At 41.4% G+C, this 144179-nt stretch overlaps 2 protein-coding genes and 1 pseudogene across 15 annotated transcripts; 2 read left to right on the top strand and 1 right to left on the bottom strand.

Moving 5' to 3' along the window:
• Window positions 1–8871: 8871 nt before the first annotated feature.
• Window positions 8872–17715, top strand: LOC102148779 (uncharacterized; annotated as a pseudogene).
• Window positions 17716–40901: 23186 nt separating this feature from the next.
• On the top strand, window positions 40902–114817 carry SYTL4 (synaptotagmin like 4). Of its 14 annotated transcripts, none has more exons than XM_070258037.1 (21): window positions 40964–41036; window positions 49320–49397; window positions 64766–64856; window positions 65771–65916; window positions 66837–66926; window positions 91463–91640; window positions 91893–92108; window positions 92247–92356; window positions 92577–92679; window positions 100452–100553; window positions 101025–101100; window positions 101438–101528; window positions 101644–101747; window positions 102263–102358; window positions 103414–103592; window positions 103887–103989; window positions 104507–104668; window positions 108237–108345; window positions 110201–110300; window positions 111057–111265; window positions 113198–114817. In XM_070258037.1, the coding sequence occupies exons 6-21, from the start codon at window positions 91531–91533 to the stop codon at window positions 113344–113346; spliced, it is 2019 nt and encodes a 672-aa protein (XP_070114138.1). In that variant the 5' UTR covers window positions 40964–41036; window positions 49320–49397; window positions 64766–64856; window positions 65771–65916; window positions 66837–66926; window positions 91463–91530; the 3' UTR covers window positions 113347–114817. The 14 variants fall into 14 exon arrangements, with proteins under 14 accessions (XP_070114136.1, XP_070114143.1, XP_070114135.1 ...); XM_070258038.1 differs by lacking the exon at window positions 64766–64856 and adding an exon at window positions 62529–62635; XM_070258036.1 differs by lacking the exon at window positions 64766–64856 and adding an exon at window positions 62529–62635 and having other exon boundaries at window positions 65373–65916.
• A 3130-nt stretch (window positions 114818–117947) lies between these two features.
• SRPX2 (sushi repeat containing protein X-linked 2) lies at window positions 117948–141225 on the bottom strand. Its single transcript, XM_005614330.4, has 11 exons — window positions 140836–141225; window positions 138942–139158; window positions 134399–134479; window positions 126539–126730; window positions 124279–124455; window positions 123852–123978; window positions 123571–123692; window positions 122075–122254; window positions 121611–121744; window positions 119595–119716; window positions 117948–118478 (listed from the first exon to the last, which is right to left on the bottom strand). Exons 2-11 carry the CDS (start codon window positions 139021–139023, stop codon window positions 118298–118300), a joined length of 1398 nt encoding a protein of 465 aa, XP_005614387.2. The 5' UTR covers window positions 139024–139158; window positions 140836–141225; the 3' UTR covers window positions 117948–118297.
• Between the last annotated feature and the right edge of the window lie 2954 nt (window positions 141226–144179).

Raw genomic sequence — 144179 nt, 5'->3', positions numbered from 1 at the left:
GTGTTTTTAAAAGCATCTGGACTGAATACATGACTAGTTAAGGCCTCGGCATGAACTTTGAAGATTCTGTTGGGCCAGTGTAGAGATTTACCCCGAATGTAAATTCCTTTGCTTATTAAAACTGCCACCTACCAATCTTCAGTGCTCTACCTGTTTCTTCAATCTCTCCCTGCTCTCTGTGTATGGGGGCCAGTTTGTCAATGAAAAAAATGGTGAGCCAGACAGGAGACTGGAGAAAGGGATCTTGGGAAAGAGACCTGTGCGGGAAATCCCGAGTTGGCCATCGACCTCTGTGTGGTGAGGGGTAAATCGAATATTAGGTGCTTGCGGACCACCTCTTGAGTATGAAGACTCCCCCAAAATACCTGCTGGTTAGATGCACTTGTTTGAGAAACTGTGCATAGTGCACTGCAGCAAAGAAGGAAAACAAATGGCTGCCGCAGTGGGCTGGTCTCCACTGTGGGCAGTTTGGATGGCCACAAATGCCCAACTAGAGGCTAAAGCTCAAGGTAGAAAGTTGGAAGAAGAGCTGAGGTTAGAGAAAGATGTGCAGTTGTCCACAACTCTGCTAGCTTTGGGGTAGCAGACAAGGTGGGAGAGTAGGATATCAAGTTGGAGACCTTAGCGTGCTGTTCTGCAAAGCTAGGAGGGAACAAGCTGCCACAGATTAAGGTCCAAATGCTTGTGACGAACCCTGATTAGGAGGCTAAGAGATGGAATGCCTGGGAAAGTGAGGAGAACAAAGGGGAGGATGTTGTGGTGATTGACAGTGAAATGCATGAAGTGCCCTATGTTGTCCGACCTCTAATACAAAGGAAAATTTTAAATAGTAATTACCATGGACTGCTGATAAAAGAGAAATATACCCCAAAACTCCTGGGAGAAAAACTTGCATTCTTTCTCTGTCCCTTGAAGTTGTAAATCTTATCATATCTTTGAAATGTAAACACCCCAGGAAATAACTGAAACACTGCCCATGATCATCTGAGACTGAAGACAAAAAAAAGAAAAGAGGCTTTTTAAAATGCAGACTGCTATAGAAGCTCCCTTGCCCAAAATCTAGTCCACAGACACCATAAGATTACTCATCAAGGGCAAATACAAATTTTAAAAGTCTTCTCCACACATATTTGTACAAAGCTTTCACCATTTGAGTGGGTAACCTTAACTTGTTCCATCTGCCAGAGACACAATTTGGATTCAGTTGTTTATAAACTAGTGAATTTTATATTGTACTTGATTCATAGAAAAAGTTTTGGAATGAAAGCCATGGGGTATCTGTGTCTGTGCATTTATGTTTGTCTATGGATATATGTTCTATATATGTGATGTATTTCTATCTTTTGACGGTATTGTCAAAATTAATTTGTAAAAGAGGACTATGGCTTAAAGAAAAATAAGCTTTAATATCAATAGTATACTTATGTAAAACTAAGACCATTTTCTTTCATCTCCTAAAGGACAAAGTTTTCTTGGACTATTCTATTCTTGACAAGATTATGAAAGATTTTTCTGTAACCTTTTGAAGTAATATGCCTAGAAAATAAAGATTCATTGTTTTATCAAAATAATTTCCTGTGCTTCATGTTGTCTTTATCAGGTCTTTGATTACTTAAGAAAACTGGGTCTTCTCGATTAAAAGAGCTAAGTTTTTTACAATTATGTAACTTTTTGTATTTGCCTTCAAAGTCATTAGTTGTCACTTTGGTTAAATAGATAACTAAGTATTGTTTCACAGTGACATATGATCCGATTTAATCAAGTATTTTAAAACATTTTGATATTTTTGATAAACATTCCAAAAATAAAATTCTAAATGGAGTCTTTTTGACCTCAAACTAACTTTGAGATTTTCCAGAGGGTCCCTGGAACATCTCAAAAGATTTGTTCTCTTTCATGACAAAAGAGATAGATTAAATTAATTAGGCTTAGTTGATATGTTAAATTACATGGGAAGCATTGTCAAATAGGAAATGATGCTAAACTTTCCTTGGGTTATATTTATATATATATTATTAATATGTGTTCCAGATATTATATGAAATTCCTAAAACTCTAATATGTTCTGGTATGTTATCATTCGTAATCGTTGGTTTGCAAATTGGCCCCCATACTTGCAGGGCAAGGAGAGATTGAAGAGAGTCAGATCACTCCAGATTGGTAGGTGGCAGTTTTAATAAGCAAGAGAACTTACATACAAGCCTTATCTCAGGTGGCTGCAAGATGAGTATATCTCCACACCCACCTGCCAGAATCTTAAAAGTTCATATAGAGGCCTTAACTGGGTTTAGTTGTGTATTCAGTCCAGATGGTCTCAACAACACATTATTCTCTCAATGCTGCATTCTTGAAAATGGCTCCCACTAAGGGAATGGTGGGCAGAAAGTACATTCCAAGGACAGGAGAGGGGGTAAGGAGCCTCTGATTGATCAGGTCCAGCTCATGCGTAAACCAGTGGCTACTTCCCATTGATTATTTCTCCAACACTTCAGCCCTCATGACCAGCTCTTACAATCTTACATCCCCCCTCTTCTGCAATGTGCCCTGAGCAGTCAGCAAGGGGTTCCACTAGCACGGAGGTAGCTATTTTGGCAGTGCTCTGACTATCCTGGTGGGATGTGTCATTGCAAATTCCATTAGATAACACCCTTCCAGGGCATGATGTGGCTTGGTGTTCTCAGCAGCATAGTACGTTGATCCACAGTGAGATTCTGAGCAATGGTTGTCTCCCGTGACTTCCATATCTTTACACGCCTTCAGGGTGTTGGGTGTCTCAGCAGGGGTCCCCAGTCTGGCATATGGAGAAATAGGTTCTATTGGTTGATTATTCAAATGTATTAAAGCCTGGGATGGTACTTTAGTCCACCCAGACAAGGCAGTTTTATCTCTTAGTAATTTAATCTGCTGCTTTAATATTCCATTTTTCCTTTCTACCAACTCTGCTGCTTGCAGGTTATGAGGGAAATGAAACCATCATTTAATGTCATGTTCTTTTGCCAGTCTTGCATATCATGACCTTTGAAATGTGACCTGTGGTCACCATCTATTCCACAAGGGTATCTGTACACAGTACTCAGCTTCTCTAATTCCCTACTGGTGTCAGCCTGGTTTGCAGGGCAACAAAGGAAAGCTTGGGTTAGGCCAGATGCAGTGTCCACACAAATCAAGGCATATTTAAAACCCTCACTTGGAGGGAGGGTGCCAAAATAATCAATTTGCCAATCCCTCACTGATTGGGAACTCCACCAGATGGTCCCAGACTCCTTTGGCATCTGCCTTGGGTGTTGTTTAGAACAAAAGGACATGCTGTTACTGCATTAAGTTACTCTTTTTCAAGGGCAATCCAACATCCTGGGCAATATGCCATCCCACATGGGTGCTATAGTGCTCACTCTTCCTACAGACCCGATCTGCTGTACCTACTGAAGGGTCAATTGCTAAGGCTCATACATGAGCTAGGGTGTCACCTTCCTGATTACCAGGGGATGTCAGCACCTTATGAACCAGGATGTGGAAAACAGTGAGGACTGCCTCAGGCTCTTGCAGGCAAATCCAAATGCTTTTTATTCTTGAAATGTCTTCAGGAAACCACATATCTTGACCCCACAAGGGCTCATTTATGATTATACGCCCCTTGGCTTCCCAGTCCAAGTCATAGTGCTGATCTCTTTAGAACAGCCCAGCTGTCAATGCAAAGGGTTAAAGGCGGGGGCTCATAAGTGATCAACAGGCAAACTGCTCTGAGTTCACCCACTCGCTGCTGCAGTTTGTGCCTGTTTCCATCCAGAAGGTGTCAGTGTTGGGCCGAATAGCGACTGCAGTCCATGCGGGCTGGTTGCCCCAACCAGACCTATCTGTATACCAGGCATCAGCAGGAATTTCCCCTACTCCCTCTCTACAGGCTGCGGGGCCACCACAGGAATAGGATCGGGGCATTTAGAGCATCTACGTAGTCTATAGGGCCTAGTAGCACCCGTATTTTTAGAGACAATAGGCTGGCAGACAGGGTGCTCCTCTGCTGCAAATAGGCATGTCACTTAGTCAAAGTAGGAGTTTGAGCCACAGAAGAGGTGGATCAATGGAACATACTCTCAGCCCACTCCTTGATTGAAAGGGAAGTTCTTATGATGATATGCTATTCCTTTGTGAGAGGCTCTACCTGGAGGAGCAATGTGTACACTGCTGAGCTGTTGCTCAGTGAAGATATATCGGGTTTCTGCCCCCTTCCAGAGCTGAGACCAAAATCCTAGGGGTACTCTCTCCTGTTGTCTCTGCCATAGTGCTCAATCCATACCTGCCAGAGTCACAGATACATCTAACTCAAATGGTAGTCCTGCTTGGGAGATTCCCAGAGCTCTAACCTGCTTCACCAGTATTTTTTATCTTCTCAAAGGTAGCTTGTTGCTCTGATTCCCAGTCCCACATGCGCCCTTTCTTTACCAGGTGGTACAAGGGATGGAGGCATATGCCAGATGAGGAACGAAAGTCCTCCAAAATCCCAAAATCCCTAAAAAGCTTACACACCTCTCACGTTCGTAGGGATTGGATAGGCTTGCACTTTGTCAGTCACAGCTTCCAGGACAACGAACGTCTCACCTGACCAAACAATTCCAAAAAACTTTACGGTGGTGCCTGGGCCCTGAATTTTCTGAGGGTTCATAGCACATCCTCTCCCTTGATGTTCCAGCAAAGTCTGCAGACTATCCTGCAACAGAGGCAGGTCTTTACACGTTAACATCATATCATCGACGTCATGGGCCCATTTTGCTGATTTGGGGAAGAGCAGGGACAGATTTCAGGACACCATCTCGTGACATACTGTGAGACTGTGCAGTTAGCCTTAGAAAAGCACCTGAAAGTTCTATTATTTCCCCTCCCACATGAAGGCAAATTGATCTTAGTTATCAGAAACCTGTACTTGTCAGAGTCTTTTCCATAATTTTCCTTGAAGATGAAGCGCTTTTTGCAGGAACACTTTTGCAAAAGCACCAGAGTTAAACAATAACTGTCTGTAAATGATGAAAGAATTATAAATGGCCATTGTTAAAAATCTGATGTGAGCTCACTATAATTCAGTTGACAAGGGGATTTGGTTATTTCTGTGACATCCCTTTTAAAGTAGTAACTAGAGGGGCCAGCCTGGTAGCACAGCAGTTAAGTTCGCACGTTCCGCTTCGGTGGCCCAGGGTTCACCAGTTCGGATCCCCAGTGCAGACATGGCACTATTTGTCAAGCCATGCTGTGGTAGGTGTCCCACATATAAAGTAGAGGAAGATGGGCACGGATGTTAGCTCAGGGCCAGGCTTCCTCAGCAAAAAGAGGAGGATTGGCAGTAGTTAGCTCAGGGCTAAACTTCCTCAAAAAAACAATAATAATAACAACTAGAATTATGACTGATAACATTATACTAGGACATATCAGATTTTTAGGAATTCCATACAATTTCTGGAACACTTATATTAATAATATATATCTATACAAACATAACCTAAAGAAAGTTAAGCATCATTTCTTATTTGACAATGCCTCCCATGTAATTTATCAAATAGCCTAATTAGTTTTATATCTCTCTTTTATCAGGAGAGGACAAATCTTTTGACATGTTCCAGGGGTCCTCTGAAAGACCCCAAACTAAGTTTGAGGTCTAAAAAATTTAATTTAGAATTTGATTTTGGGGAAGTTTGCCAAAAATATTAAAAGATTTTAAAACACTTGATTAAAAAGAATTATAGGTCACTGTGAAATAACACTCTGGCCCTGTCCTGTTTTTGCATGATTTGGAAGTGGCTGCCTCCCTTTATAACTATTAGTTTTCTAAGGATTTCCCTTTTCTAGCTGTCAACTTGTCTCTGGTAACAACTTTTCCTCACCAAACTCTTGCAGGCCCTGGGATGGCATGATGCCCAGCTATGCTGGAGCCTGAATCCCTTAACATCTCCCTCTGGTACCCTTAACTTTGCCCAGACCTTTCTACAGTATAGCCACTTTGTTAAAGTCTTTTCAAAGATCCTTGTTAAGTGTGTCAATTCTTTCTTTTAGGGACCCTGACTAATACAGCAGTATTTTTAAAAGAATAGAAATAAAATTTAGTAATTAAATTGACAATTAAATCAATGATAATAAATTAATAATAAATGATATAAAATAATAAATTAAACTTAGAAATTAAATTACTGATTAGTAATTAAATTACTAATAAAATTAGTAATTACAATACATGTAAATAGACTTTAATCAGTTAAAAGACGTGAAATTTTTAGATTGGGTATAAAAAAAATCCTGATCTATCCTATGTACAAAAGACATAGTTAAGACAAAAAAAATTGGGAAAGGTTGAAAGCATAGAAAAACATATACATGGTAAATATTAGCCAAAAGAAATCTGGGGTGGCTCTATTAGTCCTAAGAAAAGATAGGCCTCAAAAAAAGTCACTGCATAATGATAAAAGATTCAGTTTACCAAGAAGTTACAGGTCTACAATATTTTTATCCCAAATCTTTGAGGCAAGGTGTGTTTCAAAATTCAGAAGTTGCAGATTGATGTGTGGCTCAAACTCTAAACTTGGTCATTAATTGAACCATCTATAATTATCAGAGAGTTTTACTAGAACTGATAAGTGAGGGAAAGAAAGGACAAAGGCAAAGGAATTAGCTAAGAATAACATGGATTAGCAAGAAAGCTTAGAAGAGATCTCTCCCTCTGAGAAAGAAAAAGGAGTGGGGAAAACAGATCACAAAAATGCACCCTAGAGAACTTCAAAGAAGACGCTAAACATGTTACGTTCCGTGAATGTCCTGGAAACAGTTTAGTAAAGTATGTCAGTCTTACCTTCGCTTCTTTGTTGTTCTCTTCTTCATTTGCTCGTTCGGACATGAGGGACAGAATTGAGTTCATTATACTCCTTGGTTTACGGCCCACATGAATCTTTAGGTGGGGGGGAGTCCCCCCTCTTGCCCGATTGTTTGTTTTTCTTGCATCTCCATTTGATAACCATTCTAATAGAAAAATATTCATCTTTTTGTTTATGTTCTTGCAAAATGATTATTGGTACTTTATGTTCATGTATCTTCAATTAAAATGATAGCTATGAGGCCAGCCCAGTGACGCAGCAGTTAAGTTTGCACGTTCGGCTTTGGCGGCCCAGGGTTCGCCTGTTCGGCTCCCGGATGTGGACACGGCACCGCTTGGCAAGCCATACTGTGGTAGGCGTCCCACACATAAAGTAGAGGAAGATGGGCACGGATGTTAGCTCAGGGCCAGTCTTCCTCAGCAAAAAGAGGAGGATTAGCAGCAGTTAGCTCAGGGCTAATCTTCCTCAAAAAAAAAAATTAAAATAAAATAAAAAGATAGTTATACATCTCATTCTCTTTCTTAGAAACAGAAACAGAAATTTAGCAGAGAGAAGATAAAAAAAAATGGCCCCCAAGGAAGAAAAAATCATTGGAGGGAACTGTCGTTTGATTAATTTACTTCCTCTGATGCCTGACTAAACTGTTTTTTTCTTTCTTTTTAGATTGGCACCTGCGCTAACATCTGTTGCCAATCTTTCTCTTCTTCTTATTCTCCCCAAAGCCCCCCAGTACATAGTTGTATATCGTAGTTGTAGGTCCTTCTAGTTCTGCTATGTGGGATGCCACCTCAGCATGGCTTGATGAGTGGCCCTAGGTCCACACCCAGAATCCAAATTGGCAAAACCCTGTGCTGCCAAAGTGGAGCACATGAAATTAACCACTGGACCATGGGGCTGGTCCCTGACTAAACATGGGGCCGGCCCCTGACTAAACTTCTTACAATTGAGTCCTTTGAGATATACCTGTGTTCAATTAAAAAAAACTGACTTTAAGTTTGCTTACTAAGTTTCTCTTTCTTGCCACAAAACTAGATCCCGAACAAGGAAAAGGAGTATGATTAATTTTGTTATCTTTTATTCAGAGTACATACGCACTGTCATTATTAAAATGTTAGATGAAAATTGGCTCACTCTTTGCACAGTGAATATATAAGAAATCATTAATAGAAGGCAAACTAACACAATAACATATTGTTAACTGCAAGATACTTGGTCCAATAGATCATTGGGCTGCTTTGATAAACAAGTGTTCTCTCGAGTAGGGATGCAACTGATCTTTAACATACCAAAGGACTAAACAGGTTCGTCTTCTCTGGGGAAAATCTCAGAGGAGGGAAATAATGACTAACTCCTCATCTACATTCAAAAAGTATTTCCTTATGGAAACTGCATATTTGTGGGCATGAAGGACCTCTGAGAAAATACCACACGCCCAAATATCCCTATTATAGTTTTGTAACTAGAGAATAATAAATATGTGGCCATTTTCAATATATAGGAAAGGCAATATGTTGGGATTAGGGAATTGCAGAGAATCATGAATATTTGAAACATTTGTTTTAAGCAATGGCAGAAGCAACTCCTTAGGGACGCATAAATGTATTGTCAAGCAATACTAAAGGCAAAGCTTAGTTCAAATGGGAAACAATTCATCTGCAGTATTTCCAGTCTTGCTGGATGTGAGATCTTTCTCCAGTAATGTTTGAAAGCCTGAATATAGGAGGACAGAGGCAGACGCATAGGTAGGCTGAGATTTCACTAGGAGGCAATGGCCCTCAGGGTCCTGGCACCAGACTGGTTGGAGTGATGGGCTGTGTGGTTCAGGCTAGATAGAATAAAAGGCAGGGATCTAAAGTGTTAAGAGGCAATAGAGGAGTTAAGATCACAGGCCTTGCTGGGGTCAAAATTGGAGTAAAAAAGTAATGTGTCTACAAGTAGAAGGTTAGTTTTTCACTTTTCAAGGATAAAATAGGTGTCAGTGGTGACAAGGTATAGTGCGTGTCTATGAGCATAAGCTACCATGGTAGAGTGGAGATGGATGCTTTTGGAGTCACAGAACAATGAACCTAAGAATGTGAATGGGTAATTAACTGCCAAACTACTGATAGATTTTTTTTTTTGGTGAGGAAGATTGGCCCTAAGCTAACATCTGTTGCCAATCTTCCTCTATTTTGTATGTGGGACACTGCCACAGCATGGCTTGATGAGCGGTGTGTAGGTTCACACCCGGGATCCAAACCTGTGAACCCTGGGCCACCAAAGCAGAGCACATGAACCTAGCCACTATGCCACCAGCCCAGCCCCATTACTGATAGAATCTGATAATAGAAATGAACAATGTGAATCAAAGTGCCAGAGTCACTGATGAATACATGTATATGGTTTTGGTGGTGGGTTCCTAAATAATAGCAATGTTGAAGGTTACAGGGAAGTATAACTAAATGACCTGATCTTAAAAGGGGTAAGATTATTTATACAAGTGTAGAAGAGTAATGCCTTCATGCCAGTATTAGGAATTGAGGTGCCAGACCTGTGGCCAAGTGGTTAAGTTCACACACTCTACTTCAGCAGCCCAGGGTTTCGCTGGTTCAGATCCCAGTCACAGACACAGCACTGCTCATCAGGCCATGCTGAGGCGGCATCCCACACAAGCAGAACCAGAAGGACCTACAACTAGAATATACAACTATCTACTGGGGGACTTTGGAGAGAAAAAAAAGAAGGAAAAAAAAAGAAGATTTACAACAGATGTTAGCTCAGGTGCCAATCTTTAAAAAAGAAGAACCTGAATTAAAAAAAAAAAGAATTGAGAATAGAGCCCCATTTACCTTATGTGTGCCTTTGGTTAAATCCTTTGGCATACCATTGCATCTTATGCGGAAGACTAAATAGAAGGTTAGTTCTCCGAGTCCTTTGATGAGGTTAGTTTCTCCTTCCATAATCTCAGTAATGGATCATGTTAATGAGTCCTTGCATGTTCATTGCATTTTGGATTACACCACTAGAAACCTAACTGCAAATCCTAAACACACACCAGCTTTGCCTATCATCATCCTTCCAAAGCAAAAAGTATTGTCATGCTTTACTGAAGCTTTCATTGTTGTCTCTTGCCTTAACAGACTATCCTAAAATATCAGCTTCTCCCCAGCCTCATTGGACAATGAGACGAAGAAATAAAGGAGATAAAATAGTATCCACAGAGCCCCCTGCCATGTGCTCTCACTGGTTTATATTCATATTGCACCAGGGTGCTTTCTCCATCTCTGAGTAGACATAAGAAACAACAACAAAACTTTGTTTGAGGCAGGTCAGAACTTTAGCAACTCTGTTGAACACAAAATATTTTCCTCCAGGGTGTGGAGGCTGCCAGACTGGGGTACTTATATAATTCCTTCTCTCTCTCTCTCTCTCTCTCTCTCTCTCTCTCTCTGTCTTCTCTCCATACACACACACACAAACACACACACACACACACTCATCGATACATCCAGACTTTGACAGTCACACGTAATAGATACACATAGTAGAGACCAGGAATCTCAAATGCTGACTTAAGGGCCAGGGTGGTAACATACATCATGGAGAACCCAAGCTGGATACAGGGAGGAGATGAGCATGTAGCAGAGCGAGAGAATATGATCCTGTCTAAAGACATTCAAATTCAATTTTATTTTACTTTATTTATGTGTTTTGCTGAAGAAGACTCACCCTGAGCTAACAACCATTGCCAATCGTCCTCTTTTTTCGCTTGAGGAAGATTAGCCTTCAGCTAAAATCTGTGCCAATCTTCTTCTATTTTTTTTTTGGTATGTGGGACACCTCCACAGTGTGGCTGGTGAGTGGAGTGGGTCCGTGCCCAGGATTCAAACCTGCGAACATGGGCCTCCGAGTGGAGCGCATGGCACTTAACCACTTGGCCATGGGGCCAGGCCTCAAATTCAAAATTTTTAAATGCTGTTGACTGAAGATAAAAATGCACTGTATATTTTGTTGTCAGATGGCAGTTTGCAGCCTCAGTAAATAAGAAAAATTATGAAGTAAATGTCCAATATGTCCTTTGCTTTATCAGATACATGTTTGCTCAGTGCTTTTAATTGTCATAATTGCCATAAACATTTGATAATTATACATTGTCTAAGTATGAGTAAAGTAAGCAGATTGTGCAATGGAATTCACAAACATAAACCTAATGTAAAAACCCTAGATCGGTGTTTTTTAAAGTATGGTCCTCAAATCATTGCTAGTTCTTGGTCATAAATCAAGTGTTTGGCAGAAGTGGCAGTTTCAGTATTTTTAACTTATTTTTATTTTCTAAAAAATGAAGTTACAAATATTTGTCCATACTTTGGCAAAAACCATTCAGATATAGGTTAGCCACATACTTACTCAGCTGTGACTGGAAAGTACTCACTGTATAAGCTACAAATGTTGACTGAAGTCACACTATTCTTTGATATCATAAATAAAATTCATAATCCCTGCCTCACATCTCTTGGGAAGTCCCATATTCTCTATGGGATTTCAGTGAATCCCAAGGACCTACCTCTCTTGGCCACCTCTTGTGTTTTATCTTCCACAGAACTCTCAATCTCATTTCAACCTCCCATTTTGCTGCTGTTCTGCCTTCTCCACTTTAACCCAGATGTGGCATATATTCCAGAACTCAACAAATTTCACTCAAAGAACACATGGAATTTTATATGTGGAAATTCCAACTCCATTTTTCAGGTTGCTCATCTTAACTCCTTCCTTTCTTTCACACTCCACATTTGGTCCATTAGCAAATCCTATCAACCCTACCTTCTGAATAGATTCAAACTTTGTCCATTTCCATACACCCCTTCTGCCACTCAGGTTCACACCCTCTAACTGATCTTCCTGCCTTTGCCCCGTCCCCACTTCAGTCTATTCTCCACCAGCAGCCGGAGTGATCCTGCCTAAACATAACCTGTCACTTTTCTGCTCATAATCCTCTAATGGCCCTCAGTTCACTCACCTAGAAGCCAGCAGCCTGTAAGACTCTATTGATCTGACTCCTCATTACGTCTGTGACAACCTCCTAATCCTCATCCCGTCATTTGCCAACTCCCACTTCACTGTCCCATATATTGACTTTTGAAGATGCCAAGCACTAATGTGACAAAGACTTAAAGGCAAATACAGAAAGCTATGTAGTTGTAAAAAAATTAGCTCTTTTAATAGAAAAGACTCAATTTCCTTAAGTAATCAAAAATCTGATAAAGACAACATGAAGCACAGAAAATTACTTTGATAAAACACAGAATTTTTGGTTTCTAGCCAGATTACTTAAAAAGTAAAGGAAAACCTTTCACAATCTTATCAAGAACAAACAAATAATCCAAGAAAACTTTGTCTTTCTAGTAAATGAAAAAAAAATTGTTTTAGTTTTACATAAGTACACGGTTGATGTTAAAGCTCATTGTTTTTTGGGGGTTTTTTGCTGAAGAAGATTTGCTCTGAGCTAACATCTGTTGCCAATCTTCCTCTTTTTGTATGTGAGCTGCCACCACAGCATGGCCACTGAGAAGTGGTGTAGGTCTGCTCCCGGGAACCAAACCCAGGCCACCAAAGTAGAGAGCACTGAACTTAACCAAGCATTTCACTGTCAATCACCACAACATCCTCCCCTTTGTTCTCCTCACTTTCCTAGGAATTCCATCTCTTAGCCTCCTAGTCAGGCTTCATCACAAGCATTTGGACCTTAATCTGTGGCAGCTTGTTCCCTCCTAGCTTTGCAGAACAGCATGCTAAGGTCTCCAATTTGATATCCTACTCTCCCACCTTGTCTGCTACCCCAAAGCTAGCAGAGTTGTGGACAACTGCACATCTTTCTCTAACCTCAGCTCTTCTTCCAACTTTCTACCTTGAGCTTTAGCCTCTAGTTGGGTATTTGTGGCCATCCAAACTGCCCACAGTGGAGACCAGCCCACTGCGGCAGCCATTTGTTTACCTTCTTTTCTGTAGTGCACTGTGCATAGTTCCTCAAAGAAATGCATGAATCCACCCAGCACTTTTGGGGCGTCCCCATACTCGTGTGGCAGTCCACAAGCATCTAACATTCAGGCCACCCCTCCCCCATAAAGGTTGATGGCCAGCTTGGGATTTCCCTTGAAGGTCTCTTTCCCAAGACCCATTTCTCCAGTCTCCTGTGGCTGGCTCACCAATTGTTGGTTCACAACCTTGGGATTTCCACAAGTGAAATTCAAAACTGGCTCTCATACATGAAGGACAAGGAGAAATTGAAGAAAGGGGTAGAGAGCTCTAGATTGGTAGGTGGCTGTTTTAATAGGCAAGGAAATTTACATATGAGGCTAATCTTGGGGGGCTGAAATATGAGTAGATCTGCACACCTTCCCACCAGAATCTTAAAAGTTTATATAGAGGCCTTAACGGAGTTTGGTCACATACTCCGTTAGATGGTCTCAACCATCTGAGGTCAGATGGTCTCAACAACACATTGTTCTCTCAAGGCTGCATCTTGGAAACAGTTCCTAGTGTAGAAATGGCAGGCAGAATATACATCACAAGGACAGGGGAGGGGGTAAAGAGTCTCCAATTACCTGAGTCCAGCTTGTCGGTCAACAGGTGGTCATGTCTTCTCAGTGACCTCCTCCAACAGCTCAGAGAGCAGAGATTCTGCATTTAATGTTGTAGTTTGGGAAGTTAGAAAGGCATTATTTTTTGGTGGTTGATTGGCTTAAATATAAACCAAAGATGGCCCACTGTGTGCAAATTGGAAATGCCCAACCTCTCTTGGTTTAATATAGAGGAACGGGTTCAGAGGCTTAATGAGATTGGAATGTTAGAGTGGATTTGTCATTTAAGACCTATTCATCCACACTAGGAGGGTCTAGAAGACATACCTCACCAATACTTTGAGAAATAAATTCATGAATGGAACCCTAACATCCTTGAAGAGCTCTGTGATCGCTTTTTTCTGTTGGCCAGACCTTACAGTGGGAACCACAGCCACTCAACTTAAAAACCTAAATGCAACAGGATTAATTGGACCCCTGGGGTGGCAGGGGCCTAATGGTGGCACTCAACCACCAAAGGCAAGGTGGGTGTGGTTACTGGAACGGACAGCAGAGTAAAAGCAGTAATCAGAATAGTCAGATTCATGCAGATTTATGGCACTTGCTAGTTAATTATGGTGTTCTAGAAAGTGAAATAAATAGGAAGCCTACTAGATCCTTAATTGATCTGTATAAACAGAAATGTTCTAGGCCAAGTAGAAAAGGTATAACTCAAATCATAAAAACAGAAAGTCACAGTCCCTCAATCAATTCCCAGACTTGAAACAGTTTACAGACCCCAAATTCCCTGAATGAAGGGTAGGCTGAGTCTCCCTGAGAAAAGACCTTGGTTCACTACTGAAAATTTATACTGTTAATATTTCTCCCAAAGGGACCTACAGCCTTTTACCAGGGTAACTGTACATTGGGTAAAAGGAAATAATCAGACCTGTTGAGGACCACTAGACACTGGATCTAAACTGACACTGATTCCAGGAGACCTGAAGCATCACTGTGGTCCTCCAGTCAGAGTAGGGGCTTATGGAAGTCAGGTGATCAATGGAGCTTTAGCTCAAATCTATCTCACAGTGAGTCCAGTGGGTCCTCAAATCCATCCTGTGGTTATTTCCTCAGTTGCAGAATGCATAATTGGAATAGACATATGTAGCAGCTGGCAGAATCCCCACACTTGTTCCTGACCTGTGGAGCTAGGGCTATTATAGTGGGAAAGACCAAGTAGAAGCCAATAGAACTGCCTCTAATTAGGAAAATAAGTAAAAAATAGTACCACATTCCTGGAGGGATTTCAGAGATTAGTGCCACCATCAAGGACTTGAAAGATGCAGGGTTGTTGATTTCAACCACATCCCCCTTCAACTCTCCTATTTGTCTTATGCAGAGGACAGATGGATCTTGGAGAATGACAGTGGATTGTTGTAAGCTTAACCAGGTAGTGACTACAATTGCAGGTGCTGTACCAAATGTGGTTTCATTGCTTGAGCAGATTAACACATTCTCTGGTACCTGGTATATAGCTATTGATCTGGCAAATGCCTTTTTTCTCCATACCTATCCAGAAGGCCCTCAAGAAGCAGTTTGCTTTCAGCTAGCAAGGACAGCAATATACCTTCACTATCCTACCTCAGGGGTATATAACTCTCCAGCTCTATGTCATAATTTAGTTCACAGGTATCTTGATTGCCTCTCCCTTCCACAAGATATCACACCGGTAAGTTACATTGATGACATTATGCTGGTTGGACCTAGTGAATGAGAAATAGAGACTAATCTAGACTTATTGGTGAGACAGTTGTGTGTCAGAGAGTGGGAAATAAATTCAACTAAAATTCAGGGGCCTTCTACCTCAGTGAAGTTTCTAGGGATCCAGTTGTGGGGCATATCAAGACATTTCTTCTAAGGTGGAGGATAAAGATTGTTGCATTTGGTCCCTCCTACCACCAAGAAAGAGGCAGAATGCCTAGTGGGCTTCTTTGGATTTTGGAGGCAACATGGTCTTCATTTGGATGTGTTACTCCAGTCCATTTACTGAGTGACCTGAAAATTTGCTGGTTTTGAGTGAAGCCCAGAACAAGAGAAGGCTCTGCAACAGATTCAGGCTGCTGTGCAAGCTGTTCTACTTGGGCCATATGATCCAGCAGATCCAATGGTGCTTTGAAGTGTCAGTAGTAGACAGAGATCCTATTTGAAGCCGTTGACAGGTCCCTATAGGTGAATTGCAATTCAGGCCTTTAAGATTTTGGAGCAAGGCCCTGCCATCATCTGCAGATAACTACTCTTCTTTTCAGAAATAGCTCTTAGGCTGCTACTGGGCCTTTGAGACTGAGCACTTGACCATGAGCCACCAAGTTACCATGCAACCTGAGCTGCCCATCATGAACTGGGTATTATCTGATCCACCAAGCCATAGAGTTGGGGATTCATAGCAACGCTCCATCATCAAATGGGAGTAGTATATATATGATCAGGTTTAAGCAGGCACTAATGGCATACGTAAGTTGCATGAAGAAGTGGCCCAAATGCCTATGGTCCTCACTCTTGCTACACTGCCTTTTCTCTCCCAGCCTGCACTTATGGCTTCATGGGGAGTTTCCTACAACCAATCAGTTGACAGAAGAAGAAAAGACTTGGGCCTGGTTTACAGATGGTTCTACATGATACGCAGTCATCATCCAAATATAGCTGCAGCACTATAGTGCTTATCTGGAACATCCTTGAAGGACAGTGGTGAAGGGAGATCCTCCTAGTGGGAGAACTTTGGGCAGTGAAGCTGGTTGTTCACTTAGCTTGGAAGGAGAAGTGACCGGCCTGTGATTATATACCAATTCATGGGCTGTGGCCAATGTTTTGAATGGATGGTCAGGGACTTGGAAGGAACATGATCAAAAAATTGGTGACAAAGAAATTTACAGAAGAGGTATGTGGACAGACGTCTCTGATTGGGAAAAAAACCCCATGAAGATATTTGTGTATGTGAATGCTCACCAAAGAGTAACCTCAGCAGAGGAAGATTTTTATAATCAAGTGGATAGAATGACCCATTCTGTGGATGCCATTCAGCCTCTCTCTCCAGACACACATGTCCTTGCCCAATGGACTCATGAACAAGGTGACCATGGTGGCAGGGATGGTGGTTATGCATGGGCTCAGCAATGTAGACTTCCATTCACCAAGGCCAACCTGGCTACTGCTGCCACTGACTGCACATTCTGCCAGCAATAGAGACCAACACAGAGCCCCCAACATGGCACCATTTTCAAACATGATCAGCCAGCTACCTGGTGGCAGGTTGATTACATTAGACCACTCCCATTATGGAAGGGGCAGCGTTTGTCTTTACTGGAATAGACACTTACTCTGGATACAAATTTACCTTCCCTTCATGCAATGCTTCCTCCAAAACTACCATCTGTGGACTTACAGAATACCTTATTCACCATTATGGTATTTCACAGAGCATTGCCTCTGATCAAGGAACTCACTTCACAGCAAAAGAAATGTGACAGTGGGCCCATGCTCATGGCATTCATTGGCCTTACCACATTCCCTACCATCCTGAAGCAGCTTGCTTAATAGAACAGTGAAATGACCTTTTGAAGATTTAGTTACAGCGCCAGCTATGTGGCAATACCTTTCAGGAGTGGGCTAAGGTTTTCTAGAAAGCTGTGTAAGCTCTGAATGGTGTTGTTTCTCCAATAGTCAGGATTCACAGGTCCAGGAATCAAGGGGTGCAAATGGAAGTGCACCACTTACTATTACCCATAGTGACCCACTAGCAAAATTTTTGCTTTCTGTTTTCATGACTTTGTTTTCTCCAGGCCTAGAGGTCTTAGTGCCAGAGGCAGAAAAGCTTCTATCAGGACACACAACAATGATTCCATTGAACTGGAGGTTAAGACTGCCACCCAGCCACTTTGGGCTCCTCATGTCTCTGAATCAACAGGCAAAGAAAGGAGTTATGGTGTTGCCTGGGGTGACTGATCCTGACTGTCAAGGGAAACTTGGACTACTACTATACAATGGAAGTAAGGAAGAGTATGTCTGGAATACAAGAGATCCCTTAGAGCCTCTCTTAGTATTATCATGCCTTGTGATCAAAGTCAATGGAAAATACAACAAACCAAACCAAGCAGGATTACTAATAGCCCGGACCCTTCAGGAGTGAAAGTTGGGGTTACCCTGCCAGCTAAATAACAGTGACTAACTAAGGTGCTTGCTGAAGGCAAAGGGAATACAGAATGGGTAGTAGCAGAAGGTAGTTATAAATACCAGCTACAACCACCGATCAGTTACAGAAATGAGGACTGTAATTGTCACGAGTATTTCCTCTTTATTTTGTTATAAATATGTTTGTGTGTGTGTGTATATATATATATATATATATACACATAAATTAAGCAAATATCTTGTAACAAAAGCTGATTGACTTTATATTGGTATTTAAGTATTGCTAATTTTACATAATAGTATTTCAGTTAGAGGATATCAGGAGAAGAGTAAACATCACTCAAGGACTCTACCTCCTCTTCTGGGGAAAGGAATAGTGCCTGTTCCATTGCATGCAGGATACCTGTATCAGGTTAGTTGGAATTATGATCTTGTTATTTTCTTTATTTGGAGATTGTGTGGTTTAAGGAGATATATATGGGTGCCAAGTTGACAAGGGGTGGGTTTATGATGGTTAATTTTATGTGTCAACATGACTGGGTTAAGGGATGCCCAGATAGCTAGTAAAACATTATTTCTGGATGTGTCTGTGAGGGTATTTCCAGAAGAGACTAACATTTGAATTGGTAGAGTGAGTAAAGAAGATCACCCTCACTGATATGGGTGGGCATCATCCAATCCATTGAGGGCCTGAATAGGGCAAATTGGCAGAGGAAGGGCAAATTTACTCTCTTTGCTTGAGCTAGGACACCCATCTTCTCTTGCCCTTGTGCATTAGCACTCCTGGTTCCTGGCCTTTAGTCTTAGACTGGGACTTACACCATCAGTCCCCCAATTCTCAGGCCTTTAGACTCAGACTGAATTACACCACAAGCTTTCCAAGTTCTCTAGCTTGCAGATGACAGATCTTAAGATTTCTTGGCCTCCATAATAATGTGAGCCAATTCCTATAATAAGTCTCGTCTTATCTATATGTATATTTATGTCTATGTCTATGTCAGTCTGTCTATCTATCTATCATCTATCTATCTATCTATCTATCTATCTATCTATCTATCTATTTCCCTATCTATTTATCTATCTATCCTATTAGTTCTGTTTCTCTGGAGAACTGTGACTAATACAATATGGAATCTAAAATTGTTAAAAATCATAGAAGCAAGAAATATAATGGTAGTTTCCAGGGGCTGGGGTAAGAGTAAAATGGAGAGATGAGAAAAGTTTCTATTATGCAGGACAAATAAGTTCTAGAGATCTAATGTACAGCATGACAAATGTAGTTAGCAATACTGTATTGTAAACTTGAAATTTGCGAAGAAGTGTTCTCACCACATACAAAAAGACATATCTACGTTAGAGGATGGGTATGTTAGTTAACTTTATTGTGGTGATCATTTCACAATGTATGTGTCTATTAAAACATCAACTCGTACACCTTAAATATATACAATTTTTATTTGTCTATTAAACCTTATTAAAACTGAAACAAACAGAAATAAAACCATCCAGGTTGGGAGGAAGAAAGTAAAACTATATTTACTTTCAGATTACATGATCTTGCATATAAGAAATCCTGAAGAATCCACACACACCCAAACTATTGAAATGAATAAATGAGTTAAGAAACAGTGCAGGATACAGGATCAATATAAAAAATTAGTTATATTTTTGTACACTAGCAATCAACAACAGCATCAAAAAAGAATAAAATATTTAGGAATAAATTTAACCAAATAAATAAATGACTTGTACACTAAAAATTATAAAAAAATCATTGAATAAAATTGAAAGGGAAGATATTTTAAGTTTATGGATTGGAGGGCTTAATATTGTCAAGATGGTAATACTCCCCAAGATGATCAATGCAATCTCTATGAAAATTCTAGCTGCCTTTTCTGCCCCAACATTGGGTATCTGATCTTAAAATTCATATGGAAACTCAAGGGACTCAGAATAGCCAAAAGATTCTTGAAAAAGAGCAACAAAGTTGGAGGACTCACACTTTTATGTTTAATAACTTACGACAAAGCTACAGTGATCAGAATAGTGTGATACTGGTATGAAGATAGGTATATAGATCAATGAAATAGAATTGAGAGTCTAGAAATAAACCAATACATCTATGGTCAGTTGATTTTCAACAAGGGTGCTAAGACAATTCAATGGCAAAAGAACAGTTTTGTCAACAAATCTTGCTGGGATAACTGGACCCCTATCTCACACCATATATAGCCATTAACTGGAAGTGTATCAAAGACCTATATGTAAGAGCTGCAACTATAAAATTATTACAAGAAAGCACAGGTGTACATCTTCCTAGTCTTAGATTCCATTGAATCCATGTAAAAATATAGAATCCATGGTTTTTAAATCCATGTAAAAATCCATAGTTTTTTAGATATGATACCTAAAGGAAAAACAACAAAAGAAAATATAGGTATATTATACTTCATCAGAAAACTTTTTAAAAATTTTGCTTCAAATGACACTCTCAATAAAGTGAAAAGTAAATCCACAAAAGGGAGAAAATATTTGCATCATATATCTGATGAGTCTTGTACTCAAAATACATGAATTCTTACATGAATGTGTGTAAGAATTCTTACAATGCAAAATAAAAAGACATATAACCCAATTTAAAAATGGACAAAAGATTTCAGTAGACATTTCTCCAAAGAAGATATATAAATGGCTGATAAGCACTTGAGAAGATGCTCAACATCATCAGTCATTACAGAAATAAAAATCAAAACAACAATGAAATTCCACTTCACATGCATCAGTATGGCTATAATAAAAAAGATGGACAATAACAAATGTTGATGAGAATGTGGAGAAATTGGAATCCTCATACGTTGCTGTTAGGAATAAAAAATAGTGCAGCCACCACGTGAAACAAAACCTCAAAAGTTAAGCATAGACTTAACATAGAGGAATCCCACTTCTAGGTATATACCCAAGAGAATTGAAAACATACGTTCACACAAGAACTTGTAAATGAATGTTCATAGCAACATTACTGCTACGCTATAATACAACATATGCTATAATAACCAAAAAGTGGAAACAACCTAAAAGTCTATCAACCAATGAACAGACAAACACAATGTGACATCTCCATACAGTGGAATATTATTCAGAAATTAAAAGCAGTGAAGTATTGATACATGATACAACATGAATGAACCTTAACATTATGCTATGTAAAAGAAGCCAGTCACAAAGGACCATATATTTTATGGTTCCATTTATACGAAATGTCCATAATAGGCAAAAGCATAGAGATGGAAAGTTGGTTATTGGTTGCATAGGGCTGGGGGGGGAGGGGGATGGACAGGGTGGGTAGGAGAATGCCAATTGGATGGGCTTTTTTTAAGGAAGATCAATATGTTCTAAAATTAATTGTAGTGATGGTTGCACAGCTCTGTAAACATACTAATTTACAATTTTGCACTTTATAAGGTTGGATTTTATGGTATTTGAATTATATTGCCATAAATTGTATTCCCATATTGACAAGCCGAGGACCACATCACTTCACTGGTGAATTCTACTAATCATTTAAAGAAGAATTAATATCAATTCTATATACATTCTTCAAAAAATTGAAGAGGAGGGGACAGTTCCAACTTTATTCTGTGAGATCAGTATTACCTTGATACCAGAAGTTGCCAAATACATCAAACACAAAAAATAAAACTACAGAACAATATTCCTTATGAATATAGCTATAAAAATCCTCATCAAAATCATTTTCTTCTATCCCAAGTTTACTAAGAGTTTTAAAAAATAGCTTTATTGAAATTCACATATGGGTGTTGAATTTTCTCAAGTGCTTTTTCTGCATGAATTGATATCATCTGAGTTTTTTCTTTAGCCTGTTAATATTATGGATTAAATTGATATTCAAATATTGAACAACCCTTATTTGTTGGAAGAAACTGGTCCTGGTATATAATTATTCTTATACATTCCTGAGTTCAATTTGTTATTTTGTGGAATAATTTAAATCTAATTAAATAAGAGATATTTGTAGATTTCTTTTGTAAAACTGTACAATGGAATATTATTCAGCCATATAAAGTAATGACATACGGATATTTGCTAGAACACGGATGAAGCTTGAAAACATTATGCTTAGAGAAACAAGCCAGCTTAAAAGATCACATATTATATTATTCCATTCATATGAAATGACCAGAATAGAAAAGTCTGTAGAGCCAGAAAGTAGGTTAGTGGTTGCTTAGGAATTGGGAGGATGGGAGTGAGAGCAGAGATAGGTAAATTGTACAGGGTTTCTTTCTGAGGTGATGAAAATGTTCTAAAATTGTGATGATGGTTGCACATATCTGTGACTATATTAAAAGCCATTGAGTTTAAATGGGTAAGTTGAATGGTATGTGAATTATAACTCAATAAAGCTATTTTAAAAAGAGAATGACTAGGCTCACGGGGAGTGTGGTCAGCAAGATGGCAAAATACGAAGCTCCAGAAGCTCCGTCCCCCACAGAAACACCAGCTTAACAACAATACACAAAGCAATTGTCTTTGTAAGAAATCAAGAAACCAGTTAAGAGGTTTCTGCACCCCAGGCAAGCATGAAGCCAACTGCATCAAAGCCTGGTAGAAAAACTCTTGGCACTCACTCACTACAGCCCCTCCTCCCAGCACAGTAGGCATGATTTGGAGAAAACTCCCAACTCCCTCCTTCTTCCTGTGATGGGAAAGAGAAGAGTAGAACATACATTCAACGTTCTGACCTTTTGAGGGGCTGCCAGAGAGACTGGTTTTTGTCCTGCCTGAATCTAGGCTTTGGCAAGAACAGGGCTCCAGGTTGGAAGCCTCTGAGCACAGAAGACGGACATGCGCCAGGAATGCAGTACCAAAACGAAACACTAGATGGAGTACCAGTACTGTGGCTTAGTACACTACCAGAGAGGCTGCAGTACCAAAAAAAGACACAAGAGGGAGGGTGTGAGTAGAAACTGGAAAATCTCTTCAATTAGGAGATTACACACACAAACCCAGAGAGAATACTTCCCCAGAAAAAGCTTTAGAGGTCCCCTAAATCTCTAGTGGGTGACTGGAGAAAATCTTCCCTGTACAAAACCAGACCACAATAGGTGGATAGAGATAGGTGGCTGAATTTTCAAATGCCAAAATCTCAACAGAACGTAACAAGGTATACAAAGAAACATGGCTCAAAGGAACAAATTAAATATACCGAAGCCAACCTTAAAGTAACAGAGATATATAAATCACCAGATAAAGAATTCAAAATAACTGCCATAAGGATGCTCAATGAGTTAAAAGAGAGCACAGATAGACAACTGAACAAAATCAGAAAAAAAAATACATGGAGTAAATTAGAATACCAACAAGAGAAGTTATGAAGAAGAAACAAATAAAATTTTGGAACTGAAAAATACAATTATTGAGCTGAAAAATTCACTTGAGGGTTCAACAGTAGACTTGACCAGTCAGAAGAAAGAATCAGTGAACTTGAAGAAGGACTTCAAAATTAGCAAGGGAGAAGACAAAAAAGAAGAAAAGAATGAAGAAGATGAAAAGTCTAAGGGACACCATCAAGTGGAACAGCATATGCATTATGAGAGTCCCAGAAGGAGAAAAAAGAGAAAAAGGGACAGAGAGCCTATCTGAAGAACTAATGGCTGAAAACTCCCCCAATCTGAGGAGAAATAAAAGCTGAGGGAGTTTATCACCACTATACCTGCCCTACAAGACATGCTGATGGCAGTCCTTCAAGTTGATGTGAAAGGATGATAACAACACAAAACTACAAGAAAATATAAAACTCCCTAGTAAAGGTAAGTATACAAATATAGAATCTTGTTGTAGTGTACATGCATAAATCACTTTTAAAACTAGTAAGCAATTTTAAAAACAAAAGCATAAAATGTAATTATAAATCTATATCAATGGATATATAATATAAAAGGTAATTTGCGTCATCAATAACATGAAGGGAAGGACACAGATTTAAAGGGTTAGAGTTGCTATGTGTGATTGGAATTAAGTTATCAGTTTAAAATAGGTTGTTATAACTTTAAAATTTTTATGTAATGCAATGATAATCACAAACAAAATATTTATAGAATATACACAAAGGGAAATGAGAAGGGAATCAAACATGTTACTACAAAAAAGCAATAAACATGAAAGAAGGCAGCAAGAGATGAAACGAGGGACAAAATCTACAAGACATACAGAAAACAGTGAACAAAATGTCTATAGTCACTTTTTCACTGTCAGCAATTACTTTAAATGTAAATAAATTAAACATCCCAATTAAAAGACATGGATTGTCTTGGGCTGGCCTGTGGCCGAGTGGTTAGGTTCGCGCACTCCACTGCAGGCAGCCCAGTGTTTCGTTGGTTCGAATCCTGGGCGTGGACATGACACTGCTCATCAAACCACGCTGAGGCAGTGTCCCACATGCCACAACTAGAAGGACCCACAATGAAGAATATTCAACTATATACCAGGGGGCTTTGGGGAGAAAAAGGAAAAAAATAAAATCTTTAAAAAAAAAAAGACATGGATTGTCTGAATGGATAAAAAACAATATCCAATAAGATGTTGCCTACAAGACACTCATGTTAGATCTAAGGATACATATAGACTAAAAATGAAAGGATGGAAAGGATATTCAATGCAAACAGGAACATAAAGAAACAGAGGTGGCCATAGTTATATCAGACAAAATAGACTTTAGACAGAAATTTTTAAAAGAGACAAAGAAGGATAGTACATAATGATAAAAGGGTCAACTTACCAGGAGGATATAATGATTATAAGTATGTATGCACCTAACATTAGAGCTTCCAAACATATGAAGGAAACATTAACAGAACTGAAGGAACAAATAGGCAGCAATGCAATAATAATAGGAGACTTAAATACTTCAATTTCAGCTATGGATAGAACAACCAGACAGAAGATCAATAAGGAAACAGAGGACTTGAACAGCATCATAGGCCAAATGGACCTAACACATATACAGAACATTCCATCCAACAGCAGCAGCATACACATTTTTCTCAAGCACACATGAACATTCTCCGGTTAAGTTACAAAACAATTCTTAACAAATTTTAAAAGATTGAAATCATACAAAGCATCTTCTCTGACTACAATGGAATGAAACCAGAAATCAATAGCAAAATGAAAACAGGAAAATCCACAAATGTGCGGAAATTTAACTGCTCAATCTTAAACAACCAAATAATCAAAAAGATATCACAAGAGAATTTATGAGACAAATGAAAACAAAAGCACAAAATAACAAAACTTATGAGATTCAGAGTGACACGATCAGAATGGCAGAATAGGAGTTTTCTACCATCTTCCCCACTCAGAAAACGGATTTTGACAATCATCCACAGATGAGAAGCCCAGGATTCCAGTGGAGAAATTCCAGCACACCACTGCAGCAAAAATAATCTGAGATTGGATACATTGAAAAGGGTAAGAGGAAAAGTTTCACTTTACTTATATCACCTTCCCCCTAAGGTGGCACAGCTCAGTGCCAAGAGAGACCCCCTCCACCCATGATTTCTCCCACAGGGAAAGTAAGAGGGTGAGTGAGTGACAAGATTCCACAGCTGTGTGGAAAGTTGCCAAAGAGGTCCACTTCTTTCTCACCCCATCCAGAATACTGGGGTGTGCTGTATGATTGGGCAGTGGGGAAAGGCTGGGAGAACAGAAGCCAGGGCCTTTGAAGGGCATCAAGGGAGCATGGATCCTACTAACCCCTTCATTGATTCCATCAAGAAGCCTGCCCACAAGCTGCTGGGATTGCTTTGCCTGCGGATTCCCCCAACTGGCCCACAGTCACCCTCAACACTCCATGTTCCTCACCCGCACACACCCTCACCATGTGGCTGGCTCCCTGTGTGTACCCCTAAAGGACAAGAAGTGTGAGCTTTGCAGATGGTTAATGAGCACATGCAGAAAGTAGGCCTGTCTCTGTGGGATTGGGAGAAAGCACACAAAATTGAGAATTCAGCACTGTCCTAGGGAAAGCAAATGGGAGGCTGTCCACACCAAGCCTGGCTTTGTAGAATTGAGAAGGCATACAATCTCAAAAATTCCCTCCTAAGAGGGAATGAGAAGTGTGAAGCAGGCGTATTCATAGAAAAGTTCTGAGAAGGCCTCAGAATCACTAGCAGGGATGACAGAAGGTATTTCTCTCCCGAAGTCAGTCAGTAAAGACTGGAGGAGGTAACTGCTTCTTCAAATGTGAAGACAGCAACACAAGACTTCAAGGAACATGAAAAATAAAGGAAACATGACACCACCAAAGGAATGCAACAATTTTCTAGTAACTGACCCCCAAAGAAATGGAGATCTGCAGTTTTCCTGATAAAGAATTTAAAATAGCTGTTTTAAGGAAGCTCAGTAAGCTAAAAGAAAACACAGAGAAACAATTAAAAGAAAACCAGGAAAACAATACAGGAACAAAATGGGAAGTTTCACAGAGAAAGAAATCATAGAAAAGAACAAAACAGAAATTCTGGAGATGGGGAATACAATGAATAAAATGAAACAGAGAGCATCAAATGCAGACAATCAAGAAGACTACATGAAGTTGAAGACAAGTTATCTGAAATTATCCATTCAGAGGAGAACAAAGAAAATAGAGTGAAAAAGAGTCAAGAAAGCCTACGTAAATTTTAAGATACCAGCAAATGAAACAATCTGCACATTATTGGAGTCCCAGAAGGTGAAGAAGGGCTGAAAGAAGCAGAAAGCTTATTTAAAGAAATAATGACTAAGAACTTACCAAATCTTGGGAGAGATATGGACATTCAAGTTCATGAAGCTAATGGGTCCCCAAAATGATCTTCTCCAAGATACATTATAATAAAACTATCTAAAACCAAAGACAGAGAGAGAATTTTAAAAGCAGCAAGAGAAAAAACATTCTCACATACAAGTGAACCCCCATAAGGCTATCAGTGGATTTCTCATCAGAGACCTTGTAGGCCAGGAGAGAGCAGGATGATATATATTCAAAGTGCTGAAAAAACAAAAATAACCTTCCAACCAAGAATACTTTACCCAGCAAAGTTGTCTTTCAGAAATGAAGGAGAGATTAAGACTTTAGAAAACAAACACAAACTGAGGGGGTTCATCATCACTAGACCTGCCTTACAAGAAATACTGAAAGGAGTTCAAGCTGAAATGTAAGGATACTAATTAGTAACATGAAAACATATGAAAGTATAAAATTCACTAGTAAGGTAAGTATATAGTTAAATTCAGAATACTCTAATCCTGGTGGTGTGTTAACCAACTCTGGCATAAAGGTTAAAGGGCAAATGTATTGAAAATAATTATAGCTATAAATTTTGTTCATGGATGCACAATATAAAAAGATGTAAATTGTGACATCAAAAACATAAAGTGTGTGTGGGGGAATAAAAGGGTAGAGATTTTGTATGCAATTAAAGTTATGTCATTATCAGATTAAAATAGACTGTTATAACTGCAAGATGTTTTATGTAAACATCCTAATAATTGCAAATTAAAAACTTACAGTAGATATACAAAAGATAAAGAGAAAGGAATCAAAACATAGTACTATGGATAATCATAAATTCACAAAGGAAGGCAGCAAGAGAAGAAGAAAGAAACAAAAGAACTATAAAAAAAACAGAAAACAATCAATACATTAGTAAGTCCTTAGCTATCAATAATTACTTTAAATGTAAATGGATTGAATTATCCAATCAAAAGGTGTAGAGCTGATGCATGGATAAAGAAAGACACAACTATATGCTGCCTACAAGACACTCATGCCAGTTTTAAGGATACACATAAGATCAAAGTGAAGGATGGGAAAAGATATTCCATGCAAATGGAAACCAAACAACAGCAGAGGATCTATACTTATTTCACACAAAATAGGCTTTAAGTTAAAAACTTAACAAGAGACAAAGAAGATCACTAATTAATGATAAAGAAGTCAATTCATTGAGAGGATATAAGAATTATGTATATATATATATATATATATTCAACATCAGAGCATCTAAATCTGTTAATCAATTAATAACATATCTGGAGATATGGAGAATGGAGAAATGGATAACAATACAATAATAGTAGGAGACTTAAATACCCCACTTTTGACACTAGTTAGATCATCCAGACAGAAAAATCAATAAGGAAACATTGACCTTGAACTATATTTTAGACTCAATGGACCTAACAGACGTATAAAGAACATTTTATCCAACAGCAGCAAAATACACATTTTTCTCGAGGACACATAGAAGATTCTCCAGATATATCATATATTCAGTCACAGAACAAGTCTTAACAAATGTAAGAAGATTGAAATCATACTAAGTATCTTTTCTTATCACAGTGGTATGAAACTAGAAATAAATAACAGGAAGAAACCTGGAAAATTCACAAATATGTATAAATGAAACAACACATTCCTGAACAAGCAATGCATCAAAGAAGAATCAAAAGGGAAATGAAAAAGATATCTGAAACAAATGAAAATGGAAACACAACATACCAAAACGTATTGGATACAGCAAAAGCAATTCTCAGAGGAAAGTTTCTAGTGATAAACATCTACCTCAAAAGAAAAAGAAAGATCTTGCACTGTGATCAAGTTAGATTTATCTGGAATGCAAGGATGGTTCAACATACAGAAATCAATAAGTGTGATATACTACGTTAACAGAATGAAGGATAAAGACCATATGATCATCTCAATATATGCAGAAAAATCACTTCACAAAATTCAACATATTTTCATGATAAAACTGTCAACAAAATGGGAATAGAAGGAATGTACTTCAACATAACAAAGGCCATATATGACAAGCCTACAGCTAACATCATATTCAGTGGTAAAAAGCTGAAAGCTTTTTATCTAAGATCAGGAACATGACAAAGATGCCCATTCTTGCCGCTTCTATTCAACATGGTATTGGAAGTCTTAGCCAGAACAGCTAGGCAAGAAAAAGAAATAAAAGGTACTTAGGGAGAGTGACATCAGCATGATGGAGGCGTAACTTAATGCCTTTGCCTCTCTCCTCTAAGTTACAACAAATTGGACACCCATTGGCCATAAAAGGACTCCCTACACAGCACAACAGGATGCCTAAGAGACCCATACATCTATACATCTGAAGGTAGGTGGACTGGGCCTCCTTAAGGCAGTGGAACTAGAGGGACAGCCCCTACACCCTCCCTCGGCAGCAGTGATCTAAGGCACAGATCCTCATATCAACAGATGTCCCCATGAACAGAGGCCACAGGACCAGAAAAGACCAGTGCAGCTTAGTCCCTGACCTCCCAGGAGATTCAGTGCATGCACCTGCAAACAGAGGCCACAGGAGCAGAAACAACAGGTATAGCTTGACTCCAGCGCCCCCCCCCCCAGTGGATCCAGTGCACATGCCTGCAAACAGAGGCCACAGGGGCAGAAAAGGAAGGCACAGCTTAGTTCCCACTCCCTAAACCAAGCACTGGTGGGTGGGGAACATGCCCTGAGAATTCAAGACACTGAGGGAAGCCAGTGACCCATTCACCTCCCCATCCTCCAGCAGTAGTCTGGTCTTTCCAACAGTGGGGACACTATATAAAAATTGGATTTTCCCAGCTGAGGCAGGGCACCCTGATCTGAGTTTTCAAAGCTCATGTCAGAGACAAAAAGCTGCACAAGCAAGCAGCAATGACAATCTCTCCCTGCTTAGCCTCTGCTCCCCCTCAGCAGTGGCAGGTGGAGCCTGTGACCAGAGGCTTCAGGAACCACAGCAGAACCAGTGACCCAGCCCCCAGTGGTGGCACCCTGATAACAGTTCTACTAGCAGCCAGGGCTGTATACAAGTTCCCAGGCCCCTGGGTCCCTGGCAATGACAGCAACATCTGTGAATCCAGGGCCCCTGGCAACAGTGCAGCCAGCACCCCTAGACAACCCAGGAGCAGCAGTGCAGGTGGTGCATGGGGAAGCAGGAAGAAGCATCCAAGCCTACAGAGAGCCTGCAGAGAGCCAGTGGGGGAACACAAGACCCAGGTGACCCCAGAAACAGCAGAAGTGCTATTAGAAATAATTAATGAATACAGTAAAGTTTCAGGGTACAAAATCAACATACAAAAATCAGTTGCATTTCTATACACTAATAACCAGCTATCAAAAAGAGAAATCAAGAATACAATCCCATTTACAATCACAACACAAAGAATAAAATACTTAGGAATAAATTTAACCACGGAGATGAAAGAACTATACACTGAAAACTGTAAGACATTATTGAAAGAAATTGAAGCAGACATAAAGAAACAGAAAAATGTCCCATGCTCATGGATGGAAGAATAAACATGGTTAAAATGTCCATATTACCTAAATCAATCTACAAATTCAATACAATCCCATCAGAATCCCAATGACGTTTTTCACAGAAATAGAACAAAGAATCCTGAAATTTATATGGAACAACAAAAGCTCCCAATAGCCAAAGAAATCCCAAGAAAAGAGAACAAAGCTGGAGGTATCACACTCTCTGATTTCAAAATATACTACAAAGCTATAGTAATCAAAATAGCATGGTACTGACAAAAAAACAGACACGCAGATCAATGGAACCGAACTGAGAGCTCAGAAATAAACCCACATATCTATGGACAGCTAATTTTCAACAAAGAAGCCAAGAACATACAATGGAGAAAGGAAAGTCTCGTCAATACAGGGTGTTGGGAAAACTGGACAGCCACATGCAAAAGAATGAAAGTAGACCACTATCTTACACCATACACAAAAATTACCTGAACATGGATTAAAGACCTTAATGTAAGACCTGAAACTGTAAACTCCTAGAAGAAAACATAGGTAGTAGGCTCTTTGACATCAGTCTTAGCAGCATCTTTTTGAATACTATGTCTCCTCAGGCGAGGGAAACAAAAGAAAAAATAAACAAATAGGATGACATCAGACTAAAAAGCTTATGCATGGCAAAGGAAACTATCAACAAAACAAAAAGACAACCCACCAACTGGGAGAAAATATTTGCAAATCATATATTCGACAAGTGGTTAATTTCCAAAATATGTAAAGAACTCATAAAACTCAACAACAACAAAAGAACAACCCAATCAAAAAATGGGCAGAGGATATGAACAGACATTTTTCCAAAGAAGATTTACAGATGGCCAACAGGCACATGAATAGATGTTCGGCATCACTAATTATTAGGGAAATGCAAATCAGAACCACAATGAGATATCATCTTATACCCATCAGAATGGCTATAATTAATAAGACAACAAATAACAAGTATTGGAGAGGATTTGGAGAAAAAGGAATCCTCATACACTTCTGGTGGGAATGCAAACTAGTGCTGCCACCATGGAAAATAGCACAGAGGTTTCTCAAAAAATTAAAATTGGAAATACCACATGATCCAGTGACCTCACTTCTGGGTATTTATCCAAATAACATAAACACTAATTCAAAAAGATATATACACCCTTATGTTCATCACAGAATTATTCACAATAGCCAAGACTTGGAAGCAACCCAAGTACCCCTTAATGGATGAATAGATTAAGATGTGTACATATATATATATATATATATATATATATATATATATATATATACAATGGAATACTATTCAGCCATTAAAAAAGACAAAATTGTACCATTTGTGACAACATGGATGGACCTTGAGGGTATTATGCTAAGTGAAATAAGTCAGAGGGAGAAAGACAAATACCATATGATTTCACTCATATATGGAAGATAAAAAAACAAACAAGCACATAGATAAGTAGAACAGATTGGTGGTAACCAGAGGGGAAGCAGGTGGGGGGAAGACAAAAGAGGTAAGGGGGCACATACGTATGGTGATGGATAAAAGCTAGACTATTGGTGGTGAATATGATGCAGGCTATACAGAAGCTTAAATATAATAGTGCACACCTGAAATTTATACAGTATTATAAATCATAGTGACCTCAATAAAATAAGGTACTTAAATCAGAAAGGAAGAAGTAAAATTGTCTCTGTTTGCAGATGACATGATCTTATACATAGAAAACCTTAAAGACTCCACCAAAAAACCATTAGAACTAATAAATGAATTCATTAAAGTTGTAGAATACAAAATCAACATACAAAATCCAGTTGCATTTCTATACACTAACAATGAACTATCAGAGAAATTAAGAAAACAATCTATTTTACAATAGCATCAAAAAGAATAAAATACTTAGGAACAAATTTAACCAAAGAGATGAAAAACCTGTACATTGAAAACTATATGAGATTGATGAAAGAAATTGAAGAAGACACAAATAAATGGAATGGTATTCCATGTTCATGGATTGGAGTAACTAATACTGTTAAAATATCCATACTAGCCAAAGCAATCTTTAGATTCAACTCAGTCCCTATCAAAATCTCAACTGCATTTTTCACAGAAATTGTAAAAATAATCCTAAAATTTGTATGGAACCACAAAAGATCCCAAATAGCCAAAGAAAAGAACAAAGGCGGAGGCATCACACTTCCTGGCACTTCCTGACTGATATATAAGGATCTTATACAACTCAATAGTAAAATAACAAATTCTCTGATGTAAAAATAGGCAAAAGACTTGAATAGACATTTTTTCCAAAGAAGACATAGAAACAGCAAACAGGTACATGAAAAGGTGCTCAACATCACTAACCATCAGGAAAATGTAAATCAAAATCACGATGAGATACCACCTCACACCCGTTAAGATAGCTGTTATCAAAAAGACAACAGGTAAGTGTTGGTGAGGATGTGGAAAAATTAGATCTCTTGTACACTGTTGGTGGGAATGTAAGTCGGTACAACCATTGTGGAAAATAGTATAGAGAGTCCTCAAAAAATTAAAAATAGAACTACCATATATCCAGCAATCCCACTTCTGGGTACATATCTAAAGGAAATAAAATTAGTATCTTGAAGAGATATCTGCTCTTCTATACTCATTGAAGCATTATTCAAAATAGCCAAGACATGGGAACAACTCAAGTGTCCATCAATGCATAAATGGATATAGAAGATGTAGTATTCAGTGTATCCAAACTCGGATGATTTTTGCTGCAGTGGTGTGCTGGAACATTTCTGCTGGAATTCTGGATTTTTCATCTGTGTATGATTGTCAAAATCCGTGTTCTGAGTGGGGAAGATGGTAGAAAACTCCTATTCTGCCATTCTGATCATGTCACTCTGAATCCCATAAGTTTTGGTATTTTGTGCTTTTGTTTTCACTTGTCTTGGATACTTTATAAATTCTCTTGTAATTTCTTTTTTGATTATTTGGTTGTTTAAGATTGAGCAGTTAAATTTCCACACATTTGTGGATTTTCCTGTTTTCATTCTGCTGTTGATGTCTGGTTCCATTTTAGTCAGAGAAGATACTTTGTAGGATTTCAATCATCTAAAATTTGTTAAGAATTTTTTGGTAGCTTAACCAGAGAATGTTCATGTGTGCTTGAGAAGAATGTGTATTCTGCTACTGTTGGAAAGAATGTTCTATATACATTTGTTAGGTCCATTTGGTCTATGATGTTGTTCAAGTCCTCTGTTTCTTTATTGATCTTCTGTCTGGTTGTTCTATCCATAACTGAAATTGAAGACTCCTATTATTATTGTTTTAACGTGTTCTAAAAATTATATAAAACTCCTAAATTTTTGATATGTCTTGGTATAATATTATCAGTCACAATTTGTTATTATCTTAAAATGTTGTCTGTCATCACAATTGAGGCTCACACTAAAAGGACTGAATCTGAGCATCAGTAAAATGCCCTAGCTTTTCATCCAAAGGCAGCAGCAACAGAGTCTATAAAGATTATGGCACATGTAGATGAAGTCCATTCTGCTTCTGCAAAAAATGACTCCTCATTGTCAGACTTTCGCCATCTTGATGTCCTTGTAACATGGCAACAGTCTACTCCTAAAGTAAAGAAATTAAGATGGGTAAGCAATGGCCATAAATTAAACAAACAGTAGGGGCTATGGGAAACACAAGATGGCCACTGGGTTCTTCCTGGGTCCCTGGAAAACCCCATTTTCTGTGTTTACATTCCTTCACCCACCATACTGCAGTTAAGAAAACCTACTTTTGTTCTCAGAGGCTTTGGACCTCCTTCCTCTGGACATTTCGAGCACCTGCAGCTGGACTTCTTTCAAGTGCCATTTGTTATGGGTTACCAATATGTTCTTGTTATTGTATGTACGTTTTCTGGATGGGTCAAAGCCTTCCCTTGCCAAGAAACTGACGTCCTAACCATGGCAAAGAAACTGTTAGAGAGTGTGTTTCCCATTTGGGATATACCTTCCTCAATCTCCAGTGATCAAGGCACCCACTTCACTGGGCAAATCATACAAACCCAATCAAAAAACTCTCAAACTTCTTGGAATTATCACTGTCCCTATCACCCTCGACCATCAGGCAGGGTCAAGAGAACTAATGGAAGAACTGGATTCAAGCAGAACAAGATTCAGTTACACGAGACCACATGAACTGAGGAGGGCACTCTAACATATTGTTTTTCCAAATTTAAGGAGACCTTTTCTCTTAAGCTATCTATGACATACAGCAATTTGGTAAAGTATACTTTGTGAACAAAGATGAAACATTTATTTTTCTCCCTACCCAATCCCTCTAGAATTCAGAAACTCTCAGTGAGTATTCTTATTTTAAGGACAATATATTTATTTGCATAAGTTTAATAAGAATCTGTTCTCCTTGTAACAGGACACGATTAGAAACCAAGGCTTTGACTGGAGTGTCATATTTGAGAGAGATCTGCACAGGCTCAAATATGACCAGACAGCTTCAGTGAACTGCTTGGAAAAATCAACCTGGTACCTTGCTTACAAGCTTCCGGCAAAGCAGTCTTAAAAAGGGCTCATATGGTCAATAGCTATTCTTGCTGCACTTATATAAATAAACAGGCCAAGTTTAATGCAAACAAATTTAGTTTTACTATGATTATCTTTGGTAAAAAATGGGGGTAATTGTAGAGAGAAAAATTATGTTTTCACCTTTGTAGATATTAGATTCTAGTCCTGTTAATTGTCTTTGAGGTTTTGGTAAATCCCTGTAAACTGGACTAGATCCTGAATTCTTCTAGTTTCCTCAAACATCTGGCTACAATTCACCAAGTTAATGTTTCCAATTTTCTCCCACCCTCCTGATTTAGAATCGCTAAGGACAAAGACTGCCCTTAAATCTCCTTGGAAAGGACTGTGCCAGGTCCTCCTTACTATCCAAGTGGCAGCCAAACTTCAGGTACTTGAACCTTGGATACACACCTCACAGCTAAAGAAGGCTCCACCTGACATCTGGTCCTGTACCGATGCTGGAGACCTCTGAATCAAATCGATGAACAAGGGGTAGACTACTTCTGCCCAAGACAACAGACCAAGACTTCATGCTTTAATTAGATGTGAAACTCTTTCTTCTTCTCTTTCTTTCCTTTCCTCTGGCATTGACCTGGAAAGATAATGCCATCACCTGTATCTTCCAGGCCATTGCTAAGGAGGGTAACCTCTGAAATTTAGAACAACCTTTTATTTTGGGCTAGGAGAAAAATCTAACTGACCCCTGGTTTGAATGGGTAAATGTAACAATTCCTGCAAATGACTCCATTAACAGTGCCATCTTAGTGGAAAGGGTTTGTGCTCTGACAGGATTTATCTTTATCAGCGGTCATTATCATTCTCCTTGAACCCTCAAATACTTAGATGGCTGGCGCACAGCTGGTCAATGCCTCTTAGGTTATCTAATTGTGCCCCTAACTGTTCACAAATAAGCTGGGATAGCTCATTGGTCAACTCACCTGAATTTACATCGTCAAGTTGGAAAAGACTTACCAGGAGGCTTTTCATGTTTCAGGGTTTGCTTCCTTTGGCAGGGCCCTACTTTCCTGGTTAGGAGTAAACGTAAATGAGGCTATGATCAGAAACCTCTCCTTAACTCTTGGAGACAATGCAGATTCCATTGCTAAGACACTGGCTGCCCAAGAAACATCCTTAGACTCTCTGTCCAAAGTTGTTCTTGATAATAAGATAGGTCTTGATTATCTTTTAGCTGAGCAAGGAGATGTCTGCTGTGGCCAACACCACTTGCTACACCTGGATTAACACTTCTGGGGAAGTTGAAACTTGGTTACATAAGATCATTGAGCAAGCTATTTGGCTTTAAAGTGTGACTCCTTTGACAGGGTCTTTCTTTGACTTATTTGATTTTGAGTGGTTTCAGTCTTGGGGACCATAGCTCTGAAGTGCACTCCAAACATTAGGAATTGTCCTGCTTATTATAATCATAATAATCCTCCTGGTGCATTGTATCCTCTCTAAAGCTCTAAATGCATGTTCACAGCTACTGACTACCAAGAAAATCATGGCCCTAAAACTGGAATGTCAAAAAAGGAATGAAGAGAATGACCCACTTAAAAATCGTGAACCTGAGGCAGTGACCTGCGAGTATGACAGAGATTCAGCAAGAAGCGGCATGACCTGTGAATGTCACACAGAGAATCAGTAAAAGCTTAGAGAGTTGCAGAGCAGTAGCTGAGAGTGGCGCTAATGCCTTAATTTTTAATCACATCTCTCAGGCCGAGGGTTTGATCAAAAGGGAGGAATTGTTAAAAAAGAGGCAACAGGCTCAAAATGGAGTCATTTGCCCCTCATGACAGTAAACCAAGACTTAATTGCAGTTTCAACTCCTCCGGGAAATATGACCTTTGGAACAGTCAATCTGAAATTTCCTGATTAGCACTAGTGAGTTAATCTGTAGGACAAAACTCCTGCAGTTCTCTTGCCCTTTCCCAAACAGAAGATGTCCTGGCCCAAAATAAACCTTTCTTTTCTTTTGCTAATAACTCCCTTGCTCCACCCTCCTTCCTATGAAAACCTTCCATTTTGTACAGCTCCTTTGGAGCGCCCTTCTAGTTGATAGATGGGATGCTGCCCGATTCATGAATTGTTTAATAAAGCCAATTAGATCTTCAAATGTATTCAGTTGAATTTTGTTTTTTTAACACTACTGACCCTTCCTACCAACTCATGAAATGGGCCCACACAACCTCAGATTATTGAGGAATTCATGCCTTAATAACTTGGGCTCAAGCAAGGGGACTTCCCCTCTCCTCAGAGGCAGCCAAGGTTGCGATAGATGAGTGCATTCTCTGCTCCTAAAGGAAACAATGGAAACGATACAGATGGAGACATATTCCCAAAAGAAACCGATCATACCTCCCCTGGCAGATTGATTTCATTGGCCCACTGCCCCCTTCTGCTAGGGCTTTCAGATATGCTGTCACAATCATCGATACATCAATATTCCTCCTGGCAACTCCCACCCGGAAGCCCTCCTCAAAACAGGTAATATCTTCCTTACTAAATTTATTCTTGTTCCCTTTGGATCACCAGACATTATTGAATCTGACCAGGGAACTCATTTTACCTCTCAGGAGACTCAACAGCGACCTCTCCACATAATATTCTTTGGAACTTCCATCTAGGTTACTGCCCCAAGGAGGCTGACCTCATTAACCATCATAACTGCATTCTTAGAGAGACACTACTTAAATTACTTTTAGGCAAGTGGTCCCCCAAAATGGATCGAACTCTTGCCCCAGACCCTCTTCTTGCTTGATTCCCATTCCCTGGGCCTTCATACCTTCATAAATGCTCCCCTAAATTCAACTTTTGGTCATCTCTGGCAATCGTCAAGCTTTTACCCTCTAAGACTATGCCCCTTTGATTTTGTTCTCTGACTCTGCTTCCCCCTTCCGCTATGATTTTCCAGTCATCTCACCACCTGCTTCACACTAGCGACCTGATCCAGAGTGGATAATCCATTATGATCCCCTCATCATTGAATGCCCCCAGGCAAAAAGCCCACTAAGTTAGTGTGAGATCATTTCTTTGGAAACCTTGACAACAGTGAGGACTCTCCAAAAGGAGCCATCTCCATGCTGGCCACTCTCCCAAAATATAGTGGCTACAAGTACTAGCAAATGTAACTAAATTCCCCTACTCATTTACAGGAAGTGGAAATCATCACCCCCGACCAACCAGTAGAAAAGTTTGGGTGTCTGAAAGAGAGAAAGAAACTCTCTGCTTGGTAGACTTGAGCCATATTCAGAGATGAGAGTATAGCTAAAAAGCTACAAGTTGTGGCCTTACCTCATGCTAGACAAGGTAACCCATGGCTTTCTTGCCAAGAGCAGCTGCACTCAGCCATTCATCAATATACAAATAGCTCAGCCAGAAGGAACCCAACCCGAATTCATCAAATGTTGATATTCTATATGGTTATGGCTACAGGGTTACTGGTAGACCCCTCAGGGCTAACCATCACACAGATACAATGCTGGAGCAATACATTTCCAGCCTGCAATTACGCCACAGGGCAGAAAAGTGGGGAATTTTGAAGAGCCCAGTTGGTGGAGTTGAAGCCAGCATGCCACCAAGTGTGGGCTGCAAAGAGATTAAATCCCTTTAGAGGCAATGAGCCCTCTGGAAGTGACACCTGTCCCCCCCCCCCCAATTGCTGTACATCAAATATTGCAACAAGCTAACTGGCCCTACTATTGCCCATACATAAAACCCATCTGGTTATAGGGACTGTGCTCCCATGATTTGTCCACTGCCCTCATGGGTTGGTCCCAGGAATGCCTAAATAGCATCCATAAGATCTCCCTTAGCCTGAGATATAAATGTGCCCAGAATCTTTATGTGTCTTGGTTTAGCTCCTCAGGTAATGAAAGGGCAGCCACCTGTTCCTTGCTGAATGTGACCCTGACAGCCCTAGGGAGCTCGTAACAATTTGTTCCACTAGCAGCAAGCATCAGATATGCAGCTCAGTCCTCAGGGAAGCCTCCAAGTAATATGAACCAGCCCATGACCAATACCCCAACTGGATAGCCACAAGAGAGGGTCACCTGCCCTTGGGGGGCCACCACTCTGAAGGTCCTCACCCCTAAGTGAGATGGACTCATTGCTGGAGAGAACACTATCTCAGATGACATTGCCACAGTTCAAGAGTTCAGAGTTGGAGATGCCTATGTCTCCTGCACCATGGATGACACCCTAGGGACATATCATCACATTGGAGACCTCGTCACCCACCCAGATAGCCCCACTCTCCAGTTTATAGCAAATTTGGTGGAACTTTACAATGGAGATTAAGACTTCCTTGGAACAATGGACTAAAGATACTGCCCTGATGGAATCAGAGGATGACCCGCTGGAATATTATTTTGCCGAATTTGCCTGTTGACCCCACCCTATACCAAGAGGCCTGTCAGACTGTGAATACATCCCCTGCTGACTGTGGGGCAGCATTGTATCGTATTTCTTTGTTGTGGCAGGCCAAAATGTGCATTCAGAACCAGACAGTTCCCCTGTCTACAAATACTGCCCATTTAGACGGTTTGCCCTCACCTGCTCCCCTTGACCTTTCGCTTGTCTGTGCTTAAGTGGGAATTTCCAACCACTACTTCTGCTGGCCACTGCAAGCCCTCACCATGATTCCCCCTGACATTATTATGATCTCCCGACACTACTATAACCTCTTCCACCACACTCTACCCCTATACCTTCCATGTCACCGGCAAGACGCTTTGCAAACACAATCAACACTTCCATCCAATGGGCAGAGAAGGCTATCCAGACATTGGGAATCAGTAATTACTGGGCTTGTCACACGACCTCCAATTGTCTGTTCCCCACCTTAAATGCTTACTCTACTTATATACTTAATTTCAGCCAACTCCATTTAACAACGTCTTTGCCCTAAGCTTCCCTTCAATTAGATGCCTCATCCATTTTCCACCCCAATTGCTCCTGGAGGAGTCATTTTGGAGTGACCTTCAAGGCCACCTTGGTGATTCTGTGCCCAGGCATAAACAGCTCTTGGCCTGCAGACCCCTTTAACCACACCACTAGGACTCACATAGCAGAGACAGCCAGGGAATGAGCACGAATTCCTGACTTTCTCGTGGGAGGCTCTGATGAATACTTTACACTAGAACTTCCACCTTTGGATTTTATTGCAGGTCTACATCACAAGGTTCTTACCTAGTGCATTATTCTCTTTCCCAGCCAGGAAGAGGGGGGTGGCACAGGGAGTGCTGGAAGCATGTGTCAGCTAGTCAGGGATCTGCAGGTGAGGCATCCCATGGGGCTCGTTGGTGGGGCTCCTGGTGGAGTTCATGAGCCAGCCAGTAGGATCTGCAGCCAGCTGTTGAGTTCCCTGCACTGGCTGCTGGAATCCCTCACTCTTTCTCTGCTCCTAACTGCCCACAGATGCTTCAGCTGTGCTGATCCGCTCAGTGTTCTGGGTGGAGTGAGAAAAAAATGGGCTTCCAGGGCAGTGTCTCACAAGGCTATGGAAGTTGTGCACTCACTTTTATCTTACTTTCCCCCATGGAAGAAATTGAGGGCTAAGGGGATCTCTCTTGGAACTGAGTTGTGCCACCTTAAGGGAGAGGTGATGTGGATAAAGTGATACTGTTCTTACTCTCTTCTATGAGTCTATTCTCAGATTTTTTTGCCTCACTGTCATGCTGAAACTTCTGCCCTGGACTCCTTGGTTCCCATAAAGGTATTCTTGTCTGTAGTTGGTGTTAAAATTAATGTTTCTCTGCGGGTTTGATGACTGGAACCTCCTATTCTGCCATCTTGCCGTCGACCTCTTCTAAACTGTTGTTTAATGACTGTGTTCTTTGTCCTACAAGGCCACTGAAGGCTTTGCTTTGTTAGCGAGGTGGTCAGCTAGTGTTTTGACAGTGTTTCCCTAAATACCTAGAGACAAGAAAGGAAAAAAAAAAAGAAAGAATAATCTCCCAGTCTTTGAAAAGTGGTCCTGTGTAGGGGGCACTCCTTCAATGCTTAGCCAGACCGTTTACAACTCTTCCTTAGCCTTCGCTTCATGCTGCCATGGAAGCCGAAGGTCAGCCTGAGGTGAAATCTTAGGGTCTTCTTAGGCGTTTTCTGAGCTTCTGTCTATACCTGGCTATCTGTGTGGACTTCTCAAGTCCCCAGTATACAAACCAGCTTTAAAAAGCCTCATCCACCCAACCCCCCATGTATCCCTCTACATTCTGGCCCAGGCTTTTTGAACTGTCTATTGCTTGTCCTGACGCTTCTCCCTTGCCCCAGGCTGCTGCGTCTGATACTTTTGCCAGTAAATACTTTCAGCAGAAGCCATCCTGTAAACCACCCAAACCCTGGGAATGTTTTGAGTCAGGAGAAACAAAGGCAAGCCCTTGCACCAGTCCTTGAGAAAGCCGTCAGACTGGTTGAAATACACAACCATAATTCTTTGAGAATAAGGTCCATATTGCTCTCTGACAGTAGCAACCTGCACCAGGAGTACAGGCTGCTGTCTTCACAGCCACTACACTGGGGAGAGGGGAAATGGTAGGTAGGCAATTTAAAAAGCTATAGTGCTCTCTTACTGCAATGCAAAAGCTCCTTTCTTCATTAAGTACTCTCCTGGTTCATGTAAGTTTTTCACTAGATTCTAGAGATTTGAAAAAATAATTCTGACAGTTTTTGCCAGCTTGTTAATTCATTCTTTATTTTTGCTGAGTAATATTCCATAGTATGGCTATACCACATTTTATTTATCCATTCATCAGTTGATGAACATTTGTGTTTTTTTCACTTTTTAGCTATCATAAATAATGCTGCTATGAATATTTATGTACAAGTTTTTGTGTGAACATATGTTTCCAAATCTCTTGTGTCTATATACCTCTGAGTAAAATTGTTGGGTCTTATGGTAACTCTATGTTTAACTTTTTGAGGAACTGTCAGACTGTTTTCCAAAGTGGCCGCACCATTTTATATTCCCACTGTCAATGTGTGAGGGTTCCAATTACTCTACATCCTCCCTGGCACTTGTTATTATCTGTATTTTTGATTGTAGATATCTCAGTGGATGTGAAGTGGTATGTCTCTGCGGTTTTGATTGGGAGTTCTCTAATGACTAATGATATTGGGCATTTATTCATGAGTTTGTTGACCTTTTGTATATCGTTTTAGAGAAATGTCTATTCAGATCTTTTGTCCTATCTTTTTAGTTGTCTTTTTGTTGTCATCTATCTTTATGCCAGTACGATACTGTTTAGATTCTATAGATTTGTAATGCGTTTTATTTTATTTATTTATTTATTTATTTTCTTGGGGAAGATTGGCTCTGAGCTAACATCTCCTGCCAATCCTCCTCATTTTGCTGAGGAAGACTGGCCCTGAGCTAACATCTGTGCCCATCTTCCTCTACTTTATATGTGAGACGCCTGCCACAGGCTGGCTTGACAAGCAGTGCATAGGATCCGAACCGGTGAACCCTGGGCCGCTGAAGTGGAACCTCCGAACTTAACCACTGTGCCACTGGGCTGGCCCCTGTAATGAGTTTTAAAATCCGGAAATATAAGTCCTTCAACTTTATTCTTACTTTCTAAGATTATTTTGGCCATTCTGAGTCCCTTGGATTTCCATATGAATTCTATAATTTGCTTGTCAATTTCTTCAAGAAGGGAGCTGGAATTTTGATAGGAATTGTACTGAATTTGTCCATCAATCTGGGAAGTGTTGCCATGTTAACAATACTAAGTCTTCTGATCCATGAACATAGATTGTTGTGTTGGTTTCCTATTGCTGGTACAACAAGTTTCCACAAATCTAGTGGCATAAAACCACACAAATTTATTATCTTATAGTTCTGCAAGTCAGAAGTTTGAAATGGGTTTCACTGGGTGAAAACCAAGATGTCAGCTGGAGGAATCCATTTCCTTACATTTTTCAGATTCTGGAAGCCACTTCCATTCCTCATGGCTCTTGGCTCATGGCCTTTACTCCATCTTGAAAGCCAACAGTGTAGCATGTTTTAATCCCTCTCTCTAAGTCTTATACTCCTGCCTCTTTTTTATAAAGAAACCTTCTCATCACATTGGGCCCACACATATATCCAGGATAATCTTCCCATCTCAAGACCTTTAACTTAACCACAGCCTCAAAGTCCCTTTTTCCATGTAAGGTAACATATTCACAGGTTTTGAGGATTAAGATGTGGACATCCTTGGGGGTCATTATTCTGCCTAGCACAGATATTTTTCCACTTATTTAGATCTTCTTTAATTTCTTTTCACAATGTTTTATGGTTTTCAGAGAATAGGTTTTTCCCCTCTTTTGTTAAATTTATCCCTAGATATTTTATTCTTTTGGTTGTTTTTGTAAAAAGAATTGTTTTCTTAGTTTCATTTTCAAATCATTCATTGCAGAAATAAAATTGAGTTCTGGATTTACAGAAATACAATTGATTTTTGTATATTGCTCTTGTATCCTGAAACCCTGTTGAACTCATTTATTAGTTCTAATAGTTTTTTTTGTGGATTCTTTAGAGTTTTTATATACAAGATCATGCCATCTACAACTAGAATGTTTTAATTCTTCACTTCAAACTGTATGCCTTTTCTTTCTTTGTCTAGCTTATTTGGCCTGGCTAGAACCTCCAGTACAGTGTTGAGAAGAAGTAGCAAGAGCAACACACTTGTCTTGTTTCTGATTTTAGGGGGAAAGCATTCAGTCTTTCACCATTAGGTACGATGTTAGCTGTGGGATTTTCGTAGATGCCCTTTATCAGATTGAGAACGTTCCCTTCTACTCCAAGTTTGTTGAGTGTTTTTATCATGAAAGGATGATGAGTTTTGCCACATGCATTCTCTGCATCTATTGTGTTGATCATGTGGTTTTTGTCTTTAATTCTATTCATGTTGTATATTACATTAATTGATTATCAGACATTAAACTAATTCCATCCCTGTGATAAATGCCACTAGGTCATGGTGTATATAATCCTTTTTATATCTAGCTGGATTCAGTTTGCCAGCATTTTGTTGAGGAGTTTTGCATCTATATTCATTAGGAATACTGGTCTATGGTTTTCTTTTTATGTGATGTCTTTGTCTGGCTTTGGTATGAGGGTAATACCTCAAAAATTGTTTTCTCCTCTCTCATTTTTGGGAACAGTCTGTGAATAAGTCATATTAATTCTTCTTTAAGTGTTTGGTGGAACTCACCAATGAATCTGTCTTGGTTTGAGCTTTTCTTTGTAGTTTTTTTCTTACTGACTCAATGTCTTTTTTTGTTACAGGTCTATTCAGATTTTCTAGTTCTTCCTCAGACAGTTTTGGTAGTTTGTGTTTTTCTAGAAATTTGTTCATTTCATCTAGGTTATATAATTTTTTGACATACAGGTGTTCGTAATATTCTCTTATGATCCTTCCCAATTCTGTAAGATCAGTGTTGATTTCCTTTCTGTAATTCCTGATTTTAATAATTTGAGTCTTTTTGCTTTTTGCCTTGGGACTCTAGTTAAATATGTCAATTTCATGGATCCCTTCAAAGAACTAACTTGGTTTCATTGATTTTCTGTTTTGTTTTTTTTCTACTCTACTCCTAATTATTTTTTATTTGATTTTCCTTAGGTTTAGGGTTATCTCTTTTTTCCAGTGTCTTAAGGTAGATGGTTGCATTTTTTATTTGAGATTTTTCTTCTTTTTTTCTTGTAGACATTTACACTACAAATTTCTAAGTACAGTTTTAGTGGTAGCTCATAAGTTTGGGTATGATGTGCCTTCAATTCTTTCAACTCAAAGTATTTTCTAATTTCCCATATAATTTCTTCTTTCATCCATTGGTTATTTAGGAGTCTGTTGTTTAGTTTTCACATATTTGTGGATTTTCCACATTTGTTCTGTTATTGATTCATAATTTCACTCCATTTTTATAGGAGAACATACTTTGTGTAATTTCAGTCTTTTTAAATGTATTGAGATGGTGTTTGGAAAACTGGACAGTCACATGCAAAAGAATGAAAGTAGATCATTATCTTACACCATACACAAAAATCAACTCAAAATGAATTAAAGACTTGAATGTAAGATCTGAAACCCCTAAACTTCTAGAAGAAAACATAAATGGTATGCTCTTCGACATCAATCTTAGCAGCATTTTTTCAAATACCATGTCTGACTGGGCAAGGGGAACAATAGAAAAAATAAACAAGTGGGACTACATCAAACTAAAACGCTTCTGCACAGCGAAGGAAATCATTAACAAAATGAAAAGACAACCTAACAATTGGGAGAAGATATTTGCAAACCATATATCTGATAAAGGGTTAATATCCACAACATACAAAGAACACATACATCTCAACAACAAAAAAACTAACAGCCCAATTGAAACATGGGCAAAAGATCTGAACAAAGATTTCGCCAAAGAAAATATACAGATGGCCAACAGGCACATGAAAAGGTGTTCAACATCATTAACTATCGGGGAAATGCAAATCAAAACTACGATGAAGTATCACCTCACTCTGGTCAGAATGGCTATAATTAACAAGACAGGAAACAACGAATGTTGGAGCGGATGTGGTGGGAGTGCAAACTGGTGCAGCCACTATGGAAAACAGTATGGAGATTCCTCAAAAAATTAATAGAGCTACTGTATGATCCACTGCCTGACATTTATCCAAAGAACTTGAAAACACAAATGCATAAAGATACATGCACCCCTGTGCTCATCACAGTATTATTCACGATAGCCAAGACTTGGAAGCAACCTAGGTGCCCATCAAGGGACGAATGGATAAAGAAGATGTGTGCCTTTTGATTAGATTGTTTAATCCATTAACATTTCACATTATTGTTAATACAGTTGGATTTACATCTGCCATTTGAAATTTTGTGTTCTCCAAGTCTCAGGTGTTGTTACTCTATTTCTCTTTTACTGCTTTCTTTAGCAGTATGTGAATATTTCTGGCGTAACATTTTAATTCCTTTAATGATTTTCCTCTATATTCTTTGAGTTATTTTTCTCAGTGTTTGCTGTAGAATTTATCATATACCTCTTAACCTATCAGAATCTATTTCAAATTTATACTAACAGTTCAAGTGAGTATAGAAACATTACCCCTATTCCTCCTTTCTCCTTTTTTATGCCATTATTGTTATAATATTACATTTATATATGTTACAAATCCAACAATCCATTATTATAATTATTACTTCATACAATTTTGTGTCTATTAAAGAAACTGAGAAAAGAAAGGAGAACAAGTATGTATTTATAGAATTTGTGATATTAGCCTTCTTATTTTTCATTTCTGGTTGTCTTCACTTGTTCCTGTGAATTTGAGTTAGAGTCTAGTGTCATTTCCTAACTCCAGTACAGTTTTTCTCCCACCCACTCCTTGGTGCTGTTGTTATCATATACATTACATTACTGTATGTAATAGACTTAACAATGCAGTTGTATACAAATTGTTTTACATAATTGTTTTTTTAAAAAGTCAAGAAAGAAAGGAGAAGAAATAAGCGATTATACTGTCTTTTATAATTGTATAATTGCCTTTACCAGTAATTTTTGGGTTTTTTGAGTGGTTTCAGATTACCATCTGAGGTCACTGGCTTTCAACTTGATGAACTTCCTTTAATAATTCTTATAAGGTACATCACCTAGTAATGAATTCTCTCAGTTTTTCATTATCTTGGAATGTCCTTGTTTCACCATCATTTGAAAGGTAGTTTTGCTAAGATATATGATTCTTAGTTGATAGCTTCTTTTTCATTCAGCACTTTGAATATGTCAACTACAGTCTTCTGGCCTTCATTGTTTCATGTGGGAAGTCAGCTCTTAAGCTTATTGGGGCTTCCTCGTATGTGATGAATTGGTTTTCTCTTGCTGCTTTCAAGATTTTCTTTTTATCTGTTGCTTTCAGAATTTTTACCATGATGCATTTTGGTGTAAATTTTTTTGCATTTATCCTATTGGAGTTCACAGATTCTTGGATATGTAGATTAATAATTTCACCAAATTTAGGACGTTTTCAGCCATTATTTCTTTGCATTTTTCTGTTCCTTTCTTTCTCTCTGTTATCTTCTCCCAGTACTCCCATCATGTGTATGTTGGTGTGCTTAATGGTGTCCCATATTTCTCTGAGGCTCACTTTATTTTGCTCTATTGTTTTTCTATTTTCAAATTATATGATCTCTATCAACCAATCATCAAGTTTGCTGATTCTTTTTAATTCCAGCACAAACTTAGTGTTGAATCATTCTAGTGAATCTTTTATTTAGGTTATTGTACTTTCAACTGTAGAATTTCTATTTGGTTCTTTTTTATAATTTCATCTCTTTAGTGGTATTCTTTATTTGATGTGATATTGTCATCATACCTTCCTTTATTTCTTTAAGCATGATTTTCTTTTAATTTATTTGAATATATTTATAATGGCTACTCTGAAGTTTTTTTTCTGTTAAATCCAATATCTGGTCACTCTCTCAGACACTTTCTGTTGCCTGCTTTTTTCTTTTATGCATCACTCTTTCTGTTGTTTTGCATGTTTTATAGTTTTTTTGAAAACTGGACATTTAAGGTAATATATTGTAGCAAGTCTCTATATTGATTTCCTTATCCCATATATGTAGATTGTTTTTGTTGTTTGCTTGTTTATTTGTTTAGTGGCTTGACTAGACTATTTTAACAAAGTGTATTTTCCATGCAGTGTTAAGCCTTTGATGCTGCTCCTCAGAAGGCACAGACTTGAGCATGTGTTTCAGCAGGGTTGTCTTTGAATGTCTCTCTCCCTGTTAAGCTGTCTACCTCTGTTGGTATTACACTCAGATGTTAGGCTCCACTAATTTCTGGCTGATTGCTCTATTGTTTTAGACAATGCCCTGGGGCTTAAATTGCTCCAAAGGTTGAGCCAATTAAATTTGGGCCCCTTTGTAGGAATAGTTTTTAAGGCATATGTCTGAGGTTTGTTCTGATACCTGGAAGATTAGCATTAGCTTTTTATTTCCCTGTTTTTTTCTGGTAAATTGGTTGGCCTGTAGTTTACCTTGTTGCTCTCATAGAGTTATCGGTCTCTTCTTAATTGCTTACTATCAAAATGTCCGTTGTTTCCAAGAGCATTCTTAGTCTTGAACTTCCCCACATGCTGTTTCAAATTCTCAGTTCCTATGAGGAGAACTTTGCAGCTCTGTCTTATTATGCACTGCTTCTCCCCTTGGGAAAAATCTCTGAACCATTCTTTGGGCACTGTGTGGGTGTGGTAGCCTCTGGTCTTCTCAGTTTACCTCTCCTGATATGGAACCTTTACTTTTAGAGTGAGCTAGAGCAAGGGTGATTGGAGCCTCAGTATTCTGGACTGTCATGCCTAGCATAGAGCCTCTGGCCTGTGAGTGAAAGCTGGGTGAAGAAAAGATGTCCCAACTTCTTGGCCATATTCACCAGGAATTTAGCTTCTTCAGCTTGTAGTGGGAGGGCATGAGAAGTGCTGGTGGCTTACCTCTCCCAATGAGATACAGTAACTCTTGATTTGGAGCTGAGGGATGAGAGAGCTTCTTGGCCACATCCTCTGGGAGGGGAGCTTCCATTAAACCCAGCTAGGGAATGGGGAGGGAGGGAATGGATCTTGGCTGAACTGCCACAGATTCTTTCAGTTCTTACTGAGTTTTAGTAGATTTTCTTAAAGAAATGTTTCTGCATTTGCTGTTTGCCCTAGGACAATTTCCAGGGACTTTATTTTTTAATTTTTTTTAAAGACTTTATTTTTTTCTTTTTCTCCCAAAGCCCCCGGTACATAGTTGTATATTCTTTTTAGTTGTGGGTTCTTCTACTTGTGGCATGTGGGATGCCACCTCAGCATGGCCTGATGAGTGGTGCCATGTCCGCGCCCAGGCTTCGAACCGGTGAAACCCTGGGCCACTGAAGCAGAGCACACAAACTTAACCACTCGGCCATGGGGCCGGCCCTCCAGGGACTTTAAATGGCTGACTTTTTCAATGATTTTTATCAGTTATGTTTGCTTCCCTCTGGAGTAGATCTACAGTGCTCCTCATATGTCATTCTAGATATGGAATTCCTTCACTTCCACCTTTGACAAAATGCTACTTTGTGTGAGAAATGTTATGGTTTGTGGATCAGATAGCACTCAGTTCATGAAGACAAGTTTGGTTTGTGTAGTCGCTTTGTGTCCCATGGTCAGGTGTTCAGTGTCTATAAGGGCCCAGTAGTAAACCAGTAGCTATTTTCAAATGGAAAATAGTTGTCAACAGAAGAGGACATGGCCTTATTCATAAGCCATAGGGATCCTCACAGGGGCTTCCTGAGGGACTTGCCAGAGGTTTCACACTGCTTCTCTGCCTGCCACAGATATGACTTTTTGAATAGCAGTGGGTCTGCTAGGTCATAAGACCCAAGTGGCAGATCAGCTTCCACTGCAACCAGGACCTGCTGAAAAACTGTTTCTTGTTCTGGGATTCACTCAAAAGTGGAGTCTTACAAGGTTCCTGGTAAATAAGTCAGAGCAGCATAGTCAAATATGGTAAATATTACCTTCAAAATTCAAAGACGTTCACCAAGCGTTGTGCCTCTTTTTTCATGGTAAATGGTACAAGTGCAGGGGCTTATATCCTATTTTATAAGGAATATCTGGACATGCTCCATACCACTGGACCATTAGAATCTTCGCCAATGTAACAGGCCCTTGAACTTCTCCAAGGTTCATCCCCTATCCTTTGGCATACATATATCTTGCTAAGGTATTTATTTATTTTCTGTTTCCTATTCACTGGGTTCACTTCACATAATACCATCAAGGTAATGGACCATTGTGATGTTCTTTAGGATATCAAAACAATCAAGTATTCTCTGGACTACGACAATGAGCAGAAGAGTTGACATGGCGCTGGGGCAACAGCAAAGGTATACTATTATCCTGTTGTCCCTGACCTGTAAATGTAAACTATTTCTGATTTTGCTTACTGATTGAAATGAAAAATAATGCATTTTCCAGCTCAATAACTGCATACCAATAGAGATGTTACATATGGAACCCCAGCTGCAATTGGTATCACTTAATTAAATTTGTGACAATTTACTCTAACTTTTCACAAACCATCTGACTTACAGTGGCCAAGAAGGTGAGTTAAATGAGGATTTGGTAGAAATTGCCTTCATGGCATCTCTCAATTTTTGCAATGGCATTGATCTCTCTAGTTCCTCCAGGGACACAATATTGCTTTTGGTTTAACTATCATGGTAGGAGTCGGGGCTGTTCCAGGGACTTCCACTTGGATTTTCCTTCTATAATAGTTCTCAACCCAAGTGTCAGAGAATCAATTTGGGAATTCTGCCTGCTAATAAGTATATCTATTCATGCTATATATTCTGAGTCTTCAGAAATAACCATAAGATGCATCCTTAGTCTCACCATAACACGTATGCAAGCCAAGACTCCATCTATCACCTAAATTCCATAGGTTCCCTACTATCAGTGGCTAATAGTGATTATTTCAGTTGTTTAGGGATCAGCACACCTTCACAGCCAGTGTCTAATAACCCCAAGAAAGTGTGGGTCTTTCTCTTTCCCCAGCACAGTTACCCTGATGAATTGCCGCAAGATGCTTGGGGGGAGATTCATGATACATACTTGTGGCTGCATTGCACCATCCTTCCTTGATCAGGGGACTCTGTGTCTGTGAACCGGCTTTTGACTGGGAACTGGGTAAGAAGCCATGAATTTCCTCTATGATGACCAAAGGAAGTTTGATTTCTGCCCAGCAGACCTATAATTTTTCCTTTTATAGATATCAAACAAGACTTTTGTAGGTTAACCATATTTTTCATTTCTAGGGACCCTATGATCAAATAGCCATTGCTACAGATCCTTGTGGGTCCAAACACTCAGAGTACCATTCCGTCCCTGTGTGTTATTGTGGTAATAGTTCCTATTTTGTGGTTAGGCTTCCACCTCATCTTTATTACTTTGGGATACCATTAGGCCCCATTTGAGATCAGGGAACCCAATTCCATTGCAGTATGCCCCATCATCATCTCTGGCCTTCAGAGTATGGCCACCACTGAACATGTCAAGGATGCAGGTGCTCCTGTGAACAGTGTATGTTTTTATGAAAATATTTTTATTTTGAAACAATCGCAGTTGTACAGAAAACTTATAGAAAAGTGGCAAATACAAATAACTTTTTTTCCAGGAACCCTTAGGAGTAAGTTGCCAATCTGCTGGCCTTCTACCTCAGAATACTAAAGTGTGTATTTCCCCAGAAACTTGTGTGTGCTTCTGACAAACAAGGACGTTCTCCTCTCTAATTACAAAACAACCACCAGTATCAGGAGATTAATACTGATACATTATTACCATCCAGTTCTCAGACTCCATTCAAGTTGTGCCAGTTGTCTTTCAGAGCAAAAAGATTAAGGACAGAATCATGCATTGCATTAAATGGTAATGTCCATTTAGTCTCTTTCAGTCTGGAATAGTTCTTCAGTCTTTCCTTAACTTTCATGATCTTGAAACTTTTGAATATTATGGTTATTTTGTAGATTGTCCCTCAATTTGGATTATTCTGCGATTTCCTCATTATTAGATTCATGTTATATATCCCTGGTGGCTTTGTAGTGTATCAACTGGTTAGGGTGAACTGCATTTTCCAGAATTACCTTTGCTGTATGTTTCTTGTTGAGGTGGGTCACAAAAGAGATTCTCATGGGAGATTTGGAGGTGGAAGTGAAGTAGTAGCCATTTTGTAGTTTACACACATCTGATAGCTTACCTTGTTGGGTGGGGCACCAGCTAGGACTGCAACCGCTCCACCTTCCCCCTAGATCTTGCTTCAGCTTCTCTGGGCCAGGTGCATGTTTAGCTCCATGAGGAAGTGCCCAGCTTCTGTGAGATACCCACACCACTAAGGGCAGAGGCAACAAGCACTGCCAGCTTGTGCTTGTGGGTTCTAGCTTATCCTTGTTCTCCCCTGCTTTACATCTATCTTACCTTTCCAACTGCCTGATCTGTGGACTGTAAGTTGCAGCATCATACTTGAAAATAACAGCCATGTGTACACTGCTCAGCTAGCTCCCACAGTCGTAAAAGGTCAAATTTCCGTAACAAATTTCTCTTTCTCTCATTGAACCCTGACTGATAGAGCATCTTTTGCAGGAATATCACAGAAGTGGTGTTGCATTCTTCTTAGCGTGTCCTATCCAGTGGTGGATGACTTCTATTTGTCCCCTTACTAACAATGTTCACTTTAATCACTTGATTAAGGTGGTATCTGCCAGGCTTCTCCATTATAAAATTACTCTTTTTATCTTTTGTAATTGATAAGTATTTTGTGAAAAGATAACTTAGAAACTATGTAAATAATGCATTCTTCACAAAAATTTAAGTTTATTTATTTACTTCTATCAGTATGGACTCATCATTTCCTATTTTATTCAATAATTTGTTACTATCATTAATTTGATGCTCAAATTGTTACTCATTTGGCCAGATTGAGTCCTTTCAAGCTGGCTTATTTGTTCTTTTGACCTCCTCACCCTTCTCTGAGCACTTCGTTACTTCCTGGCTTTCTGGCACAAAAATGTGTTCTAGGCTCATCTCATCATTTTGCTGATCCAGCCCTGTAATAAGCCACTCCTCCAAGGAGCTCTGATTTCTTTTAGCAGAAAATGGTATTTAGAAAACAAGATTTGGGTGTTTTGTGTGATCATTGCTGCTGAAGTGTCATTGCTTCTGAGTCTTCCAAGCAGACAGAGCTAAGAAATATATGTAGAGGGGTGTGTGTGTGTGTGTGTGTATGTGTTTTATTTATCTATCTATGAATCTAAATGTGTACAGATATACACATACACACACTTACATCTGTATTTATTTTTATATTGAAAACCTTGAGTTCTCATTGATATCTCCAATTCCAATCCAATACCACAAGGTTCATTCTAGGTTTTTCCCTCACCATATGGTTAACTCTCTTCTCTGACAGTGAAAAACCTGTCTTCAGTTATCCTTAATAATTTGGTTAGGACCCCTGTATGTAATTAATCTGCATTTCCTCCACTACCCCTTCTCCTATGGAGATTCCCTCCTAACCCCACTTTATCTTCAACACCTGATGTCAGGCCACCCCTCTGAATGGATGCCCTCCTCATGCTTCTTGGCCACTGACACCTCAGATCAGGCTATCTTTTTGTGGGGATACCCACTCCATCCCGCTAATTCTCTGATGTTGCACACTGCCTGTCCCACTCCTCCACTGTGTAGATGTCCTCTTAACTCAACATGGGTTTTGACACCCCCATGCCAGGCCACCCTCTGCAAGGATGCCTTCCATATGCTGTCCTGCTCAGTGTCTGACCCCTCAGTGCCAGGCTGCTCTCTTCCCACATGGATGCTTTTCTTACACTGCTTGGCCTCTGACACCCCACACCAGGCAGCCTCTCCCTGGAGACACCGTATTCACTCTGTTTGGGCTCAAACATCCCTCTCTAGGTTGCTTCCTCACCTGTACGGAAGCTGTACTCATCCCCCTTGCACTCTCATATCCTGCACCAGGAAGTCTCTTCCCTTCATGGATACCTTTCTCACTCTTCTTGGATCTGACACCTCATGCCGGGCCTTACCCCCGCATGTATGCCTTCCTTGCCATGCTCAGGCTCTGACACCTTGCTTTAGGCTGCCACGTCACTTTATGGATGCACTCTTCACCTTTCTCAGGATCTGACATCCTGTACGAGGCTGCCTGTCATCGTGGACGCCCTTCTTATGCCACTTGGGCTCTGATACTGCACGCCAAGTTGCATCTCTGTCTGAATGCCTTCCTCACTTTGCTCAGCTCTGACTTTGCCTGCTGAGTTGTGGTCCAATGTGGACACTCTCTTGACTCCACTTAGACTGGGACATCTCGGGCCAGGCCACCTCTCCTCATTGATACCTTTTTCATTCTGCTTGGGCTCTGACACCCCATCATCAGGCCACCTCTCTGCAAGCGGCTCTGATTCCCGACACCAGGCAGCCCTGTTCACACCATGTGGATGCTTTCCTCATCATCCTTGGACTCTGATAGCCCATTCCGGGCCACCTCTTCCTGGGGAAGCCCTTCTCACTCTGCCCTTGCTGTGACTCTCCATGCTGGACTGTCCTCTAGTATGGACACTATCCTAACCCTACTTGGCTGCCAGCACCCTATGCCAGGCCACCCCTCTGCAACAACTCCCTCCTTTCCCCATTTCTGCTTGGACTTTCCATACCAGACTGCCTCCATGTGTGATGCCCTCTATACTTGCATGTACCTCCATACCCTTCTTAGGCTCCATAACCCCATGCCATGCCTTCCTTACCCCACTCAGGTTCTAATGCCCTGCCCTCCAGATGCTTCCCTTGCTTTCAGACTGAATTGCTCAGGAATGGGAAGGAAGAAGATGGGCATCAATATGGTTTTTTTAATGCTTTAGTGAAGGGAGTGTCATATGTGTCTTCCCAGGAGGTATGCTTAGGATAGCTAAGCAGTATGCAAGTAGATCCATTCCATTACATCCATTTCCTTGAACCTTCCTCTATAGGATGTCGGAGAAGTTCCGGCATTTTACTTCAATGGCTGCAGGCCATCACTGAGTCCAGGCTTTGATTAGCCAATTTAATAGACCATTACAACACACCTTAGTGCTTGAGACAACACTTTAAATTTTCAATTCTGGGTGAGTACACTTTTATCAATGAATTCGACCTTACCAAGTCTTATATTTCTTCCCCCTTGGTCAACACCCTTAGAATTCACTTTCATACATGCTTCCTGTGCTCCTGTCAATACAGACTGGTGAGGTCTTATGAGTCTTTTGCGGTATAGGCTCTCTCTCTTGGATCGGGCCTTGTACCTCTCTAATTTGTGCTATGTTGGGATCTAACTCTCCTTTTGGACTTGCAGCAGATGAGAATGTGGATCCAGAGGAGGCTCAACATTAGCTTGTCTGGCAACTGCCCCAGGGGCATTTATTGAAAGGATTGCGTACAGAGGAGGCCTCTCCCTGGGTGTGTGTGTGGGAGGGGGAAGATGAGGGAGCACTTCCAAGTTTCTCAGCAAGTAGGGACTGTAAAAGCTATGCATATTTTGTTAATCAATTATCTCTCTTTCTCACTTCCCTTTCCTTGCTTCCTTGATGAAAAGAACTAGTGGTGCCTAACGTTATAATCTAGGTTCCAGATAGGAATATAATTGAATCAATACCACCTCATGATAATGATATGGTGGTTCATAGAATTTTGTGTTTCCTTCATGTTGGAGATGAGCGTTCTTCCTCTGCAAAAAGGACAGGAATGGATTCTGAGTGACTAAAGGGGTAGCTGGTGCTCATGATTCTTTGGCTTCTACCCCCATCCAATTTCTAGTCTCCTTAGCTCTGCTCTGTTTTCTAGGAGATTTATCCCTGCAGACTGTATATCCTTGGTTCCCTGGCCTGTTGGCTTGTAGTTGGCTTTGGTAAAGGGATAGAAAGGTAAGATTTCAGATAGAGGGAAGGGAGGAGGTCAGGGTGTTTCTCCTCCACTCTCTCCTTGCTCTGGCACTGCATCTCTGGCAGTAGCTGCATCCCTGCACAAGCAGAGCACCTACTGGGCTCCTCCTCCTCCGTGGTTCTGGCATTCACTGGGCTCTGGTAACTCTATTACTTCCCTCGACCCCTTGTCTCTAGTGATGGTAACAGTTTCCCACTCCTACTTCACTATCCCTTGTTTCTTCCTGTAATCCTGACCACTCGCTGTAAATAGTCTTTCCACAAACTCTATTCATCTGAACCATCTGGAGTGAATTATTTTCCTGCCGAGGCCCTGCTGATAAAGTCTGTTCATATCTTCATCCTTTGTCTTATCTTCATGATTTTAAAGAACAATAATGCTGGAAGTGGAAAACTCCCCACTTGGTTGTATTTCTGTACACTTTCTGGGCTGTTCTACAGTGCTTGGAGATAGAGTGTCAGGGAAATAAATATGACTCATCTAGGAAGGTTACCTTTTAAAAAAAGAAGTTTAAAATATTCAAACAAGTAATACATGGTCATGACGGAAAGTTTAGGAAACCACGAAGAGAAAATGAAAATCTCCAGTAATCCCAATCTACAGAAATAATCACTGTTAATGTTTTGATGAATATCCTTTTTAACTGAGTTGTACACTTCTTTAAAATATCCACAATTCCTGAAGCAGTGCCAGCTTGAATTCTCGGGCTTTTGGAATTTTCACAACTGTTCCCATCTGTGGTAGCGTGTACAAAGCAGAAGCAACTGAAGAAAAGAGAAGCACGGGGAAGAAGAAAGAGACCTGCGGTAGTTTCAGAGTTTAGCCTCTTTCTAGACTGTCATATTTGATGCACTGGATGGACCCCACCCATACTAAGTCCTGTTGTGCTGGGCTGGGCTTGTGTGCTCTCTGGGAGGGGCTGCCTTCTCCAGTTCTCATACTCGGAGGAATGGGTAAATAAGCCACAGTTGCACAGCTGGCTACCCTGCACAAAGCTCCTTTGGAATATATGGAAACCTCGAGAGCGTAGGGCAGCCCAGAGAGAGAAGTTAAGTACCAATTAATTCTCCAGCAACCCTGAAAAGGTTAATCCCAAATTGACTGCAGAACACAAATGTATTCCCACAGGGCAGAATCTAATCTTATTGTGGGTAATAACTTCAATCTTCGGAAGTGGAGCTTATTTTCTAGATGCCAAGGTCATTTTGTTTTCCTTCAGAATCTGAAGAGGTAAACATCCCTGCTATTTGATTCCTGCGTCTCCTCAAAAGAAATGACAGTATTATGCATGTGTAGAACATCTTGTCCCTATTCTCTGTATTTGATTTTCCTCTGCCCAGTGTTATGCTGACCCCAAATAGTAAACCCTTTTCTCATCAAGTTTATAAATTATGTTGGGAAAATAGGCCCTGGAAAGGGGGACTCTGCACAGGCAGAGATGTACACAGACTGGAGGCTACGCTGAGTTAGCTGGTTGATACCAATGCACAGTTTTTCTTCCTGGGGGATGTCCCCTCTGATTAGTTGTCTCACTACTTCGAGCAACTGAAGCATCAACTTTCTACCAGTTTCCTCCTGTGGACAGTCAGCAGTTGCAACAGAAGGATGGAATTTGGACATTATCCCTCATGCTTGTCTTTTCTTTCTTGCTCTGTTATTCTTCAAGTCCCTAGTGTCACTCTAATAAAATCCTATTTTGAGTCTCCTTTTTTGAAGACCTAAAGAAAGAGATATCATATGAAAAATTTGTCACAGGCCAATCCTAGGACTTAGAGGGCAGAGGAAACCAATCTTATTATTTAAAACAGAAGACTACTTTTAACTTTAATTCTGCTGGTCAAATACCTTTCTTTTGGAAACCTTGTTGAACTGAACCTTTTCAGTTCGTGCTGAGGTGAGATAGTTGTAAGTTTACTGAGCTTCAAATAGAAAGGTACCTGGGAAGGGTGGACTCTCAGTAAATTTGTTTGTTTGCTCAAAATGAGTGCCAGGGCTCAATAAATTTGCCGAAACTTCCTAGTAATTGCCTGCACATCTGATTGCAGTTTATTTTTGTCAGACTCCATTCTCACACACCTTTGGCTATACATTAAGAACAGCCTAAAGATTGTCAAGCAGAAGTTCAAGAAGAACCACAAAGAAAATTTTAAGAGAAGAAAGCAGGAATTAAACCCATGTGGTGAGATGTGCAGATAGTCCCTCCTTGTAAGTCTGACGACAGAAAGTTTGAACTGCGTTATTAAAAAGGAATGGCAACAGCAAAGTAGGTGGAGTTGTGAACTCAAGATCCTTGAAGACAAAGCTTGTGATACTAGAGTAGGTATAAGCAGAGTGGGGGAAAGGCTGGTAATGCAGGTGTTGTGTAGAATGTTCAGACTATATGCTACAGCATCAGCACAAACCGTCCTTTGCATTGAGACAACTGTTGATTGAGTAATTGAGGCATTCTAAGGCAGGCGCAATCTTATTACTATAACTGCTGTTCCTGCAAAGCTTTATATATGGTGCTATAACAGTCTTGTTCTTAATAACAACAGAAAAGTTGCACGATCCATGCTTTCCTCTATCTCTGGCCCATGCAATAGTCACTCCCTGTAAGGGAAGGACTAGTGGGGGTTCAGTAATGACATAACAGGTTACATAAAAAGAACTCTTGTCATTGTATTCTGGAGTATTGAGATTGTTTCCCACTCTACAGCATGGGGTAAGGGGAATATTGATAGGAACCCCAAGGGGAGAGAAGGGGTCGCAGCACCTTTGGAAAGAGGGAAAGACAGACTGAATCCTAGGTGCCTTTGGCTAGGGAGTGGGTCTGGCCCTGAGACGGGACCCTGAAGTTACATATTAGAAAGGCCAAATGTGGGATATATCACATCTATCATAGCCTATTGTTGTCATAATCAAACTTTATCATTTTGCAGATGGAAATGAGGTAAATGGAGGTAATAGTGAGGTAAATGCCACAGTCATTTTTTTCAAGTACACATAATTAATTTAGTTTGATCCTGGCCCAGGCATGATTCTTTTGGACTACAGTGCCCCCAAATGGAAATGTACCCAAGGAAGATAGGTCCTACTCGAGTGTGAAGAATCAAACAAAGGGTTAACTGGACTTAGAGTGGACGCCAAACTACTTTTTTCTTTTTTAAGTTTCACAGATGCAAACAAAATATTGAAAGTATTAAAAGATACGTTCTGGCTTGAGAACTTGGTTTTTACGTGCTGTGAGCACTGAATCATCCTAGCAGGGTGTAATAGAAAGGCACTGGATTTAAGTACTTGTTTCTTCACTTAGCATTAATGTGTTACCTAACTTCTCAGAGCCACAGTTTCCTCATCTGTAAAATGGAGATAATAACAGTGCCCAGTTTATAGCGCTATTGTGAGGATTAAAAGAGATAATGCATGTAAAGCACTTTATACAGTGTGTGGCACAGAGAAATAGCTCAGAAATGTTCTTCACTCTTTCCTTTTCCACTTGTGTAGGAATTTGCCTAGTGTGCTTAGCTTGAGTCAGAAATAATGGCTCTAATTTGAAACAACATGGATGGAGCTTGAGGGTATTATGTTAACTGGAATAAATCAGAGAAAGACAAATACCATATGATTTCACTTATATGTGGGAGATAAACAAACACATAGATAAGAATAGATTATTGGTTACGGGGGGGGGAGGCAACAGAGGTAAAGGGGCACACATGTATGGTGATGGATGGAACCTAGTATTGGTGGTCAACATGATGCAGTCTATACAGAAACTGAAATATAACAATGTACACCTGAAATTTACACAATGTTATAAGCCAATGTGACTTCGATAAAATAATTTTAAAATAAATAATGGCTCTAAAAAGCTCTCTGAAATTAGTTAAAGCTCTTTGGGCCATTTGTAGAATGGCCCTTCTCTCTATAAATGAGCATTTTCCCAAATATGGGTTTGAGCATACATTCAAATGTGTTTTTACTCATCTAACAAAACCCCAGCCCACAAGAACTTTATCTTTATGACTCCTTTTTCCTCCTTATCATTATCTTAGGCCCCAGAAGACAGGACTGAATTTCACAGGCAGCTCTGCAATTTGGCATAAAAGAAACAAGGCTAGAAAGTCCACCATAGCTGAGGGTTTTTGCTTGCCCTCAGGCAGGGTTTATTAGCCTTGGGACTATTGACATTTTTGGCTGGACATTTCTTGTTGTGGGCAGCTGTACTGCACACTACAGGATGTTTAGCAGCATTCCTGGCCTCTACCCACTAGATGCCAGGAGCACCCCACTCTCCTCTGAGTTGTGACAACCAAAAGTGCCTCAAGTTATTGCCAAATGTCCCCTGGGGAGGGGGCAACATTGTTCCTGGTTGAGAACCAGCCATAGGAGAAATGAATCTGCTAGCTATTTAGCACACAAACATTCTGTAGGTGTAGACTAATGGAGTCTTTAAGAATGACTGGAAATTCAAAGGGCAAGGATGAGTGGGGGGAAGAAGAATTCAGACTGAGGAACAGTCTGGGTTTTGAAAGAGAACCTATTTTATATGCCTGGCCTTATGGAAACAGAGATTAATAAGATATAGCTCCTGCTCTCAAGGAGCTCACATTTTAGTGGGAGAGGCAACCATTTGAACGATGAGAATACCATGGAGTGAGTGCTATGTCAGAAATATATAAAAGGTGCTATGGGACAGTGGGAGCACAGTGGAGGGGCACCCATATTAGTGGGGTGCAGGGAAGGCTTTCCAGAAGAGATCACATTTGAGCTGAAGAATGAGTAAGCATTAACTTGGAGAAGATAAAGAGAGGATAGAAGAGAAATAAGAGAATTTGGGGTTGGAGGGAAGTGCAAATCATTGAGTTTGGGTAAGTAATGGTTTTCTTTTCCCCAGACATGCTTTTGTTAGAATTAATGACCACTCAGAATAAATCTTTGAACATGTCCTAAAAGTTTTTGGCCTTGCATTATCAACCTCCAAAAAACAAATAAGTCCTAGTCCTGCACTTTGTTTTGGCCATAACCACAAAGGACCCACCCTCAACACAACTCAGTACATTTTTCCCTGGACTGGACTCTCCTCTTAAATCAAACAACAAAACCTGCTATTGAGATCTGTATACAACTCTGCCACTTCCCCTCCTGACTGTCCTTCTCCCTTCCCCTTACCCACCTTCTCTTTTCAAGAGTATAAGTAGAATGTATAAAGAACACTTAGAACTCAATAATACAAATACAGATAACAATTTAAAAATGGACACAGGATTTGAACAGGCATTTCTTCAGAGGAGATATACTAATGGCCAGTAAGTACATGAAAAGATGGTCAACATCATTAGTTATTAGGGAAATGCAAATCAAAACTACAGTGAGATATCACTTCATACCAATGATGTCTATAATCAAAAAACCAATAATAACAAGTGTTATGGAGGATGTGGGTAAATTGGAACCCTTATACATTGCTGGTGGGAATGTAAAATGATGCAGCCACTTTGGAAAGCAGTCTGGTGAGTCCTCAAATGGTTAAACATAGAGTTACCATATGATCCAGCAATTTCACGCCTAAGAATATACACAAGAGATTTGAAAACATATGTTCAAAAAATCCCTCATATTTGAATGTTTATATCAGCATTATTCATAAGAGCCAAAATGTGGAAAAGACCCAAATGTCCATCAGCTGATGAATGGTTAACAAAAATGTGGCATATCCATACAGTGGAACGTTATTCAGCCATAAAAAAGAATGAATAATGATTTGAGCGATGTCACCAAAAATGATGGAGTAGAGAACTCTAGGGCTCCTTGAAAGGCTGTCATTAGCCACTGAATAAAGTCCGAATTCTTTAACATGAGTCACAGGCCTCTGAAGTTCTAATCCCTACTCATCTGTCATGGATTGAATTGTGTCCTCCCCAAAATTCATATGTTGAAGTCCTAGCCCCCCAGTACCTCAGAACGCATCCTAATTTGGAAATTGGGACATTGCACACATAATTAGTTAAGCAAAGATGAGGTCATTAAGGTGAACCTTAATGCAACATGACTGGTGTCTTTACAAAAAGGGGAAATTTGGACACAAAGACATATGCACAGAGAGAACGCCACGTGAAGATGAATGCAGAGATCAGGGTGATGCTTCTCTAGGCCAAGCAATGCCAAACATTTCCAATAGACCACCAGGAGCTAGGAGAGGGGAATAGATTTTTCCCTATAGCCCTCAGAAAGAACTAACCCTGCAGACACCTTGATCTCAGACATCAAGCCTCCAGAACTGTGAGGCAATAAGTTTCCGTTGTGGAAGCCACTCAGTTTGTGGTGCTTTGCCACGGGAGTCCTAGCAAACTAATACCTCATCTTTCTAGCCTCATCTATGATCACTTTTTCCTTACACTTTATGCTCCAGCAACACCAGCCTCCTTGTACTTCCTTTGTATAGATAGACCTAGAGTTTCTAGCATTTTTTTTTAAAGATTTTATTTTTTCCTTTTTCTCCCCAAAGCCCCTCCGGTACATAGTTGTATATTCTTCGTTGTGGGTCCTTCTAGTTGTGGTATGTGGAACGCTGCCTCAGCGTGGTTTGATGAGCTGTGCCATGTCCGCGCCCAGGATTCGAACCAACGAAACACTGGGCCGCCTGCAGCAGAGCGCGCGAACTTAACCACTCGACCACGGGGCCAGCCCCGAGTTTCTAGCATTTTTGTTTTTGCTTATGCTATTCTTCTGGCTGGAATGCCTTTTTGGTCTAGTTAATTCCTATTCATCCTTTAAGATTCAGAGAAGCTATTACTTTGTCCAGGGACCCTTCACAGACTACTCCCCGCCAAACCAGTGTAAAGTGGCCTTCCTAGGTGCTCCCACATATCCTGTGGCTCTCCCACCCTTGCACTTTCCACACTATATTATAATTTTAGGTTTATAGTTTGCTGACCCCCCCCCATGCAATAAACCATGAACTCCTTGAAGAAAGTCACCAAAATCCCAGTGCCTAGCACAGTATAGTTGCACATAGTGGATGCTAAAACATATCTTTGAATGAAAGGACCTTTTTTCAGTGTTTGTTCATCTTTCTTCCCATAGCACCTAAGTGCTTTGCAATTTATAATGGGTGCTCAGTACATCTTGACCAGTGGTTCTCAACTGAGGACATTTGGCAACATCTGGAGACATTCCTGGTTGTCACTACTGGCATCTAGTGGGTAGAGGCCAGAGATGCTTCTAAACATCCTACAATGCACAGGACAGCCCCCCACAACAAAGAATTACCTGGTCCAAAATGTCAACAGTGCAAAGGTGGAGAAACCCTGATCTTGATGGAATGAGAAACTGAATCTACTGTTTACACCCTATACTCACTGTAGACCACCAGTGCACTAAATTTGCTTTGTCAGGAAGCCTGCATTTTTGTTGTTTTTTACAAAAGTAAACTGTTACCCAGCAAGAAATGAAGAGTAGCGTCCTGGCATCCAGAATGAAGACTTTGGCAATTAAAAAGTACTTGACCAATAGAAGAACAGATATATAAGTTCCAATATCTTTAGGCCTGGAATGCTCTGTGGCAGTGAAAAGGAATGAAGTAAAGCTGCATATATCAACAGGGATAAATCTCCTAAGCGTGATGTGGAGCGAAGACAGCAAATTGCAGAAGGTACGTAGAGAGTGATACTACCCATACAGAGTACTATATATTGTTTAGGGACAGACACATATGTAGCAAATGTATAAAGACATACAGGAAAACAATCAAGATGAAATCTGGGACAGTGAAAACCTTGGAATGGAGGTGTATACAGAGGGCTTCTATTGTATTGGTAATGCCTTATTTCTTAATCTGGGTAGTGGGCATACCCTTGTTATATTATTTTCTATATATTTAAGTACTTTTGAAATATTTAATACTTTTAAGAAGGAGCAATTGCTCCATACTGAGGCATCCTGTCACTTGCAGCTGAGGAAAATCTCCATCTTATTAGTTTGCACCAGCTGGAACTTCCTCAACATGGCAAAGTTGAACAACTCATTGAAGCCAGTCATTCACTATGGGACAGGAACTTACACACTATACATAGGATAATAACCCATAAGTCCCTGTTTCAATTGCTGCACAGCATGGTGCCTGGGTTTGCTTGCATTGGACCCCTCATGATATTTGGCATAAGAATTTGAGCACCGAATCCTTGTGGCAAACAAGGAGGACCAAACAGAAACGGACAGCAGTTTGCAAAGTACAAAAATCTCTGTAAAAAGGCCATGGACTAACTTTGTTTTGGTTCATTGTTTATGTTTGTCTCTGTGTATTTCCAGCTGGTCCAGTGAGACTATCGTAGACTAAAGGACTCAGATTCTCACATCCTCTTTAATGAGGTGGACCTTGGCGAGTGAGAAACTGCATACACAGAAAAACGTGAAAATCATAAAAGAATATCTGGAAATTTTGCTGGAGAATAAGGGGATTTGACTAGTTGTTTTCTAAAGTCCCTTCTAGCTGAGGGTGTTTCCAGCTCCTGCCAAGCACCAACTACAAAGAAGTAGCAGAGAAGAGCTTGGCGTGAGTTTCCACAGGCCACGTTAGGGAGGTGGAACGCATTCAAAGCCTGGGGCTGAGCAGAGAGGCCCCGAGGACTGAGTTGGCAAAGCTAGACAAAACAAAAGGATTTCCTTTCTGAAGTGGCTTCTTCACACTTCAGGCTGCAGACGTATTGAAGGGCTAAAGGATGGAAAAAAAACTCTGGGGAGAGCCCGGGAGCTGAATTTTACTGTTTTGTCTGCTAGAATTAAAATGATCTTTCTCTTTCCTTTTTAAAATTTTCAAAAAAAGATGTCTTCTATTATCCAAGCCATACATGCTCATTATGAGAAAGTTGAAAAATACAGAAAAGTAGGAGGAAAATGAAAAATTCATTTAGTTCAACCACCTAGAGATAGCCACTATTAATATTCTGCGCATTTCTTTCTAGTCTTTTTTCCATGCATATCCCTCCATTTCCATGAATTATTGTGACTATATTTTACATTAAATATTGTATCCTACTTTCAGTTAACATTAAACATAAGCTTTTTCCTGTCATTATAAACTATGTGTAAATATTGGTTTTATTGGCTATATATTATTCCATTGTATGACTATACTATAATTTATTTAACCGTTGAACCATTAGGGTTTTGTTTTTTTTTAGTATTTTATTATTCTAAGTAATACTGGGATTGACATTGTTGTAGAAAAAGTTTGCAAATGTCTCTGTTTCCTTAGGACACATTCATTCATTCATTATACAAATATTAGTGAGGGCCTACTATGTGCCAGGCACTATGCCAGGTGCCAAGTTTCTAACTTGGATGGCATGTTGTCATTTGCCGAGACAGGAAAGGCTGGAGGAGCAGCAAATTTAAGAGAGAAGATGGTGGGTTCAGCTTTAGATGTGCTCAGTTTGAGGTGCCTGCCAGATATCCAAGTGGAGATGTCAAGAAAGCATAAAATTACAGTTGTGGCCATATTGATGGTAATTAAAGCTAAGTGAGTGAAAGACATCCTTTAGGGAGAGAACATAGGTAGCCTAGCCCTGAAAGTGTCTGGCTTTCAGAAGTAAGACGACAGCATGGAATCTAGAAAGGAGAATGAGGCGAGGGCAAAGGGGTAGGAGGAAAACGGAAAGAGTATGGCGTCAGAGAGGCCACAGGAAGACTTTCAAGGAGGAGAAAATGTTAACAGCGTTAAATGTAGCGGAGAGGTCAAGCAAGATAAGGACTGAAAATGCCTTGTTTATTTATTTACTGACAGATTTATTGACACGGAGGTCATCGGTTGGCTATCCTGTTGAGCACAATTTCAGTGGAGTGTTGGTGAAGGAAGCCAAATTGCTGAATGAGAAGTTAGGGAATGGAGATTGCAAATGTACCTGTAAAGTACATTTCCAGTAAATTTGCCCATAAAGAGGAACTGGAGAGTCACCTAGGGTGTAGGGAGGATTTTTATTTTTAAGATGCCAGAGAGTTGAGCATGTTTAATTGCTGACGACAGATGAGAGGGATTGGAGCATGGTTAATGGCTGATGAGAAAGAGAGAGGGAAGGAGAGAGAGAGGGGGAGAGCAATCTACAATTACTAGGTAGATGCAAACATTTGAAAATCTATTGACATACATTGCTCACACGCTTTTGAAAAGGATTTTTAACCAACAGACACTCCCAGCAGCAATGATGAGAGATCTTGTTTGGTGGCCACTTTGTCATTATTGTTATAAAAACAAACAAACAATGAACCTTTGCCAAAGAATCTCATTATTGTTCTAATTTGCTTTTCTTCGATTACTAGTGAGTTGAATGTTTTAGCCAGTTGTGTTCATATGTGTGAATTTAGTCTTTTTGCCCAAAACGTTTCTATTTTAGACAGACTTTTATTTGCCATAAAAGGCCAAACGCCAAAAGTCAAAGGATCAGAATGGCATCATATTTTATCTTCTCAAACTGTATGGTCTAGAGTCTGCAACCTCTTAGTCACGAAGCCCACTGTACAGGACAGTTTGACAACTTTTGGCTCAGCGGAGCGCCAGAGGCATGTGATTTATCATCTGAGAAAGTGACCACAGATGGAAGTAAAAGGGGGGCCAGGTCTAGTCTTGGATCCCCATCCTCAGTCCTCAAGCTCCCTTTTCTAACTCTGGAGGACATTTCTCCAGTGCCTTAGGGCTGTGGCTCCCAGAGCTCCCCCGGGTGGCGCGGCCCTTCACTAAGGAGCCCGGAGCGCTGTGCGGCCCCTTTAAGAGTGCAGCTCCTCCCCGCTCTAGGGAAAGTTGCAGCTTTTTCCGCCTCCCGGGAGGGTGAACTGGGCCGGCCGCCGGCGACGAGCTGCGGTCTTCGCGGAGTCGAGACCCTCCCCTGGATCCGCAACTGGGACATCTCGCCCGCTCGCGGCACCTGTTGCAGGTGACAGGTAAGTCGGCGACTAGCGACCGCCCCTTCGCTCTGGGTCCAGGGCTCCTCCCTGGCCCCCAGCCACTCTTCGCTGCCCAAGTGCCCCCACCCCCATCATAGGGACCCGCGCCCCCCACCCCGGCCCCCGCCCTCCCGCTCTTTCCTGCTGCCCCGCTCCAGCTGACCGCCCGGCCCTCTGCCCTGTCCGCCTCTCCGGACCGCACCCCCCGCTCGTGGACTCCGTCTGCTCGGGCCGGTCCCTCCCCGCCACTTTGCTTTCCCCCGGGCCTCTTCTGGCCCTTTCCCTGGCCCACGCGTCGCTGGCGCGGGCTGTGCCCCTCTGAGCTCTGCCTCTTCCCTGCCTCGCCTCGCGCCTGCGGCCGGCTTTTCCCGCCTGCCTGCCAAGCAGGGGTAGCCCGAGGGCTGGCCCCGGGGGCGTGGGCGGCCGGGCTCCTGCGGGCGCTGCGCCCTCGGAGGCGTCCAGTCCCCTTTCCGGCGGGTCCGCTCACCGCGCCGGGGCCGGCGCGCAGGGGCTTGGCCGCGCTGCTTCCGGACCTCGACGGCGCTGTCGGCTTCCCTGGCCTCGCTCTGCCCGCCTCAGGTAAGGGCTGGAGGCCGCCTGGCCCCGAGTCCTGCCTCAGTGGACTCCCTCTGCGCTTGGGACGGGGGCCGGCTGTGCTCGGGAGCTCGGGCTGTATCTTGCCACCCTTCGGGCAGCCTGCGGGGATTTGCTCCTGGAGGGGCGTCCCCAGAGCCCTCAGAAGGGGCCCAGAACGCTCTGTGTTTTGTGATCGTTTGCAAAGGGGCAGAAAGATGTTCCTCCAGCCCTTAACGTTGCATGAGATGGTTGGGTTTTTTGGTAGTGAAACCATTTGGTTAGAATTCTGGCGACTTGAATAGGTGGTCTGTTTCTCATTAACTAACATTTTCTTTCCCCAGTACCCTGCCTTTTCAGGACCAGAGGACCTAGCATTCCAGAATACTGCTTTTGGCAGAGTTGACCCCAGACGTTGTACATTTGGGACAGAAGTTAGTCTTCAGTACATCCTGGACCTCCTATTTTTAACTGGCTTGTTTTCTGCTCTTTCAGCTCCCTACCCTCACCCCTCATAAACCCATTAATATTAAGGTTTTAATGACCTAATGTGTTTACCGCTAGTCTGTGGAGAGAGCAATGTTTAATGCAAAGAGTTGAGTCCCTGATGAAATTTTTTGTCATAGTGGTAGTTGTTGTTTTAGCACCTGCTGGAAATCCTAGTAGAAAAAGACCACTAACTTCGCTTGTGAGACTGTCCCTGGCAGGACGTGAACATTTCTGGTAAGGTAATTTGAGGTGCCTCACTCTAGGTCCAAGTAGTGAAGTGAAGTTTGGAGGCCTGTTCAGGCATAATCTGTGCGGTAGGTAGCTTTCTGGTTGATGCTCTCTGAGCTTTTCCCCTTAAAGGCTGCTACTAATAATGGTTGTAAGAATCCATTGAGCCGGGCGCTGCGAAAAATTCTATACGTAGTTATGTCGTATAATCCTCATGGTAGCTCTATGCACTATAATTATAATCATGTTATGATGAAAAGGAGATTCTGAGAGGTTAAGTGCCTTGCCCCAAATCACCCGACTGGTGAGGGGCAGAGCTGGGCCATCTGACTCCAGGACTTGTGTTCTTATCCCCTGTCACACCACCTGTGCTGTCTTAGATGTTAGGAACACTAAGTAGCTCACGGGTGAGGACTAAGTGATTAAAAATTTCTCTTTTGAGGGCTGGCCGGTGGGTGGCGCAGAGGTTAAGTTTGCACATTCCGCTTTGGCGGCCCGGGGTTAGCTGGTTCAGATCCCGGGTGCGGACATGGCACCGCTTTGCAAAAGCCATGCTGTGGTGGGCATCCCACGTATAAAGTAGAGGAAGATGGGCACAGATGTTAGCTCAGGGCCAGTCTTCCTCGGCGAAAAGAGGAGGATTGGCGGTAGTTGGCTCAGGGCTAATCTTCCTCAAAAAAAAAATTTTTTCCCTTCTGAGCTGAAGCATAAGTTTTGGTCCTTGACGCCACCTCAGATGCACTGCGGAGGCTTTGGACCACTTACCTCACTGGTATCTTACCCACTTCCCCACTTTACTTCCCACATGGGCCAATTGCCACGTTGCCACTATAGGCACACACCCCTGAATGTACCCGCTGAGTGAAACCTCTGGGGCTCTCAGCTCAGTAGTAATTGTCCTGGAGTTAAGAGAGTGTAGCTTTGGATTCCAGGGATGTGTGGCTGACTCAACGCCTTCCTTTCCTGCTGGCTAGGGGAGAAATGAGAGTGTGGGAAGTGATAAGGATTTCCCAGCAGCCAGACCAGACAGCCTGAGGGTGAGTGTGTGCTGGGGATAGATGGAGTACCTTAAGCAGGGACAGTCCAGGAGAAAATGTCCTCCCTGATCCCATTTCTGGGCCTTTGCTCAAGCTGCCTCCCCCCCTTTTTTCCTGAAAAGATAACTTGCCGCTCAGACTCACTCCCCTACCATTATTTCCTATTCATCTCTCAGGATTTAGCACTGAAGTCACCTCCTTTGGGACAACCTTACTAAACACGATTCCTTCTCTTAAGCAGAATTACCAGTTATCCTGTGTCCTAAAGCACTTTACTTACACCTTAGGAAAGCCCTTAACACCACTCTTAGTTGTTTTTCCACCTGCCTTCCCTAACTACCCTATTTAAACTTGCAACCCCTTCCCTGAACGTTCCATATGCCTCTCCTCTACTATGTTACTCCAGTGTAACGTACTGTGTATTTTATTCATCTTTCTTCCTTATTGTCTGTTCCTCTTCCCCCTCCATAATGTAAATTCCATGTGGGCAAGGATTTCTGTCTGTTTTATTCACCAGTGGACCCCAGCACTCAAAACAGAGGCTGGCACATCGTAAGTGCTTACTAATATGTGTTAAATGAATTAATGAATGACTTTACCGTTCTACGAATTGGCCATCTTTTGTGATCTCCTGGACCTGAAACCAAGTGTCCCCAGTCTGTCACCCTACACCTGTGAGGTTGCCTCAGGCCCACTTCTCAGCCAGCTTTCCTTCTACTGAGTTTTGCTTTGAGATTGCATTCCTGATGACACCTTTGACCTAGTTGGAAGTACTTCCTCTCTCTTTTTTTAAGGCATGAGACTCTGAATGAAAACTTCTAAAGTTTAAAGTGGGAGTGTAAAGATGCTGTGCTTCTTGCGGGTAGGAAGGGGGCTGCCCTGAGAGGAGGTGGTGTGGATTGTCAGATATTTTGAGGCATTTTAGGCATTTGGTATAAGTGTAAGTAAGAAGCTGAAGAAAGTTACCGTGCACTAGGGGAGTGAACAGCCCAAAAGGATAAAAGATGCCGCCAATTAAGCTTCTGACCGCAAGTCACCCTTAGCCTTTTAGGCATGAGGTAGTTATCGGATTATGAATTTTATGAAAAAGCCATTGCTGAGTGCTACTTGGTAGTACTTGACTAGTTTTATACTAGGAGAATTGTGTCGTGTGAGGAAACCACTATGTAACATAAAAGAAAGAAAGCACTATTCTGTTTAAAGGTTTAAATGTATTTTGAAATATTCAGAAAGAAAAAAGCCTACAAGCCCTTAAAAGATAGGCTTGGAAGGAGCTGGGCCCTTGTTACAGTGGTAAATATGTGATTCTCCACCATTTGATGTATGTTGACTTCTTTGAAACTGGAGATTGTACAAAACACTTCTACTCAGCCCCCTCTTCTACTGAATTTATCTCCCCAACTTCTGAACGTTGGAGTGACGCAGGGCTCAGTGCACGGACTTTTCTCCATCCAGAATCTTCCTAGAAGCACTCCTCCAGCCCCATGGCTTTAAATACCATCTGTCTATACACTTGATCACTCCCACCTTTATGTCTCTGACCCAAGCCTTTCTTCTAAGCTGCAGCCTGTTGTATCCAATGGCCTATTCGACGTCTCTCTTGGATGTCAGATAGACCTCTCAAACGTAACATGGCCAAACAGGACTCCTGATTCCTTTCACATCCCCAGCCCCTTCCCTCGGCCTCCCTTATGTCAGTAAAATAGAACCATCATCCATTCAGTTGCTCAAACCAAGAGCCTAGGGTCACCCTTGATTCCTCTCTTTCACTCCCCCCATCCAATTCGTCAGCAAGTCCTGTTGACCTGAGCTTCCAACTGTGTCACATTCTGCCACGTGTCTCCATCTCCTCTGCCTATCCCTCTAGTCCAAACCACCACAGGTTGCAAAGCATACCTTTGTACAATGCTTGAGGATGGATATAGATATAGCTGTACACACACAGTTCTGTGGGATAGCTTTCTAGTGGGAGAATTGTTGGGTCAAAGGATATGTACACTAAAAAATGTGAATAGGCACCGCCAAAGTGACATCCAAGAGGGTTTAACTCTCTCTGTTGAGACTGCTTTTCCTCATGCCCTTGCTGAGGATAGACAGTCTTTTTAACTTTTGTCAGTGTGATAGGGGAAAAATAATACTGAACTGATGTAACTTGCATTCTCTGATCACTGAACACTGAGTGAGGCTCAGTATCTTTTCATGTGTGTTAACTAGTTGTATTTTTCCTGACACTTGCTCCTTAGTATCCTTTGCACATTTTCCTTTTGGGTTATGTGTTTAGTTTGTTTATAAGAACACTATTTATTAGGGATATTTACCCTTTGCCTGTTATATAGTGCAAGTTTTTTCCCCTCTCATCTGTCATATGTCATAACTTTGTTCATGATGTGTACCCCTCTTGTAATAAGATAAAACATACTATAAAACATTTAAAAAACACGTTCATTAGATTTGGCAATTAGGAGGTCAGTGACGACATCAGTGCAGCAGGAGGAGAGAAGGCAGATTGTAGAGGGTTGAGGAGTAAGCATGGAGAAGGACTGATGAGGAGTATGGTATACCCTTTGAAGAGGCTTGACTATGGCTCTGATGGGAAGGAGAGAGTGTTTCTGATAGACAGTAGGGCACAGGGGACAAGAACATGTTGTTAATTTTGTTTTGTTTTAAATATGGGAGAGAGATGAGCCCATGTATGTGTAGATGGCACAGAGCTTGATGAGGCACGGTCACAGAGGAGGCAGGAGTATGGGGGCTCCAGAGTGAAAGAGGTAAAAAGACTGGCCTTCCAGAAAGGGAGGTAGCTCTTCCATTGAGACAGGAGGGAAAGAGGGCAGGACTGGTGAAGCTGTGAAGAAGGCAGGAGCTATGGAAGCACAGGATTTTGAGGGTGGTCCCATCTGATAAGAGCAGTGAGGCATTGGAATAGCGTTTGAGAGGGATGAAAAGAGGAGCTCTTTAGAGGCATACCATCCAGCTTGCCACATCACAGTGAGCCAGGAAAGGCTTGGGTACCTTGAATTTGTCTCTGCCCCAAGTCCCAGAACCCTGTATCCATTCTCTTCTGTGGCACTCATCAGCCCAGGTGTAGAAACAAGGTAGACAATCTAGTTTGGGGGATCTTTCTGGGTGGCTGGGACAGAAAGATAAGAAGGCAGGAGATCGGACAGTGCTGGTGTAATAGTTGAAGTGATGGCCCACAGTGGCTTTCATATCTGTGACTATCTAAACCTACCTTGAACATGAATAATTCTTAAGAAATGGAAAATTTCCATGGTGTCTACACTATTTATTGTTTGTAGCTCTCTCAATTCAGGAATCAGAATAGTTTTAGTATCAATGTCTTTACACTGTTGCTTTCAGCTTGTCAGAAAGCACTGGTTGATTTACTGAGGGCCTACAATATGCCAGTTTCTAGGCTAGGTAGTGGAGAAGATAGACGCTGGCCTGCTTTTCATGAGACTTATCTCAGCAGGGGAGGTATATGTTAAACAGTGTATCACGTAATCACTGATTTAATTGCAATTGTGATAAGTTCTATGAAGTTCAGCTTTTTAGAAATCAAATCATCACATTGCTTTCTCCAACATCTTTTACCAATTTACATTTGCCAACAAAGTATGAGTACCTCTTATGTCTTCCCTTTTTAAAATTGAATATTCTCTTTTTAAAAGTTTGCTGAATTGATAAGCAAACATAAAATATCTTTATTACCAGTAAGAGGGCAACTTTTTCTTTTTTACGTCTATTGGCCATTTGATCCTCCTCCTTCAAGAATTATCTGTTCATGCTGTTTGTCTGTTGGTTATTTTCCTCTCCTTGTTTTTAGTAGAGCTCTCTTTCCATGTTTAAAACCATGAAGCACCCCCCCCCCCCACCTCTCTTAACTCTGGAAACACTAAAATATATTTTACCCAGTCTCTGGCCATTCTTTTTTGATCTCCTTTGAACTTGTTTTTTTACCTACTTTGGAAATATTGGTCTGCTTAGGAATCTGACTACATTTTTATTATTTGACCAAATAAAAGATAACATTCAAGTCTTCTGTTCTGCTCTGCACATCCCATTCCCCTGAGGTAACAATATTAAATTTGTATCTCTTTCCAGAAATTTTCCATGCATACATAAAATATTTCCTTCTTTCCTTCCATCCATCCATCCATCTATCCTTCCATCCTGTCTGCACTTATATGTTAAAAAATACAAATGGAATAATAATATATATGTTTTGCAATGTATTTTTTACTTAATATTTGTGGCAAGCTTTCAATATATAGAGCTACTTCTTTCTTTTTAATAGCAATATAGTATTCCATTATATGTATGTACCATAATTTATTTAATCAGTTTCCTTTTGATAGATATTTAAATTATTGTGTAATTTTTTTGCTGGTTCACACACTGAGCATCCTTATGATATATATTTGTGCGTCTACTTGAATATTGAATATAAGTAGGATAAATTTTTCAAAATGGAATGTCTCCATTAAAAAATGGTCAGTGGTGCTGAAGATTCAGGGAAGTCTAGGAAGATAAAGACTGGGAACTGTCCATTGGATTTAGGAGGTTCTTGGTGACTTTAATGAGAGCAGTTTCGGGGAGGGAGTGTGGTGAGTTGAGAAATGACTGGGGAGATGAGGAAGTGGAGGCAGCGAATATGGACAATTCCTTGGAGCAATTTGGCTCTGAAGAGCAGAGAGAGGGTGGTTAGGGGAAGGGTTGCAATCCAGAGAAGCTTTTTTTTTTTTTTTAAATTTAGGAGACATTTAGATGTCTTTAAAGGCTGATGGGAAGGAAGGGATAATTGTAGAGGTAAGTCCTTACAGGGAAAAGTCCTTATGCCAGCCGGGAGAGGATCCACAGTGAGGTCGAGGGATTACCCTTAAACAAGAGGAAGGACATTACGGTAGGGAAGAACAAAAAATGAACAGATATAGATGGAAATAAAGCTTATAGATTTGGTGGCAGGAAGTTGTCTGAGGGCATATATTTATGATGTAAGAGGAAAGGTCATCTCTTAGAGCAGGAGTTGAGGTGGGGCAAGGTTTGGGTTGAAGATTGGAGGTGCTTGAGGAAGGTTTGAAATAGTTATCGTGGCAGACAGGAGAGCAAGCTAGGACAAGGGAGGCATAGCTGGAGTGTCAGGCAGTGTTGAGGTGAGCTTGGTGACCAAGAATTCACGTTCATAATCATCTACCAGGTTGTGATTTTTTTCTCCAGTACATCTCGCTCTCAGTGCAGGCATAAAGCACAACAGTTGGGCTCCTCCAGGCTTATGTTTTTATCAGATATTTGAGTGAAAATGGGTTTGTTAAAGATATTGACAAGAGTGCAGTTGAAACAGTAGAATTCAAACTGTCTAGGAAAGGAGTGGACAGGAAGGAGCTGACAGGGTGAAAGCAGACGGGTCTGTGGAAGACTCTCTCCCCCCATGAGGTCTGAGAACTGATGTGAGGCTTGGGAAGGTCGCTGAGTGAACAGGCGAGGGGGTTGTAGTCAGAGTGGAGCATGTGAATTAATGATATCGAAAGTGGAGAAGTCCTGGGTGATAAGGTCTTGGGTATGGCTAAATATGGTAAACGGTATTTTTGATGCCAGCTCATTCTTTTAACAAATATTTATCATGTGCATCTTATGTACCAGACAGTGCTCTAGACACTGACGTACAGACATGAACAAAACACAGCCCCTTCTCTCAGACAGCTTTCTGTCTAGTGGGGGAGATTATTCATTTTCATAAAGTAAAAGGGCATGCTCATTGATATGCTGATTACTGAATGTTTAGTTCTGTTTAGAACTAATAATAATGCCAAGGCCAAATATTTACATCTATGGGGCTAGGAAAGTCCATCTAGACATTTCGAATGTCTTGCTTTATTGTAAGGTATATTAAGTGAATTATGAAAATTCATACCTCTTCTCCCTTTAGAACTTTTTATGGTGCTTTCATATGCTGTGTCAGAATTGAAGATAAAACAAATGCATACATATGTGATTTGGACATTTTAGCAGTTTTAAATTTTTTATGCTTTAGTGTTTTATTAATATTAGGACATTGCTCCTGGCTGTAGACCAGATGTTGGTAATGCATGTACTAATCTTGTTCTGGGGATTTGATGTAACGTGTAAAGCAATTATGGTGAAGCAGTTTAGGAGGGAAAGAGGGCTTGCAGTACGTTAATATTTTACCTTTATTTTATATTCTACAATTTATACCTACTCTTTTGTGTACATATACTCATGCATATATTCATTAAAATTTTATTTGGAAGAAATTAACATATATTTTATGTCTTATAGGCCTTAAATAACACCTTAAAATTATCTGCCACATATATAGCTCAATTTAAGTTCAACCACACGTTATTTGATTGTGTTTAAGGTTTCTGTGGCCATAGCTACATCACAGCGTCCCTAAAATTAAAAAAGACACCAAATGCATGAAATCACAGTTACGTGTGAAGATGGGCTGGATTAGTCACAAACCATCATGATTTCTCATTTACGGGGACTGCGTGGGTGATTTTCAGGTGACGTGGCCTACAAGAAATATTAGATGCTGGCTAGAGTTCAGTGTAGAAATCCCCACCATCTGTGACCCTGACAGGAGAAGAGGGTCTTCCCTGCGGAGGTGCTGGTTTATCAAAGCTTGTTGACTAAGGAAGGATAATGGTGTTCCATCTGGTGATGAGGCCTATTGAAAAATGACAATGTGTCTGCTCTCACCAGACTTTAAAAAAATTGTTTTATGCCTATAAATGACCTGGATTTAAAACATTCTGTCCCTTTAGTGGAGGATTTTCTGTCTTTTTAAGCTTTTGGGCTGCTAAAGAAAGGAACTTTGGCAGAGAAGAGGAGGAACTGGCCATCTTTCACCCCATCGAACTCATGCGGCTCTTGTGAGCCTGCCTGGCTCACGTGAGAGGAAGCCCCAAGTCTAGGTCTTGCAAGCTGGAAAGCCAAATGGGATTTGTCTTAATATACGCATTTCCCCTGTTGCCAAGGGGGGTTTTGGGCACATAGTCTCGTTTTTATGATCTTTTCTACTTACCTCCATGTACCACATTTGTGGAGATCTGCCTTCTAGGAATGGTGGTAGGTTCAAGATGCCTGGAGTTGCTGAGGAGGAGGAAAAAAGTGTGAAATAGGAAAATAAGACCACATTTTCATGTATCCAAAGAACCACTCTGCAGGAGAAATATATATATTAAGACATCCAGCTTCCCTCTAGGACTTACTTTAGAGAAGCATGTATCATTTTAAGTGGGAATTTCCTCAAACCATTTATGAACGGAATTTGGTGGTATTTGAAAGGCAGTCATGTGGATTTAATCTGGAGGAAAGTCCCCATCTGTGATTCTGAGAGCTAACAAAAGAGATTATATTTTAGTTACTCTCCCCTTTACGCTCCTACCATCGTTCAGAAGGGATGTCTGTCCTGGATGCAGAGAAGGGGTCCTTTCGCATGTGTAGAGTTGCTCTGAGCCTGTTACACCTTGCATGGGGAGGTCAGGGAACTGAGGTGGTAAACTGGACTGAGGGCCTCTCCGACATTCATCTGTTATTAGCTGAGGACTTTTAAAAAACTCTACCTCCGGTTCCTGAGGGTAGGATGTCCCCCTTTCCAAATATTACCATGTACGAGCAACATTATCAGAATATTAAGAGACCGTATAGCGTAGTGGGTAAGAGCTCAGGCTCTGGTACCAGACTGCCAGGGTTCAGAAACCAGACTGTCACTTATAGGGTGTATGACCTTGGGCAAGTGATTTGTTCGATGTGTGCTTTAGTTTCCTCTTTGGTACAATGTGGTAGTATAGTACCTACCTCAAAATATGGTTGTGAGAACTAAATGACTCCATGTACATAAAATGCTTAGAAAAGTGCCTGGTCCATAGTAAGCATTATGGAAGTGTTAACTGCTCTCATCATCATCATCATCATCTTCTTTATCTTCATCAGTTGGTGCATATCTTAAAAGGAGCTAAAACTGCAAAATGCCTCAGTACATTTAAACTCCACTTTTGTAGAACCTATTTTGAAAAAGATCGTGGCGGGCAAAAGAACCTTAGTGCAAAACCAAAATCAGAATCTTGTAAAATTGAGAGCTAGTTATAGATTTCTCATTGTTAGGGGAAAGTAAAAAACTACTCGGCTACCATAGCACTTTTGAGAATGGCCCCCGGTGTGGGCAGGCCTGGGCATGTTGTGTGCAGTGTGCTTGTGCTCCCTGGGAGGGCTGGTGCGGATCTAGACCCCACCGGCCCCTGGGAACCTCAGCTGCCCTTTGGTTTTGGAGTCTTGATTCTGACGACACTACTTTGTCCCCGCTCTTGTTTGCCTTGTTTTTGATCCTGTTTTTTAAATGTATGCTGTTTTGTGATGTTTTATGTATCTTTGTAAGTCACTTTAAGTCCTGTCTGGAACAGTGTATAAATAAATATCTTTTAAACCGATCATATCAAGTTACTAACATATGCTTAATATTTATGTTTGTCAGCCTACCTCCATGCAGAGAGGTTACGGTGACTTTCCATCTGGGCAAGACTACTGATTAGATTTCTCAAATTTCATAGCAAGAAATCAAAACAGCCATATGCTTATATGTTTTCCAAAGCATATGGTTAATAATAATTAAAACTAAACAGGTACCAGGATTAGGTGTTTATCCTAGATCAGGCATGATGTTATGCCCTTTACACACGATGTCTCCTTGAATCTTTACAGCCTTAGGCAGGAGCTCTTATTTTTAATCACCATTTTTACAAATGGGGAAACTGAGACTCAGGGAGGCCCAAGGTCACATAGCTAAAAAGTAGTGAAGCTATAATTTGAAGCCCAGTAGTCTGGCCCCAGATCCAGTGCTCGTAGGCACTATTTGCTGCTATCCTGCTCTTAATTAGGAATTGAGTACATCAGAACCCCGAGTCCTAGTAGAAGAGGCTGTTCTGTGTTAAAGAACAGTCGCAGGTCCTGTAGATTTTACCTCAGTGTTATGTCTTCAATATGCCCCTTTCCATCTCTACCACCACTGCCCTCTACTCTGGGCTCTCATCGTCTTCCCCCTGGATTTATACCACTGCCTCCTCAAATCTATATTCTGCGTAACTGTCAGAGTGATTTAACAAGTCCTCGCCTTACCTAAAACTCTTCAATGGTTCCCATGGTCAATGGCTAATTATCCATGTTTCTGAGCATAGCATATGAAGCCCCTTCTCCCACGTGGTATGATCCCCACCTGCGTCTTCCACAGCCTCCCTTACAATTTACTGTCCAGGATCACTGCACTGCTTGCCCATACCACGTTGCTTCATGCCTCCATGCTCTTGTAAATGCTGTGCGCCCTACCTGGTTAACCAGCTGGTACACATTATTTACAACCAGTTCATGTGCTGCTGTTGGTGTCTCTTTCTAGACCCCTTTCCACAAGTTGGAGGAGGTGCCCCACCTTGGTATTCTCATAATACCCTGTGAGTGTATTTCTTTGATTACCATGTTCATTTATGATTATCCATTTAAGTATCTCCTTCAATAAATTGTGAACTCTTTGTGGTCAGGGACTACGCATTCTTCTTTTATCCTTAGCCAGATAGCACAGCACTTAGCACATAGTTGGCCCTCCTAACCAGTGAGCATTCTGTAAACAGTACAGAATACAGAGCTCCAAGTCAGGGAAAGAAGTAGGATTTTGAAGGCCTCAAAGCACACATTCAGAGATAACTACCGGGACAGCAGAGGGAGGTCTCACAGAAGAATCTTTGGGGCTAGATATATTTACATTATTTAATCCAGGAGCCAGAAGGGGCTTGGGGGGTTGGGAGTGGGGGTCTATATCCAAAGACAACTTGGAAAGATGTGAGAAACCAGACTTGGCAGCTTTGCAGTTGAAGCTTTTACCTTAAATTTGTCTGAGTGGCCTTGACTGGATATAACACACATTTTAATAAACAAATTTAGAGTTGCTTTCTTGGAGGGGCATCGCCCTAAAATTGAAAGGAACAGTTGATAAAATAACCAACACAGCACCCCAATGTAAACATTTTCTTGACTGTAAGCAGTGTGGCATGCTCACTCAGTTGTTACCAACCAAAAAGATGTTACCAGTTGGTACCTTTGGGCATAGGTGGCTGGATCCAAATAAGGGGATTTAGGGGAGCCCTGCATCCCTGGAAGCTTTCTTTTCTACATGGAGTCTTTTTAATTTTTTTTGTTTTGGAAGATTCGCCCTGAGCTAACTGCTGCCAGTCCTCTTCTTTTTTCTGAGGAAGACTGGCCCTGAGCTAACATCCGTGCCCATCTCCTCTATTTTATATGTGGGACGTCTGCCGCAGCATGGCTTGATAAGCGGTGCCACGTCTGCACCAGGATCCGAACAGGTGAACCCTGGGCTGCTGAAAGGGAACGTACGCACTTAACTGCTGCGCCACCTGGCTGGCCCCTTTTTAAATTTTTTTGTAAGTTCTGCAGACTCACCGCATAACCTGTTTTGGTTTCCTTTTTCTGTACTCTACAATCCACTCTCTCCCCTTTAGATTTTCAAATAATTAGTTTTTTTTTTTTTTTCCAAAGGAGGCTGGATTTTGTTAGCCTATGGGGCTGTGCTTCATCTCTGTTTTGGAAATCCATACTTATAATAGGTGTTAATTCTGACAGTGCTTTATATTGGTCTGCTTCAGATACTGTAATTGTCCTGGTCACAATTAGTTAATAGAGCCCACTTTGGAATGTACTTTATGGTAGTACAAATCCTTATTCATTGTGCTGTCCCGCTTGCATCAGGACAACTGCATTACAGTCATTAGAATGGCTTATTCTTTCCTAATTAACATACATCGTAACTATATCTAAGCAGAATCATGATAACATATGGTGATTTGTTAGAATGGTTTCCCTTCATCCTCCTTTAAGCAAAGGGTTTCCCAACTTCTTTGATCACTCTCCCTTACCACCAAAAATTTTCATCACCCCTAATATACACGTTTATTTATAAACTATATATTTACCGCTGTACTATTATATATTATAAAGTATTCACAAAAGTGAAATAGAGAAGGATGAGATGAAATAAACACTTTAAAATTAATTTTAATATTTATTAATGGTTTAATAACCTTTGCTCTCATTTTGGTGAGAGCAATGATGTTAAGTGTGCTTCATTTAAACAAAATCTTGGTGTATAGCAGTGATATTGTGTGCTTCGTTTAAACAAAATTTTGGTTTATGATACAGCTACTTGAAGGTTTCATTCTGAGTTCTGTTTATTTTTTTAATTTGTTTATTTTTATAAAGATTGGCACCTGAGCTATTATCTGTTGCCAGTCTTCTTTTTTTAAAATTCTTCTTCTCCAGAAAGCCCCCCAGTACGTAGTTGTATATTCTAGTTGCAGGTCCTTTTAGTTGAGCTATATGGGACGCCACCTCATCATGGCTTGGAGCGGTGCTAGGTCCACCCCCAGGATCCGAACCAGTGAAGCCCTGGGCCGCCCAGGCAGAGCACGCGAACTTAACCACTCGGCCACAGGGCCAGCCCCTCTGTTTATTTTTATACTTGATTTTAATGACTGTCATAGCTGAAAAAGAAACTTCACAAAACATATACATCTAAAAATAAAAGAAGTACATCATTAGATGTACTTACTAAATAATGGTACTCATATTATAATTCTGGGAAGCAATTATACAAATGTTTTAGTGCTAGTCCATCTTCCTTGCTCTGAGCATGCTGACTTTTCACATTTTTAACAAGTAGAACAAAACTTACTGAAATTCTTCATTTGGATGAGTTGGAAGGTAAAACATATCTTTTAGGCAACAAAATAATAATGGAAACTTTTGTTTTAGATTCCACATATAAGTGAGATCATACGGTGTTTGTCTTTCTCTGACTGACTTCTGTCACTTAGTATAAAAAACCAAGCTCACAGATAGAGAGAACTGATTGGTGCTTGCCAGAAGTGGTGGGTGGGGAGTTGGGAGGTGGGCAAAATATGTGAAGGTGGTCAAAAAGTACAAACTTCCAGTTATAAAATAAGTAAGTCATGGGGATGTAATGTACAACATGGCTACTATGGTTAATAATACCGTATTGCATATTTGAAAGTTGCCGAGAGAATAAATCTTAAAAGTTCTCATCACAAGAAAAAATTCTGTATGTGTGGTGACGGATGTTAACTAGACTTTTGTGGTTATTCTTTCACAATATATACAGATATTGAATCGTTGTGTGGTACACTTGAAACTAGTATGATGTTGTATGTAAATTATACCTTAATAGAAAAAGTAATAATGGAAACATTTTCAAATCTACTGTGTATTATTTATTCTCTATTAAAAAAAACCCCTTTGACATAAAACAACATTTTACTGTTTGAATGTATTTAAGGTCTCCTACTGTCCTGTAGGTTTTCTGGGATTGTAAAACTTCTGATTACAAGAAGGTTTAGTTACATTTAAACTTAAAATTTAAAAAAAATTTTGTTGAGGTGTAATTTACATACAGTAAACTGTACATATTTAAAGTATGCAGTTGATAAATTTTGACATCTGTATAACCATAAAACCATTACGAAAATCAAGATAGTAAACATATCTATCACCTTCAAAAGTTTCCTTGTACTATTTTGTAATCCTTCCTTCCTGTCCCTCACTGTGTCCTACCCCCACATCTTTCAAAGGGCAGAAGTTTTTGATTTTAATAAAGTCTCATTTCTCAAGTTCTGGATCATGTTTTAGGTGTCATATCTAAGAAATCTTTAGATTTTTTTGCATATGGATATCCAGCACCATTTGTTGAAAAGACTATCATTTCTCCACTGAATTCCCTTACACTTTTATCAAAAGTCAGGTGGCTGTAAGCATAAGGATTTATTTCTGAACTCTTTCTGTTCCATTGATCTATTGTCTATCTGTATGCCACTACGGCACTCACTTGACTACTGTAGATTATGATAAGTCTTGAAATCAGGTTAAGTTTTCCAACTTGGTTTTACAGATGTTTGAACCTCACAATATGTTGTAATTTTTTTTTTTGCTCTAAACAGTCGATTATATTTTTAAAGGAGATTTAAATAATAAAAAAAAAACTTTACCCACATAGTTATCATTCTATGTGCTCTCCCTTCCTTTTTGTAGACTCATATTTCTATCTGGTATTATTTTTCTTCTGCCTAAATGACTTCCTTTAACATATTTTATAGTACAGATCTGCTGTTGATTAATTTTTTCAACTTTTGCATGTTTGAAAGTCTTAATTTCACCTCTATTTTTGAATGATATTTCACTGGGTTTAGAATTCTAGGTTGACAGATTTTTTTTCTTTCCATATTTTAGGGATGTTCCACTCTTTTCTCATTTGCATTGTTTCCAATGATAAATTTACTTTCATCATTATCTTTGTTCCTCTGTATGTAACACCCGCCCCCACCCCCCCATTCCTAGCTGCTTTTAGGGTTTTCTCATTATCTCTGGTTTTAAGTAATTTGACTATGGTGTGCTATATGGTGTAGTTTTCTTTATATTTCTTGTGTGTGAAGTTCATTGAGCTGCTTGGATCTGTGCGTTTACAATGCTCATCAAATTTAGAAAAATTTTGGCCGTTATTTCCTCAAATATTTTTTATTGCCCTCATTTCCTTTAGTGACTCCAATTACATCTATATGAGACAGCTTAAAGTTGTTTCACAGCTCGTTAATGCTCTGTTCTTTTTTTTCAGTCTTTTTTCTTTCTGTTTCATTTGGATAGTTTCTATTGCTGTGTCTTTAAGTTCACTAATCTTTTCTACTACTATGTGTAATCTGCTGTTAATCTCATCCTATGTATTTTTCATCTCAGACATTGTAGGTTTTATCTCTAGGTTTGATTTGAGTCTTTTTGATATTTCCATGTCTTTAATTTTTGGAAATATGGAATACTGTTATAATAACTGTTTTAATGACTTAGTTAATTCTGACATTTGTTTCAGCTCTTGGTCAGTTTTTGATTGATTTTTTTCCTCATCATGGCCTGTATTTTCCTGCTTTTTTGCATGCCTGTTAATTTTTTATTGAGCACCATATATTTTGAATTTTACCTCATTGGGTGCTGCACATTTTTATATTTCTATAAACATTCTTTGGCTCTGTTCTGGGATGTACTTGAGTTGCCTGGAAACAGATTGGTCCTTTCAGGCTTTGCTCTTTAGATTTGTTAGGCAGGACCAGAGCCGTCAGAGTGTACAGCTAATTGTTTCCCATTATGGAGGCAAGACCCTTCTGAGTTCTCTGCCCAGTGCCCTGTGAATCATGAGGTTTTCCAGTTTGGCTGGTGGAACAGGCAAACTCCTAGCCCTGTGTGAGTGACACGTACTGTTCTTTTGAATCCTTTCAGCTGGTTCTTTCCCTTGCTTAGGGTAAATTCCTCATAGGCATGCCACGTGCTGATCAGTCCTTTGCTGAATACTCAAGGAGGACCCTCTGCAGTTCTCGGAAGATCTCTCTCTATGCAGCTCTCTCAGGTATTCTGTCCTATGAACCAACCACTTGGGTTTTCCCAGACTGCCAGCTCTGTCACCTCAACCAGGGAGTTTACCAGGCTCTGCCTGCATTTCTCCTCCCTGTACCGTGGCCTGGAAACTGTCTCAAGACAGAGAGCCTAGAAAATCAGAGGGCTCACCCTATTTGTTTCCTGTCTCTCAAGGATCACAGTCCTTCATTGCCTGATGTTCAGTGTCTTGAAAGCCACCACTGTTTCATGTATTTTATCCATTTTTGGGGGGGAGGAGGCTTGTTTCAGGCAGAGTAGAAATCTGTTCTTTGTTACTCCATCTAGGCCAGAAGTCAAAGTCCACTGACATTTTATAATCCCAAATTTTCATGACCAATTATAATTTGTAGCCCAATTTCAAAACTAATCTTTCGAAAGTGTAGACACCATTAGTTCTAACTATCTATGTTCAAAAATATACAGAATCTGGCACACAGCAGTGTAAATCTCACATCACTAGTCAGTTTCTTTGTAAAACATAGTACATTTGCTTAACAACAGCAGTTTAATTCAGGACTTCTTGGTTAAACTAATACCCCTTGAAAGACTCTGGTTCACTTTTTCATGTTCAGTGAGGTATAAATTTTACCAAAATTGTCCATTGTCCTTGGCCCAAACAGCAAAATCCTTTTATCATATCACTCTGCTGGGATATGACTGATAATCCAATAGAATTTATATGCAAAACCATCACATAATTACTACGTGTAAGTTTAGAGGAATAATTTAATACCAGTTCAACCTTTTTGCCCTTGAGCATGGGTCAATTTTTCTGAAATTCTTCTGTCATCTCTAAAGTTGTCATCACAGTTCTCCACTTAAAAAAATGCCTGAAACTTTAAATGGTGTCTAGATGCAGTTTAACTCACAATTCATCTGTGTTCTTTAAAAGAAAATAAATGTTACTTTGCAAGACCCAGTTAAGTCTTAAAGCACAAATGCACATATAAAAACTACAAAATAAAAATAGCTGTTACTTAGAGAGCATTCTCAGTTCACATTACTTTCAGCAATTTACCTATTTTTAAAACTCATTTAATCTTTATAACAAGCCCAAGACGGTAGGTAGTTATTACCTTCATTTTACAAATGAGGAAATTGAGGCACTGAGAGATGTAGTAACTTGCCCAAGGTCACACAGCTAGTAAATGGTGAAGTTGGGATTCAAATTCAGACAGTCTGGCTCCAGAGTCCATGCTCTTAACTGTGACATCATACTGCCTCAGGAAAACAAAAACACTTTTCTCTCAGCTCTATTACCGCTCTTCAGTTTCTGTGAGTTTAAGTTTAAACATATAAATACAAATAGATTTCTGAGTGAAGACATTTAATACACATTTATTGAACTCATACTGTGTATCAGACTAAGTAACCTCCTGAGGGTATGAAGTCCAGATACAGTGCCTGCCCTCAACAAGGTCACATCTGGTAGAAGGTTCTAGTTTGAGCATAAGTGTTGCCATCTTCACATTTGTATGTGTACTGCATGTTTGGGAGGGAGAGGGGTATGGATGTGCTCAACAAAGTAAACACAGAGAAAGGTGTTTTATTTGCTGCCTGGTGCAGGGACATTATTTGGTATTTTTCTAATTCACATCAGTTTCCATTTGGGGAACACCAACAATGATTTTTAAGCTGAGTACTATTCTTACAGGGAAGTTTTTTATATTCCTGTTTTTATAATCTAATTTTTATATTCCAGGCCCTTACCCAAGGTCATATAACTAATAAATAGCAGAGCTAGGATTTGAACCCAAGTCTGTCTTACACCACTGTATTCTTTATTCCATGCTTCCTATAAGTTTGACCCAATTTTTGGTTTTTAGAACTGGTCCTCAGAATTTAAAATAATTTGAGTTAGCTCTCCCCACTCCTTCTTGAAAACTGTGTTAGTTTTAATACTCATTTATTAATTATTGTTATCTCCTAATCTATAGGACTAGGATATAAATTGGATATTTCCATTTGGGTATAGAATTCTACATATGTTCATTATGTCAAGCTTCTTGTGTTGTTCAACTTGTCTATGTATTTACTAATTTTTTATCTGCTTGTACTATCAATAATTGAAAGGGGTATGTTAACCTCCCATTGTGGTGGTAGATTTTTCAGTTCCCCTTGCTTTTGTAAGTATTTGCATTAAAATATTATCCTGAATTTTGAGCAATAAATGTGTATGATTTTCTAACTAAACAAACCATGTTTTCTAAAATACCTTCTTGTGAGCATGAGGTCCCACAAGGATGCTGTATTAAGATATTTCATCTGAGTCTTGACACCCCGCAACTAACATGGAACAGATTGTCCATCAGAGCTTGGATTTAGACACTCATGTTATCTGAGCTGTGGTCTTCTCAATAGATAATCCTTGCCCTTTTGACTACATACCTGTAATTGAATTTTAATGAAGGACCTTAAGATTTTCTTAGGCTTTGGTTTCTCCACTAAACCCTAGTATCTGTCTAGGGTAAATATGAAAGGTCACAGGTTTTCTCACTTCAAATCTGTCTGGTTTTCTTCTTTGTGCTGCCATTATTTTTCTGAGTTATGTTTTTCAAAATGTGATGTACCATTTACCGTAAAAAATATATCACTTAACTCATTGCATATGAAAGCATATTTTTATTCCATATTTTCCTTTTTGAGTTTCTCGAAAATATTCTATCATATGGTATGGGGTGGTGGTGGCGGTGAGGCAGATGGCAGGTTTCTTCTTTAAGAAGTTAATGATAGGCAGGTGGGCCCCGTGGCCGAGTGGTTAAGTTCCCGCACTCCGATTCGGCTACCTGGGGTTTTGCTAGTTTGGATCCTGGGCACGGACATGGCACTGCTCATCAGGCCATGCTGAGGCGGCGTCCCACATGCCACAACTAGAGACACTCACAACTAGAATATACAACTAGGTACTGGGGGCTTTGGGGAGAAGAAGAAGAAAGAAAAAACAAAGAAGTTAATGATAGATTTAGTACAATTATGGTTTCTTCTTTGACCTATGAGTTATTAAGAAGTGTCTTTAAATTTCCAAAAAGTATTGGGATTAAAAATTATCTTTTGTTATTCACTTCCTATTTAATTTCCTTGAGATCAAAGAACATGGTCTGTATGAGAATGATTTCTTTGAAATTTACTGAGACTAGAATTATAACCCAGTACGATGGTCATTTTCGGTGGTAAAAGTTCCATATGTGCTTGAAAAGAACGTGATTCTCCAGTTGCATATAGAATTCTACATGTTTCCATTAAATCAAACTTATTTTGTGTTTCAACTTGTCTGTATTCTTACTAATTTTTTATCTGCTTCTACTATCAGTAATTGAAAGAGTTACGTTAATCACCCATTTTGATGGTCGGTTTTTTCAATTTCTCTATCTAGTTGTCCTTAATCTTCCTTTATATGTCTGGAGATGTTGTATTAGTGCATACAGGTTTATTTACTCTATGTAGTAATCCTCTTTATCCTTTATAATACTGTTATTGTCTTGAAGTTTTATTTTTTAGATGTTAATATAGCTACCTCAATTTTCTTTCGGTTAGCATTTACCTGGTATATCTTTTCCCATCTGTTTAGTTTTAATCTTTCCTGTCCTTATGTTTTGGATGTGTCCCTTGTAAAATGGCACATAGGTGGAGTTTTACATTTTATCCAGTCTGTTAATCTCTGTATTTTAAAGAGTGATTTTTGCCCCCACGTTTTTTATGTTTATTAGTATGTTGGAGCTTGTTTTTACCATCTTACTTTTTGCTTTTTATTTGTCTCATTTTTTTCTATGCTTTATTTTTCCTCCTTTCCTTTAAATTTTTTTTCTTATTCTGTTTTCTTCTCCCCACTACTGATTCCACAAGATCCCATCTCAAGTGAGCTGGCTGGGAACAGGGTTAGTGTTGGAAATAACAGCAACCCATGGTCGAAGGTAGGGCAGGAGATGGGATGTGGCTTTTCTGAAAGGAGTCAGATTGGCAAGTGATGGGGGAGAGGAGACAGGGAGCTGATGAAGGTCATGGCTGGTGGGCTCTGAAAATATTTTGTTTTACAGGTGTGAGACAAGGGTGTCTGATGGGACTGGAGGAAAGGGAAGTGGGAGTGTGCAATGAAGGGAGGCTTAAAATAGAACCCGAAGGGACTAGGTTAGGGAACTGAACTAAAGGCAAGTAAAAAGATTTGTGGATGACAGTGAGGGTCCAGGTGAGGTTGGAGACCAGGAATTGTGCAGGACCTGGGTATAGAAGTAGACAAGGCAGACTACAGCATTGGTACAGGTTTGGGATTTTGATGGGCAGTTGTGGCAGAGAGATCAAGGTACATGGATATGGAAGATACTGGTGAGAGTGGTAGAGACATTGAGGTGTCTGGAGTCCAGGATGGGTAGGAAAGGAAGAAAGATCGGCAGGAGGCAAGTGGACCAAGAGAAAAGTGAGGGTGGGCTTGAGACTGTGGTCTTGATGGGGTTGAGGAACAGTATAGTGGGAGTGAGATGTGGTTGGAAAGTGGGGATCCTTGAATTTAAGACTTCAGAGTTGGGCAGTTCTGGTTGGTCAAGGCCGGGAGTGAAAAATAAAGGGAAGATGTATAATATAAGCAGTTCTGTTTTCTTATGGTGCTATCTTTATCTCAGCGATGTTCTTACTTCCCTGCCTTTTGATATTACTTATCAGAAGTAATTGTGCCAATGTACCTGTCTCATCACAGAACTCTGCTGCCTCTCCATAAACACCAGTTTTCTAATAAATCTAGTTTTGTTCTCATTCCCTTTGTGCCTGGGCCATCCTTGGTCTTTAGCTGCCAGGCGACTGGGGATACCTCTTTCATCCAGGAGCTGCTGATTTTTTGGCCAGTGCTTCAACCATAATCACACATATGGGAATTCATTTCCACAATGCTTTTGATTGCGCTGTTCAATGTTTTATAATTGCTTTGGCCATGATCCTGCCTGGAGGGACCCAGTAGGGCACTAGCTCTAGAATCAGATTGCCTGGGCTTGAATCCCAGCAACTTCATTTGCTTGCTGTTTATTTTTGGGCAAGTTAACCTAACCTCTCCTGAGTCCTCATCTATAAAATTGGGGATACTAATAGTACCTCACTCTCGGGTTGTTGTGAGGATTAGATTAGTTAGTATATGTAAAGTACTTGTTACCTGGCATAGAGTAAATTCTCAGTAAATGGAACTGTTGGGGTGATGATGATCAACAATAGTGGTGGCATATGCAACACTGTGAGCCAAATATTGTGTTAGGTGCTATGCCAGACACATCGAAGAATATTAAAAAGTCCTTGTTCTCATGGAGAATATATATTCTTGGGGATAAGAGCTAAAAATTCTTCCTCAAGACTGCCTAAGAAAGGGACTGTGAAAGAGGCTCAGTGTCTTATAGTTCAATAAAGACCAGGAAATAGCCAACTCGAGAAAATGTTGAGGTTTCAGGAACCTGTATAGTTTGTGTTGTTTATACTCTCTGTTGTCCTGTAGGTAGTTAGTAAAAAAAAAATTTAAAGTGAAAAGGGCTTGTAGTCTAGTTTCAAGAGAGAGCACAGAAGGTAAGTATAATCCTCATTTCCCTTTTCACTATGTCTTTCTCGGGCTCTTCGACTCCTGTGACTACCAAATCTCTGTTTTCAAATACAGTCTCTCTTCCTGAGGTCCAGCCCTGTGCTTCTAACTACTTCTGGGCCTAATTCCCTGAATATCCTGTATGCAGCACAAACTCAGTATGACTGAAATGAAACTTCTTGCCTTACTTCCAAACCTGTTTCTTCTCTTATAATCCTTATGGCTGTTAGGGCTATCGCTAGCATCAGTTGTTTAACCTAGACGTGCAAGGTAGGCATCTTTGGCTTCGCCTTCTTCATCCTCTCAGTCACTCCATTCTGTTGATTTTACTTCTCAAAGCTCTTCTGTGTCCCTTCGGCTTGCTGCCCTGGTTTAGGCCTGCCCTGTAGCAGATTCATTGTGTGTGTGTACTCCAAATATGTATTCCAAACGTTGTGATTGGCCCTTTAACACATATTACCGGATTTCATTTTCTTGACAACTTTGTGAGGTAGGTCATTTTGTAGATGAGAAACTAGAGGGTGACAGAAATAAAATGACTTGTCCAGTTGGTTAGAGGCACACTTAGTAAACCTAGCTTATCTTTTGTCTGGACTACTGCAATAATCCTGCTGTCTCCTTTGAATTTTCCTTTTTGATATTTAAAAGTAAGACGTATTAAAAAGTCAGAGCTATATAAAATAAAAAGTGAAAGTTGCCCCTCCCAATTCTACTCCCCAAGAGAAACCAATGATACTGGTTTTTGTTCTAGACCTTTTTCTTTGCATATACAAATGTATAGATAAATACCAAAGAGATCATACAGTATAGTCTTGCAACTACTTTTTTTTTCACTCAGGGAGGTATTTTCATACAGATCTACTACATTTTTTTGATGGATGCATAGTATGCCATTATATGGAAGTGTTATTTTGTTTTGATGATTCCTCTGTTAAAGAGCTTTTTGTCTTTCTCTGTCTGACATATTTCACTTAGCATAATACCCTCAGGTTCCTCCATGTTGTCACAAATGGCACGATTTCTTCTCTTTTATGGCTGAGTCATATTCCATTGTATATATCTTCTTTATCCATTCATCAGTTGATGGACACTTCGGTTGCTTCCATGTCTTGGCTGTTGTGAATAATCCTGCAGTGAACTTAGGGATGTATAAATCTCTTTGAATTGTTGATTTCATGTTGTTTGGATAAATACCCAGTAGTGGGATAGTTGGATCATATGGTATTTCTATTTTCAATTTTTTGAGGAATCTCCATACTGTTTTCCATAGTGGCTGCACCAGTTTACATTCCCACCAGCAGTGTATGAGGGTTCCGTTTTCCCCCCATCCTCTCCAACACTCGTTATTTCTTGTCCTGTTAATTATAGCCATTCTGACCGGCGTGAGGTGATATCTCATTGTAGTTCTGGTTAGCATTTCCCTAATAATGAGTGATGTTGAACATCTTGTCATGTGCCTATTGGCCATCTGTAAATCTTCTTTGGAAAAATGTCTATTCATATCCTCTGCCCATTTTTTGATTGGGTTGTTCCTTTTTTGTTGTTGAATTGTATGAGTTCTTTATATATTTTGGAAATTAACCCCTTGTTAGATATATGATTTGCAAATATTTTCTCCCAGTTGGTGGGTTGTCTTTTCATTTTATTGATGGTTTCCTTTGCCATGAAGAAGCTTTTTAGTTTGATGTAAACCAGAGGGGAAGGGAATGATGGGAGGGCAAAAGGGGTAAAGGGACACATAGGTATGGTGATGGATGGAAACTAGACTTTTGGTGGTGACCATGATGCAGTCTATACAGAAGCCGAAATATAATGATGTACACCTGAAATTTACACAATGTTATAAACCAGTGTGACCTCAATAAAATAAAAAAAGAACTTTTTCATTTTACTCTTGCAAATAATGTTGCAATAACATTCTTGTACATTTACCCTTGAATGCACATTTGTGTGTGATTATTTCTATTGGGTAGATTCTTAGAAGTGGTATTGCTTGGCTAAGGAGTATGCATATTTTACGATGTGTTATGTACTACCAAGCCACTTAAATTTGTTCTTTGAATCAATCTTCCACACTATAGCTAGAGTGATCTCTGTAATATGAATTTGATCGTGTGATTTCCCAACCTGAAAAACAAAGTAGGAACGAAGGTGTTTGATGGATTTCTATTGTCCATGTCATAAATTTTTAAATTCTTAATTTTTAAGAGTATTTGAGAGTTATAAAGTCTGGCCCCAACCTATCCTTCCTACCATTCTCCCCCACCAACAAACATACTCTGTTCTATAAGGCAAAATCCACCTCTTCTGTAAAACCTTTCATGTATACAACTCTCTCTCTTCTCTCTCTATGCAAGATAGAATTAGTTACTTCCTTCTCTAAGTTCCCACAACACTTAATTTATTATCCCTCTGACAGCACTTTGTACATTGTACTGTATTTAGATATATCTGTCTCCCCTACTACTCTGTGCACTTCTTAAGGACAGGAACTGTGTCTTACTCATCTCTGTATCTCCAGCACTTTGCACAAAGCCTGTCAGAGTGGGTGTTCAGCAAATGTGCGGGAAATGACTGAAGATATTCTTGAGGTAGTGTTAACAATAAGAACTTTAGGAGATAGAGTAGGTGATGGAAGTTTTGAAGTGTAGCAGAAAGCTGACTGACTCCTAGGAACATGGAAGCTAGTGAGGAAAGGAGAAATGGGCTTCAATTGGCAGGAGTCCCCATGTGATTTTCTCCTCCACTACAGAGACTAGCTGTCTGATTATTTGGGTTAATAGACTTGGGACTTGAGAACATTTAAAGTTCATTTAAACATTTAAAGTTGAAAATAGGATGATTGAGGATCCACTTGGTGGAGGGGGTGTTTGACTCAGCTGTTCTGTGCTCTTTCCAGACTAAGATGATTATGCTGAAAGACGCAACTCTTTCCCAGAGTCATGAATGAGTTTTTCTTCTTGAAAAATCAAAGCCCCTTCATTTTCAGGGCAGGATTCAGGTGGGAGTAGGAACGGTAGAAAGATCAGATACTTCTATGCTGTCTCTTTAGCCTGGCTCAAGGGGGAAGTAGCTTAACCAAAGGCTCGAGGGCTGTGGGCCTATTCTTGAGTCAATTACCTGTGTGAAATTAGTTCTTATCTTATTTCAGGCAACTCGTAGCTCTCCTGGTCTGATTGCTTTGAAGAAAGAAGAGTAGAAGAAAGAATAGAAGAAATCATGTCGGAGATACTTGACCTGTCTTTTTTGTCTGACTTGGAAAGGGATTTGATCCTCAGTGTTATTCAACGAGATGAGGAGCTCCGGAAAGCGGACGAGAAAAGGATTAGGTAAGAGTCTCAGAAAAACCATGGGTTCCCAGGCCTTTGACCAATGATGTCTGGACTTTTCCTTATACCCCTCATCTGACTTTCAGAGGAACTTGTATATGAGCTTTACAACCGCTCATTGGGTCGGGTTGGGCTCTGAGGTTGTTGCTTTCACAGAACCAAATAGTCTTACTGTCTCTACACCTCAACCCCTCTCCATCCGGCCTATACAGATTCTGAATCCACTTGTGCTTCTCTTTTTGGTCTTGGCAGGCGACTGAAGAATGAGTTACTGGAGATGAAAAGGAAGGGGGCCAAGAGGGGCAGCCAACATTATAGTGATAGGACATGTGCCCGGTGCCAGGAAAGCCTGGGCCGTTTGACTCCCAGGACCAACACTTGTCGGGGTTGTAATCACCTGGTGTGCCGGGATTGCCGCATCCAGGAAAGCAATGGTACCTGGAGGTGCAAGGTGTGCACCAAGGAAATGTGAGTGTTGTCTATGGCTGAGAAGAGAGGGGAAATGAGGCCTCTAGGTGTGATGAGAATTTCTCTCCTCGGCCTTTGTTGGTTGAATAACAAGGGCCATTTTTTATCCATATGTTATTTTCTTTTATTCCATCCCAGAGAGCTGAAGAAGGCAACTGGAGACTGGTTTTATGACCAGAAAGTGAATCGCTTTGCTTACCGCACAGGCAGTGAGATAATCAGGATGTCCCTGCGCCGCAAACCTGCAGGTACCAGACCTGTCTGGAAATGGTTCCTTGAGATGCTTGACCTCAGTGAGAGATCCTCTGGTGTGGAATCCTAGGGTATTCTTACTGGTGGTGTCTTCGCTCCATGGGCTCAGCCTGTTTGTGGGAAATATAAAGATTGTATTGCCGTCCCGTCTGCAAGTGCAGTGTGTTTCCCTTTCCCCACTCATCATCACCACTCTGCCGTGCTTTTGTTTTGAAGTGAATAAAAGAGAGACAGTGGGACAGGCCCTCCTTCATCAGCCACAGATAGGCGATATCTGGCCAGGAAGAAGGATCATTCAGGAGCAAAAGAAGGAGGCCAGGTAAGAACCAAGCAATCATTTAGAGAAATGCTACATGTCCCTTTAATTCTTTTTTTTTTTTTAGTTTCTTTTATTTATAAAATAGTAGATATTCATTATAGGAAAATTTGGAAAGTACATAAAAGAATAAAGAAGGAGGAAAAAAAATTTCTAATCCTGCTACCCACATCTAAACATTAACATTTTGGCATATTTACTTTGTTCTTTATAAGAACAACTTGAATACAAATAAAAATAACACATACTCATTATTAAAAATTTAACCAGTAGAGGAAATAATAAATAAAACAACAGATCACTCAAATTCCTACTACCCCACTATTCACATTATGTGAAAATTATTTCAGATATCTTTTGTGCATAAATATAGATAGAGAGATGGGTGCATGGATAGACTGAAAAACCTTTATAATAATGGATCATAATATACTAAAAAAATTCTGTTTAATTTTGCTTGAACTTAGGATAAAATACTGAAATAAAATTGAAGAATTGCTAATCTTCAGGCAAATGTTTCTTTACCGTAAAAAATATTAGTCATTAATATCCCTCTAAGTTTAAGAAAAAATATTATTAAAACCATTGAGCAGTTAGTCATTTTTTTCTAGTGTCTTTTTGGTTATAACCTTATTGAGATGTAACTCACATAACATACAGTTCGCCCATTTATAGTGTACAGTACGATGGTTTTTAGTATATTCACAGAATTGTGCAACCACCACCTAAATTGATTTTAGAACTTTCATCACTTTAAGAAGAAACCCGGTACCCTTTAGCTATCACTCCCCCCAACCTTCCTGCCCTTCCCCATCGCTAGGCAATCGCTGATTTACTTTCTGCCTCTATATATTTACCTATTCTGGACATTCTGTTTAAATGGAATTATGTAACGTGTGGTCCTTTGTGACTGTCTTCTCTTAATATACTGTTTTCAAGGTTCATCCATGTTGAAGCATGTATCAGCACTTCATTTCTTTTTATTGCCAAATAATATTCCATTATATGTGTATACCACATTTGTTAATCTGTTCATCTGTTGATGGACATTTGGATTGTTTCCACTTTTTGGCAGTTATAATTAATGTTGTTCTGAACATTCGTTATGAGTTTTTGTGTGGACATATGTTTTCATTTCTCTTAGGTAGATACCTAAGAGTGGAGTTGCTGGGTCGAATGGTCATTTAGTCATTTTTTAAATCTACCTGTTTCAATACTAAACATTATCGGTGGGCTCCCTGCCATGAAAGAGGCGATTAGCTTTCTTACACTTCCTCCCAACTGTTTCCCCTACTCCCACTTTTTATTACTCAAATTATTTTTTACTTTGTCAGGACTTAAAACATTTATATTCTGTTACGCAACCATAAATCATCTGCTTGTTTTATCTGTTTGTTCAGTTTTAGTTCGTATTTAAAAGGATTGTGTGCTTGCAGTCAGGCTTGGACTATGGCTTCTCTATATTTCTGAATTCTTTGATTTATTTCTTGGTTGTCTGAAGTTCCTTCAAGAAGGGCTCGCGGGTGCTGTATTTCTTTCTTTCTTTCCTGTTAAGAATGTCTCCTACTGCCTTTATACTTGAACAATCTGTTGGCTGGATACTATATTCTTGGGTCACACTTTCTTTCCCTCAGAATGTTGTAGACATTACTCCATTGTCTTCTGCCACTGAATGTAACTGTGGAGAAGTCTGAGGCCAGCTAGCCTCTTGTAGGTAATTTACTCTATGTGTGTGTGTGTCTGTGTGTATATGCTTGAAAAATTCCTTTTATTTTTCTTGAAGTTTAGTAACTTAACAAGGATGTATCTCAATGGTGATTATCCTGTATCATTTTCCCCTAATATGAGGTGTGTCCTTGGTGAGTTCTGTCTTCATTGCTGGAAAATTTTTCTGCATTGTATCCTCTGAACTCTTTTTCTGTTTCGTTAGTTAAGTTCTCCACCTCAGGGACATTGGCTTTCTTTATCCTCCATTTCTGTCCTTTTCTTTAACTATCACATGCAGAGAAAAAGAGAAAGATGAAAGCAATTAACCATGATTAGCCCAACCCTTTCCTCTTTGTTATTACTTTGATTTTCTTCCTTCCCTTCTTCGCTCCCTCCCTTCCTTTTTCCTGTATCTAGTTTACTTATTTGAATGAATCATCTTGTTTAGGTTTTAATTTGTTCTTTGCTCTCAGTCTTGCCTTTTCTCTAATTTTGTTGTTTTATCATCTTGTATTTGAGCTCTTGTGCTTTATCAAATATATATTCATATTAAGTTCCTCTGTAGTATAAAGCACTCGCAAGAAATCTACTTCTTTTCCTATGGTTATATTCTTCTCCAGAATGGGTTCTTCATCCATCTTACAAGTTGTTTCTATTTCTCTGCAGCCCATGGCATATTTATATATCTGCCTGACCGTTTCTTTTCATTTTGCTCCTGTTTAACATGGGAAGTTCTGTCTACGTCTTTTATTTGCTCTGATATAGTGTGTGTGAATTCTTCTTGACAGGCCTCTCACATCAACTTGAAACAATTTATTTCTTCCCCCCACACAACTATACTTTAGTTTAAGGATAGAATATTGCTTTCTTTTTTTTTCTACATTTTTTAAATTGAGATAACATTGAGTTCTATATACTTCTGTTTTGTAACCTGAGGGTAGGGGCAAAAGGCAACTTCGGGGTCCTGGGTTTTGGTCTCCTAAAGTTGTCTTAAAGGTCTGGGCTCACTCAGTCCAGCTCTGGCTGCATCCTCTAGCTCAAACCAGTGCCACAAGAGATGACATACCCCAGCAGTCTCGTCTGCCTTTGTTGGGGTCCCCCAGTGATACTTGGGGCCACAGATCTTGAGGACTTATGTTTTCCTTAACTTATCCCAGGACTGCCTACTCACGTGGTCTGCACATCTCCACACTGGAAGGAGTTTTTCTGAGCTGAATATTTCTTCTGTTTTCTTGGCTGTGACTTTTTGAACTTTATGACTTGAGGCTTTACTCCTTTCCTCATTTCGTTGCTGCTGGTGAATTTTTGGCTTTTTATTTGTTTTTCTCTTTCCTAACTTCCCCTCAAACAAAGAGAAATGATTTTATCATGTTTTATATGATTGTTGAAAAGCAATATAGAAATATAAAATGAGTTCCCAGTAACCTCACTGCTTCTGCCCCAGACAATTATAAATAGTCATTAATAGTTTTGGTGTATATATTACCAGACTGTCTAAATGTACAAATATGGCTTGGATTCTTAAATTTTAACTTCTTTTTTGAAGAAGATTGTTCTATATACATGTTAAGTAAAAAAAAGAAAGAAAGCTTTAAAAACTCAATAATACGGATAACCCAATAGAAACTGGGCGAAAGATTTGAACAGACATTTCCCCAAAGACAATATATAGATGTCAAATAAGCACATGAAAAGATGTTCAACATCATTAGTCATTAGGGAAATGCAAATTAAAATCACAATGAAATACTACTCTACCCACTAGAATGGCTAAAATTGAAAAGACTGACCGTGCCAATTATTGGTGAGGATGAAGAGCAACTGGGATTCTCGTACCCTGCTAGTGGGCATGTACAACGGTGCAGCCATGTTGAAAAACAGTTTAGTAGTGTCTTAACAAGTTAAATGTGCACCCACCTCGTGATTCAGCCATTCTATCCCTAGATATTTACTCAAGAGAAGTGAAAGCATATGCCCATACAAAGACTTGGACATGAATGTTCATACAGCTTTATTTGTAATAGTCGAAACCTGGAAACGACCAGATATCTATCAACAGGTGAAGGGATAAACTGTGGTTTGTTTACACAATGGACTACTAGTCAGCAATGGAAAGGAATGAACTACTGATGCATGCAACAGCATGATGAATCTCAAAATAATCATGCTGAGTGAAGGAAGCCAAAGAAAAAAGGGGATGTACTACTGTATGATTCTGTTTGTAGAAAATTCTGGAAAATGCAAACTAAATTTTAGTGACAGAAAGCAAATCAGCACATACTTGGGGACAGGGGCAGGGAGGGAGGGACAGATTACGAAGGGGTGCACGGAAACTTTTGAGAGTAATAGATGTTCACTAACTTAAATAACTCAAGGTGTAAAAGGAGAAAATTATAGAAAAACGTTAACATCTTTCCATGTCAGCACCAAGGGTCTACCTCATTCTCTTTGCTGCCTGTACCATGTTTTGTTGTATGTATGTCCTGCGAGTTTATCCACACGGCCTTGAGTGGGTGACTCATCTGTTCTAGGTGATGAGGCCCCCTTTTTCCTTTGTGGATAAGGATAAGAATGGCTTTTATTTCCTGAACGTGATTAACACATCTGACATCATCGGTCAGAATGTAATTTTTGAAACCTACTGCTTCTGGCTGTCTATGACCTCTCGTTTCATTGGACCCAGAAGACTCTTATTTGTCCTAAACATGGAAACAGATTAAGTGGTCATAAATGATCCTTTTCCATAAAATTATGGAGCCTTTGAGATAATTTAATTCAACCCCCTTATTTTTACAGAAAAGAAAGCAGGATAAGTGATTTACCTGAGATCATACAGATAGTTAGAGCCCAGGACTCCCATCTCTTAGTCTATTTTTTACTGCACAGATGTCAAATAATTGCTTTTTTGCCCTAGGGTTGTTTGTATCAGCCCTGGATCAGTACGTATTAATCTAGGAAAAAATACAAGCAGAACACCCTCTTCATGGACCATTGTTAAAGTACCTCTCTAGAGGAATGGTTCTAATTTGGCTTCTGTATTCTTTCGGGCAAAGAGGGGAAAAGATTGATTCTGAAGTAGAAATGAAATCAAGTTCCCTGCTATGTCTTGGACTATAAAGTTAATACATCTCTCAAGAAATGACCGCTGTTTCCCCTCTTCATGCCCTAGGATTTCCACCCCTGCTGTCTGTTTTCATCGAGCTATCTCAAACATCATGTGCTCACTTGGAAAGTTCATTCCTTCCTGCCTAAGACATTAGAGATTTTGGTTACTTTGTTCTTTGTTCATTTATTAGTTCATTCGTTTAACAAATATCTGTGAATGCCAACTATTTGCCAGGCTCTGTTTTAGGTAGTGGGATATGCTGGTGAACACCATAAGGTCCCTTGTTGGTGGAGCTTAGATCTGGGGGTAGGGGACACAGACAATAACTAATCAAGTAAATATATCATATCACATGTTGACAAGTGCAGTGGAGAAAATGAAGTAGACTAAAGGGATAGGGAGCATGGGAAAGCATGTGTACATATGTTGTTTTATTTAGGATAGCCAGGGAAAAGTCTTAATAATAAGGTGACATTTGAGCAAAGACATGAACCAAATGAGAGAACAAACCCAGAGAGTATCTGGGGGAAAAGCATTCTAGGCAGAGGCGGCATCAGGGATAAAGACACTAAGGTGAGTTTGTGTTTGGCATGTTTGAGTAACCTGGAACTGAGTGAGCCGGGGGGAGTGGCAGGAGATGAGGACAGAGGTGAGGTGAGAGCAGGTCATGTCGGACTTTACTGGCAATTTTAAGGACTCTGTCTTTTACTCTGAGTGAGAAAGACACCTCTGAGTGACATGATATTATTTTTTCTTTTTTTAAATTGAGGTAAAATTCATATAATATAAAATTAATCATTTAAAAAGTTTTAAAGTGTACAATTCAGTGGCTTTTAGTACTTTTAGAATGTTGTGCAATCATCACCACTATCTAATTTCAGAACATTTTCATCACTTCAAAAGGAAACCTTGCACCCATTAATCAGTCACTCCCCATTTCCCCCAGCCCGTAATCTACTTTCTGTCTCTATGGATTTGCCCGTTGTGGACATTTCACATAAGTAGAGTCATACAAAATGTGGTTTGTATGACTGTCATACAAAAAGCCGTTTGTGTCTGGCTTCTTTCACTTAGCATGTGTTCAGGGTTCATCCATGTTGTAACGTGTATCAGTACTTCACTCTTTTTTATTGTTAATAATAATTCATTGTATGGATACACCACATTTCATTTATCCATTCATCCATTGATGGAAATTTAGACTGTTTCCACCTGTTGGCTATTGTGAATAATGCTACCGTGAACATTTGTGTACAAGTGTTTGGTGGACACATGTTTTCAGTTCTCTTAGGTATATACCTAGGAGTGGAATTCTTGGGTCATATGGTAATTCTATATTGGACTTATATTTTAAAAGCTCATTTTGGCTGTTGTATGTATGTAGATCGTATGGGGACAAGGACGGAAGTAGAATGTTCAGTTAAGAGGCATTGCAACCATCCAGGAGTTAGATGATGGTGGTTTGGACCAGAATAATGGCAGTGGAGGGGGTGAGAACTGGTCAGTTCTAGATATACATTGAAGATAGAGCCAAGAGGATTTGCTAACTGATTGGATTTGTATTGTGAGAGAACGAGGGAGTCAAGGATGATTCTTAAGATTTTTGACCTGAAAATTAAAAGGAAGGAGTTGCCATTTGATAAAATTGAGGGAAGAGCAGGTTTGGGAGAAGATTAAGGCCTTGGTTGTGGACTTGCTGCGTTTGAGACATCTAAGCAGAGATGTCAAGTCGGCTGTTGGAAATACAAGTCTGGCGTTTGAGTGAGAGAGAAATTTAGGAGTTATTAGTTTACAGAGGCTATTTAAAGCCATCAGACTAGATGAGATCATGTAGGGGTAATTTTAGATAGTGAAGAGAAGCAGTCCAGGGAATAGGCCTGGACACAATCCAAAGATTAGAGGTCTAGGAGATGAGGAAGGTCAAGCAAACAAGACTGAGAAGGAGCAGCCAGTGAGGTCAGAGGACCAGGAGAATGTGGGGTCCTAGCAGCCAGGTGAAATTCCTTGAGATACTTGAGGAAGAATTATTTTTCTCCTTTTCTTGCTGCTTTCACAAATTCCTCCAGGTAAGGGGCCTAGGAATTGTGTCCTTCCCTCTAGAGATGAGGACTGTTGTTTTGAATGATCAGGGTCATCTTTCATTCAGCTGAGAAAGAATTCTGGTCATCTGACTACTGTCTTCAAAACATACTGCTTACTTATGTATATACTTTAAGCCCCACTGAGGGCATTTAGTCAAGAATTCAGTCAACAGATATTTGAGTGCCCACTCTATGCTGGTTTCTCTTCTAGGCATTGGGAACACAGCAGTGAACAAGATATGTGGTCACCGATCTCATGGAACTTAGTCTCATGGAGGAGAAAGACATTAAACAAATCATTTTTTAAAAATTATTGAACAAATTAAATAATTTGTTTAAAAGACATAAACAAATAATTACATGTGTGATGACTGCCACCAAGAAATCAGGATGCTTTAGGAGCACATGGGAAGGTTACTAATCTAGACTTGGGGTGGAAGCATGGTCAGAGAGGTTTGGAGGAATTGACATATAAGGAGAGACGTGAAGTAGTAGATTTAGCCAGGTGAAGAAAGATGGCCATTGTGGAAAGAACATCCCAGGCAGAGAAAAGAGGGAAGAGGCAGAGCTTTGGCATATTCATGGAACCAAAACAGCTTCATCATTCTGGAATGTAAAGTATAAGGAGAGGTGGAGGGTGAAAGATGAGTCTGGAGAGGTGAGTAGGGGTCAAACATTAGGGATTTTCTTGCCATGCTAAAGAGTTTTAACTGAATCCCAACAGCAGTGGGGAACCACTGAGAAGTTTTAAAAGTGTACTCAAATATTTAGCTTAGAAAAATCACTTAGGCTACCATTGTGAGTGGGCTAGGAGGAAGCCTGACTCCTCCTGGCAGGAGAGCCCACTCCCTTTACATATCAGCTCTTGGTTTTTATTCTAGTATGCCATTTGAAGTGACCAAGCTGAAAATTGGGAAGAGTGTGCTGGAGGCTGAGAGTGAGAGTCTGGATAGCTACACGGCTGACTCAGATAGCACGTCCAGGTGAGATCCCTGCCAGTCCCTGAACCTCCACCCAACCCGAGTTCTCATTTTGTTCTCTAGAGTCAGGATGCCTTCAGTATTCCTGACTTGTCCTTGGGAAGTCGAAAGAAGTATTTTCTTTGACCTTGCCATAAGTCTTCCAGTAAGCACCTCTGCAGTTGGCTCTGAGCACAGTTTTCTGGAGCATGCTAGCTTCCACAGCCTGCTCCACCTTGGAAGAGTCTTCCTGGACCAGCAGCAACTGATGCTGTTGTCCCTTAGGAGTGGGGGTGTGAGTGGTTGTATTTACGCAAAGTTGCTTATCTGATCGTCTACACTCCTTCAAGGTAAATCAGATGTGAAGTTTACCTTCTGGATTTGGTTACTACAGTGACACCAAGCCAGTGGCTCTTCTTCCATGGAGCTTGGGTCCCTAGAGAGAAGGGGGAGAAGAGGAGGTGATTGTGTTATAACTTCCGTGTCTACCTCTAGGAGAGACTCTCTGGATAAATCTGGCCTCTTTCCAGAGTGGAAGAAGATGTCTGCCCCCAAATCTCAAGTGGAAAAGGTAAGCTTTAGTTATTGGTTAGCACCTCTCTCTCTCTCTCTCTCTCTTTCTCTCTCTCTCTTTTTCCTTTAAATCAAGAATTCATCTAAACAAACTTTAGTTCAGATTCACTTGAGAGCATTGATCTAAGGTTTTGGTTGAAACATGTGAGCAAATAGATTTTGTACTACTTCCTAGGATTAAATTAAATTCCTAAGATTAAGTTGATCTTTCCTTTAAGTTTGTCATAGTTCACCGAAAATCTGAGCGTTTTTCTTCTTAAGGCTATCCTTCCTTACTCCGTCCTTCCACCTACCCAACTGTCCTTTTCCATTTCCTTGCCCCTATTCCTTCCTAGGAAATTCAGCCTGGAGGTCAAAATGTGGTATCTGTTGATGAGAGTGAAATGATATTCAAGAAGAACACCAGAAGAATCCTCAGGCCTTCAGGTAGCTGGTTTCCCTTCATGGCCTTTTGAAATTGATGTTCTGGGTACCCTTGATGTATTCTTGATATGGAGAAGAGTTGGTCTCTCTTGATATGGGGTTTTGGTCTTCCACTCAGAATACACTAAATCTGTGATTGATCTTCGCCCAGAAGATGTGGGGCATGAAAGCGGCTTCTTGGGAGACAGAAGCAAATCCGTGCCAGGCCTCAGTGTGGATATGGTAGGTACCCTTGTATTTCATTTGGTCACTGTATGAAATTTTACATATCTAGAGTTGACTGTCGTAGCTGGTACTCTCAATCAACCTATTTAATTCTTTAGGAAAAACCAACGTGAATCTTGATTCCCCCAAATTTCTAAAGTAAATGTTGCTCAGTTGCTTAAAGAAGAAGACTGTCTTCGCTGTCTCTTTTGTCTTCTAATACAGTGTTTGGTATATGGTTGGGGGCTCAAATAAACACTTATTTTGATTAAAATGTAGAGGGATGGCTGGGTTGGGGCAGTCAAATGGGAAAGAGATATTCTTATTTTATTCTTTTGAGATTTGAGAAAGATGGTTGTAATATAGTGTAGAAGCCTGAAATCAGGAGATGTAAAAATAAGGATATGTGCGTACATGTCCACATGACACCTCAGAGCTTAGCGACAATTAGGGCTCTCACTAAAGGAAGGATATTAGTCTTTGAACTTTTAAAAAATTTTTATTAACTGTGAATCTATATTTTACTGTTCCAGGAAGAGGAAGAAGAAGAAGAAGAAGACATTGACCACCTGGTGAAGTTGCATCGCCAGAAGCTAGCTAGAAGCAGCATGCGAAGTGGCTCTTCCTCGGTAAGTTCTGTTAGTTCTGTGGTTATAGGCATGTTGGGGTACAAGGAAGGAAGGAAGTGCCTCCCAAGAGCAGAGTCCGGACCTGGGGAAATCTTCCTCATCCCTCTTTCCAGGTAAGTGAGGTGTATTTGTTCCAATCCTCAGTTTGGACCATAGTTGCTTAGTGCACAGCTAGGTGACTTCCTCAGCCTCTGCCCTGGAGATTTTTATGTCAGGTAATTACGGCTGGAGACGTTCTTCATCACTGCCTTGTGAACAGTAGCCCATAGCTTCTCTCCTTAAAGAGGTGCTCAGGCCATGAAGTGAGCAACATCAGATTTCATCATCAGGGCCCACTCCAAATCTCACATTCCAGGGCACTGAGTGTCATGAGAAGGGCCCTGGCAGGGTTAATTGGCATCAGGGTTTGAGTAAGGAGCAACAATACCAATCAGAATCATGAAGTTAGAAGGACACTTAAGAATCAGGGCCTAGTTCTGTCGTAAGTATGAAGAGTGATGCATAGGGGAAACAGAATCAGGAACCAGGGCGAGTCGAGTTTGTTCCTGCTCACACACAGGAAGAGAACGGCGGCCTTGGAGAGCCAGTTACTACCTGAGAGGAAGATGTCTTTTCACCTCTGGTGATTTTCCCTTCAATTCTGATGCAGTCACTTTTCTTTATAGGTCTTGTTTTAATTAGTAAGTGACCCCTTCTATCCAACGTTTTAGCATATATAACACATACCAAAAATGGACATAGTTGCACTTTACTTGTACTCCTTGCCCACTTTCTGAGGCAGGTGAAAATTAACAATAAAATGTGTAAAATGAGAGGCAGAAGAGAAGCTAAGAGCCTAGGGGAGCCATGGGCTGATTTATTAACCCAGACAATTGTGAGTGCTACGAGCTCTGTCTTATACTCTGTGTCCAAGACTGTTGGCAGTACTGACTTGTTGCAGGGGCTTCTGAAACTTGTATTTTGTTCAGTGACTAGCTTTATCCTGAGGGAAGATGTGAGCGAAGCGGCAGGGGGAGTATGCCTTCACCAGATGTTTGTGGGTACATTCTCTTCAGAGTACAATCGGCAGCATGATGAGCATCTACAGCGAAGCTGGTGATTTCGGGAACATCTTTGTGACTGGCAAGATTGCCTTTTCCCTGAAGTATGAGAAGCAAACACAGACTCTGGTTGTCCATGTGAAGGAGTGCCACGAGTTGGCCTATGCTGATGAAGCCAAGAAGCGCTCTAACCCGTGAGTGCTTCTGGAATCTGACTGATGCTCTGAGAGAGCTCAGACCCTAACATCTCTCTGGGCCCTCTTGAACTGAGGTTATCTTTTCCTGGGCAGACAGGGAAGTGTGATTGAGATCGCTTAGGGGAGATGTGGGAAAGGGACCGGGATAGGGAAAATGCAAGAATGACATGTCTAAGAGGGCTTGATGTGACATTTTCGTTTCGTCATGGCATATGTATGTGGAGAGCAAGGAAGTGAAGAGTGGGCTTGAGAAAAGACGGCAAATTACTCCCTACTCTCCTTGGTTTCTAGATACGTGAAGACTTATCTTCTACCTGACAAGTCCCGCCAGGGAAAAAGAAAAACCAGCATCAAGCGGGATACTGTCAATCCACTCTATGATGAGATCTTCAGAGTAAGTATCTGGATCCTCAGGGTAGGAGAACTTGTTCTGTCTTGTGCGCTAAGCTGTAGCTGTTCCTCTGCTACATGGCTGGTTGTAGCATGTACATGTACCTCATGTCTGAGGATACACTATGGGCATCTGTTCACATCCCGATCTTCCCGAGAAGAGAAAAAGGTGATCTGGCTTCCTTGGATTGTTGTGAAGCTGGAGATTCACCTGGCCACAAATCTCATTTTAGAAGGTCATTTGGGATCAAGAGCCTCCATGGCATTTCTTTTTGAATGTTCCAGTGTTCTCTCACCCACTCAAGGAAAAATTGATTTTCCAAGTCTTCCCATGGAATATGGTAGGTTTTTGTGAAATGGGGTAAGTGGAGGCTTTGAGTGAGGAAACTCAAAGTGCTTAGGGACTAAAGTAATTTGATATTCAGGACTGTGGACTTTGGATATGGTCGCTCAGGTTTTGGAATAATCTATTCTGAGGAATTACCATGAACTAACCATCTTGGACTTCTGTTCTTTCACAGTATGAGATTCCAGAGTCTCTCCTGGCCCAGAGGACTTTGCAGTTCTCGGTTTGGCATCATGGTCGTTTTGGAAGAAACACTTTCCTTGGAGAGGCAGAGGTCCAGATGGATTCCTGGATGCTTGATAAGAAACTGGATCATTGCCTCCCTTTACATGGAAAGGTAGTTGGCTTTAACAACTCCTTACAGTTTGGATCTGAGGTAGAATTGTCTGCAGTGACCTCTGCTGATACGTGTTGGTAACGTCTTTGAATGTAGTCTTCTGTTGAGTTCTGGCGCACCCTGCTGGGGTTTCTGAGTCTGACCGTGATTTCAGATGCACTTGCATGTCGAGTGTGAGTAATCTCTTCTGTGTAGCCCAAAGGATGAAGCCATGGTTTTCCTTTGAAAAGTCTTTCATATGTGTGCCAAGCTTTGCTTCCTCACCTTCCAGAGTCTGGGCGTATCCTAACATCCTAACTTGCGCTTCTTATTTACGCTAACCTTTTGGGTGTATCCTAATCTGCGCTCTTTCCAAACTAATCTTTTCCCTAAAGAAGCAGGAGGTAAAGCAATTCATGGAGTTCCAGTTACTGTGCTCTTGGTCACACAAGCCAGGGAAAATTTTACTTTGGGGTGGCATCTAAGGTGAGAGGGTAGCAGTGTGCATAATAGTGCCTGTTGTCTGAGTGCAGACCTGGATTTGAATCCTGGTTCTGTTATTTGCCAGCTAGGTAAGTCACCTAACTTATATGAGCCTTAGTTTCTTCATCTATAAAATGGAGATAATAATAATATTCCCCTCTTGCAGGATTGTATACAAAGTACCCATCAGTGCCTGGCACATAATGCACATTCAATAGGTTACTGTCATTCTGGTTAAGATGAAATTGCTAGGACTTCTTGATTATCAGAATTGTTCAATGGCAAGGTTCTTCTGTAAAATTTTTTTACACTAGCATTTTAAATGCTAAAAATGGTACATGGTGCATAGAATCTCTTTAGAAAGATAGATAAGAAACTAGTAGTAGTGGCTGCCTCTAGGAAGAGAGACTGTGGTGGGGGCAACTTAGTTTTCTCTATATGCCCTTTTATAATGGTTGAGCTTTTTACCATGTCTACATATATTGCTTATTAAGAAAATTAAGAATAAAAGGATTTATATGCACATGGTTCAAAATTAAAACAACATAGAAGTGTATAAAAAGAAGAGTAGGTTCCATTCCCTAGAAATAACCACTGTTATCAACTGCTTGGATATATTTATAGAAATTTTGTACTAAGCAGCATGGATACACATGTATGGATTTATATTTTTCCCTTTTACACAAATGGGCTCATATGAATCTCATTGTGTATATATCCCTTCATTTTTTTCATTTAACAATTTATCATTTATCATGGACATCTTTCTAAGCCATCACTTACAGATCTATCCCATTCTAATCGCTGTGTAGTATAATTGCTTGTATTATTATTTATTTACCATTCCCTCACTGATGGGCGTTTAAATTGCTTTTTTTTTTTTGCTGCTGAAACTCTGCTGTGACATGTCTTGGCCTTCTTTTGTGAATGTAACTATAGGAGAAATTTCTGGTGGTGGAATTGCTGAGTCAAAGGAAATATACATCCAATATTTTGATAGCCACTGCCCTCTAAAAAACATAGTAACAACATTAAATCTATCCCTTTAAATACTAATAAAAAGAGGAAAGCAATTATCATCAAACTATAGTATCTTATAAGAAATTTAGAATTGCTTAAGCATTTGGCATGCAAGTCATTCTCTCAGGGGTCTACAGTTGATGTAATTATATTGGAAATGTCACTGTAAACCATCATAAACAACTACTAATAAAAATGTTTTACGTCAAAAGAAAGAACTGCATTAGCATGAAGGTATTTGCTCTTTGCAATTATTTTGAGCCGGAATGAAAATAGGCTACTGAAACCAATATGCCAATTTCCTGCTAAGGCTAAACTCCAATTTTTAAGAGTCCACTGAAGTTCGCAATCTAGAAATTAATAAATTGTGTAGACATTTTAGAAACAACAAAAAAGGCCACTCTGGTATCACATATATTTTTTAACTTAAAACATTCTACCTTTATTATCTCTGATTTTTCTCTCTTTTTTTTTTGCCCTAGTAATCCATTTGCTCCCATTCAGTTTTCTCTTCCTGGCATCCACTTCCCTATTCTTTTGTATCTCTTCCATACGCTGAACTTTGTGCATTCTGGGCATGTGGTACATTTTTCCAAACCAATGGGGATTCTGCCTTCTTGGCATCAGTATGCCTAGTGGTGAGGACCTAGGCTAGAGGAGCCCCCATGGAACACAGGCAGGTGAAAGGGCACCTCTGGTCTGCACCAGCTCATGCTCTGGATACCAGAGCACAAGGAACAGAGCCACCACCAAGAGAGCCACTAGAGTGAAGCAGTTCTGCTCTATCCACAGCCAATGAGCTAGGCCACTTGCTGCTCATCCAAGACATTCATTCATTCACTCTTGCATTCATTCAGTAAATATTTGTGGAGTACCTACTATGTGCCAGGTACTTTGCTAAGTGTCAGGCATACTAGGATGAACCAAAATAGGCTTGATTCCTGTCATCCTGGCATTTAGATTCTAGTGGTAGAGTAGCTCATCAAAAGTAACAGAAATAAATGTAAAATTAAAAATTCTGGCATATTCAAATCCTTGGAACAGAGTTCCAGCTAACCCTCAAATCTGTGCAAAGTCTCTTCAAAAAACATTTTTTATCTTTGAAAATCATGTAAGTGATACATGCCATTCTCACTAAAAAGGCACTATAGATATATACAGAGTAAAAAGTGAAAGCCCTCTTTCCTTCCCCCATTTCACTCCCTTCCTAAGAAGGAACAAGTGTTAAGTTTGTCTGTGTCCTTCTTGGGTTTTCTATGCAGTATAGTGTAGTGGTTAAAAGCATGGACTTTGGAACCCGTCTGTCTGAATTTAAATCCTGCCTCTGCCAATTACTAACTGTGTGACCTTGAGCAAGTTACTTAACCTCTCTATTCCATAATCTGTAAAATGGGACTAATTCTACCTATCTCATAGGGAACTATTTTAAGGATTAAATAAAATGATATACTTAAAGTACTTATAACAGTGACTGGCATTATATAGTGATAATGATAATAATCATTATTTACGTACATATATATTCACATGTACAAATATCAATATGTTTTAATGTAAGTGGGCTACTTTTCTGATCTTGCTTTGTTGACTTAACAATACATCTTGGGTATCTTTCTATGTCAACATGTGCAGATTTACCGCATTCTTTTTTGATTGCATGCCATATGCCATATGAGGGCATTAAAATCACTCATCTAACCTTTTCTATATTGATTGACATTTAGATTGTTTCTACTTTTTGGCTATTACTAACAGTGCTGGCAGCAAGATTCTTCATCATGGTGTCGGTACCCTGTGAGTTTGTGTGGCAACCTTGCTGAAGACCTTTGAGGGTATTTGGAATCTAGTAGCTGTATCCCCAAGGTAGCAAAATAGTGGGCATTGCAGAAGACTCTTGTTCGTTCTTCTTCAGCTCCTTCTGAAGAAACACCTTAGAAACCTGTGGCTGCCATGGCCCAGGGACCCTGGAGTGTATTCATAAGGAGAAGGATCCTCTTATGCTGTGAAGCTATTCTCGGGGGTAATTTTAGGTCCCAACACCTCCTGAGAAGCCCAGCTTGACCTGTTGGGTTTCCCTTTGTTTCAGATCAGTGCTGAGTCACCGCCTGGCTTGCCATCACACAAAGGCGAGTTGGTGGTTTCATTGAAATACATCCCAGCCTCCAAACTCCCTGTTGGAGGTGACCGGAAAAAGAGTGAGTTTTCTTTGGGGCCCTGGATTTAGCTTAGTTTTCTGCACAGGATCCATGTGAGGCGGTGCTGGCTAGCGGCTAGCACTGTTGGAGAGACCAGATTGAGATGTGCCCTGGATCATCTTCCAGGGAAGATTCCTTTACTAAGTAAGCCTGTTCTGACTTTTTCAACCAGAAGGGAATGCCTTAGGGTTGGCATTCTTTTTTTTATTTTAGGTCATTAAACTGACTTGGTCTTGGTCCAGCTATGGGAAGCTACTAAGAGGGCAGAACAGAATAGAAACTTTGGAGCTGAGAAAAGGTGGTTGGAAAGGGAGGTGAAGTATGAGGGATAGGAAGCTGAAGGCTGAGGAAGGGAAAATCCACACACTAGGCACTGTGCTGGTGACTATGGATATGTAGATGAATAAGACACGATATTTGCCCTCATTTGAAGAGCTTAGTTTAGCAAGAAAGGCAGTCATATGCTAAAAGAACACAGATAGGGGAGTGATGAAATCTGTCTGCTTCCATTTGGGAGAGCTTTAAAGAGGAAGCAATGATGAAACTGGACTTAAGACTTTACTAGGCAGAAAGGAAGAGGATGGGGCAAGAAGAGCATTTCCAGAAGAGGAGATAGCATGAAAAAAGGTGTTAAAAAGGCATGGTAAATGTGGGGTTGTGGGTGAGTGTGAGGGACTGAACTCCTTATTTCAGTGGGGCTGGAGTTATGGTATGTAGGTGTGAGAGTGGGGCTGGAATTGGAGATGAGGCTGGAGCCGGATGGAAAGGGCCTTGAACTTAATGGTAAGGAGTTGAACTTGATCCATTGGCAATGGGAAGCCAAAGTTCTTAAAAATATCCGTTCAGCAAGGTCTCATCTTAGGATTTGGGGAATCCTGTAGGATTTGGGATCCCCAAGGAGGGTGTGCAGAATGACTAGAGAAGGGAGGCAAGGATAGGACCATAGGGAACAGCAACATTTTGAAGCATGAAGAGAGGAAGAAAAGTCGGTGAGGTAGAGGGTTCAGGAGAGAGCAATGCCAATAGAGAGCTTGAAGAAGAAGGGAGCAGCAGTTGTCAAGAATATTGAAATACTGCTGGGAAGTCAGGCCAGATGAGAACTCTCAGTTCGTGACTCATCGTGACATGGCTCATCGGCATTAGGTTACATTTTCAGTGGATTAGTGGAAGCAGAAGCCATATTTCACTAGAAACTAGGCTGAGTGAATGAGGCAAAGAAGAAGAGGTGGTGAGTGTGCACTTTTTTTTTTTCCAGGATAATTGATGGTGAAAGAAAGGAGAGACATGGAGAATAGCTTGAAAAGGAAATAAGGTTAAAGGGAGATTTTCTTTTAAAAGGATCTCTTAAAAAAAAAGAGATGAGATTAGCATATATTTAGACTGAGGGGATGGGACCAGTAGAGAAAGAGATATCAAAAATGGGAGGTGGGGGGTGAATTGATGACTCCTGATGAGTCCCTGAAGGGATCAAGAACATAAGTGGAGGAGTTCCCTTTTTAAAAAAATCGTTCAACAAGTATCAGGCAACTTTATTTCTCTAAGCCTCAATTTTCTCATCTATAAAATGAGAACAGTAATAGTCTATATCTGAGGGTGGTTTTGAGAAATGCTTAATGTAGAATCTGGCACATAGCCAGTTTTCAATAAGCATTTATTGTGATTGTTGTTACTAATTGAGCACCTATTGCTTACTGTCAGGCACTGTGCTAGGTGCTGAGAATACAAGTCAGGTGTAGTCCATTTATCATGGAGCTTGCTGCCTTCAGGAGCAAGGAATGGAAATGCTACGTAGATAAAGCTCAAGAGAAATCTGGAGGTATAGGGGCTCACTTGCTATGGCTGACATCCCTTACAGGTAAAGGTGGGGAAGGGGGAGAGCTCCAGGTGTGGATCAAAGAAGCCAAGAACCTGACAGCTGCCAAATCAGGAGGGACTTCAGACAGCTTTGTCAAGGGGTGAGTCCCTGGACCAGCACCAAACTAACCAGTTTCAGGACAAGAGAGCTAAGAGAGGAACCCAATTTAACCTTTCTCTGTGGATATTATCCTTTGTGTCCTACCGCCTCCAGAAACCAACTTTGTTCCTGAAATTAGGTAATGGCAAAACCTCCGCTACCCACTGTGTCCTGGTCTGAGCTCAGTTTGGACTGGGCTGTAGTGTTGATTTCCAAAGAGAAGGCTGGTAGACAGATAGGGCTGACTTTTCCTTTGTTACAGACTTATGCTCTTAATTAATCCTGAATAAAAATCTATGTCCTTGACTCTCAAGATTTGGGAACTCAGGACTCGATTCCCCACAATATTTAAGCAATGCTGGTTTTCTACCAATTATAGACCACTCTACTGATTTAAGTTCTCTAGCAAGTCATGTTTGCCTATGCCTATAGTTATTACGATTGCTTTTATTTAAAGAAGACCTTGCCCAATAGGAATGGAAGGAAATATTTAAAACCCATTTTTGGTGGAATATAGACACAGCACACTAATAACATTATACTCATTTTCTCTCCAGGTTAAAGAATGGAATCAGGTGAATGATCTAGTGGAGGTAGTAGGAACTCTGCTTCAGCAGATTCAAAGGAGGGAGTGTGTGTACTAGGATCTGAGTGTTGACTCACTTTTCTGGGCTAGACCTGGTGGTAGGGGAAAGGGGAATTTAGATAGATATTGCCAGCTTGAGTAGGTTGTTGATTACTCCCCGCCCTCTGCCAGATACCTCCTTCCTATGAGGAACAAGGCCAGTAAGCGTAAAACTCCTGTGATGAAGAAGACCCTGAATCCCCACTACAACCATACATTTGTCTACAATGGTGTAAGCCTGGAAGATCTACAACACATGTGCCTGGAACTGACTGTGTGGGACCGGGAGCCCCTGGCCAGCAATGACTTCCTGGGAGGGGTCAGGCTGGGTGTTGGCACTGGTGAGAGCCTCTCTCCCCATCCTCACTGTCTTAAAGGCCTCTTGTATATTTCACTCCCGATATACCCCTCCCCCTCCCTGCAAAGCTTCCCTGTGACAAGAGTTGTCGGCTTTCCTCTCAGTTAATGTTCAACCAGTATTTACTGAGTGCCTACTCTGTGCCAGGCCTAGGGGAAGGCTGAGCTCATGCACTGTTATGCGTATAGATAAATGTGACCTGGATTGCCAGGAATGCTATCATCTTGCCACCAAAAAAATCTACAAACCTACCTATATCTGTACCTATAATTTCCATCTTTCATACTGCTATAATGAAAGAAGAGTCCTTTCTAGCCAAGCCAAGCTCTCCTCAAGTGTTCTGGATCACACCCTCACCTTCTCAGTGACCTTGCTATTGGAATCTCCTCTCTCTCCTGTCTGATCAATTTCATTCTTTCTACTTCCCTTCTGGAGTTGAAAACAGATATGCCCTGGTATTTCCAATCTTAAGAAACAGAAATGAACTTTCCCTTGACCCCACTTCCCCCCTCTAATTTCTTAAAATGAATTGTCTCCACTTCCTCAGCTCTCCTTTAATCCTCAATCCACTGTGATCTGGCTTCTCTCCCACCACTCCACTGAGCAAGTAAGTGCTCATGCCAAAGCTTTGTTTTCACATTACTAGAATTTTCAATGCTATTTAACATAGCTGATCACTTCCTTTTTCTTGAAATACTTAGCTTCTATTGACAGTACACTTTTCTTTGTGGGTTCCTCATTTTCTGCCCAAACTCTAAATATTGGTGCTTCTCAAGGCTTACTCTTGAATCTTCTTTTCTCTCTCTACAGTCTCTGCATTCCTGTGGCCTCCTGTGGCCTTAAATACCACTTGTATGTTAAAAACTCATAGAAAGCATTTAACACAAGCATCTAGAATGATGTTTTTATAAATGTAAGCCAGTTCATATTAGTCCCCTGCTTAAAACCCTTCAGTGGCTTTCTGTTGTACTTAGAAAACAATCCAAAGTTCTTACCGTGCCTACAGGCCCCTGTATAATCTGGACCCTCTGTTCCTTTATGATCCTTCCTATATCACCTGCTTGCGCACTATGCTCCAACCACAATGATTTCTTTCTGCTCTCCAAATATACCACGCTTATTCCCACTTCATAACCTTTGCAATTAGTGTTTCCTCTGTCTGGAAAGGCTGGCTCCTTCCCCTCTTTCAGATCTTTACTCAAATATCTCCTTCTTGGGGAGGCCCTCAGACTACTCCATCTAAAGGAGGCCCTGATCTAGGCGCTACAAATCACCCTGTTTATTTATTTTGTGATGTTCACTTCACTGTTTGAAATACTCTTGTTGATTTACTTGTGTATTTTCTGTCTTCTCTGTTCAAATGTAAGCTGCCTGTGGGCAGGACTTTTTCTGCTTTGTTCACCACTGTATCTCCAGAGCCTAGAAGAGTACCTGCTACACAGTAGGCACTCAATAAATGTTTGTTGAGTGACTGAATGTACAAGAGAAGAGGAATGAAGCCACATACAAATATGAACTTCAGGCCTGGAGTCTATAGCTAGAGAAACAGGTGCTCCGCTGTTGCTGCTTCCTTTTTAAAAAAATTTTAAGTCAAGTTGGCAATAACAGAGGGCAGCAGCTCTGCCATGAGGTGTCAGACCCTAGAGCTCTGTAACAGCCTCAGAATTAGAGGTCTCGAGCTACTGTGTGCCATTTGGAGTCCCATTTCATCAACCTGAAATCTCTTGATAGTCTCAGGAGCACAGAAATAGCTGTGCAGGATCAACAGGGAGCCATTCTCAGACTGCTGTCCCCATCAGCCCATCTTCATAGCACACTGTCTATCGGGGGTGGCTCCCTTTGCTCTGTAACCCATCTTTCCTGGTGGGCTGAGGAGTGGAGTCCCTGTTCAGCCTCCTCTGGTGTTTCTCCTCAGGGATCAGTAATGGGGAAGTGGTGGACTGGATGGACTCGACTGGGGAAGAAGTGAGCCTGTGGCAGAAGATGCGACAGTACCCAGGGTCTTGGGCAGAAGGGACTCTGCAGCTCCGTTCCTCGATGGCCAAGCAGAAGCTGGGCTTATGAGTCCCTGTCTTTCTCTGCAGGTTCAGCCCTGTCAAGGGCAAGTCAGAAGAAGTGAAGAAACCAAGAGCAAAGATTTATAATTTAATGTGTGTGTGTTATGTGTGTGTGTACAAACGTGTATTTCTGCAAATCTCATTAGGCTAGAGTGATGCAGACTTGTTCCTCCTTTTAAAGCAGGCTCAAGAATGAGGGTCTCTTCAAAATATTTTTATTTGTGCATAATTTAGTATGTTTTCAGAGTCCATTCTTTCTTATATCTTTGTGAAGTTTAATTAACTTTAAAAATCTTTTAAAACAACTTTTTATCTCCTGTCTTGCTATCCTTGTACCTACTTCCCCAGGAAGCCCTGGGTACCTTTGGCATTTGTACCAATCTCTGTTTCAAGGTGTGCCTGTCTGGGGCCAAGGCCCTGGGAAGCAGGGTTGGGTTACTAAAGACAGGAGAAGATGGGAGAGAGGTGAGTAGGTCCTTTAGCCTTCTCTAATTTAGGCTTTTAACTCCATTTCTACCGTGATAAATTTCTGGAATTTAGCTTTCAGCTCTTCTTGTTTTTAAGCAGTTTCCACCTTGCTTGGGCCTAATGGTTTTCTTTGAAAGGATAAGAAAATTCCTAAGTTCCTTCCAGTTCTAGACACCTTCACTAGACCTTTGGGGTCCCTTATCATGGAGCTGCTTTAGAAAAGAACTTTAATTAGATAATGGCCCTTTTGACTGAGTCAGGGACATGCCCAGCAATGGCTTCTTGGTGGTCCCAGAGGACCAGAGTGACTGAAGGTGAAGTGTGTCCTGGCCCGTGCTGAGTTCTTTGCATTTTGAACTGATACAGCAGTTGTTGGAGAGCTCCTCATTTCCCTTATGCAAGACGAGGCATCTTCACTCTTATGTACCACATCTTTCTTAGTATTTGTGTCCGTGGTGTGTTACCTCACAGAATATGGGCTACATACCATTATGTCAGCCAGAATAGCCAAGTACTGTCTAAACTGGTCCAGTGTTTCTCCAGGCTGGGCACTGTTAGTGCTCCAGGAAAATGTGTTTAGAGAATTTCTCAGTTATTCTGACTTCCTTCTTGAGGTGGTTTCAGTTCCTACTCTATTGTGTCCTAAACCTGACCTAGATGTAAGATGGGTGTAGTGTGTTAGGACCTTTCTAAGAAGGGTCTGGTGATCTAAGGTTCATTTTCTGAAACTCACTATTCCAGACTGACCTTTTAATTCTTACAAGTGTGTCTACACAAAGTCGTTTGTGAAAGTAGTCGACACCAGAGAAGAAATCCCTTTCAGTTGAGTCGGCCTAGGGTGGTTTCTATTGAATGTGTAAACTGCACGGAGGAGTGTTTTTAAAAGGTTTTTTTGGTGTGGGTTGATATTGAAATGGAAGGCATAACCTGGGATCCTGGGCTGTAACTTGCTCCTTTTTTCCCACCGCCTGAAGTATACGTGTGTTTCAATAAAGCTTTCTCACTTGTCAGGTGTTTGCATTTGTTAGTTCTATAGACAGTTTTGTCTTTGATGTTCCGACTTACTGTTGTTGCTTTTTACGTGGCTTGAAGGATAACAACCAAAGTGACAAATGCCTTTCCCTAACCATCCTGTGCTGAGTCAAAGAAAATTTCCCTTCCTCCGCATTGTTGCCTGGCATGCCGCTGAGCTCTGATCCCTTGTCCTTTGTGTTTGGTATCTAGGGAGAGAAGTGAAAACCCATCTTAAAAGTGGTACCACTTTCCTCTCTCTTGCAAGTACCAAGGGAGCATCTCTCTTAGCTTTGTAGACCTTGCCCCACCCAGGGAGGAGGCAGAGAGATGTGCACAGGGGAGGGAAGACATTCATTCCCCACTGTCAGCGTTTCTTTCTGGATCCTTCAATTTTTCTAGGAGGTAGGGCCTTTTTCCTTTACTCCTACTACCATTATTTAGTTTTGAGAGATATATAACACATATGCTAAGTGACCCGTCTCAGAAATAAGGCTCTGGGTTTCTAGGTAGAGTCCAAGAGATTCTTGACTTCTTGTTCAAAAGGGCATTAATATATGTTGAATGCCTTTTGTGTATAAGGCTTTATGCTAGGCGTGTTATATATTATTTCCTTAATTTCTCCAGGCACCTTATGAACTAGGAAAATTTCCCTTTTCACAGTTGAGGAAAGTCAAGCCCACTGTCATGCAGCAGAGTTGGGATTTGAATCCAGGTGTGGCTCTACTGTACCATGCTGCCTCCTACGTGGGTGATTTAAAGGATTTAAAAGATTTAAAGGAAGGGATGACTCCTCTTTTCTAAAATATCTCAAAGAAATAAGCTTAGTTTACAAAGTAGGACAATCAGAATGTTTTGGCTTGTGTGTGTGTATGAGGGAGAGGGAGAGAGATGGGGGGCAGAAAGAGGAAAACAGAAACGGGGGTCTATAGAGGGGCTGCATCGGGCTGGCCCCTTTGGCTCTGGCTGTGGGCCTGATTCTGCTGCTGTCTCCTTCCCCTGCTTTAGGAGTTGGGATCTTTTGAATCATAATCCAGAGGAGGTTACAGCAGAACTTTACCTAAAGAACGCAAGATTGACTTGCCTTGACTACTCAATAAAATGAAACAGAACAAGAGCTCCTCAATTATTTTAAGCTAGAGGAGCATTTATATGCGAGAGTCAGGCCCAGGTGGGAGCTGTGTTCAGGAGGCAGTGGGCCTCCTCATGTTATCATTTGGGCCTTTGACCTTCTAGCGCGCCCTGGCGTGCTGCTTGAAGTGTTGGTGATACAGACAAGGAAGGGCATTCATCTTGTCTGATGTGCAATCTTTTGCCTCTGGAACCACAGACCCTGTCAGACCGGAGATTTCCCACATTAACTCATTGTATTTTGCCTTCTACCCATAACTTGCCTCCTGCCTTTCCCCACTCCTGTATTTTCCTGGAGGGAAGAAGGAGACGGGATTTTGCTTCAAGTTTGATCATTCCTCCTTGTCCCATTCTCCTCAGCAACTGCCTGACTTTTTATTTTGCAGTTTAAAATTGAGATATCCACTAACCCTCCAGTGGAAACAGCTTCTCTCTGACTCCCTACTACCCCCGTATGTTCTGGGCTCATAATTTATGTCCCATCACTGTGGTTTGGAGAGTGAATTTTCTTGCATTGAGAGTCTTTCATTCCCCTCTTTCCTCCTGGGCCCACTCTGAGTCTTGTGTCTGAGGAGGATTGTATATGAAAGGTGAAACCTTTCTCCTTTCTTGGAGTTGCCAGCTGGCTTTAAATGAAAAGTAGAAAGAGGAGTAGAGGCAGGGTAGCATAATGTTAAAGAACATCGACTCTGGAGCCAGATTGCTGGTGTTTAATCCCGACTCTGCCACTTACTAGGTGTCTGATCTTAGGCAAGTTGTCCAAGCTCTCTGTGCTTCAATTCTCTCGTCTGTGAAATGAGACTAATAACAGTACCTACGTTTTAGGGTTCTCGTGAAGATTTGAGAGTCAATCAATAGAATATTTAGAGTGGCACCTGGCACATAGTGAGTGCTCAAGCATTCTTAGCTCTACCTCTCCACCCAGCCTGCTTCCTTCTCTCCTCTCATTTTCCACTGATGACTCCCTGGATAAAGCTGAAGGAGAAAGGCTGCTGAGTCTTCACTGGGACGCTGGGTTCCATGAGTGTAGAAAAGAAGGTTCTCAGAGCATGGGGAAGTATGCTTTCCTTCCAAACACTGACGCACTGTTGAGGGTGGCTGAAGCTAGGGCATGGGTCTGAGCGTGGCTCCACTTCACAGTGGCCTGGCCTCCAATTTACTTTCAGGCCTGGCTCTTAAGACTTGACTTTGTGCTGCTGTAGCTCCCACTGGCTCTGTGCTCATCTCTTAAAAGTGATTTCTGGGGCTGGCCTGGTGGCACAGCGGTTAAGTGTGCACGTTCCGCTTTGGCGGCCCAGGGTTCGCCTGTTGGGATCCCGGGTGCAGACATGGCACCGCTTGGCAAAAGCCATGCTGTGGTAGGTGTCCCACATAGAAAGCAGAGGAAGATGGGCATGGATGTTAGCTCAGGGCCAGTCTTCCTCAGCAGAAAGAGGAGGATTGGCAGCAGATGTTAGCTCAAGGCTAATCATCTTCTTCTTCAAAAAAAGTGATTTCTGAGTAAGTTAATTCATGAGGCTGAAACTGTCTTTTTTTCCCTTCTCTATTATTTAGTTTTACAGAGGCGTCCAGTGGTGGTTTTGAGCTTTCCTAGATCACGAGCTGGGGGCTGCTCTGAGGAAGGGACAGCATTGGCTACCTTTTGCAATTGAACTGGAGGCTCAGTAAAAAGAGATTGTTGCCCATGAGCCAGCTGGAGGGGTCAGGAGAAAACATTCTGCTCTGGCCTGATTTTTCTTCCCAAGCTCCCTCCCACTGCAGCACTTTCCTAACTCTTAGATGAAGCCGTGGTTAACATAACATTTGTAGCCCAATGCCCTAAAAGGGAAAATGATAAACAAATTCAAGGAGGTTTTGAAGTTCCCCCCACCTCCAATGATGCAGTTAACCTGTAAGGAGAATCCAGCTACACTTGCTCAAGTGTCCTGGTTGTCTGTTGTGATGGTGCTGCCCTCTGCTGTCACTTCAGGGTAGAGGAACCATTTGAAACACGGCTGGTTAGTGAGTGAATTTAGGATTTACTTATCTGGAAGACTTTGGAGAGCTGGGCAGAGGCCCAGGTTAGGCAAGGAAGACGTTTACCCCCAACCCACTGCCCAGGGCCTGTCCTCAGTCCCTACTTAGGCTCTTAGGCTCCTCCAGTGCTATCTAAAGCAGAGACTTGCTTAGGGAAGCTATTACACAGCCCTAAAAAGGTGCCTGGAAACGTCCCAGGACTGGTGAAGCTCATCCGCCTCAGAGTCCTGTCCCTAGATCCATGGGGAACCCATTTCCTCCTTTTATTAGGCTCCAGTTCCAGCTCAGTAGGGGAGCTTTTCCCTTGACCTCAACCAAGCCCTGGCTTAAGTTCACTCGCACATGTCCCTTTGCTCCCGGCGCTGGATCAGCTCCTGGTTGCTCAGTAGATAGTCATCAATGAACGTGAAGATTTCCTCAGGGGTGACAGGTTCCATGTAGCGTTCCCGATCAATTCCCTGCTTGTCAATCAACACCATGTTGAAGTAGGAGCGAGTGAGGTGCTGAAATTGCCTAGAGAGAGGAGCCGGGGAGGTGTGAGACCTTGTCTGGGCTCCATCCCATCATGCTCTACTACCCTCTGACCTTTCACAGCTCCACTGATAGACTAATTCCTTCCCTACTTGATCTTTTGTTCCCATCCCCTCCAATACCTCTGTCAAACTCCTTTATTTTTCTCTGCTCAGACTGTAGTCTTGCTGCCCCTACATGTCTAGCTCTGCTAGGCTGTCCCTTCCTCACCCCAGATGGAGCAGCTTTGTTATTACCAGGCCGTACTTCCCTCATAGGCCCCCTTAAGCAGGGCTTTCACATATAGCTATGCAGGCTGCACGGAATAACTCCAGGGAGCACCAGTCGCATGCACTATGAGGTGACTAGTGTTTTCTAGAGTTGGGGCTGGGCATAGCCTGCACAGCCACACGTGGCAGCCCTGAAGTTGATCAGTATCACCTGGTCAGCTCTTCTACCTCTAGCTGCAAGTCTGCAGTCTCCTTCTGAGTGGTTCCCAGTCTCTCCCTTACCTGGGACTGAATCTTTCTGTCCCTACTGAGACTGAACCCTGGAGGCAGGTATTGTTTATACAACAGAGAGCAGTGAAGGCTATATTGGCTCTGAGTATATGTGGAGGCATTGGAAGGGTGATAATAGGTAGATAATGAGAAAAGTCAACTTCTACCACCTGTCACCTATAGTCTTCTCTCCCCCAGGGGCAGATGGGTATGATTCAGTTCTCAGTGCCTACAGATGCCTTTTGCTCCTTTAGAGACTGAAGGCAAAGAGGTGAGGCCATGAGGCAGCAGGATCAGAGGCTTATCTGAGTCATGTTTGGGTCTAGCTGTGTCTCAGCTCTGGCTGTGCTTCAGAGTCACCTAAGGTGCCTTATAAAAGCACAGTCCTGAGGTGATTTTGGGTGGGGCCTGGTCACCTGTATTTTAAGCCACCCCCGACCCTGCCACTTGATTCTGATGTCCTGCCACTCTCTGGTCTTACCTAATGCATCTGTAAGAGTTCACTCACAAGGAGTGCTCCGAGAGAGTAGTGTGTGCCATTTCTCCCACACCTCTCCTGTTGCCCGTGTCCTGCCTAGGATTTCTGCCCACCCCTTCCACGCAGGCTCCCAGCCTGGACCTGAGCTCCTCGATGATGTTGGCTGACAGCTGTTGTTCCCGGATGCGCCCCACCTCCTGAGGTGGCTGCCCCACCAGCTCGATGATGGTCACATGCCGTAGATCCAGTCCGCAGGTGGATTGCTGGAAGGGGAGAAGTTTCTGAAATAGGCTCTGAAACTCAAGCCTAAGGCTACTTAGCGGATTCCCCCTAGGACCACGTTGAGGCAGTGTGGGAAAGGAGGGGCTTCTCCCCCAACCATCGCACAGCAGGGTCTACAGCCTCTTCCCTTTTCATTCCTGAAGCACTTGCCCTGACAGTGTTCCCTTGATTCTAATAAAGTGTAGAAACAGATTACACCATGTGGGGTAGAAAAGAGAAATGGATTGATAAATTGCAGAAACACAGTCTCTCCTGGCTTAGTTTTGCGTAAGTTTTAAACTACATAGTTTCTTAACAGATGGCTATTGTGATATGATAATAACGGCTCTTGTTTATTTAACACACATACCTAGTGGGTTGTAGGAATAATCTAATTTAATCCTCACAACACCCCTAACAAGGTAGGTGGTATCATTCTTATTCTGTAGAGGAGAAAGTAACTTGCCCCAATTTGCATGACAGTGAGATGCTGAGCCAAGATTCAGACTGAGGGCGGATGCTGCCTGCCCCAGTGTATGCTCTCTACCACTAGGCTACATGGCCAGGGCCTTCTCTCTGTCTCCAGGATTTCTGTAAAACAGTGCCCAGTGCTCTTTTCATTACCTTTTGTGCCTTCCTTGCACTGGGCAGGACGCCCAGTAACCCTACACTGGCTCTTTGTCTGGCCAGGTCCTGCAGGGTCACCTCTTTGCCAGTTGCCTGGGACAAGGTTTGAAGCAGCAGCGAACACTCCCTGGTACCCCAGCCCTTGTTTAATCTTTGGGCTACTCCTAGTCCCGACTCTCAGAGTCGCTCTCCTCCCTGACTGATTCCTGTTCTTGTTCCTGCTTCCTGTTGCAGCTGAGGTGTTGGCTTTGTCCGCTTTTTTTGGATCCCTGGAGGAACTAGGTTCTTTTTGGTCTAGACACCCAGGATCATCCTTTTGATAAAGCTGCTTCCATCATGGGCCTCTGAATATTGACTTGGCAACTTCTAAGATTCAACCTTTAGAAACCCCTTAAATAGCTTCTTCTCTCACCCGGGTATCCAGCCCTTTGCAGCTCTTCAGAGCTGGTTCTCTTGGTCTTGTCAGCACACCCTGAGTTCTCTTCAAGAACCTAGTCTATTGTTTTTATACGTCCCAAAGGTCACATCTATTCTGCCCTATCCACCTCTCCCTCCCCCTGCAAGTGGCTTTGGCTAGATAACTTAGTGTGTTAGAAATCGTCATGCAACTCTCTCCTTCTACTTTGAAATATCACACCACTTTTCCTTCTGCTACTGGTTCTGGTTAAGAGCACAGATCTTGGAGTCAGACTGCCTGGGTTCAATCCCCGCTTGGCCACTTACTAGCTAGTAATCTTGGGCAAATCACTTAAACTCTCTATGCCTCAGTTTCCCCACCTATAAAATGGGGATAGTAATATCACCTACCTGAGCAGGGTTGTTGTGAGAATTGAATGACAATGTCTAAAGTGCATACTTGTATACCTGGTACTTATATAGCACTTACAGTCTAAGTGTTTGTTAGTGCTATTATTCCTTGAAAATATAAATATAATTAATTCCCAACATTTACTTTTGGTCCGACTTGTCTTACAAGTCTCTCCAGAGGGCTTTGCCACCCTCCCTTCCCATCCTTCACCAAGCCCCCTGCAAGTAACACCTGCCATTCCAATGGCCTCACTGCCTTTTCAGTAAAAGCATAGCAATTTTTAAAATGTGCTAAATTTGTGTATAGTGAAACTGATCAAATGTTGTCCACAAAAAGTTTGAGGAAGTAGGGTTTGTGCTATGGAAAGAGCAACTCTTTGATTTGGAGGCGGTAAGGGAGTAATGGGGTGGGGATGGGGGTGTGTAAAGGAGCTAAGCCCTGATTAGGGGAGTGGTTCTCACCTGCAGCATAGAGATCTGCATTTTATAATATCGGTTGGAGGGATCAGGAGCTGAGACAATGAGGAGTCGCCGTTTCTCATAGAACTGATCCAGAAGGCCAGCAGCCGAGTTGACATTGACATTGATCTTCATAGCTAGGGCAGAAGCAGATGGCCAGTCAGGGTATGGCCTTCTCTTTCATCCTAGCTTACATAACAACACTTTGAGGAGCTCCAGTCTTTCTGGTTAACCCTTTGTTGTTGTTTCTCCCTTCCCTTGGGGGAAATCCTGAAAGAACACTTGGAGATTTTTAAGCCTTCTTCTTGGAGTAGGAGCACATTGGCTCTTAAACACACCTCAGAACCTCATCCCCATTTCCACATCATACACATTGCTCTTGGACCACTGTGCCACACACATGGTGATATGCTCCAAAGTAGCCCTAATCACTATGTCCACTCTCCCCATTCCCTGGTTTCACTTACGAGCACAGACGGGTGGTGATCCTGACCACTGGCGGCTGGACTGGCAGACCCGGGATGGGGTCCCTTGGCGCTCATAACCTCCGTCACAGTGGTATTCACAGGTGGCACCATAGTTGTCCCCTGCTGAGGTGCAGGTGAGGTAGCCATGCTGCGGTGGTTTCAGAGTTGGGCAGCGTCTCACTGTCAGGGAGGAGTTCCAGTTAGAGACTGTGGTATCTCTGTTAGGAAAAAAAGGCTAAGAGGGTGCCCATGCTAGGTTTTCTAGATCAGGAGACTTAGGATGATCAGAATGAGTGATGTCTGTGTGTCTCTGATGGCCAGGGATAGAGCCAGAATTTCCCTTTCTAAGGGATTAAATCTGAAATGTAGACAAAGGTGTTCATAAAATCTGGAAGCACAGGTGAGTATACATATTGTCATCAAAAAACTATCAATCTGTAAAAAAAAAATTGCCATTTTTGTTTTCAGACTTTGTGGACACACCCTGTATAATGATGACCACCTTACAAAATTACTTTTAGGGGGCCAGCCCCATGGCCTAGTGGTTAAGTTCGGCATGCTCCACTTCGATGGCCCGGGTTTGGTTCCTGGGTGGGGACCTACACCACCACTTGTTGGTGGCCATGCTGTAGTGGCGACCCACATACAAAATAGAGGAAGATTGGCAACAGATGTTAGCTCAGGGTGAATATTCCTCAGCAAAAAAAAAGAAAATTACTTGTAATATCAAAAATAAATCAGAGGAGACTTAAATATCCACCAATGGGAAAAATGTTAAGCAAATTATGATATAGTCTTAGAAGCAGTTTTTATGCTGTCATTAAAAATATTTCTGAAGAATTTTTAAAGAACATAGGAAAACTACTTGTGTTATAATGAAAAGTGAAAAAAGCTGATCTAAGACTGGATATACAGTATATCAACTATATATATATTTTAAAGTATGTGTAGATAAAAACCTGGAATGAAAATACCAAAAGATTAACAACAATTGCCTCTGGACAGTGGAGTAATCGATTTTTTTCCCTTTGTATATTTCTTTATTTCCCAAATGTTCAACAATGAGCATGAATCATTTTTATAATGAAAAAAGCAAAACAAAACAATACAACACAAAACAAAGATGAAGAATCAGGCAGCCAACACCACCAATTTCACCAGAGGTGAAAGACTTAGAACGAAGCCTGATTAGATTTGACAATTAGAAGGCCAAGAAAAGAAATAGAGATGGAGTATCTTTGTGAATTTTATCTAGATTTAGGAGAATGAGAAAGTCTTGTTGAGGAGTCAGGGTTTCTGAAACGTGTACGCAACACACATGTGACGCAGGCTTCCTGAATGACCCTGTTTGGTGAACTTGTTTTTTCCCTCTCCCAATATAAGTGAGGTGTCTGTTTCAGACCTATCTAGATAGGGGAGGCTTGTGGTGGGCATCTAGAGGGTCAGGGTAGAGCAGGAATAATGAGCAATGTGGAAATGGAAGACTTCTTTCTGACCTTGCACTTTCACAATGAACTTGCAGCTGGCCCGGTTGTAGGCTCGGTCGTAGGCAGTGTAACGAATCACATGCTCTCCTTCGGGAAAGTGAGAGCCAGGCTCAGGGCCCCGAAGTGTCACTCTGCATGGGACAGGGTGAAAGAGCCACTGAGGAAAGAGACTCTTAGAATCAGGGTCTGGGACACATCATTGCTCTTGCCTTAGCCTGTGCAGTTCAGTGTGGGCAGCCTGAGAGCCTGGGAGAAGGTGCTGGGAGGCAAAAGGGGCAGCCCTTACTCACCTGGTGATGGTACCATCGGCAGAATCTTTCACCAAGGGTGGGTCCCAGTATACTCGAGCAGTCAGTTTCTCTGGCTCTGCCATCTTCTCACGTGAATGGGGACAACGGATCTTGGGGGGATCTATGTCTGCCAAGGTCAGAAATCAGGTGCTGACCCATGAGCCCCTGCTTTCCCTGAAGGGAACCCATAGAAGCAATAGCACACCACTGGGTAGGTAAAAGACGCACTCGCAATTCAAGATGCTCAATGCAACTGGGGAAGGAAGCCCCACTGCAGGGGAAGCGATCACTTTGTTAAGCATGTGCCCAGGGTGTCACCCTCATAGTGAGCAGGAATGCCGTCTGTGGTCAGAACTCCACATCCTTTGTGGACATAATGCCAGGGTGGCTCTTTGCAGCAGGACAACTGGGAGCAACCAGCATTTACCTACACACACAGGCTCGCCTCCACTCCATCGCCCATCTTCCATGCAGATTCGGCTGCGGTCACCTTCTAGGTAGTAGCCACTGGAACAGCTGTAGTCACAGCGGGAGTCAAGAAGCACCCCATTTGTACAGGTATAGCTGCCACTCGTGATGAATGGCAATGCGTGGCATCTCACCTCTAAGAGAGAACCAAGTGGCAAGCTCAGTGGCCTGTGGGACTATCTGGAGGTGATGCCTGGACATCTACACAAGGAGAACCATATCAGAGACAGCAGAAAATACACAAAACTCTACCCAAAACTGCCCTTACATTTTTGTGCTTACTTGACTCTTCTTTCCTAATTGCCTTCTTTTTTTATATTATAAAGTATAGTAGTACTCTGGGCGGGGGCAGGGCGGTGCGGCTCAAAGAAATAAATTACTTGTCCAAGTGCATGGACTAGAGAATCACACCTGAGTTTGGATCCCAGCTCCACCTCTAGCTCTGTGACTTGAGCAAATTCCCTCATCTCTCTGTTTTCATCACTAAAATGTAGATACTTCATAGGATTATTGTGCAGATTAAAAAAGACAATACATATAAACCTCTGGGCTCATTTAGGGCCTCAGCAGCGCTTAGGTTTTGTCTTTTGTTCCTCAAATGCTAGATGCCCTTCAACAAATTCAAGGCTCCTTTTTGAGTATAATTTTGGTGTTACCACAAGCCCTCCTCAGCTGCGGCTCACTTAGCTGAGGAAGTAGGCTGGCCCTCTGTCCAGGTGAGAATACAAGTCAGGCCAGTGCCTGGAGGGCCAGCTTTGGCGGTATTTGACTAAAGAGGAATCCATGTGCTTTAGACACTGCATGTGCCAGAAGCGGGGACTGCTACCACGAAATGATTATGAGCCTGTGCTTGCCAAAGTCTAGTTTGAGATGCTTGAGACTTGAAAGAGGTAGGCAAGCCATACATTCCTCTAGGTTGTCTAAGTTCTAACCCTGCATAAGTTCAATTATTGGCGCTTTGAATAAAGATGCTGTAAGCTATGTCCATTTTACTTCTTGGTCAAACCAGAATTGAAGATTATTGCCTTTTATGTTTTCCACTATCCTTTATGTAAAGACCTATACAAAAATGACCTCCTTGAAATCAGGGCCAAGAAAAAAGATTTGTCTTTTCAGAAGAATTTGTTTTCTTAGTATTATATGACAGTGAAAATGATAGATCCAAAGTGTCCACCCTTTTGTCTCGTATGAAGAAGGGCAAAGCCAGATTCAGTGTTCAAATATAGTAATTAATTCATTCTGGTCACCTGGAAATATATACATCTCCATTCTTTTAACTGATGTTATGTTCGTTTATAGACATTTTAATTTTGTAGGGCTAATTGAAATTCATTTTGGAAATGATGGGGTCTAAATCCTAAAACAAATTAATTACAGTCCCTTAGAGGGGCGTGATGGCTTACTGTTCTCTGGCTATCAAGCTTCTCCTCTTCTCCATAGCCATCTTCTCTGACCAACCCCATTTCTCTGTGAGTGCTGAGCTCTCTGTGTCCACTTACACTGCATTCATGTGCACACATTTGTGTTTGTATCCCATTCGTCTATAAGCAGCCTGGGAGTAACTGAGGAGCTGAGTATGCTCCTGAAGTGACCAATATAGGGCCCCACACATATGGATGTCCTACAAATGGCATTCAGCAATGGACACACAAAGCTCAGTTGCTAAAAGGGGGTAAGCTGCAGAGCTTGAATAAAAGGTAGGGATTTGGGAGCTGAGGGGGGCACGATTTGGAATGTGTGTGTATCAGCATCCCCACATTCTAGCCTTAGGGATTCTTCTTGACTTGCAGAAGAAAATGAAGAATAGCACATGTCTCATAGCTTCACTGCCAAGGCCTTCTAAGGCCTTAGGCCAGGAAGTACAGCAGTTTACCACAAGTGGAAAGAGTCTGAGACCACACATTCCTCGAGAGCTCCAGAGGAAGGCCCAGGTCCACATCGAGCCCCAGGCCCCAGCCTTACATGTACTCCTGGGCCTTCTGAGCCCAAAGGGCTGGTTGCCACTTAAATGCCCATATTGCTTGGGCAATAACCACAGGGAGAGAAAATGAGCTAGAATGTTAGGATGGGAAAAGGCCGTGTTGAGCGCCTGTGGAAAATTCTCAATTTGTACTAGATAGAGGGCATAATAACACCTCCAGGCATATACCCTCAGTGGCTGGCTGGCTAGCTGGATTCTCTTACATACACATGTCAACATTTGCGCACACACCACTTACGCCTGCAGTAGGCAGTTCCAGACCAACGGCGGCTTGGCAGGCATTGCACCGACCTACGTCCGATCAGTCGAAAGCCTCGGTCACAGGAGAGCTCACAACGAGTGCCCAGGCTGCTGTGATAAGTTCCTCCCCTTGGTGAGTAGCATGTAGCTTCTCCATCCTGGATATTTAATGTATAACACCATCGGGGGGCTGTAGCAATAGAAGAAAAGTAAGCTAGGAGTACAGTAATGAAGACAGTGTGGTATTGGTGAAATGATAGACGCTTGGATCAATGGAACAGAATAGAGAGCCCAGAAATAAACCCACACAAGTATGCTGAAATGATTTTTGACAAAGGTGCAAAAGCAGTTCAATGGAGGAAAGATAGCCTTTCCAATAAATGGTGCTGGAGTAATTGAACTTCCATAGACACACAAAAAAAGAACCTCGGTCTAAGTCTCACACCCTGCACAAAAATTAACTCAAGATGGATCATGGACTTAAATGTAAAAAGTAAAATCATAAAACTTTTAGAAAGAAGCATAGGAGAAAATCTCTGGGATCCGGGGCTAGGCAAAGAGATCTTAGACATGACATCAAAAGCACAATTCATAAAAGAAAAAAATTAATAAATTGAACCTTGTCAACATTACAAACTTTTGTTCTGTGGGAAGCACTATTAATAGTCAAAAAGACAAACCACAAACTGGGAGAAAGTATTTGCAAACCACATATCCGACAGAGGACTAGTATCTAGAATATATAAAGAAGTCTCAAAACTCAACGGTAAACAAGCAAACAATCTAGTGAGAACCTGGGCAAAAGACATGAACAGACATGTCACTGAAGAGGATACACTGATGGCAAATAAGCACATGAAAAGATGTTCAGCGTAATTAGTCATTAGAGAAATACAAATTAAAACCACAACAAGATACCATTATACACCCATTAGGGTGTCTAAAGTTAAAAAAATATGGCAATACCAAATGTTGGTGAGGATAGAGAGAACTAGAACTCTCATACATTGCTGAGGGAAATACAAAATGGTACAGCCACTTTGGAAAATATTTTGGTAGTTTCTTATAAAGGTAAATATACACTTGCCATGCAACTCTGCAATCCCACTTTGGGTATTTACCCAAGTGAAATGAAAACCTGTGTTCATAAAAAATCCTGTACACAAATGTTTGAAGTATCTCTCTTCAGAATTGCCAAAAGCTGGAAACAGCTCAAATGTCCTTCTATGGGTGAATGGTTAAACTAACTATGGTTTATCCCTACAAAAGCATGAAGTCCTAATACTTGCAGCAACATGGATGAATCTCCAATGCCGTTTGTGAAGTGAAAGAAGCTGGACTCAAAATGCTGCATACTGTAGGATTCCATTTATACGACATTCTGGATAAGGCAAAAATCTGGGGACAGGTCAGTGGTTGCCAGAGATCAGGGCTAGAGGTCAAGGATAACCTCAAGGGGCAGCCCTGTGGGAGTTTTTGAGGCGATGAAACGGTTTGGTACTGTGGTGGTGGTTACCTGACTATGCATTTGTCAAAACTCGTAGAACTGCACACCCAAAAGAGTGAATTTTATGGTATGTAAATTTAAAATAATTGAAAAGAAATAACACCAAGACGTAAGCTAGAGAGAGGAAGGGAATCCGATATCAAAGAAGGCTGCTTAGGCATGAAAGCTTGATCCCTGTTCAGTACTGAGCACAAAAGGTTATAGGGCCATTAAATTATAACGGCGTCATAAACACGCCTCATTGGCTACACAAAATAAATGACTCTTGAGTGGGTTCCAATTTTAAAGGGACAGATACAAACAGGCAGAAGGCCACGTGCCCAAGGAGGCACACACAGGATGGCACAGATCTGTTAGCCTGGGGTTGGGTAGGCTAAAGCCCCCTATGAGCTCATTGGCTCCCACATCCTAAAGGACAAGAAAAGGGGGCTTTGAAAAGAAGCACATTAGGAGCTAAAGGAACAAAGAAAGGCTAGGGCCTCTGCTTGAGGGCAGCTGGAGAATGAAGACAGATGACGGACGGTGAGAAAACTATCCTTGAAGCAACAACACGTTTGTGGCTTCCAGCGTTAGTTTTGAGCCTGTGGCTGTGACACACGGCTGCCATCTGGAGACACCATCTTCAAATTACAGCAAGTCTCTGAAGCACGACAGTTGCAGGGCTGCTGATTATACAGTCCCAACACATATCACCAACATTTTACACGGGAGGCTGGGACCTCAACGATCACCCCCGTCCTATTTCTCGCCCATATTCTGTCAAGGAAAATACACATCAGATTGGAATGAATAGGACAAGCAAGCATAGTAAAGGGAAATATGAAACTCAGGGTAAATGCCGAGACAGGAAGAGAGGGTCTAACTATCGTAAGTAAGTGCAAATTTGCTACCTCAGAAGAATCCTGGCATAAAGGAAGCAGGTTGGAAGGCTGGGAAAGAGCAAAAGCACTATCCCAATTTTTTCCCCAGCTTTATTGAAGTAAAATCGACAAATCAAATTGTATATATTTAAGGTGTACAATGTGATGTTTTGACATACATTGTGAAATGATTACTGCAATCAAGTTAATTAACACATCCATCACTTTACATAGCGACCATTTTTTTTTCTGGAGAGAATACATAAGATGAGAGAATACGTAAGATGTTCTCTCCTAGCAAATTTCAAGTATGCAACATAGTCTTATTAACTATAGTCACCATGCTGTGCATTAGATCCCCGGAAGGAAGAAGAAGGCAGCTTCTGGGAACTATAGCCTGGTGAGACTGACACCACTGATAGAAAAGTGTTCTAGAATATTTAAACACAGGCTTATGATCAGTTAGAAAGCGAAGTGGTGATCTCCAGGTACACTCAAGAACAAGTAATTCCAGAGTGACCTCATTTCCTTTTTGGGCACGGTCACCAGACGGGTAGAGCAGGGGAAATTGTGGGTACACTACGTGGAAGTAAGTGAGGCATGTGCCAATGCCTTTCATGCCATTGATGTGGGTGAGATGAAGAAATACAGGAGAGGTGACAGTACAGTCATGGAGACTCATAACTGGCTGAACAACTGTACCCAAAGAATGCTGATGGGAAACTGAAACTAAGAATCTGACTCAATACCGCACTGTGAAAATGTCTCGTAGGAAATATGCTAGTCATTATTGAGCAGCTATCGTGTGCTAGGCACCATGCTTTGTATTTTCATTTTCACATCCATCATCTCATATAGCTCTCCCCACAGCCCTGTGAGGTAGGTGGGTGTTTATCCCTATTTCGCAGATGAGGAAGTAACTTGCCCAGGGTCCCTCAGCAAGTATGGGGCAGAGCTAGGATTTGAACCCAAGCTGTGTCTGGCTCTAAACCCATATTTTTTTCTAACCACAATATCTGCCACTGCAGCATGTTAGGCTGCTATTTTGAAGTACACATTTACATTTTTTTTTTTAAAGATTTTATTTTTTCCTTTTTCTCCCCAAAGCCCCCCGGTACATAGTTGTGTATTCTTCGTTGTGGGTTCTTCTAGTTGTGGCATGTGGGACGCTGCCTCAGTGTGGTTTGATGAGCAGCGCCATGTCCACGCCCAGGATTCGAACCAACGAAACACTGGGCCGCCTGCAGCGGAGCGCGCGAACTTAACCACTCGGCCACGGGGCCAGCCCCCACATTTACATTTTTGAATAGGTAATACAGCCACGTGGTTCAAACCCCCAAAAGTATAAAAAGTTACACGGTAAGAGGTCTCGCTCCCACCCCTGCTCTGATGCCTACCTTCACTTAGTCCCCCGCAAAGAACCACTGGTAATAGTTTCTTTATGCATATAAAGCAAATCTTGCTATAGATTCTTATTTTCCCCTCCTTTTTAACACACAGAGTAGCATATTATGCCCACTGTTCCCACCAATGCTTTTAAAAATAATCTTAATGTGTTTGAGATCTTCCCATATCACTACATAGCAACCATGCAATTTATTTAAACAAAATAACATTTATAAAATACACAGCACAGTGACTGGCACATAACATGAGCTTGCTTGTCCAGGGTCAAAGAGCTGGAAGGTGGAGGAGCTGGACTCGAACTCAGGCCCATGGCCTCTGCTCTGTGAAGCTATTCACCGATGTCTTTTTAGGGATTATAAAGAAAACAAAGTTCTAACAACAGGATTGAAAAGGCCTTCTCTGTGATTATCTTTAGATAACCCAGGCAGAATACCAGCTTGCCCGGGGCTGAAGCCCTCTGCAGGAAAAGCGACGGCCCAGAGGAAAGAGGGCATAGCTCAGAGAAGGGTTTCTGATCAAGCTAGGAGTCAGGATAAGGGAGTGAAAGTTCAAGATTAGTGAAAATGGCACCAGACTACATGGGCAGTTTGCTCTACAGTAATGATCTGGTTTTTACTGGTTAACTCTTCTTCTTTTCTTTTACCTGTTTTTTTTTAAAAATGGGGTACATTTTTGAGGCAAGAGATGGAATGAGCATGGTTTTGGAGTCAGACAGACCTGGGTTTAAATTCCCGCTCTGCCAGCTGCGAGCTCTGTGACTCTCTAAATTTACCTTCCCTGAGCTTAGTCTCCTGATCTGTAAAATGGGGATAATAAACCAGTTTCATAGGGCCGTTTTGAGAATCAAATGAAATGGCATGTGTAACAAGTATATTTAGCTCTGGGAATGAAATTCCCTAAAGCAGTGTCTGGGTTTGAGCCGCTGGCTCATCCGGCTTCAAGCAGCAACTCGCTGCTGCCCCCTGGAGACGTCATCCCTAAATTACAGAAAGTCCCAAGCACTACACTGCCAGAGCTGTTGATTATGAGGTCACAAAGACCTTACAAGGGAGGCTGCGACCTCAGGTTGTACTGTCCTGTCCACCCCTACCCCCTCAACACTGACAACCTCACTCAATTAGTTTTATGCCCTGAGACTAAGTCCCAAAGAGAGCCGTGAGACACTTGACTCCAAGGCCACAGGCTGCCATGTGGCTTATATTTTCCTAAAGGGCTTTATGCACATTTAAAAATAACCAGCGAGGCAGGTTAATACTAATCCCTAGGGCTGCCAGACCCCTTGAAAGTACCTTCTGCATCTGTTGCTTTTTCCTATCCACTTCTCCCATTTACAGTCTCGTACAATCTGGTTTCTGCTCCCAGGATGCCAACCAGCCAGGAAACATTTCTTGAGCATCTACTTTTTACATAGCTCTGTGGGAGTGTCATACATGGCTCCTTCTGTTAAATCGGTAACTATTTTGTTGAGGGTAATAAAAAGTAAACCCAAGAGGCAGCACCTAATGAATGCAAATGAGTTGTCCAAATAATAAGCAGCTATTTCAGAAGAGGTACATAGCAGGTACTCAATAAATATTCATTGAATAAATGAATGAAAGAACGAATGGATGAGGGAAAGCTCAGTTTGGACTAAAGCAGTCAGGGAACAGAATAGAGTTCTACTAATCTGGCTGAAGCATAGATTTCATGGGGAGTAGGGGTAATGAGTTGGCAGCTAGACTGAGGCCTAATTCTGTTAGAAATGGTCACAGTGGGCCACTAGGTTTGGGGAAGGGACAAACGTGAGTCAGAGAATGCAGGAGGCAATTGCCATTATCCATGTGTGAGGTAATAAAAGTTTTAATCCCATGGATTTATAAAGAAATGACAGTTCGTGGTGAATGACTGGTGAGAGGTGATAAGGAAAAGGGGGGCCATTAAAGGTGATGGGGGCTATTAGAGGTGCCATTGAAGCATTTTTAAGAGAATGATGGTGCCATTATCTAAAGTAGGGTGGTCAACTGTAGAGCCCCTTTCAGGGAAGATGAAAGAATTTAGTTTTAGATATCGCCAAATGGAAGTGTCCAGCAGCAGCTGGAGATGTGGTCCAGGAGCCCAGGAGACAGGTCAGGGTTACCCAAAGTTCAGATTTATGCCTCATTCTCTCTCTTGTCACCACTAGAAAGCCCATCTCCTTTCTTGGCTTCAGCTATGACCAGAATAGTGAAATGTCATGGAGCACCATGGAAGGCGGGCTGAGAAGAGAGAGATGTGCTCCCTGCTGCTGAGAACCTGGGGAGATTGAAGCTGAAGAAAGGGCCATATGATTCAGGCATTGGGAGAGAATTGTGATCTTCAAGGGATGTCGTTTCAGCATGGAGATTTGTGGGTGAGTGGGAATCAGACTGTATGGAGTTTAGGAGTTTGTGGGTGCTGAGACAGAGAGGCAGTGGGTGTGGACCATTTGGCAGTGAGAAGATAGGTAGAAGGTAATAGAAAGGAGCATAAAGGAACCCAAAGCTCTGATCATTTCTCTAGTGAAACTTTTCTCAAAGGTAACCATTTACCTTCTTCTTGCCAAATGTAATGTTTGCAATTCACTCAATTTGTCTCTTTGCAACATTTGACACAGTAGATCTCTTAGCCCTTCCCCTTCCTTAAAACTCTCTTCTCCTGTGGCTTCTGTAATATGATAGATACTACCCTGATCTCCTCCTACATGGCTGACCACTAACTATCTCTTTTTCCCTTGCTGGCTCTTCTTCTGTTACTCACATCTGTGGATGTCTTCTCAGGCTCTGACTTTGGCCCTCGTCTCTCTCACACAGCTCATCCATCTAAGCTGATGACTCACAAAACTCCATCTTTCTACTTCCCACTGCCTATACGGCACCTTCACCAAACCAATTTCCTTTTCTAACCTTGTCTTTCTGAGAGGGTTCTTACAGTTCTCCCAAGTATTCAGACTGGACGCTTTTAGATATCTGTTTGTTTCTTAGCCTCTTGGTACATCAAATTTGTACCAAGTCTTGCCATCTCGTTCTTTGAAACATTTCTTATGTGAAACATACTCTCCATTTCTTTGCCACTACCCTCAATCATCTCTAATCAACATTACTGAATCCTGGAGAGTCTCCTTGACCCAGGCTCTACCTCTCCTGAACTCTTACTTTCTGTACACAATAACGAGGTTAATATTCTGAAATTACCATTTACCATGTCACTTCCCTGTGCAAAAACATAGGATGACTCCTTATAACTCCTAGCACAACAACTAAACTCTTCCACATGGCTGGCAAAGCATGGAAACAAGGACTCTTAGGAATGGAGGGGATATTAGATGTCACCTGGTCTGACTTTCCTTCTAAGGCAGGAATTGCTCTTCAGCATTCTTCACAAAGAGTCCTCCTGCCTCTCCTTAGAAAAGTCCCTGGATCATGGAGCCTTTCTTAATTTGGTCTCATTCTTTATAGTCAACTTATTTTCTACTACTCCCTCCACATCCCATCTCCTCCAGTCAGGCTGGTTTTTTCCTAGCTCCTTCCTCTAACAGGTTTGTTCTTACCTCTATATCTGTGGCCATCTGCTTTACTGAATGCCCTCCCCTCCCCTTTCCAGTTCTCAAAGTCCACCCATCATTCAAGGCCTAGTCTAAATGTCATCTTTCATGGCTCCTTCCCTGACCTCTTTTTCTTACCTCCTATTGCATTTACTGCCACCACACAGTTTCACACTTACTTGTCCTATGTGTGTTAATTTTATTGCCCCTTCAGCCGTTCCCCCCCCAGCAGAATGTAAGCTCTTTGAGGGGGAGAGAAACCCTGTCTTAGATTTTGTATCACCCACAGGTTTACCTTGCACAGGATTAGGCATACAGTAGGTACTCAGTCAATACTTAATGATTAGTAATAGATGAGCAACCTTAGCGCTAGAGAGGTGAGGCCACCCCTCTAGTAACCAAGTTCATGATTGGAAATCACAGCCCCTGATTCCCTGAGCTGCAGTTTTAGCACATATAGTCAAGCTGGATGAGGATGCTTCAGGGAGGGCCTAGGTCTTAGGCCAGAAAATACCGTTCCTGAGCCTGAGAAGCAGTGAGGATTACCTCGGTAGTCTAGGGCAGGGCCCTGTGGGACCTCTTCAGCATATACTTCATTGTAGCTTTCATCTGGGTAGTAGCCTGACCCTAGAATGAAGAAGACAATATCAAGATGGCATATTGATTTCTCATTCAAGTCCTTCCCAACCTTTCCCCTATCCAACTTGGTCCCTTCTTCAGGACATGGCACTCCATGGGTAGGGAGCCAGGTGGATATTTAGTGGGGAAAACTCTGTCTTGTAAAGCAGCAGAACTATTGTGGGCAGACCTCAACACCTCAGATGCGTAGAGAGCGAGCTCATGTTGTGGGCGAGGGCTTACAGGTAGCACTAGAAGCCTCCATTTAAAAGAAAAAAAAAATCAGGGGCCGGCCCCGTGGCTGAGTGATTAAATTTGTGCGCTCTGCTTTGGCGGCCCAGGGTTTCCCTGTTTCGAGATCCTGGGCGCGGACGTGGCACCGTTCGTCAGGCCACGCTGAGGCGGCGTCCCACATGCCACAAAGAGAAAGACCCACAACTAAAATATACAGCTATGTACTGGGGGGATTTGGGGAGAAAAAGCAGGAAAAAAAAGAAGATTGGCAATAGTTGTTAGCTCAGTTGCCAATCTTTAAAAAAGAAAAAAAAATCAAACTTCTGGATCATCCATTAATCCCACCAATCTTGACTGTAAATGGCCCATTTCCTTGATGCAACACGCAAGTCTTGGTGAGACACTGATGACCAAGCTCTGAGGGTGGACTTTTGTCCCAGGTAGGAGGAAAAAACAGAGGCTGAGTAAGGGTCTTCCCACTAATGACAGTCCTGCTCACAGTCCTCGGAGGGAAACGATTCCCCAAGCTCCCATTAGCCTACAGGCCACCAGCCTTCTGGCCCCTGGTTGCCCTTGTTAGGAGTGGCATACCCAGGCAAAGAGGGAGGGCTCAAAAGGCCAGGGGGAAACAGAGTAGTTTCATGTCCCGAGCAGTTTGTCCTGGTTTGGAGAAAAAAGAAGGCAGGTTCCTTAGAGAAGTTTCTGGTTCCTCTAATCAGCAGGAGCTTTAGCAGGCATCTGCTGAACTAGAGGACATTCCCAGTCCACCCCCACTCCGTTAAGTGGCCCCGTCACTGGTGGAGGCAGGTCTGCGGCTGTCTGGGAGACTAAACAGTGTGTTCCACCAGACGGCAGGAAATTGGTCATGAATACAAACTAATTGGAATACAACTTGGTCCTTTCCGGAGCGAAGTTTCCGGAAGCCCTCCTTTCAGCCTCCCTGAGCCCTAATGCACGCACAGGAATAGAGCAGCCAGCCGTGCTGGAGTCAGAAGACAATTCCTCATTTCCAGGAGAGGGTGTGCTTCCAGGGCAGGGCAGGGTTTTGGTGCTGGAGCCCTTTGGCCTGTGTAAACACTCAGACCACAAGCTTGCCTGCCTCCTCTCTGGGAAGAGGCACAGGGCCCCCTGCACTAAAGGGTGGAGCAGAGGGCTAGATGATGAATCTCCATTCCCCACAGAGCCAGACTGAAGGTGGGGGGGTGTTGAGAAACCAGTCCAACTTGATGAACAAGGGAATGAATTAAATTGAAAGTTTGCCTTATGAAATCATGTCCTTTTTGGTTTGCCCTCATTCCAAAGGAAAGAGTTCATTTTTTCTATTTCCCTTTATTTTTTTCTGTTTTCCCATTTCGGTTTTTCTTCTGGCTTCCGTTTATTTCTCCTTAGGCCTCTTCTTCCTTACTTGCTCTTTTCCAACATGGGAGGTTTCTTGGGGTGGGGGGCGGGAACAGGCACAGAATTCTTGTCAGCTGTTTCAGTTTAGTATTAGCCTCAAAGCCTTACAGCTCCTGTAAACAAGAGGCCAGATGTGTGTGATTCCCTAAAGGATTCAGTCCCCTCACTCTTGTTCCAGAGCTCGCTTGTGAAGAAATACCCAGCAGGGAACAAGCCTCTGTTTACCAGAAGGGCAAACAGGGGTGTCAGAGGCCTCTGGCTGGATAACAACAGAAACAACTTGACTGCTAACATCACTCAGCACATACTCTGTGTTCAGCCCATTACATATGTTCTCTCCTTATGTCACCCTAACGTCTCAGTGAGGTAGACACCCTTATTACTCTCTAATGTACAAATGAGGAAGCAGGCTCAGAGGAATTGAGCGAGTAGCCCAAGGCCTCCTGGCCAGTAAGGAGCAGAGTGGGCATTCCAGCCCGGGGCTATTTGACCCTCTATACCAAACTCAGACACTCCACTAAAGATGCTAGTAGGGGAGAGCTTTCGACAATGTCCAGCAGGGATAAAAATCCGAAATTGTTCTTGCAATCCAGCTTTTTCAGTCTGTGTGTGTGGGATTGAAGGCCACCAAGCATTTTACATCATTCCAGAATTGCAGGAGATGTGGGAAAGCTGAGGCGAAGATTCAATCCGATAATTACAGTCTCCACCAGGGTGCAGAGGTAGCTGGACCACTGCTAAGTTTGCTTTGTGGTGGGAATGCACTTGAGCCGCCTTCCCATTTTAAGCCTTTCCATGTTCCCTCCTTGCCCGTCTTTGGGTATTTTTTGCAAATATTAGGATACTGAGATGAGACATAAGAAACTAAAGGGGCATCCTCCCCATATTGTTCTGTCTGCTTGCTCCTCTTCAGCCCTGGGGGGGTGGTTTGGGCAGCATTCCTCAGCTCCTTTAGATCAGCCAGTGGTTACTGTGTGGTCTGTTACCGGGTTCCTCCAGCTTCCTTAGTACAGTCAGACCCTCTAAGCGCTGCCCTTCACAAAGGTATGGCTGGAAATGTAACTGATGGTTGAAGACTATTTTAAGATCCACACTAATGCTTGGCTTCTGATAACAAATACAGTCTGACTTCCTCAACTGCACAGATATGCCAATACACACTCCCAACTCACTGTTTTCTTTATTTATATTCTTAACCCTTCCCAACCCCTGCTGATTATTCCTGGACCCTTTTTCTGACTAGCCCTGGATTCACACTTGGCTGCTTTCCTTGTGCCATTCTCATCTGAGGACAAGACTATGGCCATGAACAAAACAGTGCTGGATGCATAGAGAGTGGTCAATAAATATTTGTCAAAGGAATGAATGAATAAATGAACGGAGCAAGCTCAGGCAGCTGAACTAGCAATATAAGGGAGGATTATTGAAAAATTCCCCAATTTCTCTCATCATGTAGCCTTCAGAGACTAGAAATGGGCAGAATGAGTGGGTTTGCAGGGCTGTCAGAGACCTCACCAGCCTGGGCTCCTCAGAAGGAGTGGTGACCCTGGTGATTCTTGTGGAAGGGGAGTGCCACCTTTGCAAACAGCCCATTGAGAGCTTCAACAGAATCTAAGTTTTGAAAGAACTTCCCTGTCCTCAAGACTCCACCAGCTCGGGCTTCCAGCCTGGGAAGGGTAAAGACCTTTGAACTCCATGAGGGTTCTTACAGGTGTTCAAAACTGGGGTTTGAGCCATCTAATCTCCACACCCTAGTCCAGTGGTCTTTGGTCTTGTGCACTTGAACTGGAGCTGGGAGGATGTTGGGGAGGACAGCTGCACATATTATCTCCTGGAGACTTGGGGCTCCTTTAACCCCAAACAGTGTGTACTCTGCCAAGGGCTTGACTTGAATTTCTTCATCTCAATGTCAGCCCTTGTTCTTCACCCCCTACAAAGCCAGGTTAAGCCAAAAAGGGGAAGAAGTTTGCATATTTGTTTGAAAGCTTAATGCAGCTGTTCCAGACAAACAGAGCTACTGCCAAAGGCCTCCACCAGGAGCTAAGGGCATGTGGAAAATTTTAGCTGCAATGACTGTGGCTGTGATGGAAGCAGTTTGTTATTTACTCATTGCTGGATATTTTCCTAACTCCATTGGTTGGGCCTGTCTCTTTCCCCTACTCCCCCGAGCCCCCATGAGGGCAGACACTGTAGGCCACAGAATATTCTTAGCACTTGGAATGCCAGCTGGGCCCCATCAAAAAACCTCTGTCTGCCACCTCATTATCCATCCTTCATTCCTCCCCCTCCCCTTTTCCCTCTCCTCACTGAGTCTGTTCTCTTCAACTCTCTATGTCTCCAAGGGCAAAGGATGAAACATTCAGGAATCCAGAAATCCCCATCCTTTCTGAAATAAGGAACAAGCCAGAAGAAACCAGGGAATTCCTGTTTAAGAGAATGTGATCTGTATTGTCATTAACATCCGTGGCAGAAAGAGGCTATAAAAATCTCATCCTATAAATAAGGTCTAGGGGAGAAAGAAAGAGAGAGGGAGGGAGGGATGGTGTGGGGGCAGGGAGGAAGCTAAGTGCATAAGCAGGTGAGACAATGGCCTCAAAAGCCATGTTGTCCAACCTTCTCATTTTTATGCTGGTGCAGCCTATTTTCAAATATCTCTTGTTAGTTTGCCTCAAAAGCCTCCTTTGGTAGCCTGTTGCTATGTTTAACCATCTTTGTTGTCAAGAAGAGTTCTTCTCTGTATCTAACTTAAGTGTTTCTTATTGAAGTCTAACTCTTTCATTCTCCAAGGCTTGGTCCAGGCCCTGCCTGGAAATAATGGGCAACAGCTTCTAGAACATACCTGCATACCATGTTGGTGTCACTGCTGGGGTGAGGAAGAGCAGCAGAGAGAGAGCTCCACTTTGAGATAGTTGACTGGCCATCCTTGAAAGGGGGGTGGCAGTTAGGGAGATAAGAATAGAGGTATGTGGCCAGAAGTACCAGGGCAAGGGAAAATAACTTTCAGCAATCAGCCATCAATGAACTTCCAAAAGTGAGAGGAAGCAGAAATGCGGAATCTGCGAGGAAGAAGAGAAATTTTTAAATTAATGATTACCTGTTATATCATCCCCCTTGTAAGATCTTCCACTTTATAGAATAACAAGACTCTATTTGTTATTTATGGTCTCTTCTCCTCCCAGGAGGAGGAGGACATAAAACAATCAATTCTCAGTTGACTCTGGTGAGATCAGATGCAAATGTTCCATGGTCCAAGTTATAGAGGGACATTTAGGTCCCATGATCAGGAAAGGGCCAACATAAAGTCATATAGAACCAAGAGGGAATCTTGTGATCTAAAGACTGCCAGTTGGTAATTTCATCCATTTAACTAGCATTTCCTAACCACTAATCTGGGAAAGCATTAGTGTGTATGGAACTAAGAACTTGAACCCTGGAGTTACACAGATCTGGATGTGTATCCAATTCTGTCCCTATTAGATATGGGGCCTTGGGCAACTTCCTTAACTTCTCTGAGCCTCAGTTTCCTCATCTATAAAATGGGAATAATAATAGTATCTGCCTTATAGAACAGATTATTGCCTGGCACATAGGGAAGCAATCAGTATATATTAGATATTATTATTATCAACTTCGTATTGGACAGAACGAGATGTCTCCTTTCTCTAGTCTCTCAGGCAGTAACTATACCCTGGCTCTGTTCTTAGCTTTGGGTTTTGAGGCTTAGTGGTTTGGTAGTGGCTTCTGGCTTTCCAGTGCAGCTTAACCTTCTAGTTTTACCCTGCTGAGCCAGCAGGAAGTCAGTGAGGTTGGGGAGAACCTACTGAGGTACGTGAGGAGAGGGTGAGCAAGCTCCAATTGCCCTCTCACTTCCTGTCCTGTCCTCACTCTAATGAGATGAGAGTTTTGTGGTTCCCAGTAGGCAAATACTTCATAAATGACAGTATTAAAACTTGCAGCCCACTGGGATAAACCGGCCACTGGACTTTTCAGCAAGCACCCATTCACCCACATGCTTTCAATGAAATGCCATGCACAGGGGAGGAGTCAGTCCTAGAAATGGAGAAACAACAAGATGGCAGATCCTAGGCAGAGTCCTTAAGTGACAGGAGAAGTCCAAGAATGCAAAAATTCATTTTCTAATTCATTGCTATTTGGCTTCAGGTTTTGTCTAGAGAGTGGCAAGGAAGCAGGATAGAGAAAAAGTGAGAGTAAGTGAGGGAGGCAAGGAAAGTGGAAAGATGTGGGAAGGAAGCTAGAAAGAAAAGAAAATTTGCCCAAGCTGAAGGAAAGAGATAAAAGCAGAAAAAGGGAACAAAAGGACAAGAAAGAGGAGATTAAAGAGAGATCCAGGAAAATGAACAGCTAGATAAACTAATCACTGGCCCCTCTGCCACATGCAGCCTCAGTCCAGTTCCTTGGTTCTGGAGCAGGGGCTTTCCTTTTCAGACCTGGTGCTCTGAGTCTGTGATGGCTTCCCTGCCCACCTCCTTCCCAATCTCAGACTGAAAGCTTGACTCACCGGAGTCAGCCATCCCTCTGCTGCAGGCTGGGACGGTAGTGGGAACCTGTGCCTGCAGCCGGGTCACAGCTCAAATGGAAAGCAGCGTATGATCCAGTTTCATAAAAGAACGTCTCCTGGCCGCCCCCATGTTGCCCAAGTCCTGGGTCTCCTTACCCCCCACAGTTGTGAAATTGGGTCATATAGTGTGAAGGGGTTAAGCAGCAGATCTTACCTGTTGTATGGGTTTTTGTGCTCTTTCTCTCTCCTTCTTTATTTTTCTCCTTCCTCTCTGCTCCTCTCATCAGTTGGAAAAACTTCTACTTTAACATTCCTAGAACGAGTGGCTCCTGGTCTGTCCGGGGCCTCCGGGATTCTGTTAACACTGCCCAGATGTTAGGATATCCGCATCTGCCAAAAGTTTCCTTAAAGCTATATGACCCCCAAAACTATAGCTGTTCCTCCCTCAGAGAAGGGTTTTAGAGCCGTGGGGGAAGAAGGAGCACAAGGACTGGAGGAACTCAGTCCGTCTGCTGCAGAACAGGGGAAAGTGTGAATGGCGCTGGCCCCAAGCCCGTGAGTATAGTAATGACTAACAGAGGCTGGCTAAAGGGCCTCCAGAGATGTGGCGCACTGAAGAACACTGCTTTTTATGACTCAGCATGATGACAGGATTGAATGAAAAGGAATTTCACTAACTCCAAAGAGAGGGGAAGAGTGTAGCTGACTTTGACATTCCCTGGAGACTTCCCGGTAATGCCTTAGTACTGCCCAACTACAAGTTGCCTTGCTATCCATATGTACAGGGTCAGACACACTTTGAAACCCTCTCAGTGATGACCTAACTTCTATGGACTTCAGTTTCTGATAAGATTATGGTGTTTACAAAAAATATTATGTGCTTCTTGCCTGAAGAATCAAGACTAATTTCCTGGAATAAGAGTGGAGGAAGAGCGTGCTTAGAAAGGCTTTAGTGGGAGGCTGTTTAAAGGAATCTAGATGATGTGTCCATGGCAAGGTTATAGCCATTGCCAAGCTGTTTCCCAGTGACCTCTGATGGAGGGATATGTTTCTCTTCACTAAACAAGCTTTCCTTTTAGTGTCTGGTATTGAGACTACTCTACCATAGTGCAGACCAGCTCCTTACCTTCTCCCTCCCCTTAGAGTTGACATTTCCATCCTTGAAAAGTCAGTGGTTGTAGAAGAAATTTTTCTAGCTGCCATAGAAAGGGTTTCTTCCCTGTGTTAGAAGCAAATTGGTAACGCTTTTTCAGTTATGAAAGGAAGAATTGTGCTTATGATAATAAAAAGTTCAGTAGCAAGCCTGTTACATTTCCAATCCACCAAAAACAAGTACGTATTGAGTGTCTACCATGTGTTCAGCAGTGAGATAGTGATATAAAGAAGCTGAGGACATGATCTTGGCCTCATTCCTTCAATAAATTTATCAAGCATCTATTGTGTTAAAGATGATGGACACACAAAATCCCTGATATCCTAATTCATAATTAATTCAACAACTATTTACTGAGCACCTATTATGTACCACACACTTTTCTAGGTACTTGAGAGACATCAGTGAATAAAACAGACAGAAATCCTTGCTCTCATGGAGTGCAGGAGGCAGACATTCAGCAAGAATGTTCTTGTTTTTGTATTTATTTTTTATTGGAGTAACATTGGTTTATAACATTATATAAGAGAATGTTCTTGATTACAATTGTATGTGCTTAGAGAACTAGCCTTCTTGGGCATCTATTATAAGCTAAGAACCAGGGGACAGTGATGAGTAAGAACTGTGTGATCTTTGGTCTTATGGAGCTTTACTCTTCAGCTCCCAGAGGGTTTATGTTTAGTAGGGGAGGGAAGGGGGAAACAATCAGAAAACAGTAAAAGACCATATAAACTTCCAAAAGCTATGGTATAGATTGTGTGGACCCTGTGAGCACTGGGTAGGAAGAGGTGGGCCTTGGTCAGCTCTCAGGCAAGGGAAGTGACATAAACAAGTGCTTACTATTATGTCAGAGGGGGATGGGCTAACTGGTTAGAGGGTTCAGGGATGCAGCAGGAAACAAAGTTGAATAAATAGGGTAGGACCAGATGATGGGGCCTTTGAAATAAGATATAGGAGTTTAGAGTAAACTCCTATGTTAGAAATAGTGAATCTATAAAATGGGTGTGTGTGTGTGTGGGAGAGAGCGAAAGAGAGAGAGACAAGAGAGGAGAGAGAGAGACAGAGAGATAGAGGGAGACAGAGAGACAGAGAGAGACATAAATTCTACCAGGGTTGTTTTCTTTCTTAAGACCCTCCTCACTAGCTCCCTCTGGGCAAAGGGTACAGTCTGAGGTCTTAGCAGGTCATCCCATCCCCTTCACAAGCAAACCCCACCTATGTCGTCAGCCTCATTTTAAACATTCACCCCATGACTCCTCATTCTGGACATGCTGAACTTCTTGCTCTTCCTTTCACCCCTTTGTGCCTTTTCACAGACATATTCACTCTACCCGCTATTCCTTTCCCTCATTTCCTGGCCTGTTGAAACCATATCCATCTTTGCTGCTGAGAAGCCTCCCTCAGCCCACCCCAGCCAGAGCTGGTTTACTTCGCCTTCCTTTTCTATCACATTACTTTGTACGTGTCTCAATTATAGGATTTATCACTTTTGCTGTCGTTCACATATGACAATCTCTGTCCCCTCCTATACTAGTCTGTTCATCTCAGGCTCATCTCTGTCCCCTACTAGACTATGTGTGCCTAGAGGGCAAGAACCTTGCCTTAGTCTTCTTCATTTTCCCAGCACCACACACAGAGCCTTGCATGTGCTAGGATGAAGATGCTGCATAAGGCCTCTCGTGCCACTTAGAGCTCGATGGAGCAGGACAGAAGGGTGGCAGAGAGAGGTTAAAGAAGAAAATGAAGGAGGAAAATATGGAAATCAGAGAGAGATCAAAGTAAGGAGATAAATCAGAGAAGAGGGACAGCATTCTTTAAAACACTGGGATGGTAATATGAAGAGCTTACCCAAAATTGTTGGGGTTAATTTAAAAAACCCAACGTTTCTTCAGCAACTACTATGTGTGGATAACAGTGTTAGACACTGTGGGGATATACAGTTAAATAAAACACATCTCCATGTGATTTGGTTGGGAAGATAAGACAAGGACACACAAAGAGACTGACAACATTTATTCATACAAACATGTATTATTTAAAGTTCTTAATGTTTAGTAGGATTTCCAACTTCAGGACTCTTAATATGAAGCCCCTCAGCAGTCCATACTTTATTGTTTTAAGAAATATTAGATGTGGAAACTGATTTGCCTGGCTGAGATCCGAGCAAAGCTTAACAAAGCTAGACTAGAAACCACTTTCTTAGAAAAGGGACTAAGGCAAATTGACATGGAATTGTGAATTTTAATAGCATTCAAGATTGTTTCTCATTTCTTTGTGTCCCAGATTGTACGCTATGAGCTTTTTTGAAGAAGGCAAGATCAGAGTTGGAAAGAGAGGAAAGGATTCATGGAGAATATGAAAGAAGTGGATGGAAAAAATGAAAGAAAAATAGACCCAGGAGAGAA

Source organism: Equus caballus, chromosome X, assembly GCF_041296265.1.
Source record: "Equus caballus isolate H_3958 breed thoroughbred chromosome X, TB-T2T, whole genome shotgun sequence".
In the NCBI taxonomy this organism is placed as follows: Eukaryota; Metazoa; Chordata; class Mammalia; order Perissodactyla; family Equidae; genus Equus; species Equus caballus.
Note: the sequence above shows the minus strand (reverse complement) of the source record. Positions and strands in the feature narration are given on the sequence as shown.

Bases quoted from the DNA above. Each gene is read 5' to 3' on its own strand.
- SRPX2 (XM_005614330.4), bottom strand. From the start codon at position 139,023: ATGGCCAGTCAACTATCTCAAAGTGGAGCTCTCTCTCTGCTGCTCTTC. The intron at 123,693-123,851 runs GTGAGTAAGGGC...TGTCCCATGCAG, and splicing joins GCCGATGGTACCATCACCAG to AGTGACACTTCGGGGCCCTG. The intron at 119,717-121,610 runs GTGAGAACCACT...CTCCCCTTCCAG, and splicing joins TGCAGATCTCTATGCTGCAG to CAATCCACCTGCGGACTGGA.
- SYTL4 (XM_070258035.1), top strand. From the start codon at position 91,531: ATGTCGGAGATACTTGACCTGTCTTTTTTGTCTGACTTGGAAAGGGAT. The intron at 92,357-92,576 runs GTACCAGACCTG...TTTGTTTTGAAG, and splicing joins CCTGCGCCGCAAACCTGCAG to TGAATAAAAGAGAGACAGTG. The intron at 101,748-102,262 runs GTAGGTACCCTT...TTACTGTTCCAG, and splicing joins CAGGCCTCAGTGTGGATATG to GAAGAGGAAGAAGAAGAAGA.